The following is a 144,179-nucleotide window of genomic DNA, read 5'->3' as shown; positions in this document are numbered from 1 at the left end:
TGTATGCAGCTTGTTGTATTTGCTATACTGTGGGTTTGACTGCATGTTTAGGAGTCTCATATCTAGGCTGTTCGTTAGATGTTACAGATATGCCCTGACTCTGTTCCATCATCCCAGGCCTGGTGTTGTAACGTTAGATGGTCCGCCCTGCATGTCTTTTACTCCCGTCACGCAGAGAACAGTTTTATATCACATCCATCAAACACAGGCTCGGGAATCTGAGCCGGCTCCAGTTTGTGATCAGTCGTGTCTGTTTCTCCCTGGCTCTGGGTGGACGTCGGTCACGCCAGACCTGATGGCGATTCTTGGAGTCACTCGAAGGCTGTGAAGGTGTGGGAGTGAGAATGGGTGGTGCTGTTGTAAAGATGGTGCAATGAGGGGGTTGTTGTGCATCACCCATGGGTATGTGCTGCAGTCGCTGATGGTAACGTATGCGCAGTGTGTGAGTGTAAGCATTGTCTGAGCGTCATCCACCTAAGTGTGATGTGATCACGTACGGACGCTGTGTGCGTGTAAGTATTGTATGTCATCACCTATCTCTATGTGTTGACGGTCACGTACGGACGGTGAGTGCGTGTAAGTATTGTGTGTCATCACCTATCTCTGTGTGTTGACGATCAGGTGCGGACGCTGTATACGTGTAAGTATTGTGTGTCATCACCTATCTCTGTGTGTTGACGGTCAGGTGCGGACGCTGTGTACGTGTAAGTATTGCGTGTCATCACCTATCTCTGTGTGTTGACGGTCAGGTGCGGACGCTGTATACGTGTAAGTATTGTGTGTCATCACCTATCTCTGTGTGTTGACGGTCAGGTGCGGACGCTGTGTGCGTGTAAGTATTGTGTGTCATCACCTATCTCTGTGTGTTGACGGTCACGTACGGACGGTGAGTGCGTGTAAGTATTGTGTGTCATCACCTATCTCTGTGTGTTGACGATCAGGTGCGGACGCTGTATACGTGTAAGTATTGTGTGTCATCACCTATCTCTGTGTGTTGACGATCAGGTGCGGACGCTGTATACGTGTAAGTATTGTGTGTCATCACCTATCTCTGTGTGTTGACGATCAGGTGCGGACGCTGTGTGCGTGTAAGTATTGTGTGTCATCACCTATCTCTGTGTGTTGACGGTCACGTACGGACGGTGAGTGCGTGTAAGTATTGTGTGTCATCACCTATCTCTGTGTGTTGACGGTCACGTACGGACGGTGAGTGCGTGTAAGTATTGTGTGTCATCACCTATCTCTGTGTGTTGACGGTCAGGTGCGGACGCTGTGTACGTGTAAGTATAGTTTGTCATCACCTATCTCTGTGTGTTGACGATCAGGTGCGGACGCTGTATACGTGTAAGTATTGTGTGTCATCACCTATCTCTGTGTGTTGACGATCAGGTGCGGACGCTGTGTACGTGTAAGTATTGTGTGTCATCACCTATCTCTGTGTGTTGACGATCAGGTGCGGACGCTGTGTGCGTGTAAGTATTGTGTGTCATCACCTATCTCTGTGTGTTGACGATCAGGTGCGGACGCTGTGTGCGTGTAAGTATTGTGTGTCATCACCTATCTCTGTGTGTTGATGGTCACGTACGGAAGGTGAGTGAGTGGTGGCGTTATGTGTCATCGTGTAACTATGTGTGTTGTGGTCACCAGTGGTCACGTACGGACGTTGTGTAATTGGAGACTGTGTGTACGCTATGTACCTCAGTATGTCGCAGACCCTGCCGGTTAATGTGGACTGCGAGGACGATGCGTGGTGGAGACCCATTCAAAATCCGTCACTGGTTCGATGTCCTTACATCGAATACATGATAAAATCTCAGTGATGCCTAGCACACAAGATATAGACGAATGGCGTAATGAAGAGGAATAAAATACTGCAAATTATTTCACTTTTCTTCTCTCGATCCTAAGTATATGCATCTACCAAACTGTCGTTATACGAGACATTGATGGCTACCCGTGTAACCTGCTCAGCAGCCATCTGAATCTAAAACATGGTGGTATGTTCGTGACTTCAAGGGTTGTTCAATAACACGAAGACAATGGGAACATGTAATAGTAAATGGATCTGAAATGTACTTAAAACAAAAGTGGACCCATTTTCCCAGCCGCATCTGTGTATGTTAATGATGAGAAACATTTGTTTTACCCTATCATTAAAATGCGCTTCGACAACAGATTACAATGGATATGTTGGTGAGTGTATGATTTAGAACCAGTCACAAGAACAACGCGATAAAGCTGCACACCAACCAAACATGGAACCTCATAATTACAAAACACGCGGACGCCCTTCCCCAACCTAAATCTGTGTCACATATATGCCTTTAAGCGATCAACTGATTGTAGGCACATGTTAAACTCTTATGATCCGACACTTGGTGCGTGTATGTCTGTGTTGCTGTGGGCAAAAGCACTTGTCTATGTGACAATACTCTGTCAACAAGGAACTCTCAGGAAGTCTTGAGACCCGGAAATTGTTGTGGAGAACATAATGATGATTGTCGTGTGTATCAAATGACAGAGCGGACGAATCTGCGCCGTACGTCGTGTGTAACCTTACCAGAAATGGCCATCTCTGAATTTCAGAATGATTAATAACAAAAACAGCAAACTCGAACACAAAACACGGGTTGAATGCCATGCTGACATTGTCAATATTCCTAATGTAAAATTTAATGACAATTTTGTTGTGCTTAATCATCAAGTAATCAGTTATAATATAGCAAATGGCCAATCAATGATTAACTATCGATAAAGGCAGTAATACACATTCAGTCAGTCTACTTAGTTGAGACTGAATGAGGAGACCCGGGGCTGCACGTCAAGCATGTCAACAAACATTCCCAATAATCGTTGGTGCTTGCCGTCAGCGGGCAATAAGTAGCCTCTTCTCCATCACGCAGGTAGAAGTTTCTCCCTGTTTGGGTTGTTTGGGTTATCGATGCTTTATTTATTCACCCACAAATAGTTATAGATCAGCCGTAAGAAGATGACTCAGCTTACATAAGTTCACATGGAGTTCATAGATAAGGCACGTTGCAGCGTTGCCCACACCAAACTGCCGTAACGGGGGTAGTACAACATGAGTTGTCACGCCAACGCTCCAGGTACATCACAGTTTTCATCTTTCAAGGCGACTGATCACTGAGTACATATCACAGCTGTTCAAGTTTTGGCCTTGAGAATTGCAAGGTTTATTGAATGTGACTAATCGAAATATGCATTGGTCATGTGTTTGTAAAGATCGTGCTGGATCAAATTGCAGTTAGGTTTCGAAAATTGGTTTAACATTGTTCTTCATTGTTGCACGGGGTGGAGACTAGGTTGGGTGGTAGGACCATGTACAGGTTGTAGACATGGAATGGGATCACTCTCTTAGTAAATCCCATCATTTCCTTGGAAATGGAGACATGTAGATAAGACACGCTCAAATGTCCATATGCCTTTGAACGTTATGCCTTGTATCCCATACCAAAGGTACTAAAATACTTTATATCTGCACATCATACCTGTAACTAACACATCACAGCAGCTTATTACCACAGTGTGAAATACTGTGTTGTTGTCAGACCTGCCGATGCTTTATGACGCTATGTCTGAATGAGCAAACCAGGGTTATGCAAGCTGACATGTTCCCACGAGGTCCCCAGTTCAATCCAAAACACACAGCAGCAGGTTCTTCAGACTTATTCAGAGAGACTGGGACATTCCACCAGGGTCACACCTGCAAGCCACACGGGGTATCACGATTCAATGGACTTTCTTTATTGTGTATCAGATATACAATGTACACTGTTGGGGACAGAATTCCATACTGGGAAGACATAATTATGTCAATGTGCATTCCAGAAGCATCCTATTGTTTGTTGTCTTTCTTATAAACCTGTCGATATTCTTGTTTTACAACCGCACGCCTCATGCAACATTTGATTTATGTCCTGCCACGTGTGAAGGAGATCATGAAAAGCAAGGGTCAGTTGTGATTCACACATCCACGGGCAAACTGTGTTTTCACCAGCATGTGTGTATATTGATAAGTGTGTATTGAATAAGCCTTCAGCAACCCATGCTTGCCATAAAAAGCGACTGTGCTTGTTGTAAGAGGCGACTAACGGGATCCGGTGGTCCGGCTCACTGACCTGGTTGACACATGTCATCGGTTCCCAATGGCGCAGATCGATGCTCATGTTGTTGGCCACTGGATTGTCTGGTCCAGACTCAATTATTTACAGACCGCCACCATATAGCTGGAATATTGATGAATGTGGCGTTAAACTAAACTCACTCACTCACTTACTCACTCAGTTGTACCTTGGAGATGCCTACTCTCTGAGTCAATACAGTTCTCTCGACATAGATGTTATTCATTAAGAAGTCTAACTAACCACAATGTGTTTTCTCAATAAACGTAAGTTGCCATTTTCACGGGTCATTTTCAAACGATCCTGACCCTTGGACAATTGTCATGTAAAGATATCTGAAGTCACTACGTTTTGTCACTAATAGCTCATTCTACAAGCAATGGGCATTTTCTTTAACTTTGTCAAGTTTCGTACAAAGCTGATCGATTTCAACGTCGCTAAGCGTCGGTGGGGTAGCCTACTGGTTATCGCGTCTGCTGAAGACCCTGGTTCGAATCCAAACGTTTACTATGTGTGAAGCCCATTTCTTGTGTCTCCCGCTGTGATATTGCTGGTATATTGCTACAAGAGACGTAAAACCACAGTCACTCAACAGCCATAAGTAAGGAACAATGCTGTCAAATCATTTAAGTTTTTTTCAAAATGTACAAGCTAATAATTGCATTTGACACAAATATTTTTTTTCTGTGATTTTCTGTGATTCTGCACTTGTGCTTGGTGATTGTACACTGACCCAAAAAAGAAACGCATAGCTGAAATCTCATTTTTAAAGTAGATTTTTTCGGAAAATATGGAATGGAATGACAATTAATGTAAATATTAAGTGTTTTTATAGTCAATACAACCAAAACAGACAAACAAACACAACCTCTGGTGATTATTCGCCACACCACAGCACCTTGAAAACGCTTTGTATAATCTGCACGTGGGAAAATCTGAAAGCATTATGCACGTGCAAATGCAGGATCCCAATCTTGATTATGATGGCTATAAAAGGGGACAGGTCCTGTTGCGATTCATTCTTCGAATTTCTTTCTATGCGACGCGAAAAATGCCAAGGTTAAATGAAGAAAACAGAAATAGAGCCATTGGACGTCTGGAAGCTGGGGAAAGTCAGTCATCAGTTGCCAGACGTCTGAATGTGAGGCAGAGCACGATTTCCCGTCTCTGGCAACGATACACGCAACACAACTCGACCAGAGACCGTCCAAGGAGTGGGAGACCAAGGGTGACAACTCCAGCACAAGACCGCTACATCCGGGTGCTTCATCTGCGTAATCGGGCCGTCACTGCTACGTATACCGCTGATCACGTTCCTGGGCTGCGTAGAGTCTCTCCACAAACCATCAGGAATCGCCTAAGAGAGAATGGAATTCGACCTATGCGACCTCATGCAGGACCTGTTCTGCATCCCCATCACCGTCGTGCACGTCTTCAGTGGTGCAGGAACGTTCGGGCATGGAACCTCTTGAATTGGAGGAGGATCTGGTTCAGCGATGAGTCACGTTTTCTGCTGTACAGACATGATGGAAGGATGCGTGTTTACAGACGTCGAAATGAGAGATATGCTCGACAGTGCGTTCGTGAGGTCAACAGACACGGTGGTGAAGGTGTAATGATGTGGGGAGGCACATCTATGAACGGCAGGACACAGTTGGTGCATGTGCAAGGGAATCTCAATGCTGTACGCTACCGGGATGAAATTCTGAACCGTCATGTTGTTCCTACAATTGACGCTAGAAGGGAAATTTTCCAGCACGACAATGCAAGACCGCACACAGCACGCATTACCACGGATTTCCTTGCCAACAACAACATTACAGTTCTTCCATGGCCCTCAAAATCGCCGGATTTGAACCCAATTGAACATTTATGGGACCAATTGGGTAAACGGTTACGACGTCGAGAGCCGCAGCCACAGACACGTCTACAGTTGGTGAATGCGTTGCGAGATGAGTGGAGAAGAATCCCACAAAGGCGGATACGACGTCTTATACAGTCAATGCCCAGGCGATGCAGAGCAGTGATTGATGCCCGAGGTGGTCACACCAGATACTGACTTTCTCACTATGCCATGGAAAATAGAGACGCTTAATACCACTGTGAATGACTGTATATGTCTTGACACACATTTGTTAATACCCGTGTGAATTATCATTGCTCAAGTTCCATTACTTTTTGTGCAATTTAAGTTAATAAATCATCTCTCATAACATTGGATTTTCACCTATGCGTTTCTTTTTTGGGCCAGTGTATTAAGGACTGTGGTTGTTTGGAGATTGTATTGAGAACTGTGGTTGTTAGGTGATTGTATTAAGGAGTGTGGTTGTTTGGTAATTGTATTAAGAACTGTGGTTGTTTGGTAATTGTATTAAGGACTGTGGTTGTTAGGCGATTGTATTTGGGATTATGCAAGAGCTGTATCTGCTGTATAGATTTTCTGTAAAATAATCCAGGGGAGGAGTGGTTTATAGTTGCACATGTTGATGGTACCGATGCGTGGTATGGACAGATTTCTTTTTCAGTTAATATACTCTATTTAGATGTAGCATTATTTATGTGTCACTTGAACTAATTCCTTGAATGATTTATACCACATATTCATCAGTATGGTCCATATTTGAGAACTGACGAATGTTGTCAGCAACAGGGAAGGGACCTGTGATTATATGACCTGCAGGTTGCTCACGACATAAGGAATCTCGCCAGCTACAAGTATCAACCTTAAGGGCTGCCAAGTCCACGTTGTGCATGACGTTCCTGTAGCCTCCCTTTAGGTGCTCTTCTGTATATGTGTATGTGGTTTGACTGTTGATAAACACGAGGTCGAACGAGAAAGTTCCAAGTTTATGGCGATGTGGTGGCACAGTGCTCGAACGTTCAAGAATCAGTGACTATATATAAGGCTGGTTGATGTGTTGACCACACACACGGACTTACACTCGAGGTTATTCGGGAGTTGTGTCATCATTCGACCTGCCTACATCTGTCTGCCTCTTCGTCAAGCCTGACCTACATTCAAGACCGCGCGCTGTGAAACATTTAGTAGAACTATTTCTCACTGAAAACCGAGACTTTGGTGAGTTGATATCATATTTGCGAGTCATTGCTTTATGTTTGACTCAGCTGCATTGTATCAGAAACCTCTATTGTGAATCATTGTATCTTGCTCTTGTCTGCTCGATACATAATATTGAATATCTCAGACTTGTCGGTGTTATATTTTGCGGGTTCATAGGGGATTTCTTATACCTTTTGTCTTAACAATAGAACTCTATGAAACACATGGACATAGATATTAAACTGTAAAACATGTGGACATAGGCAGTGCACTGTGAAACACGTGGGAATAGATAGGTCACTGTGAAACACACGGGCATAGATAAGACACTGTGAAACACGTGGGCATAGAAAGGTCACTGTGAAACAGACGGGCATATATAGAGCTCCGTGAAACAATTGGACATAGCCAGGATGACAGGATGTTTTCATTTTCAGAACAACCCAGGATAACAGTGTTCATAATGTTCGGCAAGCCATGTAAACAGTTGAAATAACGGAAAAGCAAGCAACACGCGGTATTGTTACAGTGTTCATAATGTACGACAAGCCATGTAAACAGTTGAAATAACGGAAAAGCAAGAGGCGGTATTGCTACAGTGTTCATAATGTACGACAAGCCATGTAAACAGTTGAAATAACGAAAAGCAAGAGGCGGTATTGCTACAGTGTTCATAATGTACGACAAGCCATGTAAACAGTTGAAATAACGGAAAAGCAAGCAACACGCGGTATTGCTACAGTGTTCATAATGTACGACAAGCCATGTAAACAGTTGAAATAACGGAAAAGCAAGCAACACGCGGTATTGTTACAGTGTTCATAATGTACGACAAGCCATGTAAACAGTTGAAATAACGAAAAGCAAGAGGCGGTATTGCTACAGTGTTCATAATGTACGACAAGCCATGTAAACAGTTGAAATAACGAAAAGCAAGAGGCGGTATTGCTACAGTGTTCATAATGTACGACAAGCCATGTAAACAGTTGAAATAACGAAAAGCAAGAGGCGGTATTGCTACAGTGTTCATGATGTACGACAAGCCACGTAAACAGTTAACGGACAACACAGACGCGGTATTGCTATCATGCGGTACTGACCACGTGACATCAACTGAGGTATATTGAAATACAATCATAACCAAACTAAACCAGCTTCGCCAGGTGGAGCGAACATAATACTGAAGGGTCAGCAACTCATTATAAGGTCAGCGCCAGAGCTATATTCAATAATCTCAGACGGTGGTGATTCGAACTGTTCCCGAGTGAGGAGTAATCTAACAATTGGCCTCCATGATCAGGGTGATCTTCACCAGTGGCATACTGTCTTTCTGGGATAAAGCAATGCCTAATAGGGCCTTAAACATTGCATTGAACACGTGTCCTTGTGCTCCTAGAGACTTCATTTTTTATGCTGGGACTGTAGGAATGTCTGTATCATGTAAATATGTATCATGATGAATGCACAATGACAATTAGAAAGTGTTACAACGTGTCATATGTTGTAGTTCCATTTGTGTATTAACCACGATGGATGAGTGTTTGTCTCACTTGAGATGGGGACCAAACTGTACTTAAATCTGACCTTTACTGAGAAAGTTTAATCCCACACATATGTAGTATCACGCTTGTCCGTCATGATCATCTGTGGAAACTATTTCTGTGGAGTTCCATACTGTGGAAACATTGCATTAACCCTTGACAGGACGTGTAATGAGTACACACACACATCATCCAATCCTATTTATATACATTGTGGTGGTCTTCAAGGAGAAGATAAATAAAATCCCAAGTTAATGACCTCGTTACGTTCTGTAGGGGATTTTAATCGCCCTGATCACTGGCGATTCCTCTGTGATATGAAAATGCACCATTTGTTTCTAAGGCGAAGCGGTTTTACTAGTTGGTAACTACAAAGGTTAATGACATTAGATACAAGATATGTTTGCAGAACGGACGTGGAGTCCTACAACAGATGACACCACTTTCTTGTCAGTTGTTTTTGGTGTTAACGTCTGGTGGACAAGGCGTCGTACTTGGGATCAGAAGGTTGGTGGTTCGAATTCCAGAACGTAAGGTATTAGTATAGAATACTCGCAGTGGCATTGGTGTCAAGGTCTTAGTATAGAATACTCGCAGTGGCATTGGTGTCAAGGTCTTAGTATAGAATAAACATATGCCTTATAGTCAATGTCCAACAGATTTTGATGACTAAAGGGATTAATTTGCTCAGCATGTATGAAACATCAAATTTTACTTTACTTTTAGCATTTTTATGAGACGCCAACGTCAGATAAGTGTGCAACACTTGCCCTGCACAGCATAGTGCCAGGGGAGTTGGAGGAGGAGGGGGCATGTTCCAAGCCTGAGTGACATATGAAACCCTGAAGAAAAATTTCCCCATTCATAGGCTTGTTTCTATGGAAACGCACCTCCTCTGGCCACCTGACTGACACAACAGGAAATTAAAATCGTGATTTGAAAATGAGAAATGTATTTACAAAATGTATGTTTTGTAGCCTCTCTGCCTCTATAGTTTTACTGTGCGTCCTCATAACATACCTTTTTATGCTGTGACTTAATATCAACCTGAACCGGTAGGTCAGTGTTCTGATATTACATGGAATGTACTTGTACACTGCATTGCTTTGCATCAAAAGACAGTTGAGACAAGGTCATGAGGCCACACCCAATCTGTGTGTAGGTCTGGCCCCAGGCCTTTAAAGTCATGGACTCAGATGCCTAAATTCATAAATATAGTTGCGTCCAGGTTTCAAATCTGTTTGGAAATCGAGTGGTTGTCAGCTTTCCATAGCCATGGCGACGGCATTTGTGTTACAGATGCACTTAGGGTTACAAAGCACTGTAATGAGTGAGTTGAGTTTTACGCCGCACTCAGCAATATTCCAGCTATATGGCGGCGGTCTGTAAATAATCGAGTCTGGACCAGACAATCCAGTGATCAACAACATGAGCATCGATCTGCGCAATTGGGAACCGATGACATGTGTCAACCAAGTCAGCGAGCCTGACCACCCGATCCCGTTAGTCGCCTCTTACGACAAACTGAGTCGCCTTCTATGGCAAGCATGGGTTGCTGAAGGCCTATTCTACCCCGGGACCTTCACGGGTCACAAAGCACTGTACGTGTTACAGGCATGACAGATGTTTAGTGCTGACTCGCTGGTTTGCTTTGTCCAGCCTGCACCTGTACCACTACACCACCACACTACTGCCTCATATTGTTGTATCTTACATTGGTGGTGTGATGATGTCCATGTAGCATCAGTGATGATGAAGCACTTACATACTGACAGGACGGCAGCAGACTTGACGACAATAACCAAAAACGATATTTATGTCCATGCAAATGTCGATAGTGCGTTTATTAGTAGTTTCCAATTGTCTTTTCGTCTCAAGACCTTCAATCACTTAACTGATAATAAACAACCTGATCTTCTCCCCGCAAATATCTCGAGTATCGTGATCAATGGTGCCGCGGTGATGGCGATAGGACAAGCCAACAGCTTCCGCACACACTCACGGCGGGAGGGCGCCAGCTGCTTCACGTCTTTATCAGACCGAGGAGATTATGTCAAGAAAAAACATCACAATGATCTCAGTGAATGGGCAACAGCATATACAAGAGGAGAATCTGATGAAAATATGAATGAAATTGGTAAAGATGTCATTGGTATGACATTCATCTTCCGCCTGTCGAAGACTGATATCTTTGTAACCACAAGGGACAATTCAGGAAAGATTAGTTCGAATTTTGTTATAAGCGGCGTTGTGAAGTACACATGTCTATCTTATGACCTGGACCTCAGACATGAGAAAGCCACACACGCTGGACCTCAGACCCTAGCTGGCCACCACCACCGACCTACACATAACACACAACACCCCACAGTAAGATTTCAATCATCCTTTACCTCCCCTCATCCCGCCTCACACCCACCCTTACACCCAACACACTAACATCACGCACCCACACCCATAGTCTGTTTCACAGTCAAGAACCACATTATATTGCCTACTACCAAGCCAAATCTTCAGTGCTAAAACCTAACATGAAGCAATTCTGAATCACTGATATCGCTAGGGCTCCTGTTCAATTGAAATGGGTTTGTTTGTTGGTATCATTAGTCCACCATACTCAAACCCACACCGATCTTCCACTCCCATCAATGTCCACTCCCATCAGTGTCCACTCCCATCAGTGTCCACTCCCATTAACCAACAACCACAACCTATCAACTGTGTCTAATCTACTTTCACACCTTCATCATGTCGCAATATTGGGATCATGTTTCGAAAATAACAAAGTATTATTCCACCTGCAAACCCGTGGGCGATGCAAAATATCAATATATTATTTTTTTTTCATTAAAACATGGCGAAAACCAATCAATAAGAAACATGCAATATCAGCGTTTTATGTCATCCGAACACTGAGGAGGTGAGTACAGAGAAAGGGACGACGATATATGTCAACCGCTCATCAGGACTATCTAAATGCACTCACACGGACTCGAAACGGGATATTACAGATGCGCTTCCTCTAACGGACCTGGTAATCCGACCCAAGCGTGTTGTGGCCTGACATCAAGTGAGGCCGTTACAAGCGGTGGGCCAGGCTTGTCCTTCTGGCGTATGTCGTGGCGTGACCAGCCATGGCTAGGGACAGGAAAAGAGGTCATGTTTCATCCAATCAATCTACTGCCAACAATTATCGAATCGACTCTCAGCTGATGTAATCAATCCTGTTCAGTGTTTTACGGTGTCACCGATGCCACGTTGTGAGGTGACGTGACTTATCACGTGGGACTCCGGCCACGACCCTTTCAGAATTTTCCCAGGTTATAACATTACCTCCACATTTTGACGCCATGTTTAAATATGTCATCTGAATCTTGCATCCAGACTTTGTGTTTGAGTGTGCCCGTGTTGTCTCTCTTATGCGTGTGTCTATGTGTGAGAGTAGCTCTCTCTCTCTCTCTCTCTCTCTCTCTCTCTCTCTCTCTCACTCTGTGTGTGCGTGTGTGTGTGCGCGCGCGCGTGTGTGTACAGATTGATAATGATTTTCTGGTCGAACTCTAACCACTGGTTTACTGCACGGATGTTAACCGTTAAAGACACAGTGTGTCATAAAACCGTATTCCTAGAGCCTTATCTGTATTTTGAGAGTCACAAGAGGTCTGGGGTTATTGTTTAGAGTAATTATGTATGTTCAAGGTCAACTGGATACCGCATCCTTTGCTCTTGTAGACTGTAGAGGTGAAGGTCACAGCCAGACTAACCCAGCCGGCACCATTATCAGTGATACCAGCCGGTGCTGACCTTGTACTTTGCTGTTTCAGGTGTACTAATTTCGTAATCAAACAAGTCATTTAGAAGCGGAGTGCATAAGAAAAGCCAGATTTATGAATGAGAGCTTGCTTGCTCCTTCATCAAAGGCTTGCCTAGTTTTGTAATATAGAAGACACTGTGATGGTGTAAATGCTGACGTTAATGAAGGTTCATTGATTGGATATTTGTGGCATTAACAGTTCATAGATTAACAGTTCATAGATTACTGTTAATCTTGGGGGTTCTTACCGTTCGCACTGTCAGTCTGAACAGTTCATTCTTAGAAGTTGTGAGTGTCTGGAATTCAAAGTGAAGACACTGACAATCCTCAAAGTGATGGTTCTCCGACTGGTCACATTCAGCTCCACAGACACACATTTCACACACAATTCACTGAAAATGGTCACTTGCAATTGTTGATAGCTCATAGCTATTATATAGGTATATACTGGACAAAATACGTTAAGGATGCTGCTATTGTATAACTGATATTTTATCAGTGTGTCAATGAATAAATACATCATATTCATGATTTCAAAATTTACAAATATCCCTAAATATTTTTGTCCAGTATATTACATCCACGGTCGCCAGGCAGCCCGTGTAAAGGAGTAGCCACGCACGGTCTCAAGACTGCAACATTAAATGTCGAGTTTACTGCAATTAATTCCCAATAGTGGGTTTTTCCAAATGTTCATTTGTCGCTCAAAGGCAAGACAGTCTCCAACTCTATGGGGATTATGTGGATTATCATTGGAACGTGAAACTAAGACGAAGTAAAAGTTACCTTCGGTCGGATTAACTGCGGCAGCGCAAAAGAGTTTACATGAAGGCCAAAGTCATGACTCTTCACGAAATCCGCTTGCCCTAGAAATGAAAATATGTTAGACAAACACTCTACATATATATATATATGTGTGTGTGTGTGTGTGTGTGTATGTATGTATGTATGTATGTATGTATGTATGTATGTATGTATGTATGTATGTATATATATATGTGTGTGTGTGTATGTGTATGTGTGTGTGCGTATGCGTGCGTATGTGTGTGTGTAGGAGAGAGAGAAACTGAGACTATTGTATGTATATGTGACAAACCAAGACACGCCACAGGAAGGACGCACCTGGAATTATGAGCAAGGCTCCACACAGAGATAGGTGCATGTTAAGTAAAATGCCATGCAGATTTAAACATAAAACCTCGGTAATCCATGAGCCTGAAAACATGTATAATTATTATGTATTATTGGTGTTTTTGCAGTAAAATACAACCTCTTCGTAGAACCTACCTGAAGTGTAGCATCTTTCTTTGGCTTACCTCACACATAAATGTCCTTTTCTGATTGGCTAAGCGCTCTTCTATTATTTTCAATGCATCCCACTTATAAGCGAGGTACAATCTACTCCGTTGCCTGTGGGATAGTAATGTACATGTACTTCTTCAATAACATTGAATTACGCATGATGCATGGAAATTACTGATGTTTAGCGAATGCAAATCGATGGAAGTGAGATATCTCTAAATCTTTTTTTATCTTGTGTCGTCTGCAAAATCTAGCGATGGCAAAATCCATATAGATTTGCCTCGTTCATTAAATATAGTTTGACAAAACTTTCAAATGTAGTGAATATAAAGAAGGGGAATTACACCGCGGCGACTTTACTGAGACAATACCTGCGGGAAAAGCAGCAAGATGCAAGATTAGAGCCGTTTAATTCACACAGGTTGGCTGATCCTGTACCCATGCTTCAAACAGTTCAAAATTACCATTGAGGTGTTCGGTAAGATAAACACATTGTTCTCTGGTCCCTCGGGTCCATGGGTTGATGTACCTTCGATGCTTGTTTATGTAAACCTCACCCTGCGGACTCAGGGAACATAAACAATCATTGACAGTTCCTCAACCCATACCCAACCAAGTGACCAGCGAACAACTTATACTGTTCCAACGCATTCGGTTTATGTCTAATGTTTCTTCCTTCGTTTGCATATATTAAGTTAACTGTACTTCCATTGTTTTTTCATTCAGGAAAATTCGGCGAAAGTGAATCCCTTTCTTACTCCCCATCATACGACTTCATCGACGAATACCTCCGCCATAATGACGAAGAGCTCACACCGAGCGACTCCGAACTCGGAGATCTGATCTGGGACCTACTGTATCGTCCAAACGCCCAGACCCTCCCCTGGAAGAGGAACACCGAAGGAATGGGGCGACAACAAAGCTGGGATATCGATAACGGAAGACATCATAAAAGACAACAAGGCTGGTATACAGATTATGGTAAAAGGCAACAGGGATGGCACTCTGATTATGGTAAAAGGCAACAGGGATGGCACTCTGATTATGGTAAAAGGCAACAGGGGTGGCACTCTGATTATGGTAAAAGGCAACAGGGGTGGCACTCCGATTATGGCAAAAGGCAACAGGGATGGTACATCGATTATGGCAAAAGGCAACAGGGCTGGCCCTCTGATTGGAATGCAGGCTATATCGCTCGAAATGAAGACAGTGTGTCGCCCAGAGACGTATCTCTGACCGGCATCTACAAGACGCTGTCCCGGGGCTGGCGTCCATCTTACCGGAAACGTCAGCAGGGCTGGCACGTGGATTATGGTAAGAGGAGCATGAATGTCGACGACGTCACGTGGTACGATAGACCTCTAGAACATTATGAAAGTCTTGGAAGGAATTTGGACCTTCCGCCTTATACCCCGACGTTTGCTACCGAAGATGAGCCTAATGCCAACGTGCAGGCAGAATCTTCTGGATATGAAGATCTAGAGCAGGAGATACGGAGACGACAGCTACGTTTGGACCCTGAACAAGATGGACTGTACGAGTTAAAACACTAGCAAAGCTGGCACACTCGACAAGCGGATATTCTCATGGCTCACACTGTACAACACCAGATGAAACTGGGAGTGTTGAGGACAACGTTGTCCTGGAGGGTGGGGTTGAGGATGGGATGGGCGGGGCTCGGGATGGTATACGTGGGGTTGAGGATGGGATGGGCGGGGCTCGGGATGGTATACGTGGGGTTGAGGATGGGATGGGCGGGGCTCGGGATGGTATACGTGGGGTTGAGGATGGTATGGGCGGGGCTCGGGATGGTATACGTGGGGTTGAGGATGGTATGGGCGGGGCTCGGGATGGTATACGTGGGGCTGGGCATTTTATGTGTTGGCATGATAGGGGCTGGAGATACAGTATGGTTCAAAATTATTGAGAATAGCTAAAGCATTTCATATTATTAAACGAGAACAAATCAGATACAATTGAATGTATTGTGAAAGTGAACTGACCTTTTCATGTTGTGTAGGTAACAATTTAATATTTTATCAAGTCTCCTTGAGCTTCACGGCACAATCTAAGACGGGTAGGCATACTTCCTATCAGAGAGGTTAGTGTCTCGTGAGTTATGCTGTCCCAGTATCGGACCACTTCTCTTTTCATGTCTTCAATTTTTGTCAACCCCTTTTGATTCACACATCCCTTCATCATCCCCCAAATGTTCTCAATGGGATTTAAGTCAGGACTATATGCAGGAAATGGTAATGCAGTCACATTTTTCTCCTGAAACCACTGCTTGGCATGTTTTGCGGTGTGTTTAGGATCATTATCTTGCTGCAAAATCCAGTCATTTCCATAAAACACATGTGCACATGGAAGGAGAAAATTATCTAATATGTTAGTGTAGCGTTGACTTGTCAGATTTCCCTCAAACACACACAGCGGGGTCGTTCCTAATATGGATATCCCTCCCCATACATGAAACTTTGGGCTGTATTTAGGTCGTCGACACAACGGTGCTGACGCAGACTTTGTCCACTCAACACGCCTGTCTTTATGTTCTTGTTTCATGAGAGGAGAAGGAATTCCAGTCTTTTTCTCCCATCCAAGATCAATCAAATTTCTTCTAACTGTAGATTTTGATACAACTGTTGATCCCCTTTCTATCATTTCATACCTGATGTTGGAGATGCTTGCCCTTTGGTTTTTAGACGCTAAAATTCCCAGCCGGACGCGATCTGAGAAGTCCAATTTTCTGCGTCTCCCTGCTCCTTTCTGGTTCCCAAAATCCTTTCCCTCTTTAAAATTCTTCCTGATCCTATACACAGTAGAAAGAAGAGTTCCTGTTCTCTCTGCCAATGTATTTACATCATCAATTCCTTGATTACACAACTCAAAAATCAACCTTCTTTTATCTTCAGCAGACATTGTTGACAGTGCTGAGGAAAATGACGTCTGCTACAAATTCAGGGGAGGTAACTCTAATTGTACTATACTCAGTGGGCCAAGATGAGTTCCCTCCCTTATACCATTACTTAGTTTTAAGTATCAGTGAATCAGTTGAGGTGTTAGGATAGCTCAAAGTAAGAGGAAAAATTCTCAATAATTATGAACCAGACTATACAAGGGAAGGAACGTGGATTCAACAGGGTATGGAAAGGATTCATGAGGAAATGATATGGATTTAACAGGGAAGGAAAGGGTTTAACAGGGAGTAGTGTGGGTTTAACAGGGAAGGGTTGGGATTTAACAAGGAAGGATAGGGATTAACAAGGAGTAGTGTGGATATAACCGGGAAGGGTTGGGATTTAACCGCAAAGAGTAGGGGTTTAGCAGTGAAGGGTATGGTTTAACAAGGAAAAGTATAGATTTAACAGGGAGAGGTATGGTCCTTTCACAGCAGAAAGAACAGATCTTGACTAGACCGCTGTGTGAAATTCTTACTGTGATCTATACTACCTGTGTTTGCCAGTGAACATTACCTGCGACAGCCAATGGGCGTCCAGTATGACTTTAAGCAGAGAGAATTGTGATTCCTGGAACTAGTATCACAGTACATTTCTTCATATCCGAATCAAAGTTTATGAACTTCAACATGTCCAATCTTGACCTATTGTACACATATCTTGTGACACATTTGGTACTGAGTCAGTCCAGCGTCCTTTATTTTTTCATGAAACTGCCATTGTATCTGTATACATCAGACTTTTACATCAATAGATTTTATGGTATTGAGAGCAAACACTGCTTCCGCTTATATTTTGCGACTCAGACATGATATAGCAACCATAGCAACACCATTATCAGTCAACAGAAACCAGATCCATGTCTACATCACTGATGAATTATGATTCGGTCTTGTTGGATTCACCCTTATCCGTTACAACCCGTGAAGATCCGGGCTAGAAGTGATCTTCAGTAACCCATGCTTGTCTATAGAGGCGGCTAATGAGATCGGGTGGTCAGTCTCGCTTGACACGTTATCGGTACCCAGTAGCGCAGATCGACGCTCATGATATGATATCACTGGACTGTTTGGTTTCTCTCGATTAATTACAGACTGCCGCCATAAAGCTGGAATATTGCTCAGTGCGGCGTAAAACTAAACCCACTCGCTCACTTATCCGTACATCTCCCAGTGGTGAGTAAGCTTCAGTCAAAACAATTAGACACACTGAAGTGCGTTAGTCTTGCTATGTTCAGCTAGTCTAACTCTCGTTCCAAAGTCTCACTCTAATCCACCGTGTTTAGCTAGTCCTACACTTGTTCCATAGTCTCGCTAAAGTCCTAAACTACATATATATATAACTTACATTAAGTAGTGAATTATAGCATACAAATGTGAACAGCGTGTATGAGTGTTAATGAGTTTTACCACCCGATGCAAGAACGTCAATATCTACACCACTTACACAATGCATCATTAGTGACTGCACGGACGAAGGACTATGTGAGCTGCAAGTGTGGCATTGACTCTGATTTACACTTTAGTCGTTCATTATCCTGTATTATCGTACAACATGTGAACTATACTGTGTGAGCGACGTACCGGTACAAATCTTTGCACTCTTGTCGTGTATACAATGGTAGCAACAGTCACGTATGGAGGGGGTTAGACAGAGAGTGAAATGAGATGTGTCAGTGAAGGAGGGTGTGAACAGAGATGTGGTAGTGAAGGAGGGTAGTGAAGAAGTGTGAACAGAGATGTAGTTGTGAAGGAGGGTAGTGAAAGAGGGTGTGAACAGAGATGTGGCAGTGAACAGAGATGTGGTAGTGAAAGAGGGTGTTAACTGAGATGTAGTAGTGAAGGAGGGTGTGAACTGAGATGTAGTGGTGAAGGAGGGTGTGAACAGAGATGTAGTAGTGAAGGAGGGTGTGAACAGAGATGTAGTGGTGAAGGAGGGTGTGAACTGAGATGTAGTGGTGAAGGAGGGTGTGAACTGAGATGTAGTAGTGAAGGAGGGTGTGAACAAAGATGTTGTGGTAAAGCAGGGTGTGGACTGAGATGTTGTGGTGAAGGGGTGTGTGAACTGAGATGTATTAGGTAAGGGGTGTGTGAACTGAGATGTTGTGGTGAAGGGGTGTGTGAAGTGAGATGTTGTGGTGAAGGAGGGTGTAAACAGAGATGTAGTAGTGAAGGAGGGTGTGAACTGAGATGTAGTAGTGAAGGAGGGTGTGAGCTGACATGTAGTGGTGAATGAGGGTGTGAACTGAGATGTAGTAGTGAAGGAGGGTGTGAAGTGAGATGTTGTAGCGAAGGAGGGTGTGAACAGAGATGTTTTGGTGAATGAGGGTGTGAACTGAGATGTTGTGGTAAAGGAGTGTGTAAACAGAGATGTTGTTGTGAAGGAGGGTGTGAAATGAGATGTTGTGGTGAGGAAGGGTGTGAAGTGAGATGTTGTGGTGAAGAAGGGTGTGAATTGAGATGTTTTGGTGAAGGAGGGTGTGAACGGAGATGTATTAGGTAAGGGGCGTGTTAAGTTAGTTGTGATGTAGAGGGTGAACCAGATTTAATCGATTAAAACCTAATCTAAATAGTATCTGCAGTAGTATGGCACTCTGAATGTAGTGTTCAGAAGTGGAAGTTGTCCTCTGTCTGTGATGTGATCTACATCTGAAGTCCTTGACACACCACACACATTGTCAATTTCTTCATTAACGCTTATGGCCAGCTTACCTTATCCTTTCCAATCAACTCCTCCTGAATCAATCTCCACACCTATAACTGTTGTAACTGACCAGTTGTCAGCATTGCTATGAATAATGACTAACGCAGCCCTTAATTAAAAGGAAATATATTCCTAAAGCCATAGGTAACGGAACTGGGTGTATGAAAGTAACTACATGTTCTCTGGTGATGAAAACCGACATAAGTAATCTAGTGTCCAAAAGAAACGATACCACATGTTTGCAATGATATAGAATAAAAACAAAACAAGGCAGAAATTTTAAATTTGCGTAATTCTTTTAAGAGACCTTTCCACAACTTGTGTTGAAAAATCCATTTCAATTAAATCTCTAAAATCTTTGGGACAAGCCTTTAAAGATGGGTGGGGTCCAAAAATGAACGCTTCATTAAAACACTGATCAAAATGATAAGGAGAAATGTCACACGTCTCAAAGTCACGTCAGTAACGGGTATGTCCACCGTGAGCATCAATACACGCTAGAACACGCCTACGGACTGACGACGTCAAACGCCCGATGACGTTCGGGGTGATGCGTTGCCATTCCTCGTTGAGGCATCGGTCCAATTCCTGGAAGTTGACCGGAGGCACAGGGCGACGTCTGATTTGCCGATCGAAATGGTCCCATGAGTGCTCGATGGGGTTCATATCCGATGAACATGCGGGCCATGGTAAAACCTGAACGTTGGCGTTCGCGAGGAAGTTCTGAGTCAATCTTGCTGTGTGTGGCCTTGCATTATCATGCTGAAAAATGATTCCACAAGGCCATAGTTGAAGAAATGGCACCACAACTGACTGTAAACTGCCATCACGCTAACGTTGTGCATTCAAGTTTCTTCGAACCATGACAAGTCACCATATATCCCATCCCAAACCATTATCCCCCCGCCTCCAAAACGGCTGGACACAGTTGGGAGCCAGACGTTCACCAAATCTTTGGTACACAAGCCTCTGACCGTCGTTCCTGAAGATACAAAACGTGTACCAAGTCTCGCTGTTGCCAACGTCGCATCCGCCTGCACCATATCAATGTGCCCGGTATATTCGATCAAATGCGTTGTATGTGGAATGTGCAATACGCATTGCCATGTTTTCATACTCAAAAGGCCACTTTGTCAAAAAGGTATTTTGTAAAATGGTTGGTATCGTTTCTTTTGGACACTATTTGTTTTGCAGTGGAGGCGTCTTGCAGGATCGGGTGGTCACGCCCGCTGACCTGCTGACACATGTCATCGTATCCCACGTGCGTAGATGGATGCTCTTGAAGTTGATCACTGGATTGTCTGGTCAAGACTCGATTATTTACATACCGTCGCCATGTAACTGAAATATTGCTGAGTGCGGTATTAAACAGCAATCAATCAATCGATCATCACATATTCCATACTGTATGGACCAATTTTCTATATTAAAATCTGTGAAGAATGGTGTTTAACTTTCACCAGTGTTTAAAGGCTGGCTGCACAGACCTTTCGAACATGATCCGAGATCAGGAAGTCCTTCCACAACAAACATAAAGGACAATATTGACAACTACTTGTTACAATTACATATGATAAGTCACATGTGACAACATGTCACTTGTCCAAAACAGCATTACAGAGACTACGTCACAGTTACGGACAATCTGAAGAACTGTCTTGACATGATGCAGTACAGCCGACATCCTCACACCCGCAGAGTATCTGCACGTCACTAGGTCCTCACGGCCATACAGCCTGCATCCTCACATCCGCAGAGTCTCTGCACGTCACTAGATCCTCACAGCCGTACAGCCGTGCCCAACTTTACCACACCATCACCCTACTCAACCCTACAACATCCTATTGAACCGCGTCTGTTCACCAAACGCACATGATGTGAACGGCAACCTGGGAGACATGCATGCTCCTTGACTTACTGAAAAGGTAAACCAAATAATTACATATATTGAATTGTATCTAATCTCTTTCCTTCCGACTTCTGACTCCAAAAGAGTTACCCGCCCTTGGATGGCTTAAACAGCGTTTGTTGAAAGGAGACGCCTTTTGTCCAAAATACCTTAATATCGCTGGGAAATTCACCTGATTTGGTCATACTGTGGCTACAAGTGAACGAACGGACATTCCCACTGCAACAATGATATCGATCCATGAATACAGAGCCAGGATCGGACTGATCAAGCACCCGAGGGGCACCCGGCAAGTGACTATACACACAGACACTGAATACTGACCATTCACTACCGGACCTGATTTACACCTAAGACTGCTCATTTGTTCCCTCATTTTTTGGCTACGTCCTTTACACAGTCCAACTCCGCGAAAACTTTGATTTTGACTTTTATTTGCCAAATGAAATGACGCTCTTTTGTGTGTCGTGTCGGACGCCACTGCTTTTGGACGTGACCCTGTTTGGTCAACCATGATCCACATGCACGGGAATCATACATGCCCAGGGGTGACGCTCTTCCCGCTAGCGTGATCACACAGGTACTCGTGTGTTCAAATGTAGAAACCAACCCCGGGCCGATCACTCTTGAAGAGGTAAGAGACACCATCATGAATGAACTACATCACGTTAAATCTAGACATGGTTTGCAAATATCGGACCCCAAAAATGAAGTTAAAGCAATCAGTTCACAATGTACTGATTTGCACAGTAGAGTTACAGAAATGAGATCTGAGTTTACCGATGTCAAACATAACTATGACTTGATGTACAGTGATGTTGATGCACTTGCTGAGAAAGTTGACCAGGTGTTCTCGGTTTTCACGTACTGAATTTGAACTTGCCAAGTTAGAGTCGTCCAGCAGAGTGAGTGAGTGAGTTTAGTTTTACGCCGCACTCAGCAATATTCCAGCCATATGGCTGCGGTCCGTAAATAATCGAGTCTGTGCCAGACAATCCAGTGACCAATAACGTGAGCATCGACCTGCGCAATTGGGAACCGATGACATGTGTCACCCATGTCAGCGAGCCTGACCACCCGATCCCGTTAGTCGCCTCTTACCACAAGCACAGTCGCCTCTTTTGGCAAGCATGGGTTGGTGAAGGCCTACCCTACCCGTACTACCCGAACCTTCACAGGTTCGTTCAGCAGACGTGATAATGTGATCCTATATGGTGTGCCAGCATCCGATGATGAGAAACCCATATCGTGCAAGGAGAAAGTGATTACGATATTTAATGACAATTTGAAATTTAAAACTTGGCAGCCATGTGACATTTACCGTGCACACCGCCTTAGAATGAAAAGCCAAAACGGCGACAAACCTCGCCCTGTCATAGTCAAACTGATGCTATCAGATGACAAAGTCACGGCCCTTAAGGCTAGACCATCACTTAGGGTTTTGGAATATCGAGTGATTTAACGACACGTCAACGACAACAACTTCAAGCGCTAAAGGGTACCAACCACTTTGGCTTCTTTAAGAAGGGCAAGATGTTAACGAAACATCGCTTAGCTACAGACTCCACAACGTCGACATCACAGAAAACCAGTCAAAATAGACGGCGCATTGTAACATCAAGTACAGATACCGAACCAGCTTCTCCAATCGTGTCGAAATAGGAAGACGGGGGAAGCCCGGATCAAAATTCACACGGGCTTCGTGACCGTGACACCGGTGTAAATAATTAAACATTGTGAACCCTCTGACTATTCCGAATGCCGGTGTTCCGATGACAAGGTGATTATTCTTTTGTCGGACAGCATGGCTGCAGTGTTAATGGTTATTTCATCTGTTCTCTTGGTCTTTTTGAACACACAATATATAAGTATGTTGAATATAATTGATCGATTAAATTCCGATCATCTGCCTTTAGAGTTCAAATCCCGATTTCCGAAAATGAAAATATGTAAATATGTTTTTAGATACTGCAAACTGTATGAAGAAACGCGTATCAATCGCACCACCTCGTAAACAGTCCGCCTTTAAGTGCTGAGTGTAATTTAAGGCCGCACGACGGGCCGCACGAAAATCTCTAAAGACATTTAGATGTAAACGTAACGACATCAATAGAAAAAGTATATGGTAAAGAACGAATTGTATACAGAAATTGCTGTAGAGGATTTAAATCGGATCTGAATAAACGAAAGATTGATAACTTAACAAATGCAGCTAAAAGCCCGACGTCATTTGGAAACAAATCAGATATTTAAAAGGTCGACCCGAAAAAAAATGTAATTCCGAAAGCGGAATAAATCATTTTAGTTGGACTACAAACCCAGTTGAATATTTTGGAACGGTATACAGAAACATGGGATTTATCCCGTTCATCTAGATAAAAGTAATATTGTTATATTTAGAAAAGGTGGCCGGATATCTTTAAAGAAAGGTGGGCTTTTAATAACCAACCTGTAATTGTCTCTAACCATTACACTTGTTTTGGCATAAGGTTTACACCCACTATGAATTGGAAAACATCTGTTTCTGAATTTTCATTGAAAGCTAAGAAAGCATTCTTTTATATGCCTTGTATGAAATTGGTGTGTTAGGGCCCAGTATTTACTTCGAGCCATTTGATTGTCAAATTCAACCTGTTCTTTTGCATGGATCCGACATCTGGGGATTCCAGCGAAATGACTGCAAAAAATACATCTGATGGCGTGTAAGAAATTTGTAAATGTTGGACTGTCTACACCGAATTGCATGGTGTATGGTGCATGTGGGAGGTATCCCCTGTATATAAATGCTCAAAGTCGATGTATAATATTCTGGTTTATGATATCGTGTATGCAAGAACATAGACTACCCAAAAGGGCTTATAACGTGCTTGTTCACTTGGACAACATTGGTAAGGTGACGCGGGCATCTTATGTAGGAAATCTGTTTACACGCGGTTGTGTTTTTGTATGGTTAAGTCTGTCAGTTGGTGATGCAAGTTTGCTTTAACCCATTTTCGAGAAAGAAGTCTCAATATATTTAATGAAGAATGCCATTCAGCGATAGATAATAGTTCACGGTTTGAATCTTATAGACTATACAAATCGCTACTCCAAAAGTAAATTGAAGAAATTAAGATATACATTTACACGTTTTCGCTTAGGTTTGATCAACATAATGGTAAACGAAGAAGGTTTTTTGTGTTGAAAGATGTAAGAGAATGTGCCCTCTGTGGCAAAATGAAATCCATTTTTGACTCGTGTGTCCTTTTTATACAGATTTGCGTACGAGATACATAGCTGAATATTATTTATGTAAGTCCCCTCCATTAGCTTTCAAGGTACTTCTTTCATCAACTGACCAGCATGTAATAAATACGCTGTCCTACTCTATCAACTATGCTCTTATCAAACGTAACAGTCTGATATCACGTTTTGTGGATCCATCGTATTTCACTGCTTGTTCATAATTTACTGCCTCTATCATGATTTGCTGTTTCAATCACTCATTACTACTTGTAGCACCATATGCATTATGCTTCATACGTTTAACTCGAATGTATATAGGCCGAAGGCCTCTTGTACAATAAACACCTTTTGGCATCTTATGACCGTTGGAGTTTTTGACTCCCATTCCAACACAAACGCAATTGCGCACTCACACACCAACGCACGTAACACGCACACACAAATATACGTAGATCTGAGTCTCAGCATCACCTGAATTGCCGTTAGTCTTCCCACGATACATGTGAGCCCCATACACAAATATACGTGGATCTGAGTCTCAGCATCACCTGAATTGCCGTTAGTCTTCCCACGATACATGTGAGCCCCAGACACAAATATACGTAGATCTGAGTCTCAGCATCACCTGAATTGCCGTTAGTCTTCCCACGATACATGTGAGCCCCATACACAAATATACGTGGATCTGAGTCTCAGCATCACCTGAATTGCCGTTAGTCTTCCCACGATACATGTGAGCCCCAGACACAAATATACGTAGATCTGAGTCTCAGCATCACCTGAATTGCCGTTAGTCTTCCCACGATACATGTGAGCCCCATACACAAATATACGTAGATCTGAGTCTCAGCATCACCTGAATTGCCGTTAGTCTTCCCACGATACATGTGAGCCCCATACACAAATATACGTGGATCTGAGTCTCAGCATCACCTGAATTGCCGTTAGTCTTCCCACGATACATGTGAGCCCCACACACAAATATACGTGGATCTGAGTCTCAGCATCACCTGAATTGCCGTTAGTCTTCCCACGATACATGTGAGCCCCACACACAAATATACGTAGATCTGAGTCTCAGCATCACCTGAATTGCCGTTAGTCTTCCCACGATACATGTGAGCCCCAAACACAAATATACGTAGATCTGAGTCTCAGCATCACCTGAATTGCCGTTAGTCTTCCCACGATACATGTGAGCCCCATACACAAATATACGTGGATCTGAGTCTCAGCATCACCTGAATTGCCGTTAGTCTTCCCACGATACATGTGAGCCCCATACACAAATATACGTAGATCTGAGTCTCAGCATCACCTGAATTGCCGTTAGTCTTCCCACGATACATGTGAGCCCCACACACAAATATACGTGGATCTGAGTCTCAGCATCACCTGAATTGCCGTTAGTCTTCCCACGATACATGTGAGCCCCCCACACAAATATACGTGGATCTGAGTCTCAGCATCACCTGAATTGCCGTTAGTCTTCCCACGATACATGTGAGCCCCACACACAAATATACGTAGATCTGAGTCTCAGCATCACCTGAATTGCCGTTAGTCTTCCCACGATACATGTGAGCCCCATACACAAACATACGTAGATCTGAGTCTCAGCATCACCTGAATTGCCGTTAGTCTTCCCACGATACATGTGAGCCCCATACACAAACATACGTAGATCTGAGTCTCAGCATCACCTGAATTGCCGTTAGTCTTCCCACGATACATGTGAGCCCCACACACAAATATACGTAGATCTGAGTCTCAGCATCACCTGAATTGCCGTTAGTCTTCCCACGATACATGTGAGCCCCATACACAAATATACGTAGATCTGAGTCTCAGCATCACCTGAATTGCCGTTAGTCTTCCCACGATACATGTGAGCCCCATACACAAACATACGTAGATCTGAGTCTCAGCATCACCTGAATTGCCGTTAGTCTTCCCACGATACATGTGAGCCCCATACACAAACATACGTAGATCTGAGTCTCAGCATCACCTGAATTGCCGTTAGTCTTCCCACGATACATGTGAGCCCCACACACAAATATACGTAGATCTGAGTCTCAGCATCACCTGAATTGCCGTTAGTCTTCCCACGATACATGTGAGCCCCATACACAAATATACGTAGATCTGAGTCTCAGCATCACCTGAATTGCCGTTAGTCTTCCCACGATACATGTGAGCCCCATACACAAATATACGTGGATCTGAGTCTCAGCATCACCTGAATTGCCGTTAGTCTTCCCACGATACATGTGAGCCCCATACACAAATATACGTAGATCTGAGTCTCAGCATCACCTGAATTGCCGTTAGTCTTCCCACGATACATGTGAGCCTCATACACAAATATACGTGGATCTGAGTCTCAGCATCACCTGAATTGCCGTTAGTCTTCCCACGATACATGTGAGCCCCATACACAAATATACGTGGATCTGAGTCTCAGCATCACCTGAATTGCCGTTAGTCTTCCCACGATACATGTGAGCCCCATACACAAATATACGTGGATCTGAGTCTCAGCATCACCTGAATTGCCGTTAGTCTTCCCACGATACATGTGAGCCCCATACACAAATCTCCACTCCATAAAATAAACACCAGGTTACTAAGTCGATGGATGCACGTGTAAGCGAGGCCGCCTGGACGTAACACTTGTTGCCATGCGACAGTCAGGGGCATGCGACAGTCAGCTGGAAGGGACACGAATGGTTTGAACACGGTCTGTGAAGGTCACAGCAGCTTATCCAGATACCTTTTCTCCTATCAGCTATAGGACATTGATGAATTAAGACACAGCACGTCATCCATTACAACCAGGGTCGACTGTTTCAGGGCGAGCATGGCATCAGGCGGGCATCAGCGTTCATACAGCATATGTTACAGAGTGATATTGATGATTCCATACACAACATGTATCTGATCATGCCAGTCGTTCCTCTTTCAATTCATATTTCCACAAGTCTTCCTGTCTTGTCCGACATTCACGTCCGTCTAGTGTACAACATGCAGTTTGATTTCATTCATGCAATTTCTAAATTGAATATCTACTACTGGCAGGTAGCTCGGACGTCAACCGTCTCTCCGTATAGTAGGACAATTAACAGTCATGTCACCTCTCACTCACAGTTAAACATAAGCCTGTTCATCTCGGACCTTTGAACATGGACCTGGTCACCTCGGAACTGGTGCATCCAATATAAATATTATGTTAAAATGAAATCTATTTTAAGGGTAAGGTCACCGTTTATCCTTGTTCGTGGCTCAGTGTTGGGTATCGCATCTGTCAACATATCGTCCAAGGTTCGAGTGATTGATGATTAATATTTTGGATTACAACCCCACAAACTTTCCGCACCTTCAGGATTCGGTTCCTCCTGCAAGCAGATGCAGCGGCTGCAGTACGGGGAATGTCCATCTACTGACAGACGTAGAACAATGGTGAAGTTTCCAAGGTGATGAAGCGGGCGTAAAATACATACCTGCACAGGCCGTCTAAACGCAAACTTGCTGTGATTAGGAGCTTGTACTACACCTGTTATAAAAACATCTGCCACCTACTGCAGTTTGTTTGCAGTTTCACTTTAAACAAAAATGTATCATAGTAAAATTAAGATTGCGAATCCTCGTAATGTTTCCTTGCTAACTGAAAAGTTAAGTCTCAGAATTTTATTCAAATTGGGATAAAGTTGTTTTACAAACGATTAAAGATTCAAATCGTTATTATTGGTTTGTATTATAAGGGGGGTAAGCGCAGCAGTTGGAACAGTGAATCAAATGCACGTGAGGGACGTGATGAGCGTTAACTTAGACCAACAGAACTTGTTCTCGATGATTCATTTAATGTGCACACCCCTTGTATTACAAGCAAATGCAACAATTTGAAACTATGTTCGTTTGTTAAACAACTTTTATCTTAAGTTGAAAAAACTATGTGGTGTACTAGGTGCATTTGCTGTGTGGTGTATTCTTGGTGTTTGGTGTATGGTGGACATGAGGTACTGGTCTCGTGTACTCGAAGTACTTGTGTTGTGTACTGGGGGCACCTGCTGTGGTGTCATTGGAGTACTTGCTGTGTGGTGTACTCAGGGTGCTTGTGTAGTGCACACGGTGTACTTGCTGCGAGGTGTACTGTTTGTGTGGTACGTGTACTCGGGGTACTGTTTGTGTGGTGTACTATGTGTACTTGTGTTTTGCGTAAGGTGTACTGGTGGCGTAGTCCACTCAGTGTACTCGCAGGTTAGTGAACTATGTGTACTTGCTCTGTATCTGCTACATAATGTGTGGCTGTACTCCTTCCAAGGCTAAGTCATATATGTCTAAGTATGTCCACTTGCTGAATATTACAGTTAAAACATATCATATATCATCATCTTAAGTTGGGTTATTTTTACAGACAAGTCATAGAAAGCCGGCCATTCCTAAATCTTGTATCTACATTGAGGAGCTCCTTTTGACATAATATTTGCTTTTCTCACGACTGAAACAACTAGGATAATCCATCGGATCGCTAAACGCGAAAACGGTTCCATTCATTTTAAATTGTAATCTACTATATTCAGAAGTTTGCACCCGAACGCTTGGTTGTTATCGTTTCGTTAAGTAAATCATCATTTTATAAACAACTTTATAAACTTCCGGTATGACCGGAACACGTGCCATATATCAACAAATGCTGATTAGTTTGGCCGAGAGAAGAGCGTGTACTGCTCCTCAAGTCAAAACAGTCAGCGGAATATGACAGCAGGATGTCTGAGAAGGATTCTAAAGATCTGACAACCAAGATCAAACAAGAGTTTCTCTATCTGGCGAACGAGGCGAGAGGTAATGTCATCTATACATCAGCATGGTTACCAAATGGCTCGAGCTGTTTCATACATGTGCCGTTATCTACTTCAGCCACTGTCGGTAGACAGGTTAGTCGTCTGTCAGGGTCCGATTGCTGTATGTCAGGCAGTGATTAATCTCAAGTGATCACAAGATTATGACCACGAAGGTCATAATCAAAGTAACCCTAGTGTCAAAAAAAGACAACCCTCCAATGCATACCATACATCATCAGACATGGACTTGGAAGTTGCTCTATCTAACTATAAAACAGTGTCTTGTCTGTTGAGGGGAGAGGGGGGTTGTAAGAATTGTACACACAAACAGGAGATGTAGCGCAATTGTCAAAGTTGATAAACATTGTAAATACATGTGAACTGTACAAAATTGCCAAACATAATAAACACTGGCGTTGAACAAAAAAGAAATTACTAAACTGATAAAAAGGGAATACGTTGTACATCCAAGTGGATCTTTGATAACAGAGATACACTACATAGTCTGCATTGAAAACATAACTGAATTATGAATTTGTATAAAAAGCTTAAATTCTACACAGTTTCCAGAAGTTATGATAAGTTTTTATGATAAGTTTATTTCATTTTCAATAACAGATGAGTACACTACCACAAATTCCTTTTAATCCAATCACTGTCCTATTGACAGTTATCACATGGAATATATTATGTAACAACAATTATCACAGGCTTATGGTATTAACAAATAATAGTAGATTTTCAACAGAAAGTGTCACAACCACTGATACAGTGATAATTTATATCTTTGTCAATGAGGTGAATAGTTTGACAGTGTGAAAAGGACCTCTGATTGACATTGGCACTCATATCCATGCACATTGCCAGCTCATGGTGTTACTTACATTCCTATCCCTAGTCATGGGACACTATCATATTTTCCAATGCTTTTTCAGTGCTCTGGGATCATGCATCCATGCGTCCTGTTAGACACAGTGACACTCGCATTGCCAGTATATCCTCACGGGTACCCATTTTACACCTGGGTGAACTGAGACAATGTGGATATGAGTATCTTGTCCAAGGATACTACGTAAATGTGCCCACCACGGGACACAAACCTAGGTGCCTCCACCTTGGATCGAACCAAGGAGTTTAGTTTGATAAGCGGACGCTTGACTACTGCACTATTGTGAATAGCACTATATAACCGACAGTAGCCAGGTCTTTCACTATATAACCGACAGTAGTGAGGACTATCACATACTGACACAAGGGTTCGAAATTATGCTTTGAGGTAGCAAATTCACAATGTAAGATTGCTATTTAAGATCCTATTTTGCTACATCAAAGGAAAACCTAGTACCAACAACTTTAAGGTAAAACTTTAAAACCCACAGACTTTTAGAGAATTTGATCCGCGAGTGAACAGGGGTGGGTGAGTGGAGAGAGGGTCAGGAGACCTAATACAGTTCCATATGCACAAAGACAGTAAAGGGATTGGGAGGGAGGGATTAACAGCAATACAAAAGAATGCTGCTACCAGATTAGGGATATTTCTACCTATTTTTAAACCAGGGAGCAAGTACGTGCTACAAGCTAAAGTTAATTTCAAACACTTGCCACATAAAAGTGTATTGGCCTCTCTGTAAAAATGCAGTTATTATTGAAGTGACAGTACACCCCATCTCACCTTGCCTTTTCCATATCAGAGCTGTACTTGGACAGTGACGTTCCACTGCTGCACACGCCACCCACACCTCTGGCCTTCCATCGCCAGTATGTTGCACCCAACAAACCTGTCCTGATCCGAGGACTTATAGACCACTGGCCAGCTCTGTCCAAGTGGTCACCGGGATATTTCAGGTGGGACACATCTCAGACCCACACACAGAAAACCATTATACCTGGATTGACTATACTTTTTTCTGAGGTTGATAAAGTATCACAGATATTTTACGTGTGGTGAAACAAAACGCTGTTCTATTTGTAACAGTTTTATAAAAACGTCATACGCATTAGTATTTTATGAAATTCAGATTGTTCTTTTTAAATGTCACCTGTTATGTCTCTGTTAAAAATTACTGAATGTGATTACATTTGAAAAAGGTCACTTCAGATGCATTAGTATTTTATTAAATTCAGATTGTTCTTTTTAAATGTTACCTGTTATGTTTCCATTAAAAATTAACAGTTTTATAAAAACGTCATATGCATTAGTATTTTATGAAATTCAGATTGTTCTTTGTAAATGTCACCTGTTATGTCTCTGTTAAAAATTACTGAATGTGTTTACATTTGAAAAAGGTCACTTCAGATGCATTAGTATTTTATTAAATTTAGATTGTTCTTTTTAAATGTTACCTGTTATGTTTCCATTAAAAATTACTGAATGTGTTTACATTTAAAAAGGTCACTTGTACTGGCAGCAGTTTACATTTAAAAAGGTCACTTGTACTGGCAGCAGTTTTTTATATGAGTGTGTTTTGTAATCCAAGGAAGACAATCGGAGAGCTGGAGGTTACGGTCACAGCTACACCTGATGGCTATGCTGACGCTGTCACTGAGGGGAAGTTTGTGATGCCAGAGGAACAACGTATGACGATGTCTGAGTTCCTCGAGAAACTTGACGATGGGGACAACTCTGCTGAGGTTTACTACATCCAGAAACAGAACTCCAACCTTACAGAAGAGTTTACTTCCATTATGTCTGATTTAGAATCCGACCTGACACTGGGCAATGAGGCATTTGGTAGGTTAGCTGGCCTGACACTTGGCAGTAAAGTATTTGATAGGTTAGCTGGCCTGACACTTGGCTTGACACTTGTCAGTAAAGTATTTGGTAGGTTAGCTGGCTTGACACTTGTCAGTAAAGTATTTCGTAGGTTAGCTGGCCTGACATAAACATCTCAGTTGTATTCCAGGAAGGTCTCCAGATGCTGTGAACTTCTGGATGGGTGATGGCAGAGCTGTGACCTCAAGTGAGTAGACTAGATAGAAAGGTTGGACTCTCTCCTTAAATGAATAGAAGAGAAAGGATTGCCTCTTTTCTTTTGAAAGCTTGATAGGGTTGAGGAGGGTCTACCTGTCATTACCAATAGATATGGATGGAATATGCAATGATACATACTACAGTAGATAGGATATATAAGAAAGTTTAAAAAGTGATTTGATGCATCTGTTTGGTGACTGAGATGAGTAAATGTTGTGCTGTTCTGGTTGTAGTGCACAGAGACCACTATGAGAACCTGTACTGTGTGGTGTCAGGATGGAAGAAATTCATCCTCATCCCCCCAACAGACCTGCCATTTGTTCCGTATGGTGAGTGTACATTACTATCCGTCTGCTTCACTCAATGAACACATCTGGCAATTTACACTCAAACACCCACTTATATAAATGAAAAAGTGAAACCTTTCAAATACTAAATACTGACATACAGTAGATCATAACACCTGTTTCTGTTCATGTGACTGGATACTGATCTAACAGTGATAGTATACCTGTAAAGTGAGGGGATGTGAGAGGATACTGATCTACCATTGATAGTATACCTGTATAGTTAGGGGATGTGAGAGGATACTGATCTACCAGTGATAGTATACCTGTAAAGTGAGGGGATGTGAGAGGATACTGATCTACCAGTGATAGTATACCTGTAAAGTGAGGGGATGTGAAAGGGTACTGATCTACCAGTGATAGTATACCTGTAAAGTGAGGGGATGTGAAAGGGTACTGATCTACCAGTGATAGTATACCTGTAAAGTGAGGGGATGTGAAAGGGTACTGATCTACCAGTGATAGTATACCTGTAAAGTGAGGGGATGTGAGAGGATACTGATCTACCATTGATAGTATACCTGTAAAGTGAGGGGATGTGAGAGGATACTGATCTACCAGTGATAGTATACCTGTAAAGTGAGGGGATGTGAGAGGATACTGATCTACCAGTGATAGTATACCTGTAAAGTGAGGGGATGTGAGAGGATACTGATCTGCCAGTGATAGTATACCTGTAAAGTGAGGGGATGTGAAAGGGTACTGATCTACCAGTGATAGTATACCTGTAAAGTGAGGGGATGTGAGAGGATACTGATCTGCCTGTGATAGTATACCTGTAAAGTGAGGGGATGTGAGAGGATACTGATCTACCATTGATAGTATACCTGTAAAGTGAGGGGATGTGAGAGGATACTGATCTTCCAGTGATAGTATACCTGTAAAGTGAGGGGATGTGAGAGGATACTGATCTACCAGTGATAGTATACCTGTAAAGTGAGGGGATGTGAGAGGATACTGATCTACCAGTGATAGTATACCTGTAAAGTGAGGGGATGTGAAAGGGTACTGATCTACCAGTGATAGTATACCTGTAAAGTGAGGGGATGTGAGAGGATACTGATCTGCCAGTGATAGTATACCTGTAAAGTGAGGGGATGTGAGAGGATACTGATCTACCAGTGATAGTATACCTGTAAAGTGAGGGGATGTGAGAGGATACTGATCTACCAGTGATAGTATACCTGTAAAGTGAGGGGATGTGAGAGGATACTGATCTACCAGTGATAGTATACCTGTAAAGTGAGGGGATGTGAGAGGATACTGATCTACCATTGATAGTATACCTGTAAAGTGAGGGGATGTGAGAGGATACTGATCTACCAGTGATAGTATACCTGTAAAGTGAGGGGATGTGGGAGGATACTGATCTACCAGTGATAAGTTTACCTGTAAAGTGGGATGTGTGTCACCTGTGTGTCAATAATCTTCTGTTTGTGATCTCATAGGTGAATACCAGGCTGCTGCATATAGAACGGATGATGACGGCAATTTCCATATTGTGGACGATGAGGAGGCAGGGCTGGTTAGTGACTTTGGGATCCTCAATAAATGCATGTTAAATCAAAAGTTAGTTTGCATCAGCATTCTAAAATGCCCATCAAAGAAGTCAGTAAATGCTCATTGGATATTCAGATAGTTTTGTCCAGTCATTGCTTACAAATATTCTGTCGCTGCACAAACTGATGTCTCCCTCAACGTATTAGAGTAGCTCAATTCACATCCTTCTCTATCCAAACTGAAATGTCTAACTGAGCTGTGTCAGAAAATCACGTTGTCATGTGAATGTTGTCTTTCTCATGTAAACGTTTTCCATAAAATCTAATCATGGAGTCTTTGCTAATCATTTTCAGCTTCACTTTAATAGCTTCTGTTGTCACTAGAAACACTCTTGCTCAAATAACATATATCTGGATTACAGTAGAATGTTATGATTTGACTAGATAACAGACCACCATTGTTATCTCACGATACAGCTGAATCTTGTGTATCTGGGCAAATCCGTTTTGAGTAAAATAGCCTGGATTCAGTGATTTCACGGTTGAGAGTTATGTCCCTTGTATTCAGGTTCCCTGGATCCCGATCGACCCGCTAAAGCCAGACTTAAAAAAGTATCCACAGTATGCGTCTGCCCGTCCCATCGAGGTGGTAGTGGAAGCAGGGGAGACGCTGTACCTCCCATCACTCTGGTTTCATCATGTCCAGCAGTCGCATGCATGTATAGCTGGTAGGTGTCGCATGTACAGGTGGTAGGTGTTATATGTATACCTCGTAGGTGTCACATTTATGCCTATTAGATGTCACATGTATAGCTGGTAGGTGTCACATGTACAGCTGGTAGGTGTTATATGTATACCTAGTAGGTGTCACATTTGTGCCTTATAGATGTCACCTGTATGGCTGGTAGGTGTCACCTGTATAGTTGGTACGTGTCGTATGTATACCTAGTAGGTGTCCCATGTATGCCTAATAGATGTCACATGTCTAGCTGGTAGGTGTAAGGCTGGTAGGCATCACAAGTTTCACATTCATAGATGGTAGGTGTCACATGTACAGATGGTAGGCGTCACATTTATAGCCAGAAGGTTTCACATGTATAGCCAGTAGGTGTCACATGTACAAAGAGTAAATGTCACATGTATATTTAGCAGCATGTGTAAGTTGTATTTGTCACATATTTTGCTGGTAGGTATCACATGTGTAACCTCAAGCTGTCATCTCTATATCCAGTAAACGAATTTGTATAAACTGTAGATGAATGTAAGTAAACTTAAGTCTCAATATTATTCATTGCACTGTTTATATTGTATCTAGCAAATCCTAGTAGACTAGAAGTTTGTGTCAGCTAACCTTTTCAACTGAACAATTAGAACACAGTTTACTTAATCATGAACGTGGATATTCGCACATACCTGTTGAACTTTACCTCATTTTGTACCCAAACAATTCAAAATGCTGTTTTCCATAAGAGCATGCCACAACAGTGAGTAAACAGTCACTGAAAATAGAGGTTTCGTCAAAGAGGCTGAGTAAAGAAAGAATGAAATGTTTCTCATGCATTGGTGGGTCACTTTCATTTGTGCGTGTAACAAATTTTTTCTTGTCATTTAAAAAAAAATGTGACTTGGCCACGTCTCGATCATCCATTTGTCCACTATAAGAATGAGTGCCTGAAGAACATTTAGTTATTTTTATACAGCTTTACCCAATGGTAACCATGTCATCAGAAAGCCCTATACATATACGCTGCAGGTCAAATATATGTGTTTTATGCGGGTTTTCGTTTGGCCAGAGATCAGTGTCAGTCACCAAGGAAGTCCGGCCAAACCCTAAACAGAAGTTGTTGTCTGATTGGCCATCTAGCATTTAACTGGTTGGTCATAGGTCGCTTAGTGGTTAGCTGATGCAACCATCTGCCTAGGTTTGTTTGACTCAGTATAGCAGTGTAATGAATAATACTGAGACTACCTTTATTTAGACTGGTATGTTTGTGATGCCCTTCACTCTTTCCATGTTTCAGTCAACTACTGGTACGACATGGACTTTGACATCCGCTACAACTACTACAAGTTTGTGGAAAAGATGAAAGAAATAGTCAGCTGACCGTCAGCACAGAATGGAAGAGGCATTGTTAACGTTATTGACAATACATATGTGTAAAAGTGTCCAAGAAGTAGATGGACGATATAATTAATTTAGACAAAAGAAAAGTATGTAATGTCAATCTCAATGCATCAGTATTGCTGATTTTATACCTGTTAATGTGAACAACTGGCCCCTCCATAGCAGGGTGTATCTGGTCAGTTGGATTCTCATGAAAGTTCATTGTTTTATCAGCATTTTGTAAGGTGCTTACTAAATAGGATGGAATCTGCCTGGATCCTTCGGTTGCTGTGTGTCAGAATTTTCTAGATACTGTGGTTGCTATGTTTGCAAATATCCCCTGAATACTGTGGTTGCTAGGCATGCCAGAGCTCTCTGGACCCTGGGGTTTCTATGTCTGCAAGTGTCAACAGGATCCTGTGGTTTCTGTATCTGCAAGTGTTAACAGGATCCTGTGGTTTCTGTGTCTGCAAGTGTTACCAGGATCCTGTGGTTTCTATGTCTGCAAGTGTTACCAGGATCCTATGGTTTCTATGTCTGCAAGTTACCAGGATTCTGTGGTTGTTATGAGAGTGATAACTCTCCCTGGACCATAGGTGGATCTAGAGCAGGGGTGCACCAACTACGTTCTCTCCTGTAGAAAACACATGACTTTTGCCAGATGAACTGTCATAAATGTTAGGTGTGTCATAAAACACAGCTAAAATACAGCATAAACTTGAATGACAAGCATCCATCCGGGTCTGACACTTCAACTAAGTTAAAATTGAATATGTGATTGTATGTGTCTTGTTTCGTTTGTTTTCTATTCAAGCCAGTCAAGTGGACAGCAGTTGAGAGTGAATGTTCGTGGTCACGAAAGCGATGTATGACAATGTTGTTTGAGTAAACCCTGTTGGAACATCTTTTGCCTTGTTGTTTCTGTTACACCTTGATTAAATAGCACGTGAAACACAGTTTCATTACAGGCGCTGAAACCTTCAGATATGTTCCCAAGACAATGTGAAGTCCTGAAAGTCATATCCCCATTACAGACATTGTCACCCATATTACGGACGTGGAGCTCTGAAAGTCACACCCATATTACGGACGTGGAGCTCTTAAGGTCACACCTTCATAAGGAATGTGGAGTTCTGAAGGTCACACCCTATTTACAAAAGTCGAGCTCTCGAGGTCACACCTTCAGAACGGATGTGGACCTCAGAAAGTCAGACCTTCATTACAGACCTGGAGCTCTGAAGGTCACACCCAAATTGCGGACGTGGAGCTCTCAAGGTCAATCCTTAGACCTCAGTATGACCTCAGTTTTCTCTTTCATTTCTACCTGGTCCAAGAAATTTAGTTATTATTTGACCTCATCAAACGATGTCAGATCTTCGATTTTCCAGCAGTTGACGTTCAACTTCAGATACTAATGTAATTCCAACAGGAAGCCCAATTCAGGTGCACAGTAAATTGATCTGAATCTGGGAGTACATTCCAGCCCAAGGTCCTTTCTTAAATGTCTTATCCACCAATTTAAGACGGGTGATGTTAATGATAAAATTTCATACAGTCCTTCTGGGCACACCTTCAGTAGAAGTATGGAGACTTACAGGTGACCCCTACAAACAATATTTGTGTAGTAGGGAAGTCTAGCGGATACAACCAGAGACAACCCCAAGTACCAGCTGAAAAGAAATATACTTTATTGCAACAATAGGAATAATAAGCAACAGTGTGCATTTTGTAACATAATAACCAATGTTTGTTGTATCACAGATCTAAATAGAAACACGAGGGGAACTACGTTGGTATAAAACAAACTAGTGTCTACTTCTAGAAGTCGTATGTCAGTCACTACCAGTACAATAGTCAACAGTGCAAGTGTATGTACGCGCTACAGATCTACATGCAGATGGCGTTCTCTCGCACTGCGCATGCATACGGTCCAACCTCGCAAGTGACAGACGGTTATCATATTGGGGCAGTATCAGTATGTTTTAGTCAAGAAACATTGGATTTATTTGTATGCGATGGTAGCTGAACTTGCTGTGCTCTGTAGCTCACTAAAACTGCACAAAACGAAAGTTTCTGGATAGAACGTGTTCGACTTTTGGTCATTTCTTCTGCCTCAAGACAGCCTCGACTTGCACTTTCACCATCTCTGTACCTTTAACATCTTAGACCCTTCTCACATCAGCCTTGACCAACTCAACGGTTCCATGTCTCTCCCAACCCCCCAACACCACCACATCGTCCAGACACCCCTAGACCCGACAGACACCCCTTAGGCCCGACACGCACCACCCCTAGACCCACTAGACACCCCAAGACACATCATGCATCTTGTAGACCCGTCAGAAAAACCCTGCAGACCAATCCTAAACCCTTCTCAGAATACTCAACAGTCTAGACTCCATGCTCAGAACCCCTCAGAAACAGTCAACATCCCCAGATTCACAAGGAACAGTAGACCGTCTCACTTCCCGCGATTTCCCGTCCCTTGAAAGCGCCCAAACCCAACATCTCGTATAGTTAACCTTCCTTCAAACAACCCTAGCAACGCTTTCTATTCTTGACATTGGTGAAATTATTCTGACATAACCAGATCCTTCTGACGTCACCTAGGTCCTTCGGACATTCGTCTAGATCATTCACGTTTAGATCCTTCTGGCAGCCTGGCATCTTTCTGAAACCACCATCAGCCATGTAGCTGTAGACATAGTGCAATGCAAACACGAACCAAATAAATCCTTGACGTGCTGAGCGCTAAATTTAAAAATATCAGTTTCATTTAATGACGGTGAGTTGTCTCGTTGGAATGAGGAGAGTACACAAGTCTACCGATATCTGTACATATGACACACTTAACACAGAGAGAGGACTAGCAGCATGTAACATATATCAATATACAGAACGATGGGAATATAAATGTATATGAAGCTGTCAAAGATGTGTCAACGAACCAGACTTCCAATACAACTGATATGAATAAGTTAATAATTGTACATGCACTTAGACCCTGTGTCATTCCCAGTAAGTGACAGATTCCGCCTCCTCTTGAGTGATACACCCTGTCGCTGACAAACCCTGCCTCTAGCTTCCGAGCTGATTGTGACTGTCATTAACACCAAGGTCGCGTGACACCAGTGTCACGTGGTCACTACCATGACGTGATAACTGCGCCGGTTTGAACGCCGTTACCTTTCTGCGACATGGCGGCAGCTGGTCAAAAACCGAGACACGTCAGTGCGGTACTATTGGTTTGGTTGCTGGGTCACACACTGGGGTTGCCTGGAAATATCAAGACACAAATATACAGCATCTAACATCCATGGACTAAAGCCGATCACAGAAACACTGGAACGTAAAAGAGAGACATCCATTGTGAATTACCGCAATCCACCTCAAGGGAGACAACCCACGCGGTATTCAGTCTCCTTCCGCTACTCCCGGGTTGACCAGTGGGTCACATGACATATGATTACGACATCAAAAGCTAGGACTACAAGAGCACTGGTCGCTGCACGAAGGACCCGTCCAGTGCCTCACAAATTCATTCCGATGATCACTTGTCATCAGCACAACGCAGCAGCCGACTGAAGCGGCAGTATAATTCCCATGAAACGATTCCTAATGAGTAAACTAATTGGTTATCTTGTGGCAAGCAGTTCTTCAAATGAACATTCCTTCACAACATCAACATCCGCATATGTACCTCGTGTTTCACGAGGTTTACGCCCAACACAAAGGGTACTGTATATGATCTTCGGGCTACTTCTAAACCTGAAGATGTGTAACATCTTAATGATCCATAATATTACCGATGATAAATTTGATTTTAATATGTCAGGCAAATAGTCCGTCACATCTACAAGCTGATAGACCGTGACACGTCGTTCCTGAGCTCTGCGCACGACCCCTCCCCTGCGGGGAAGATACGCAGATTGACATCCCGCTTCCTGACCTTGTACATGTCTTGAAGGATGGACTCTAGTCGCAGCACCGGTGCCACAATGACGGGGTCGTCGCCGATGTTGCGGGCGTAAACGGAAAAAGACTGGACTTTGTCGTCCCTGAAACAGCAGACTGCTGTCCAGAAGAGATCGGGAACGTGGACATCATTGCCAATAGTGATCTCAGGGTCCTTGGAAGGCACAGCGCCTGAAGCTATGTACATCTCTGGACGCGACGGGCCTGTCATGGGGGCCACGTCAATGGGAATCTTACAGTGGTTGATGGCGTAAGACCTTATCTCCGCGACAGCATGGCGCCAGGCCGAGTACAGTGATGGATGCATTGGAGCAGTGTTGGTCAAGGTGAAGGTCGAAAGTTTGGCGTCCACATCAGCTCCGACGAGTTCCGGCCACATAAGGTGCGCGATTCGATAGCCGGACATGTCGTAGTCGACGGGGAGCGCCTGTTTCATGCCGAGGTCACAGTCCCAGTCCGTGTTACATTTCATGGCATCCGACATCGTGGCCAAACCCCGCTCCCTCTTCAGCAACCAGCTAAACGTCATCGGCTCATCAATTAGACCTAGAACACATGAACAATAGCCGTCGCATAGCAGAAACACTAGTACTGTTTTAAGTATTATCCGAAATGTAACATGTTCGCAAGGAAACCAAAGGGGCAGTATGCATACAGTTTTATGACATAACTAAAATGATACATCTTTTGTGGTTTGCCTTTGCGTTTCAAGCAGGAAACGTCCATGCTACACACAGAGAGACCTCCTCCTCCCCCTCTCTCTCTCTCTCTCTCTCTCTTTCCCTCTCTCTCTCTCCACACACACACGCACGTTTACTGGCGCGTTTTTACTGAATCCAACGTACGGCCACGTCCAATCACCATTTAGGGAAATTATCGATAGGCCTGTCGTTCTCCCGAACCTGCAAGTTTACAATGCAAGTTTTTCAATAATGCTGTGACAGATATTCTCTGTATTCCACAGCTTTCACAGTCTTATGCGCGAGACACTGTCAGCCCCACTGTCTTCCCATATCTCAGCTGTCGGATGGAATCTTTAGACGCCATCTATAATCAATTGGGTGATCTACCACGATCCAATTGTCATCATTTTGCAGTTCCTCTCACAATTCATCACTTTACCCACCAAGTAGACTGCCAGCATCCGGGCAGACATAACGGTTTATATCGAGCAGCGTGGCTCTTGGGATGTCGAACCTGGGTGTGATTGTCCAGTAATTGGACAGCCCAGACTGGCCGATGGCAGAAATAAATTTGCTCTGACAGTGATTGAGTAACGTAGCGTGGACTATGGAGGTGGGTAGATGTAAGCAATTGTCTGCACAACAGTCAGAGACAAGAGCAGCTTTGCCTTCAGCCTCTCTGCTGACACCGCATTCAACACTCAGGGACAATCCAGGGCTTGATTACAGGACATTCAGAGCGCCGTGGTTAATAAAGACAACAATCACAGCCATAAATACTTATTCACACAATTTTATGTTGCGATTGTTGCGATTGTTGCGAGTGTCCACTGAAGACTTGAAACAAATGCACCAGAAAATATGTGGTTTTCCTATCTGGCCGCGGACTTCTCGAGATTTATGTAATGCTACAAATCGATATATTTCATATATATTTAAAATATATAATTGCTCAATCACCACCCGCACGTGATGTTTAGCATTGCCTAATTGCACGGTTCGGATTTAGTTCGATGGATTTAGCTCATCATGTTAAACAACCATAGTGTGTGTGATATTGTGTGTGTGTGTGTGTGTGTGAGTATGTACGTATGTATGTACGTATGTGCCTGTGTGTGCGCATAAGTGTACGTGTGTTTATGTGCATATATACGTGTACGTGTGTGCGCGCGCGTGTAGTATGCGCCTTTGTATGTATGTATGTATGTATGTATGTATGTATGTATGTATGTATGTATGTATGTATGTATGTCTAGCTGTCTCTGTGTGTGTGTGTGTGTTTGTGTGTGTTTGTGTGTGTGTGTGTGTGTGTGTGTGTGTTTGTGTGTGTGTGTGTGTGTGCGTGTGCGCATGTGTCCCTCCTGGATTCCGCGGCATTTTTTAAAGAATTCCACGGCAAAATTAAGCAAATTCCGCACCACATTTTTCAATATTCTGCAAAACATTCTCAGGTTAAAACATTTAGAAATTAAAACAACAAAAACATTATACAGACCTTCATGGTTTAATTCTCAAACACATATAAAGTTAAGTCGACAGTACACATCACATCTTGAGTATTTTTTAAGACAAAGCACCGGCACCTTTTTCGGTATTTGAGAATTAAACACTCGCTGAAAGCTATTTCTCTCCTTTCATTCGTTACTTTGATGCAGACGAACAAATTCCGGTTTCATATAAATAACAATTTTATATTTAAAAGAAATCTGAAATAATTTCTATTTTCAAAATAATTGCCGTGTCAAATCTAATTTTATTTGAAACACGCCTAAAACTTGCTTTATTAATAAGGTATGTTTAATCGTAATTATTAAATATTGTCACAATAAACATTCCAGGTCGTTTTATGTGTAACCGATCCTATTTCTAACATTAACTCTACTTTTCGTTTCGGCTTTCAGTCAGTTTTCACTCAATTTGTAAAATAAGCAAATTCCGCGGCAGAGAAGTGGCAAATTCTGCACGAATTCTGCTCGAAAATGCGTTCTCCGCGGACCAGAAGTTTTTCTGCATGGAAAGCTAAATTCCGCGATGTTTTCTGCAACCACGGAATCGCGGAATCCAGGAGGGACTGGTATGTGTATATGCGCGTTTAGGTATGCATGTATGTACGTATGTATGTTTGTATATATGTATGCGTGCATGTGTATAGTATGTCTGTTTGTATTGGTTTGTGCATATGATAATATGCATGTTTGTGTGTTTGTTTTGTTGTATTTACGTACGCAGATCTGTGCTCCATCAATTGATTTAAGACGTATATGTCCGTATGAATGTACCTACTGTTTGTTAATAATGGTTTGTTAGTTTTAGTAGTTTCTTATAACCTAACGGATGGTCTTTGTACTTTCAGACGTCACCAAACAGAATGTACAGAAAGTGACACTTAAATAAATAAACATCTCCACCTCCCTCCCCCTCACCGCTGAAGCGTTCTTATATTCTTTAAACAATGCAGAATTCGCATCTCAAGATTAAATGAGCTTAACAGGACATTATTCACACCATTCCATTCCAGACAATCAGAGAACAAGTAAATATTAATCTGCGCATGTCCTAACTGATCATGTAGCTGATATAGCTATGGCAGAGTAGAGGGCGCCAGACGCTGGCATGAAACGACACCTCGATCAGGAGCTACTGACACCCACAGACTTTGAGCTGAGCGTTATTCCACAATGGCATTCTGGGCCGGTTTCTGGAATAGTGTGGCCGACATACAGTAGTCAGTACACGGGAGACATATCTAGACAACCTGGCTACCTCACAAGACCTTCAGCTTTTCTGTCTGTCAGGCGCACATCGGGTATTTAATAATTGGCACTTTGTAGACAGATTTAATATACGTCAGCTTCCAGTTGACATTTATTGTAGATTTTGATTGATATTTGTGTCCTGTTTGATTGATTCAAATTACTTTATTAGCATGAAAGCATGTTTGTCTGTACAAGCTGTGTTAACTAGGACAAAACTACATAAGGCAGTTTGTATAATAAGAGTATAATATTCACCTCACGCGCGGGTGATGTATCATATAATGTAGGTCTTGAAATCATCCATGTTCTACACTTGCAGTTGCAGTCCCTCGATGCTCACACAGTTACACTGAGTCCTTCTTTACATTCCCAGTGCACCCACAGTTAAAATCAACTCATTTCTACATTCCTCTACAGGTTCACAGTTAATCTGTCCAATACACTCCCAGTCACACTTAACCTCTACTATACACATTCACAATTAACCTCTACCACGCACAGTCACAGTTAACCTCCACTACAAACACAGTCACAGTTAACCTCCACTACAAACACAGTCACAGTTAACCTCCACTACAAACACAGTCACAGTTAACCTCCACTACAAACACAGTCACAGTTAACGTCCACTGTAGTCATACAAATAAACTTTACTACAAAAACAGTCACAGTTAACGTCCACAACAGGAACAGTTAACTTCTATTACACTCACAGTCACAGTTACCTCGACAATACATACATTTACAGTTAACCTCCTCTACAGTCACAGTTAACCCCTGCTACACTCACAGTTAACCTATATTACACTCACAGTCGTATTTAACCCTCCACTACACACACAGTCACAGTTAACACAAGACTACTCAGATCCCGATAAACAGTTGTACCAAACACATTTGTAAAGCATTGAAGAACTTTACCTCCAAGTTCTTTACACATCAGCCGTAATCTTATCTCAACGTATTTTCATCACGTGTCACTTACCTCTCTCTATCATAAAGTCTGTCTTTGGCCATGTGTCTTCACCCAGTTGTGTGACCTTTGCCAAGGACACCACGGGGATACGGCGGGCGGTGTCGAAGATGGTACCGTAGTATGCCGTCTTGTGTCCGAATACCTTTCCCCACTTGCTGTCGGGGGCGAACCTCTGACACAGGAAGGAGAAGGTGGAGTGAATGTCGGATATACCCGAGGGGATTCTGTTGCCGAGGATGAAGTCCTTCCAGCAGCTGTGCGTGTAGTCCCCGAGGTTCCTCTGTCGTCGGGCCAGCTTGGAGCCCTTGCACTTCCGTGATGACTTGCAGATGTCCTGTAGGTGGCGCTTGCAGACGTGCAAAGGAGTGTGGGATACCAAGAAGGCTTCCTGTTTGGAGCACCAACGTCTGAGATGGCCCTTGGACACGACCTGGGATAGGTTGAAGCTGGAGAACACAATCTTCCTGCGCTTCAGGTCATATAGAGAGTAACGGCAGAAGTCCCCTGTAGGTACAGCAAGAAAATAATGAGGCTCCCTTCGCGTTGTTCATCAACATGCAGGCCAAACCAACAACCACGAACAAACGTACAGACAAATTTATGTAATATTTAAATGGGATCCCGATGACAACAACAACGATGATGCCCAAATAAAACATATACTTTATTATCAGTTTTATTATTATTTGAAGTAATGTCAGAAGTATTACCTCCATTCGCTGCCGGGCCAAATGTCATCTCTGCAATCACAAATCAAATACAAATTTAACTGAATATAAAAGTACATCCAAAACTACATTGCGTAAAAGTGAAATGTTGTTCTCGAGATCACAGACAGCGCCCGCAACACAGATTTCCGAACTCTGATACACAACACCCCAACCATTGAAACAGACAAGTAAATTACAACCGTGTGTTGACCAAACTCTATCTCCAACATAACAACCACTTAATGGCCTATGTTGCGTCATATTACACAATTACAAACTGACAAAAATAAATTTTCACTGGGCTCGCAGACCCATCAATGCGTTATGGGAGAGTGTCTTGAGTTCGGTTCCAGTTGGATGTTCCTTAGTAGGAGACCTTCCCGTCTTAATCTTACATACAGTTGTTACAGATTTGTCTGTAAGAGAGGTGTGTAATATTCTACCCATCAAAAGTTTACACTCACTTAAAGCACTCACTATATGCTATGTGTGTTTGTGTGTGTATGTGTGTATAAATGGGTTTACATCTGTACTAACTTAGAGGAAGCAACTGCAAACCTTATGCAGATGCATTGAACGATCATGAATCAAATTACTGAAAGGTATGTGCAAATATCGTGCATGTGAACAGATGGGTTTTGATCTATAGTTTTGTGATGAATTTACCAATTTTCATCATCCATTGAACTCATAACAATCATTGTGTCAATGTTTCTTATTTGTTTTACAATACATCAGTTCGTGTGTAAAACGTGTCTTCAAACGGTATGGAACGTTTGGCAAAATCTAGTTTTGACTGAAGATGACTGGAGCAAGTGGCTACATAGACTCTAGCTAGTGAGTCTAAACCTTTGATGGGTAGTATCTGCAAACGACCGCCCTGTGTCATTATGTTGGCGTCAAGTGTAATCCTACAACAGATATACCTATATCAAACCAGAGAAATGACACGGTGTGTCCCGAACAATATGTAGGAACATTCACGTTTCGGAAATATTTTTGTTTTATTTTGTTTTCGAGATCAGACAGGTTGCCAGCAGCCATTGTAGGTGTGACAAGAGCTTCGGTCACAGGACCATCGTATTGGTCAATAATGTGTTATCTTCATAAGACTGATTACTTAACCGATTGACCTGTAGGTGACACGACAGACAGCTGAGGTTATGGCACAGGTCGAAAGTGTGAACCAGTGAGGAGAGTGTGTGAACCAGTGAGGGAGCGTGTGAACCAGTCATGGAGCGTGTGAACCAGTGAGGACTAGGCGTCTCAGTGAGGGAATGTGCTTATCAGCGTGTCATATCACGACGGAGACGTGTTGGATTCGAACCAACTTACTCACAACTAACTGAGCTAACAAAGAAAAACCGACAGCTCCTCAAGTAATGAGGCTTTGTGCAAGCCTAGGAGAGCGCTGGCGACTAACACATATACTATTAGTTGTACACGGTGTTGTGAGAGGTTGTACGGGACTGTAAGACCGTTTTACGTTCCGTATTTCCCGAGGCGTCGTCTTACAGTCCCATGCAGCCTTTCAAAACACCGTATGCCGAATTTTGTACCCTTAAGATCTTTCAATTTAGCTAATCTTTAAACAACAACATTCAGCTTTCGGCAGATGGGACGCAATACTTGTCGCCATGATTTTCTTTCAGGAACAGTCATAAAGGGAGATAACTTGGGATGGCTTAGTTTATGTTGGTTATTTGGCTTATTTTACGTTTGTTTATTTGTTTGTTTTTAACAACTATTATTAAAACAACTAAGAAATTATGACTACAGGTTTGTTATTTTGTGTATAACCAAAATTGTATACGCCAACTCTAAACTTTCGAAGCGATCAGTAGTTTGGCGGCCACATTCCATCTGAGGTCAAGGTCTTTCGTACCACCCGTATAATGTGTCACGAGGCAGATTTGACGGGGTGTTCGGTTCGTACACACTGGCAAATCCACCGACATGGTTTCGTATACTTTGGCTATTAACCAATCGAAATTCGACAAATTTATCTGGAGGGTAATAAAGATTAAGGTACAAGCTTTACAACGTGCGTGTAAGTACTACAGCATATAGCTGTCTCTTTCTTAAGGTCACACCTGCGTTCTGGACATCTCGAACGTCAACGCCATCACATCTGTACGAGAACTTCCCATTGGTGGATCCATTCCACGATCTGCACGATCCCTGATCCCGGATGTTGCAGGATCGAACCTCGACCCTAGGACCACGACACGACACCATCTTGCCAAGGGAATTTCCGTCGATGTCACATGACCGGAAGCGGATATCCACATCACCGGATGCTACCCATGGGGACCAACTCCCCCACTTTGCTTTTGCTGAAATAGAGTGGTATGTACTGAGATTAGTTCTAACATTTGGAATAATTTCCCTTGTGCCGTGTCAATGATAAATAAACTATATGCAAATATATGAGAATGTATCAGTTAATTTAAGTATTAGACTTTGGTTTGATGCACGATGCCACGTTGAAAGTGAGTCATTCATAACAACGCACCGTTCTTCTCGGGGCACAACGGAGCTCCACCATGGGAGTCTTGGCCTGCAATGGAAAATGAAAGTATTTGCTTACGAACCCCATACCGTTCCGTCATGCACTACACGACCTCCATAGTATTATATGTCTTTAGATTGTATTGTGTAATGACAACATCCCGGCTACTGTCGTCTGCCCTGTCTGTACTTCTCACACTATGGGGGCAAGGGGCCCCTGGCTTCTTGGAGCCGTAATTTGCTGAGCACACACAGAGATGCGTCGCTTGGACAGACGCCAATCATCCAACTTCACCCAGTTGCTATGCTGGTGAGGGACTGCATCACTGTAGGCGTTTCTTCCACATTAGTCAGAGGCGCCGTGATGTTAATGTAGAGGGACTTACAGCTGAATTCCCTCGCATAATGTTGCACTGTACCAGTACATACAACCGGTACACCACTCTCATCGTACATTAACACTTACACTTCTTGTTGTGGTCTGGGGTGATGTTGTCCTGACTCTGACAGGCTTGTAACTGCATCTCGCACCTGTTTCTGTACCACTGACCGTCACTACCGCAGATGGGGCGTGTGGCTCGGCCAGTGCAGTTGATGGAACATGCACACGCAACACTGTCTCCATCAGCCTTGCAGATGCCGCCGTACAGGCAGGTGACGTCATCGCATGGACTTCCATCTGAAACACATGGTACAGGTCACGAACATGCACGTGACGTCATCACATTGCCTTCGGTCTAAAATACATGTTACAGGTCACGAACATGCACGTGACGTCATCACATTGCCCTCGGTCTAAAATACATGTTACAGGTCACGAACATGCACGTGACGTCATCACATTGCCTTCGGTCTAAAATACATGTTACAGGTCACGAACATGCACGTGACGTCATCACATGGCCTTCCGCCTGAAACACATACGGTCACTGATGTCTGAAACAGCTGACCTGATCATGTTGTGTTCCATGCAATATAATGAGGGCGAGTTAGTTTGGTTTTACACCGCCTTTAACAATACTCCAGCAATGTAACGTCGAGGGACACCGGATATGGGCTTCACACATTGTACCCGTGTGGGCAATCAAACCAGGGTCTTTGGCGTGACGAACGAACGCTTTAACCACAAGACTACCCCTCTACCACTCTATTCAGTGTAATCGTAGCTGTGCTGTAATTTGTGGAGAGCTGTTAACCTTGTGTACTAGCAGTACTACCAGTACCGTCAGTACTAACAGCGACAGTTTTAGCAGAGTACTATCGATCACGTTGAGTGGACAGTCAACATTTTCAATACTCAGATGACGCGAAATGAGGAAAGACCTCCCACGTGTAGTTTATGCCAGTTGACGTGAGCTATCGGTGTACTGACATTTGAATCACCGTTGCTGTGATATCCATAACGTTCCCGGCATCTGCTGTGTTAGTGACTTTAAATATTTACGTGAGTCCATTTTGAAACCCAGACCTCCAGTATCTAATGATGCCAAATTACAAAGGAGGCCAGAGTAAAGAGAAAGTAACTGACATTTATTGTCAGCCCTCCTCGACACCTTAATGATTTCATACTGGTACTTGTAATTACAGGGATAATAACACGTCCATGGGGTCTACTTCACCGTGGCAGTCGATGTTGCCCGTATCTGGTTGCCGCCCTCACCAGTGATGTACAGTGACGCGCCGCAACCTGAGTGACAGCACCGACGGTATTCTCCGGGCGGTCAGATCTGCTGGTCTGACGCTCTGACGATCCAGCTTTACTTCCCGTGTAAAGTTCTACACTCAATATACCCAGACTGACTTTTATGGTGTCGCGTTCTACACCAAGTACACCAAATCTAACTTGTCACAGAATGTGTCCTTCTACAATGATACCGCCACAGTGACCTGCAGCAGGATACGCCGCACTGACATGTTGAAGGCCATGTATTGTGGCAAGGTGGCTACAAGCCGGCATCAAAGCTTATTTCTCCGTGGTCCACAGTAACTAAACAATAATGATATGCATTTGTTTGTTGTTATTCAAGCGTTGAGCTGTTTGGACCGAACTGACACTGAACCGCATGCACCACAAAGTGGTTATACAGCTTTTAGGTTGGCTGTCAGCTGTCACTGACATGGGACCTAAACCTGACAGTCTTCATAGACATTGCAGCACCTACCTCCAGCACCAGCCTCCTGGATGATGTCGAGCAGGGCCGGGATGTCCTTCATCTTCTCCGTCGGGACAACGACTTTCGTGGTGGTCGGCATAGTTGAAGGTCGAAGTGAGGTTGTCTCGTACAGAGCCTCGTCGCCATCCTCATCGCCTCCTTCTGGAACAGAGCGGTATAGGGGCGTGGTCTAAGGTTTAGGATACATCTGAGGGGGATGGTTAGGGTACCCCTCATGTAAGGTGATGGTTGGGGTACTTCTGATGCTATTGTGATTAAGTGTATGTACAGGTAAAGTGATGGTTGGAATACCTTTAATGATGTTGTGATTAAGTGTATGTACAGGTAAAGTGATGGTTGGAATACCTTTAATGCTGTTGTGATTACGTGTATCTGGGGTACCTCTGATGGCCTGTTGTTTGGGTGTACGTATAAGAAGGTGATAGTTGGTACCTCTGATGGCCCAGTCGACCATGGAGTCGTCCGCAGCACCGTCGTCTCTTTCGTCCTCATCCTCGTTATCATCCACCATGGCGGATGTCGGCAGCAGCGACGTTGTCTCGGGGAATTCTGTAAAATATTCAGATCAGTAGGAATAGAGGAGGCGGTGAACACTCGGGCGTCGTCATGGTTACATGTTTAAAGTCAGGTGAGTCTGACCCGACAGTATATGACTCAGGTAATGTGTATGTATGTTTACGTTCGCCCAGCCTCTTCTTGGCAGAACCATGTAACAGGTATCTGATCTATATGAGACACTGTTGTTAATCTACTTCTCCTGTAGCATCCTAGAAGCTGCACAAGACAGTCTTGTTTCACTTGTTAACAAGCTTCTCTTGTGGCACTGACACCAACCTGTAACCTCAGGTAATATCAGGTTTCATAAACATACCTGGATGTGTCCTCTACATGACACCGAGTATAGTATTCCCAGAAATTGTTGAGAATCATGTTGCGTCATGTAACTCATTACGTTTATTAACTTCTGGCGTTTTACTTACATAAACATGTTAAAACATCATCCTTTTACAGTCTCAGCCTTGTTTTAGTACTTTGTTAGACCTCCTCGCTCAGCAATGCATGCCTGAATACGCCTAGGCACACTACCCATCAAAGTTTGTAGGTAATCGTGTGACAGGGTATCCCAATATTGGACCACCTCGGCCTTCATATCTTCAATATTTCTCAGTCCCTTTTGGTTTATTCTGTCCTTCATGACTCCCCACACATTCTCTATTGGGTTTAGGTCTGGGCTGTAACTGGGCCAGTCTAAAACTTGAACATTTTCGCCCGACAACCACTGTTTTGTGTAACGCGCAGTGTGTTTTGGGTCATTATCATGCTGGAAAATCCAATCATCTTCATACAATGTTTGTGCTGTCGGAAGAAGGTGACCATTTAGAATGTCAACGTATCTTTCTTTTGTCAAGTTTCCCGTGAAAACACACAATGGCGTCACTCCGCGAGCCGATATGCCACCCCACATGTGAAACTTCGGGCTATGTTTTGGTCGCTGGTAGATAGGTTTGACAGTATCTTTGGTCCACATTTTCACACAATTAGGGAAAAGCCAAACAGAACTTTCATTCGAAAAGAAAACATTATCCCAATCTTGATTTTCATGAGCCCGACACCAGTTTAAACGTTTTTCCTTTTGTGCATCTTTCATCAACGGCGAGGGAATTCCACGTTTTTTCACCCAATTAAGTCTCTGGAATTCCTGCCTAACTGTTTCATTGCATACCTGAGGACTTCCTCTGCTAATCATTTCATTTCTGATGTTCTCAACACTTTTCAATTTGCCCCTACTCACAATTTACCCAAGTCTTCGGCGATCCACAACACTGAATTTCCTAGGCCGACCTGCCCCTGCTTTGTGCTCTATCCCGGTTCCTGTTTGAATATTCTTCAAAGTTCTGTATACTGTAGACTGAGGAATACCATGTCTACAAGCTAACACTTTAGCATCAGCCTCACCCCTTTCAAAATCATCTAGAATGAGTTTTCTTTTCTCTCTTGCTGTAAATTCTGCCATGTCAACACAGGAAGCCGTCTGCTCAGACAAGGGAGACAACTCTTGACGTAATGAGATGCCTTCTAAGCCTTCAAGAGTTGTCTCCCTTATTTAGTATGCTTAGTGGATAGTGAAAGCCCTTTTTCCAATCTTAGCACCATTAGAAAAAAACAAAGATTTTCTCAATAATTTCTGGGAACACTGTACATGTCACTCATTTATATGGGTAACACATTCGCCTACGTTGTCCGCAATATGCAGTTTCATGCTTCAAAATGTGTTGAGAGATGTGTTAAAAGTTTGTTTACCTCTCACAGTGGTCCTGGCATCCTCATCTTGTGTTGTTGATTCTACAAAATTGTTAAAATTAAAATATGAGTTGTAATAGCGAGAGTGGTTAATTATAGAGATGTCGGTATAGCAATAATTGTTGGTTTAAAAGATGGCAGTATAGAAATGGTTGGTGACAAAGCGTTATAGTAAGAATGGTTGATTGGAGAGAAATCGGTGACGAGGTTAGATGCTTACAGAGGAGATGGTATAGGAAGACTGGTTGATTACAGTGATATCGCAAGGAGAGTGATCTAATACATAGAGGTCGACAAAAGGAGAATGGTTGATGACATAGATATACCAGTCTTGACAGAATGACATAACACAGAGTTGTCGGTGTAAGAGGTTTCCGTTTATCGAGAGGCCTGTTATAAAGAGAGATTCTAGGCATCAAAATCTAGTATAGGAATAGGCTCTGAGTGTCAAGGGGCTAGAATAGAAATTGTTTCTGTTTTGCGAAAGGCCAGTATATAGAGGTATACAGATTACATAGAATGTCCAGACGTCGTCGCTAAGTTTTATGATTACCTGTGATTGGCTTTGTTGTTGTAGTAGACGATGTTGTAGATGTAGACGATGTCGATGGTTTTGATGATGTAAGTTTCGAACCTGGAGAAAACGTCAACAAAGCGTTCACTATCAAACACACATTTCAGTGTGGTTTCTTTTGATAGATACTTGGTGATGAATAATTTGCAAATGTTTTTATTCATGATTGAGATGAGTCCATTGAAAAAAACGCCTTTCTTGTTTTGTTTTTTTTCTGGTCAGACCTCTTCAAAAAGATATTTTTTGTTCAAATATTTTGGTGTGCATGAACGTAATGTGATTCTTCTCGTAGTCTATTTTTGTCGTGTTCTTTAGAACAATGCTAGATCACTTTCGAGCACAGAAGACCTGTTTTAGGATCACTACTAGAAGAAGTAAGGCAGTGATGCATAGTAATGGTTAGAAAACGCCTGGAGAACATCTACAAACATGAGGTGAAGCATGTTAGCATACATTGGGAAAACATTTAGAATCACTGGCGAAACGGTAGGGTTTTCATGACGGTATTTTGGGATGAAATATTTATTTTTGCACAGAATATCACAGCCCAACTTATGCTTCCAGACATATGATGGACCCTCCTTTATCCGTGAGCATGGGAACAACTTATAAACAAGTTTGCTGAATTTCACCAAAAAGTGCAAATTCTCTCTGATCATACCCCGATTATTTTCCTCCTTGCCCATGTTTGAGAACGTCGGACAGATATGAAGTGTCATTATTCCATATCAAAGAATTACAAAGTATGGAACGGGCATTTCTTGACAGGATTCAAGAGACTCAAAACCAACAGCATAAAAGACTTCTCAATATCTCTTTACTCACTCACGCCCTCATATAACTCTCCCTAATGATGCACGGAAACTACTGGCAACACAATTTCAAAATTTCACGTTCTTAAATTTTGGTATTCCAAAATGAGTTATCGTTCTAACGATATAAAACTGGCAGCCTTGGTGGTTTTAATAGCTTTTAAATCATATTAATATTTAGCCGGTCGATAAAGCTGACGTTCTGGGACAAACCGACTTCCACACGCAAGGGAACCACTTGAAGCGCGGACTTGTGTGTTGACGGTAATTCATGTCTGCCTGCTGACCCTTAAATACAACCTTAATACATCCCTGTCATAGTGTCACCCCAGCTAGACAAAGCCCACTTGTATGGGGTCTTTCTCCCAACACTGTCGGAGATTAGCGCTGATCACTACAGTCACACCCGTAACCCCGTCCTACCTTGAAAAACATAATCAAATTCAGCATCCCTCTCCAAATGGCTCATCTATATGATTTATATGTTAAAGACAAGCATAGCCTATCGACATAAAGGAATAAATAATAAGGAGAGGCAATAAATTGTGATATCACATCTATCGATCGTCGTCCACGGTGTATTCGCCGCCAGCATTGTGCGCCAGGGTGCAGTGGAACACGCGAGAACGATATTTAGAAAACGGACGAGGTGAAATTGCTTTCATTTGACAGAGGCAGATTAACTGATCCAGATGCAGGGAGGTGTGTGTGTAGGTGAGGTAGTCTCCCACCACGTTCATGGTGCGGGGGGTAGTGCGTCCGTCACACAAACCCGACATCACAATCCTCTCGGAGGAGAGTTTCTGGGGATTATTGTGCATGCCTTAATGTCGCCAGACATTAATCTAAAACGACATCAGATTTTTTGTTTCCTTTCATCCCGTACGTGCCACATTCAGTGTTTTCCTCATTACAGTGATGGAAGCTTTCATACAAAGGAAGGTAGGATGACGGTAGGCAGAGGTTATTCTCTTGGCAAAGTCGCTGCAGGGCGGGATCACGCTGATCTAGTTGAACCCAGCTCACGCTTGTAATTAAGTAATGTTGCCTGATTGATGTAATCACCCACTGGTTCTTATAATGGGAGGTGCTATAGGGCTGATACCAGTGTGGATATATAGGGTGAGAAAGGGGTTAATCTAGAGGTTGAGATGGAGGCTGACGTCGAGGTCGAGATAGAGGCTGGTACGGACGTTGAGATGGAGGCTGTTATAGAGGCTGACAAACACGTTGTGAGCACATCTACAGAATCTATATGCTTATTGTTATTGAGTTGACGCTGTTTCAACAGTGATTCAGTTGTACCACATTATGACAGCTTGATGTTTTGGGAATTCCATAGTGATGGTCTCTCTTGGTTGAAACCATCAGGTCGATTCGGGACTCGAACCCACGACCACGTGTACTGGACACACATGGGGTAAAGACGTGGCAAACTGCGACTCCTTTATGACTGGCCATCCGAGCCCCTAAATGTCTAACGCAGCATAACAGTTCCTAGGCTAGATACAAGACGTTACGTTTCTGGAGATTGAGACTCCACACCTGATGTTCATTATGACTGGCCACCTGTGTTCCTATGTATCTTACACAACAGTGACTAGACTAGATACATGACATTACGTCGTCACAGTTTCTCTACAGGCGTGCATCTATACACTTTCTACCGAGCGGGCAGAGAGTAGACGCTTGTAATACAGTAGACAGAGAGCATTCAAAGAGATAGTCAGTGAACATACTTTCAGCAGTTGTGGCCTCAGCGCTCAGCTTGACACCCTCTCCTTCTGCAAAATACAAAGCAAATGCATTAACACTCCCATCAAACACAATAGACGTTACAATCGAAAGAATAGAGTGAAACCAAAGAGCTACAGAATCATTAAAATATTATTTTCTCAATAATGAAACAATTTGCACGTACGCAGGCTACTCCAAATACTCTGACATTAGATCACAAATCATGAGAGAAGGTCAATATATACGACCCCAACAATCAGTAGTGCTTTATATGTGTGTACTTCATCTCAGTGCAGTAGGGTGACGATAATGTGTGACAGGTCTCTCTGTTCTGTTCACCCGATCCCAGTATCGGGGTATGGTCACCTTGGGGTATCCAGAGCATCGGGGTATGTGGATCTCAGCGCCAGCATCCGTACATTCCCTTGTAGTGGCTACCCACCTGTGTTGATCAGTGTTAACAAATACCCTCACTCCTTACCAAGAACATTCAGGTGCTCTCGATACATCGATACTTTAACGTCCCACCCTACATGTCTGTTGATTCTGTTAATCTACATGCATCAAAGGACCTTTAACTGACCATAAGCTGCGCCCGTCAGCATCGTACACGTTATGCATGCATATCATCACAACTTCCCAGCTAAGCATACTGACATCCCCAAATCCTGAGATCCAGAGTATGTACAGCGACCACGTTGACCCTGGCAACTTGAGCGGGCAGCGTGTGAAAGAAGGGAACTCACCAGGTATGGGAAAGGTAGTGATGTTGAGCTGGTGGGCGCTCAGGTCAGTATCCATTCCAGAGCCTGAACCTGCTCCAGACAGTTCAAGGTCATCGTCGTCGTCACTGATGACGTCATTTCCTCCGGAAACTGCAACTGGTGTGGTCTTCTCTGTGACTAAGGCATCAATGTTAACACTGGTTGTGGTTTGACCTTTGACTTCTGAAGAGGTTTCGTGGGCGTAGAAGGGGTCATCAAGGTCAATGAAATCTGAGATGTCCGCCACGTCATGTCCCTCAAGGGATTCTGGAATATACGAAACGGGTCCAGTGGATTTACAATAGTGTCATTGGTGCTGCTCAACTAAACCAAAACTAGAAAGGGGGCGGCGGGGTGGCTTGGTGGTCAAGGCGTTCTCGTCACGACAAAGCCCCAGGTTCGATTCCCCACATGGGTACAATGTGTGAAGTCTATTTCTGGTGTCCGCCACCATTTTGCTAAACGCTGCGTAGAACGAAACTCACTCGCTTACCAATACAGGTCAGGGGTATCAAATAATATTCAGAATAAAGGCGGGTCTCAAAGGGTACTTGATTAGACCCGTGTGGGAAATCAAAACTTCATTCTCAACGGTGAACGCTTCAAGCGCCGGACTACTGCATCACTTCAGATCTACTGATGTGTGTCAGAAGGTTTCCGTTGCAGTGAATGAACATGTTTCCTCAATACCAACCATCCAACATCCTTCATCCAACAATGAGATTTCTGAACTGGTAGTAATTCAGTCTCCATGGAAATCATACAGTGCCAGACATATTACCATTAAAAGTGGTTTTAGTGAGATGCACCATTAACCGGTTAGTGTTTCTCCCAAGAGTGGACCGGATGCCTGGCAGCAGATGTTTTCATGTATGTCAGTTTTGACGAAACGATCACAGGTCAAGTTTCTCTCACATATCACACACCGGAAATATAAATATTTAGCTCATCAAAAACAAACCATAGACAAACAGACAAAAACATTAATCGTCAAAGTGTGACAGCAAACAAGCCTGAGTGCCGAAACCAGGATCAACTACTTTGCTGTGTACCATCTTTGTCCAAAGCACGGTAGACTGATTGGATCTGAGGTCGGAAAGGAGGTATGTGTTAACTAATAGACAAATGTACATCTTCATCATGGGGCAGGACACAAAACGTGCTGAATCTATGGACCTCCGGGACAGTATACCAAAAAAAGCTAGATATATATCCATCTCATAAGAGGACAGTAACAAAACATGCTAGATAGGTCGATCACACACGTGGACAGTAAACAAAACATGCTAGATCTATCGATTTTACACGGGACAGGAAACTAGACACGGTGTCCATTGTTATTCAGGGTCTCCGACACAGTGATAACCAGCTATTGTCCATTGTTATAAAGAGTGATCGGCAGGTTCATAGCTAGCTATTGTCCATTATTGTACAAGGTGACCGACACATCATAACAAGCTATTTTCCATTACAATACACTGTGAGCACCACAGACATAATTAGCTATTGTCCATTACAGCACAGGGTGACCACCCAAGTTATAACTAGCTATTGTCCATCACAATACAGGGTGACCACCACTGTCATAACTAGCTATTGTACATTACAATACACTGTGAGCACCACAGACATAATTAGCTATTGTCCATTACAGCACAGGGTGACCACCCAAGTTATAACTAGCTATTGTCCATTACAGCACAGGGTGACCACCACTGTCATAACTAGCTATTGTACATTACAATACACTGTGAGCACCACTGCCATAACTAGCTATTGTCCATTACAGCACAGGGTGACCACCACTGCCATAACTAGCTATTGTCCATTACAGCACAGGGTGACCACCACTGTCATAACTAGCTATTGTCCATTACAGCACAGGGTCACCACCACTGCCATAACTAGCTATTGTACATTACAGCACAGGGTCACTACCACAGTCATAACTAGCTATTGTCCATTACAGCACAGGGTGACCACCACAGTCATAACTAAGTGTTATCACGACCTGCGTCGCTAGACCATTTGCACCTTGAATAAACTAGACAAAAAAACACACGAACAAATAGAATATTGTTAAAACGGTATGTGACACCAACAAATAGACATAATATTGTAAAACTGTAATTTATGCAAGTATTTAGATCATTACAGCGATTAAACGCCAACTGAACAGTGTCCATGACACAACAGTTTGATATTCCGTCTCCACAGCTAGGCCTAATGGATTTCAAATACTCTTTTATCAGGCGGCATACGTTAGTCAGTGCATCGCTTCATCAGAACACTCTCGGTCTAAACACACCGAAACAAACACACATTCAAGACACACAGTCTTTCACAAAGTATTGCCACGCCACCTCAGGAGGATGCGTATTCAATATCATCCGTATTGAACAAATGATGGCCATCAAATAGTTATTTTCTTTCTCCCCAAATCATTTCGACATTTCGACATATTCATAGAAACATGTCTCTAATTAGCGCATGTCTTTAACCCGAGGCTTTATGGAACCTATCATCGTAGCTAAGAGCGATTTTCTCTCAGTTCCCATTGAAGCAGCCAATAAAAGCATTTCAATATACGAAGAGTTTTCCTCGCTTCGCACGCCCCAGAGGTGAATCAGTGGGTTAAATCGCCCTACATTGAGCGCAAATTGTCGCGGACCATCTTCATCAAGCCTAATACCATCGACCAAGATGGCCGCCTTTTCAGGGCTCTCGCCTGATCTCGTAATGACTCGGTAAGATCTCGAAAGAAGTTCTGACTCTTTGATGGAATTGATTGGCGCTGACCTCATTGTTCCTGGAGTAGGTGAAGTAATCACCAGATCTCCCCAATCAAAGACGACTCTCGCTACGCAGAGACGTTGCCAGGCCTCAGTACACACTACAAAAGTGTCTTCTTCTATTCCACGATAAATATATGTTGAAGCTGAACAGTTGTATTTGGATACGATATCGAGTACATCAGTGTGCACTGGTCGTGAGCCAGTAGCTTACAGCAATATAAGTAGTTGTACCTGGACCGTACCCTAGTCGTGAGGCAGTAGCTTACAGCAAGATAAGTGGTTGTACCTAGACTGTACACTGGTCGTGAGCCAGTAGCTTACAGCAATATAAGTAATAGTCTTGACTGTCAATATTTTATACGCCTCTATCATTGAGTGTCGCACAGGTTTTATCTATTATATTAGGGTCTATATACATGCTAGTAGTTCACGCTAGTAGTCTTCAGTATGTATTAGAGTCTTTATACACGTGTTCCCTCTAGTGGTGTTCAGTATGCATTCAGAGTGTACATACACGTGTTCCCTCTAGTGGTGTTCAGTATGTATTAGAGTCTTTATACACGTGTTTCCCCTAGTGGTGTTCAGTATGTGTCCAGAGTCTACATACACGTGTTCCCTCTAGTGGTGTTCAGTATGCATTCAGAGTGTACATACACGTGTTCCCTCTAGTGGTGTTCAGTATGTATTAGAGTCTTTATACACGTGTTTCCTCTAGTGGTGTTCAGTATGTGTCCAGAGTCTACATACACGTGTTCCCTCTAGTGGTGTTCAGCATGTGTCCAGAGACTATATACACGTGTTCCCTCTAGTGGTGTTCAGTATGTGTCCAGAGTCTATATACACGTGTTCCCTCTAGTGGTGTTCAGTATGTGTCTAGAGACTATATACACGTGTTCATACTATATACATTTATTTTTCTGTAGACTGTTCACAAATCAACAAAAGAATATAATTATTTTAAAAAGATGTTTTATGTGTAAGTTTTATAAGTGTTTACATCTGATGTCACTTTCTAGAGCGCGACGTGTGTAACATTGTTAAGATATTGCTTTGAATTTCTATGAGTTTCCTCCAGCTGGTGAGTTGATAGTCTGCTTAGAAACTGTTCCACATCTAATACAACCACATCCAACACATTTCACGTCTTTAGGAGGAATCGTTTCGTTTTTTATTCAGATTAATCACAATTTCATCACTTTTCCTATAGATATACTTTTTGCAATTATCACGAAATGAAATTAGAAAAGCTCTTAGAGAACGTTGTTTCTGTGGAGAACCCATCCAGCTGTTGCCTGTGACGAGGACGATGATGTTAGTGTCAAGAATGATATAGGACGCATCTGTAAGACAAATGAAGACTAAATTCATATGTCTTGTGATGGCCCTGATGGCTCAAGGCTGACAGGGGGACTGCACCACAGCAGCATTAAGCCATATCAGAAGATCCCTCGTTACTGACGCTTCCTGTCTGTGAAAACCTGTAGACGAGGATGGTAGTCGTATGAAGCTAAATGTAATTAATGCGTAGACTTAGCTTCAATATTATCTGCAGGAGTATGAAAGGCCACAGATTCAGTTCGGAGAACTGCATGTTGTATGACTGTTCCACGCCGAGTATGCACAGTGGGTGCATCTGGGTAAACCCGCGTCTATCCATCCGTTTCCCACCCCGAACTTACAGGACGAGATGTGTATCATATGAAACATATCAAACATATATCCTATGAAACATTAAAATATCGTTCAAACCCGGAGGGGCAGTGGGGTAGCCTTGTGTTTAACGTGTTGGTTCGTTACGCTGTAGACCAGGGTTCTATTCCCCAATTTCTGGTGTCCCCCGTCGTGATATTGCTGTAATATTGCTAATAGCGGCGTAAAACCATACTCAGTCACTCGTGCAAACTGCCGATGTAGTTAATTTATAAATAACCATTCACATGTTCGTGGATGCCACGCCAGGATGTGGATGCCTCGTCCCACATGCAAGTACACGTACACCTGCCTGTTTCCTCTTCCACAGACGTGACATTGCCTTACAACGGAGTTAGACAAACACAGCTTAAGTCCCAGTAAATCTCCCAGTATCGGGGAGACGTGCTGCTCTTTCTTCTTTAACAGACTTGTGTTTAAACTGTCAATATTCGATCTGAAAAACCGCAACCAGACAAAGAATTAAAAGAAGACTGAATGTGTAACGGCACGGAATATCCCGATAAGAGATCCAGTAAAGGGAATGTAACGTGTATGTCAACAGCATCGCATCAGCAGAAGGAAGGTAGGACCCATGCCTTCAGGAGACACTTGGGGTGCATTCCAACATGTTCCAACGTCGCTACCCGTCCACCCACCCAGAGCGTAGTTGCTGTTTCTAAATGTGCCGTAAATCACCATGGAGACGACATGCCGTGTATCACCATAAAAAATCCCCCCAAACAGATGATGATGGAAGGGGCAGGTGTAATTGAAAGGGAGTATTTCATCAACGCCGCCATCTGGTGGTTCAACAAGACGAGGACAGGAAGATGAACACAACGCTTAATTCAATAATGCAGACATGGTTCTGACACACAAACAATCTGGGGTTCGACGTTGTGTGTCACACTCAACGAAGACAAAGTTGAAGAAACAAGACGAAAATGACACTATTTTCCCAGAATACTCTGTAAACATGGAGGAATGCGACTTTGTATATTCCCTGCTTTCGTATTACTTTGATCTCCGCGTGCTAATCTTCTGCCCAACATGAGCTCTGCTGTATGGGAATCCAGATCTGACACAGCTGTCAATATGAAGGTGAAAAGGTTCTGTCTGCGGAAACAACGTACCCAAATACACTGATTAGCTATCACAACAAACGATAGAAAGCAGTTTTGTCATTCTCCCAGGGATCAGACTGTGATGAGAATATTTCACCCTGATCCGCAGCTGGTTTCTCCGAGTCTGTCACAACACGAGCATCCTTCCGTCTCGGCCCTTTGATGTGGAACAACCATGATGCCAACAAGCAACAGTAAAGCAGGATCAAAGATCACTGAGTGAAATTATAAGTTCTGGCGTTTACCTCTGCTAATGGAGGCAGACAACAGCCACGTCTACCAGAAACAACGCTGACAATGATAAGTCTGAAACAGGGACTCGTCACTGGCGTGAGCTACACTTGTATTGCTCAGATAGACAGACGGAGACACACGAGGCAGAAATGTTCTTGTTTAACGCCATAATTTCAAACAGTCTTCTTTGCTATATCACGTTGGTCCTAGACAATTTATTCTGGACCAGACAATCCAGGATCGATATTTACAGAATGGACGCACAACAAGCCACGATGACACAGAAGTTGGTACAGTGGGAATATATGCAGGGCACTTGTGTATTAGGAAAACTCTTCGGGAACCGTCAATTGAAATTATACATATTTCATCTCACTGCTGTTGTACAGACACTGAGATGGTTTCCTTTTCAACATTTAAGATACATCCGAATGCTTAAGGTAAGAAAAGGAACTTCTGAAGCAGGGAGACTATATAGAGAGATGTTGGTGATTCCTGTCTGAAGTAACACATGCCGTATATATCTTTTTGGAAAAAATTAAAACAAATGTCAGGTGCGGGGCGAACATAATCCACCACTCGAACTATTCTTTGATTCCAACCAAAAAAATAAACACCACTATTGACAGCAGTCTGTTTGCGATTGGCGTTCAGTGTCGCCACTCGGCCATCGCGCCACCCATTTAATTCACAAACTCTGATATCATATATTCTCATGAACGCGCATTACTACTGAACATTTCTATGTGACAGCTGAAAAGGTGACATTGTAACTGGCTATGGCTCGTGAAAGGTTTGACAGTGGAAGTCTTGTATATCCCCTGCACGATGGCAACACCCAGTGATATCTTGCACTTCCCCCGACATAATACACTACAAGCTAGTCAGATCTCTGAAGACAAGCACCTAATTAGGTCTAACGAGGAGCCACCAAAGTTCACACTCAGCCGCATCGATTCAACACCCTTTGTCCGTCTTCCGGCCTTCAGTTTCATTGGTGCTTGTATCCCCTGAAGAGATTTTGATTGGTTGACATTTACCTTGCCACAAAACTGCCATTAACCACTTCGTTTGAAACCCCTGTGTTCCACTGAGCGTTAATAAGTAATTGGTTCTCCCTCGACTCACCCTCCGTGTTGTACTAGACAACCAGAAGACAGGTTGTTCTGTCCTCGTGCTGTACAACCATGGCTACCAAACAATGTACACAAACCACCACAAGCCCCCCTCAGTCAGTACACGCTGGTACCAATGCCCGTCTAAAGGTGGAACAGGAAGTACATTGTTCCCAGAACTGTCCCACGTGCTTCCCAAATATGTCTTTCCTCTTTACAACCCCATCGGCCATTGATATGAAGGATGACAACCCCTCTCCTCGTGTCTCCACCTCTCAGTGGATGTATGTAGTAAACAAAATACGATACAGAAACATAAATACAGTAATCTGCACGTCCATACAGCACACGAGCTCAGAGTGTGAGTGAGTTAAGTTTCACGCCGCTTTTAGCAATATTCCATCAATATCACGGCGGGGACAAAAAAATGGGTTTTCACACACTGGCTTCGAACCCAAGTCTTCGGCGTGACGAGCGAACCCGTAAACTAGTAGGCTGCCCCACCGATCATGTGTCTTGGTAACGAAGAACTTATAAATATGACTGGTATTGAAATGATCATTCAGATCACGATGCTGATGTGCCTTTCTGAACACTTATTGTATTCGCCTGCATATAACAGAAATACATTAAAAACAGGATCTCAACAGGACGGACCTTCGAATTTTCCTGAATGGCACAGCGGCCTAGGTAACTATACACATACTTATAATGAAAGAACATGTATCAACACGGAGCTATAGGCTCAGAGAAGAAAGGATGGCCCTTAGTGCATAGACTTGTCACTTCTTCACATGTTCTAGGAGGCTCACTATACATGACAAGGACAGGAGGAGAGACAATGATTACATCCAGCTGCAAAATTGTGAAGGCACGTGTAAAGCGCCATTGTAAGATCTGTATACACGTGGCAGGTTCGAGGTTGTCGGTACATCTGTAGGCACGTGTAATGCGCCACCGTAAGATCTGTAGACACATGGCAGGTTAGTGGCAGTCGTTACATTTGTAGGCACGTGTAAAGCGCCATTGTAAGATCTGTATACACGTGGCAGGTTCGAGGTTGTCGTTACATCTGTAGGCACGTGTAATGCGCCACTGTAAGATCTGTAGACACATGGCAGGTTGGTGGCAGTCGTTACCTTTGTAGGCACGTGTAAAGCGCCATTGTAAGATCTGTATACACGTGGCAGGTTCGAGGTTGTCGTTACATCTGTAGGCACGTGTAATGCGCCACCGTAAGATCTGTAGACACATGGCAGGTTGGTGGCAGTCGTTACATTTGTAGGCAGGTGGTTAGTGAGACCAATCACTTCCTCTAATGGCACAAGGGGGTAAGGCCTATGAAGGTGATCAACACGCCATCTTTCCTTAATCCTCATTCATCGTCCAGCGCTTCAGACCGCTGGGTATTTGTCTGCTCCCATCATTTCTCAGACACAAGTAAAACATGTAAGTCGAATTAATTCCATCTTGTCAGTTCTCATTCCACAACGTACAAATCGATCCGTAGTTCTTTCATCCGACGAAACTCTCCCTCGTCGCCCGGTATCCAGTGTGATGTAATAAGCCCCGTTTCTGTGTTCGACCTCGAGGAATAACGGACGATAATGGACAATCAATGTATGTTCCTTCCAGTTTGTCATGGGATTTGGGAAAGAGGCTTGAACTTCTGGTACTTTCTCGGAAGTAACCAATCTTCAGAAATGTATGGCGTTTTTATAGTCAAACTAACATCAAGACTCCAACGACGACACAACACAGTATTTCATTGTTAAAAGAACTCGCCCTGCGCACCTGGGAGAATGCGCTAGTAGGTGGGGGCATAGACCCAAACAACAGGGAGTATCTTCGAATTCCTGGCTGGAGATAATTACCTCATAGCATCTGTGTTGTATGTTTGCTCATAACAAAATGCTTAAGTTTATCTCTTTAATTTGAAATAACGTCAATATTCCAGAACTCATTCCACTGTTTCTATTTTAAAGTCCGCACTCTGAACGGCTTGGCCGGATTTCAGCTGTAATAATTTATAATAATCGCCTGTTGACGAATGCCTAGGACTTGGCCATTGGGAAACAGATAAACAGTTAAATAGTTATTCCAGAATGAGTCGATAGCATAATAGCCTCAGACAAACCACCTGCACGGGAATAATGTCCTCAGATCAGCTTTCTTCAAATTGTTTGCGACATGCGGGGTTTTAAAGAAAGACATCCTTTCAGATGATTACTCTCTAGTAACGGGTTTATTCCTTCAACAGTACTGGAATCGGATTAATGCTTTCAGCAAGGCATAGGAATGACGTCTTCAGAACGCCGGGCATGATGTGTGCTTGAATCTATTCATACAGAACTCCGGAAATAGAAGTTTGTATATAAAATACAGCTCCGTCATACAGACAGTTTGTGGCACACAACCAACTTCCACTACAAAGATTACACCCTACAGAAAGTTTATACTGGCTACATCCAACTTCCACAACAAAGATAACATCCTACAGACAGTTTATACTGGCTACAACCAACTTCCACAACAAAGATAACATCCTACAGACAGTTTATACTGGCTACAACCAACTTCCACAACAAAGATAACATCCTACAGACAGTTTATACTGGCTACAACCAACGTCCACAACAAAGATAACATCCTACAGACAGTTTATACTGGCTACAACCAACTTCCACTACAAAGACTTCCGTAATGCACAAAGAAATAGACATACTGGAACAAACGAGTTCCACAATCAAGATGAATCCCTATTTTCACAAGCTAGAAAGTATTCCCCGCTCAGTCCTGATGTAGCAAGGTATATTCGGCAGCTTCAGTAAGGCACATACATGAGGCACATCGAATTAAAACAAAACTGCCGCAGTTTTTTTATCTTATTGTGACCGTAACTAATAGAAACAAGTTTGATTAAACCCAACCGTCCATCTTCAGTCGTTTATCTAGTTACAACGGCAGTTTAACCAGACCACTTCACATCCTGCACCGGCATCTCCTAACAGGTCTCAATGGTGTCAGTCTGCGACCTGTAATCTATAATAGAGATCCAGTGTCCACTTTGTAACTGAGATCGAAGCTCACAGCCACTTGCTGCAGTAGTAATGGAAGTCCATGTGGCCTTCGGGCGGGGTCAATGGCCCTAGATGTCCTGCCGACCATGATGGCAAGTATTGCAGTCAGTCGTGGACGCTGCTGTACTCCTTCGTGTCGTGGAACCATCCCTGATAGCGCCTGATGAGGACACAGTGGAACCAGTCAGGGGAGCACCAGTGTCGGTACAGGGGAAGGCCTCCAGGCCGTTGTCAGGAAGTGACAAGGTCCTTACACGTGTTAGTTAGCGAAAGATGATAAATGATATCCTAGTGGAGAGCCGATAACTGTTGTTCTAATGTAGGGGACACAGCAAGTCGGAGATTGAAAAGACATAAGTTGCGCCTCGAGATGAGTAGAATCATTTAGTTTTCAGTATGATTGAGTGGATTGCCAGCAAGACTTCCCTGTGGGTCTGGAAAAGGCATGTGAAGGTTTCGATAAATATCAAACTTGGACATAATTCTTAAGGGACACCACTGTGCGTCTATCACTGAAGGCACGGGGTGATGTCTGTAGTAGGTAGGTTCTCAGAACGACAAGAACGGAAACGTATACTACATTGTCAATGATATGATGAGCAACGAGGCAGCGCCCTCGGTCCAAACTGCCAGTATCGACTGTAAATGATGTGCACCCCAGAGAGAGTACGCTCAACATTGTCACCATCAACTGTACCTGCTACAAGTGCGCGCACACACACACACACGCACACACGTGCGCGGGCGCATTGCAATCCTGTCACGTCCATGTGTAGATAAGCGCTTCTCCTGCTGGCGCCTGCTTGTTACAACCTAGGCTGTCACTGGATAAGTCTGTTTGTATCAGCGGAAATGTCACAGGATGTATATTTGCCTGAATATAAGAGTAGAAATGTCAGTCTCATAAATGATATATATATCGGCTCACAAAGAGACTGACAAGCATATCAGTATCAATGAATTCTTAAATCTCAAGCTATTCATACATTTGACACATGGATAGTGTGTCTGGTAATACATTCTCCCATAGCAGGTGCGTGTGCATTTCACCTCTTGAACATTACCGAGTTCACCGGATCTGTGTGCGTGTGCATTTCACCTCTTGAATATAACCGACTTCACCGGATCAGTGTGCGTGTGCATTTCACCTCTTGAACATAACCGAGTTCACCGGATCTGTGTGCGTGTGCATTTCACCTCTTTAATATAACCGAGTTCACCGGATCTACGTGCATGTTCACATATACGCACGTACACCTACACACACAAAATACACGCACACTCAAGAACATACGCAGGCGACCACTCACAGATGCACATTAATGAAGACGTACAGGCATACACAAGTTCTCTGAGATGAACCCCCAGACCTCTTTAGCAGGAGCACCCTGACCCCAATGTACAGAGGAAGCAATCCATTGGTCATCAATTCCCCTCTTTCATTTCCTCATTTTCCAGCCTTGATTACTTAAATCATTGTTCTTGACCTTGTGCTAGCCGTGTATTGATTTCTCACATTATCACGCCGTACAGCAAGACCACATAACCGCCCCAGCCTCCCATTGACCATTCACATAGACACCCTTCTACTTTAGCCGATGTATTGATGGATGGCTCGGCGCGTTACCTAACTGCTATCGTACGAAAGTTAAATATTGACTACCCCACGTGGACTTCTAGATCTCATATTTATACGACTGATGGCTTGGTGCTGAATAAAAAAATCCACACGAGACGTTTCTACTGCTACAGAACGAGGTGATGCCCCGGCAAGCATTTTGGACACCAACTGGTCTGATTTGGGTACCACATAACCCCCGTTGCAGTTCTCGTATCTAGTCATATCTGAAACAATTCACCTAAAATATCCTTTAACTGGAAACAAGAATTGTTTTATCGAACTTCTAGAAGCTGGTGAGCCAATGATGAAGCATGATAATACCGTCTAGTTTACTATAGAGATGGTTGGACAAGACCACGCCATCTCATCATTAATAGTCCTACATAAGTGGCGTACACATACATGTAGCGGCCCACGTGTGGTCTACCTGTGTCACTGCATTGGCAACTACGTTTTGGTAATGTTGTTTTTGTTTCTGTGTTAACATCGTGTAAAAGAGGGATGACCTGTTGGCACCACGTGTTGTGTGTGTACTCCAGTGTTTCAAACGTTATATACACTCATAGCATTTACCTGAATCAGCGGAATATACCATGATCTCTGGAGGTTTGTGTGACTATTGCTATTTGCCCTCTAAACTATCATCAAAAATCTCAGAATACATTTTCCTAATGTTGCTGTACTCCTAATACTAGCCTGTCATACAGACCCTAAAGCAAATGTATCTGACAAAAACCCAAGCAAGTCAAACACATGGAAAGTCTAGAGAGCCACACTTTCTGAAAATAAAAGAAAGTCTCAGGGCTCCTTTTCGTAATATTTTATGAGTATATTTTAAGATATGTTTTTCTGTAAAATAGGTTTATTTCCGAGACTAGATGTTATGTATGCCCATACAAGCCTGATACAGAGAATATGTGCCAACATCTCGGGTTAATTTAGTCCATAACTATCAAACATGATATTTGATTATTACCGTGTGCTTCCTTAAAACCTTTCTTATTTTTGGTTCACTTCATGTGACTGGTAAGTATAAACGAAGGACATATTGTCCTCTGTCCCCAGCAAGTAACGTGATTCATTGACATATTGAGAACAACAAGTAATACAGAAATAACGAAATCCCTACGACTGCAATCAGTTATATATAAAACGACATACTAATCTGAATGAAACCCCGGAGCCCAAATTGTACGGTGTATATACGTTGCGGCGTTGTATGAACTGTATGTGTGTTTGTATGTATCTATATGTCTCTGCCGTGAATGAACCGAGACGAACCACTCGCCACACACTGCACATAGTATGCGCCAAGCAGTGAGTCTTTAACACACATATATGTTCATTTGAAATTCAGACATCAAATCAATTTCTCGGGACTACAATGAAAGCCCTGTTGCCATAATAAACTGCCTCCCAACGGAGGGCAACATTTAGCGCCGCCAGCAAGTCGTGCTACTCAGCCGCTCATACCCTGGTGCAGCTGGACAAATGTCACTCAGCTCAAGTACTCCACGATTCCCTCATGACAATTTAAACATTGCAATAAAGCAATCAATATTTCATGATCTTATGTAACTTCAACGGAGCCAATTATTCAACGCCAAGCAAGCCCTCAAGCCGAGTCGGTTCTCCGGTAGGGGGCGTCATTACAGACATTAGAGGGCCACTTCCGCCGCGCGGAGGAAATGCATCTTTTGTGGGTGACATTTGCCTTTGCGTTTCGAGCAGGAAACTTCCATGTTACAGAAAATAGACGGATGTAGATAGACGGTTGGCACATGGACACACGCAAACAATAAAGAATCTCCCTCTCTCTCTCTGTCTCTCTCTCTCTCTAAATCACATCACAGCACACATACTCATAGCACGAGTATATAAAACATGTTATAGCAGACCAGAAAGTGATTGACAGCACAGAGACTTCACGTATTAGCCAGGCGAGCTACAGTAGTCACCGTGTCCTCCCTTCCTCCCCCCAGCCATAACCCGAAGACTTATATTTCACTTTATCAGCTTCATTAAGACGAATGAAAAAGAAATAGCATGTGCTTCCACTAGGTGCATCGCAATCTGGCCTTTTACAGAAATATTGAAATTTGGTTCCCGGAATCGTATTTTTCACTGCACAAATTGCTTCTAGATATTCCATTCAGGCAGACTGCTATTAAATTCAACGTACAAGGATTTTTCGAATAAAAAGCACATACATTATAGACTGTCGGTGGTACTGGGGCTTCCATTTCCTATGGATTTCCTTGAGTAAATCAGTATGGAGGTGAGTCCTTGGCCAACACGCACTTGGCAGTAACTGTAGAAATAGTTAAACATCTGCAGCTTCACCAGCCTCGTCGCCCGCCAACTGGTATCGCCTCCAGAGTGTACCCAGACATAGCTGCTGATCACCTCAACAGTTAGTTGAATTATAAATCGCCCGAGGCAAATATACACCACCAATTAGACGTAACGTGAGACTCGGCCCCGTCATTCTTGCAACAATTTATTTGGTAGAGGAAGGCAATAATAAAGTGCCCTTCTTGGATGTTCTGAGTCTAACACAATACACAAACACACGGTCATTGTTATTTAAATTACGATATTGAAATTAAATGAAGACTGATATTCGCATGGTACTGTTGGCTGATATTGGGACTACCTCATGTTCTCAACCCCTGGGATGTGCTGATGACTGCCATGTAATCAATAAATCAATAAATCAATAAATCAATAAATCAAGCGACATTCTTGAAATATTCATGCACTCCGGCAGGAATCAGAAACAAACCCACCTTCAGCGCTGAAGACTATGTACACATTGTACCTTCAGCACCGTAATGTCCAAACATACCTCACCTTCATTGTTTAAGACAAGTCATATCTTATTGCATTGTATTATTATATCAAACCTTCACAAATTAAGAGTATAAGCAGGTCATACCTCCATAGCTTAAGACTATGAACATGTCATGCCTTAGTAACTTAAGTGTATAAACATCCCTTACCTCCTCAGCTTAAGGGTATAAACATGTCATACATTCATACCTTAAGAGTTTAAACATGTAATGCCTTTGGAGTTTAAGGGTATAAACATGTCATACATTCATAGCTTTAGAGTTTAAACATGTCATACATTTGGAGTTTAAGGGTATAAAGATTCCATACATTCATAGCTTTAGAGTATAAACATGTCATACTTTCACAGCTTATATTATAACAATGCACCTTCAGCGCAGAAGATTAAGATATCGTACTTTCATAGCTAAAGAGTGTAACATGTACCTTCACAGCTTAAGAGCATGAACATGTGATGCCTTCACAGCCACAGAGTATGAAACATTATACATCCAAGAGTGGTGAACGTTAAGATACATGTCTTTCTCAGTGGAGTTTAAGCTGTGATTACTTCGTATAGAATACACCATATAGGTAGGACACTTCAACACTAAAAGGTATAAATGCTTAAATTTCCATGACATGTCGTGTCTTAACATTACCCCATATATTACACTAAACACAGACCTCACTGTTTGAATAGTGCGGTAAGAAAAACCCCTCACCCTCCACCGCTTGTCACACAATGGATTGTGTCAGTGATCTCGAATGGTTGCAACACGTTTGTTGATCGAAAAGACAGTGTATTTCAAGATCTGTTCCACTGGCTTGTCGATAACTATTGTATTTTTCTATTTCGAACCAGTTCTGGTGAAAACAGATATCTCCTTTGACGCATTAATGCGACGAGCCGGAGAACTGACGTCCATTGCTGGAGATGTTACTGTTTGTGACAGAATAAGACGGAGGAGGGATTGAACTGACAGTTGTGCTATTGATACTTTCGCTTCTGTTTTGATTGCTTCTTGTCAGCGGTGCAATGTCTTAAATGCTTCATCTCTTACGTAAGAGCGGCCACAAGATGTAATACCACCCTAAGGCCCGTGCGTGTCAGCTGCACGTGGGAGAGGTGCTAATACTGGCTTTGTTAATCTGCTTCCATTGCTGTTTGCTCCGTATAAGGATAATGGTGCACACGCGTAATGGGAAGGTCTTGTATTTATCAGTGACACAAAGCTGCAGTCCTAAACAGAGGAATCGGCGCCTCCTTCGAGTGTGGTCTAAATGCTGAAAATAACAAAGTAGCACTATTGTGTACCAAGATGTAGCAATACTTTGTTTCGAGATGTAGCAACATTGTCTACTGAAATGTAGCAATACTTTGTTTCGAGATGTAGCACTATTGTGTACCGAGATGTAGCAATATTGTGTACCGAGATGTAGCAATATTGTGTACCAAGATGTAGCACTATTGTGTACCAAGATGTAGCAATATTGTGTACCAAGATGTAGCACTATTGTGTACCAAGATGTAGCATTATTGTGTACCAAGATGTAGCACTATTGTGTACCAAGATGTATCAACATTGTGTACCAAGATGTATCAACATTGTGTACCAAGATGTAGCACTATTGTGTACCAAGATGTAGCATTATTGTGTACCAAGATGTAGCACTATTGTGTACCAAGATGTATCAACATTGTGTACCAAGATGTATCAACATTGTGTACTAAGATGTAGCACTATTGTGTACCAAGATGTAGCAATATTGTGTACCGAGATGTAGCACTATTGTGTACCAAGATGTAGCACTATTGTGTACCAAGATGTAGCACTATTGTGTACCAAGATGTAGCACTATTGTGTACCAAGATGTAGCACTATTGTGTACCAAGATGTAGCACTATTGTGTACCGAGATGTAGCATTATTGTGTACCAAGATGTAGCAATATTGTGTACCAAGATGTAGCACTATTGTGTACCGAGATGTAGCAATATTGTGTACCAAGATGTAGCATTATTGTGTACCGAGATGTAGCACTATTGTGTACCAAGATGTAGCACTATTGTGTACCAAGATGTAGCAATATTGTGTACCAAGATGTAGTACTATTGTGTACCAAGATGTAGCACTATTGTGTACCAAGATGTAGCACTATTGTGTACCAAGATGTAGCAATATTGTGTACCAAGATGTAGCATTATTGTGTACCAAGATGTAGCACTATTGTGTACCGAGATGTAGCACTATTGTGTACCAAGATGTAGCATTATTGTGTACCAAGATGTAGCATTATTGTGTACCAAGATGTATCAATATTGTGTACCAAGATGTAGCACTATTGTGTACCAAGATGTATCAATATTGTGTACCAAGATGTAGCACTATTGTGTACCAAGATGTAGCATTATTGTGTACCAAGATGTAGCAATATTGTGTACCAAGATGTAGCACTATTGTGTACCAAGATGTAGCACTATTGTGTACCAAGATGTAGCACTATTGTGTACCAAGATGTAGCATTATTGTGTACCAAGATGTAGCAATATTGTGTACCAAGATGTAGCAAAATTGTGTACCGAGATGTATCAATATTGTGTACCAAGATGTAGCACTATTGTGTACCAAGATGTAGCAATATTGTGTACCAAGATGTAGCACTATTGTGTACCGAGATGTATCAATATTGTGTACCAAGATGTAGCAAAATTGTGTACCGAGATGTATCAATATTGTGTACCAAGATGTAGCAATATTGTGTACCAAGATGTATCAATATTGTGTACCAAGATGTAGCAAAATTGTGTACCGAGATGTATCAATATTGTGTACCAAGATGTAGCAAAATTGTGTACCGAGTTGTATCAATATTGTGTACCAAGATGTAGCACTATTGTGTACCAAGATGTATCAATATTGTGTACCAAGATGTAGCACTATTGTGTACCAAGATGTAGCATTATTGTGTACCAAGATGTAGCACTATTGTGTACCAAGATGTAGCACTATTGTGTACCAAGATGTAGCAATATTGTGTACCAAGATGTAGCACTATTGTGTACCAAGATGTAGCAATATTGTGTACCAAGATGTAGCAATATTGTGTACCAAGATGTAGCACTATTGTGTACCAAGATGTAGCACTATTGTGTACCGAGATGTAGCAATATTGTGCACCAAGATGTAGCACTATTGTGTACCAAGATGTAGCAACATTGTGTACCAAGATGTAGCAATATTGTGTACCAAGATGTAGCACTATTGTGTACCAAGATGTAGCAATATTGTGTACCAAGATGTAGCACTATTGTGTACCAAGATGTAGCACTATTGTGTACCAAGATGTAGCACTATTGTGTACCAAGATGTAGCACTATTGTGTACCAAGATGTAGCAACATTGTGTACCAAGATGTAGCAATATTGTGTACCGAGATGTAGCAACATTGTGTACCAAGATGTAGCACTATTGTGTACCGAGATGTAGAAATATTGTGTACCGAGATGTAGCAATATTGTGTACCGAGATGTAGCAATATTGTGTACCGAGATGTAGCACTATTGTGTACCGAGATGCAGAAATATTGTGTACCGAGATGTAGCAATATTGTGTACCGAGATGTAGCACTATTGTGTACCGAGATGTTGCAACATTGTCTACCGAAATGTAGCAATACTTTGTTTCGAGATGTAGCAATATTGCGTACCGAGATGTAGCAATATTGCGTACCGAGATGTAGCAATATTGTGTACCGAGATGTTGCAACATTGTCTACCAAGATGTAGCACTACTGTGTACCAAGATGTAGCACTACTGTGTGCCGAGATGTATCAATATTGTGTACCAAGATGTAGCACTATTGTGTACCAAGATGTAGCACTATTGTGTACCAAGATGTAGCACTATTGTGTACCGAGATGTAGCAATATTGTGTACTAAGATGTAGCAATATTGTGTACCAAGATGTAGCAAAATTGTGTACCGAGATGTAGCACTATTGTGTACCAAGATGTAGCACTATTGTGTACCAAGATGTAGCACTACTGTGTACCAAGATGTAGCAATATTGTGTACCAAGATGTAGGAAAATTGTGTACCGAGATGTATCAATATTGTGTACCAAGATGTAGCACTATTGTGTACCAAGATGTAGCAATATTGTGTACCAAGATGTAGCACTATTGTGTACCGAGATGTAGCAATATTGTGTACCAAGATGTAGCAAAATTGTGTACCGAGATGTATCAATATTGTGTACCAAGATGTAGCACTATTGTGTACCAAGATGTAGCAATATTGTGTACCAAGATGTAGCACTATTGTGTACCAAGATGTAGCACTATTGTGTACCAAGATGTAGCAATATTGTGTACCAAGATGTAGCACTATTGTGTACCGAGATGTAGCAATATTGTGTACCAAGATGTAGCAAAATTGTGTACCGAGATGTATCAATATTGTGTACCAAGATGTAGCACTATTGTGTACCAAGATGTAGCAATATTGTGTACCAAGATGTAGCACTATTGTGTACCGAGATGTATCAATATTGTGTACCAAGATGTAGCAAAATTGTGTACCGAGATGTATCAATATTGTGTACCAAGATGTAGCAATATTGTGTACCAAGATGTATCAATATTGTGTACCAAGATGTAGCAAAATTGTGTACCGAGATGTATCAATATTGTGTACCAAGATGTAGCAAAATTGTGTACCGAGTTGTATCAATATTGTGTACCAAGATGTAGCACTATTGTGTACCAAGATGTATCAATATTGTGTACCAAGATGTAGCACTATTGTGTACCAAGATGTAGCATTATTGTGTACCAAGATGTAGCACTATTGTGTACCAAGATGTAGCAACATTGTGTACCGAGATGTAGCACTATTGTGTACCAAGATGTAGCACTATTGTGTACCAAGATGTAGCACTATTGTGTACCAAGATGTAGCACTATTGTGTACCAAGATGTAGCAATATTGTGTACCAAGATGTAGCAAAATTGTGTACCGAGATGTAGCACTATTGTGTACCAAGATGTAGCATTATTGTGTACCAAGATGTAGCACTATTGTGTACCGAGATGTAGTACTATTGTGTACCGAGATGTAGAAATATTGTGTACCGAGATGTAGCACTATTGTGTACCGAGATGTAGTACTATTGTGTACCGAGATGTAGCAATACTGTGTACCTATTTGTTGCAACACTATGTAAGGAGATGTACCAATACTGTGTGCCTAGATGTAGCACTATTGTGTACCAAGATGTAGCAATATTGTGTACCGAGATGTAGACAATATGTAGCACTATTGTGTACCGTGATGGGGTAATACGGTATGATATGTGATTAAATGGCTGACTCGTTGATGAATATTTAATACCTGTTGTAAACTATATGTTCTGCATAATCTACCGATAAAGGTCAAGCAACAATCATATACATATATGTAAACCATGATGGTTAGTATTGGACTCACACAGTACGGACATGAACTCGCACAGGAGTAACAAGGACTCACACAGAAGGTACACGGAGCCGCACCGGTGGACTTGCACAGAAGGTACACGAACCTGTACAGGAGGGACACGGAGTCATGGACTCGCACAGGAGGGACACGGTCTCGCACAGAAGGCACACGGACCCGCACAGGTGGACTCGCACAAGAGGAACACTGACTCACACAGACGAACTCGCAAAGAAGGGACATGGAGTCACACAGGAATATGAACCGAATGACTATATGGGGATAGGTTATCACATTCAGGACAAGCATGCATTCACCACAAGTTTCGTGAATGACGTGTTGGCAATAAAGCCTCCTGGATTAAACATGCATGAAGCTTCCTTACTGACGTTGGTATCGATCCCGCGAACCCGGCACCGCATATTGTGTAACAGGAGGACACAGTGAGTTGCCAACAGTAGGAACACACTAGCGGGGCAACACTCAGTGGGAAATATAAGTATTAGACACAGACACCAGGACACATTTGCAATGAATAAACATAGACATTGAGTAAAGAAAGCACTTATCATGAAAATGTGGGAAAACTGTGACACTGGCGAACGCAAAGAAACATGTATGACTGGACAAAGCACAGCAGGACTGTCTTCTGCTATCAATCAGACAGTGACAATAGTCATGTTGTTCTACACACAGTTATTTATGCACCAAGTTAACGACCGAGTGAGGTCACGCACCAGAAACAATTCCTTTAAACTTCATTAACCTATACCTGTTTTGTCTAGACCGGATATGATATAGAGGATCCAATAGATGGGGAGTTTGGTCCTATCCAGGTCATCAATAATGAATTGCCCAGGGGAACGTTTCTTGAAACAAACTAATAAATAGGTTCAATAAATATAGTCCCACGAAACCTCAGATCCGTTTAATTAACAGAAACCCCGTCAACGCAGCGCCACGTTATATGAGTCATAAGCTAAATGTTGATGTGTTGTAACTCTGCATATCTGTTGTGAGGCGAGCGGCAGGGAGAGATGTATGTATGTGTGCGTTTGTGACCGTATGTGTCCGCATTCGTGTACATCTGTGTGTGTACGGACTCTGTGTGTGTGTGTGTGTGTGTGTGTGTTTTACACGCGAATGAATAACACACATTGCCTATAGCTATGGTCTACACGTGGCAAACGCACTGATATCTGGGTAGAGTTAAATATGCCTTATGTCTTATGTCATGGGGCAGCAAAAGTGGTGGATGGTAAATGGAACATTTTGTATGCTACACCAAATTAACATGTAAGTCTATGGACATTACGTCAAGTATCCGAATATTACGGGCACGGCTTTGTACCAAATGAACGCAAAGTTTGAAATTTTCACATGACTGCTTTTCCAGCTCAGCATCTAAGACAACTGCATTCCCTGGAAATGTTGTGTTTTGTGCCAGACACATCGTGTGTCCGCGCTGTGTTCCGTGTGTGGTATCCCCTCAACTCAATTAAACTATTTTCCCTTTTGCGCAGTTAGTTTAAGGTATTTGGTTCGCGGAAGGTATTTGTCTGGCCAGCAGTTGAAGTCACGTCAGTGAGATGTCAAAGTATCCCTATAGTTTCTCAATCCAATAACAGCGCTAAACGCGGATTCGTTATGAAGACCCTGCTTATATTTGCCTCGTTGAAGGACAGTCCGCATGCTCCAAACTACAGCAGATGGTGAGGAGTAGGGTGGAGGTGGAGAAATGGGTGGATGTAGGATGAGGGTGGACAGTGGGGTCGGTGGAGGATAAGGGTGGACTGTGTGGTGGGTGGCGGCTGAGGGTGGACAGTAGGGTAGGTATAGCATGAGGATGGACGGTGAGGTGGGTGTGAGTCGATTAGTGCTGTCCGGGTGGTGTAAAAAGCGGTGGGGTGATGTCTCTGTGTCAGCGATATCCCGACAGTGTTATGTTGTGTGGCTGTTTTCATGCCGAAAGTTCAATACTGACATTAACACATTCATTTCACAAACATACATGAGAGAAAGTCACCATTTCCCGCAGCCATAACACAAACACACTTCCATAACTTGAGTGACTCTGTGCAGAATTTCTGCCATAGCGATCATTTTGTATTTCACCTTAACGTATGTTGTAGAGATGAGTGAGTGAGTGATTCAAGAGGTTCAAGGTAATTCTCCAAGTGACTTAACGAGTGGGAGAGTGAGTGTTTGATGTTAGGTTTGACGCAGCAACCCCCTGTATTTCCCACCCATCACGGCGTTAACACTGGTGAAACAGACACATTACAAATCTGGGGCTCGAACAAACCATAGCCGCCGTGGATCACTGAATGCACCACTGGACCACCCCCCCATGGTGTTATACTAAATGCGACCCACTACTAGACTGCCGTACGTGTTATACAGTCCGTACATGTACACTGGCGTTCTGTAAGTCACCCTCCCGTGCCCGCGGGAGATTATTGTCCGTTTGACCTCCGCCCCATCCCATCAACTGATCCTGCCCCTGCGCCCTGGAAGGAGTGACAGATCGAGGGATGTTAAGAGCTTGTATTCAGGTCATTATATGTCCTGGACCTGGCTGGCATTTGAGACATGTCCTCGCGGGGGGTCGGAGTAATGAGACAGACGCTGTATATACAAGGCCCTGGAGACAGACGATGGAGAAGACTGGCATCCATTGACCCTGCAGATGTTTCATCAGATTCCTCAGTCCCTAGTTAACACTCTCAATAGCTAGGTGGCAGGAACATCCCCAACTGCCTGACTGTGTAAACACCACCGATTGGGTCAACACTGCCATGTACAGTAGGGGATGCAAGCTGCACAAACACAGATAATCGAGCCATTCTCGACTGGTGCCAACAAACGTGAGCCACTATACGCTAGAGTGAATCTCAACCCTGACAACAACGCAGAAAATGTGGAACCAGCAAATTATTATCTCAGACTAGCTATTCTCGACATGTTCGCAGCCCATCGAACTTCTTAAGTCCATCCGTAACATAGTGGCTATGATCAAAGGTAAAAATTCTTAGGGCTAAGAATGTTTCGAGAATAAGGGTCCAGGTTATTATAACCTGTGTCCATGAAACTTCATGTCCTAGCCCCGGGCAATAATAAGCTTAGTCTGTAACTGGCCGGGACTATGGCAATTGACCAATCACTTCCTTTGTGGCCAACTAAGTGTAGGGAATATGAAGTGGAGAATCGATGAAACATAAAACATGATACACGGGAAAAGAGCAGGGGTGGATAAAACCCTTTTGTGAAGGGTTGGTGGAGTGTCTGGCGTGTTTGCACGAGTGTTTCGTTGGTCGTTGGTCATTTATTAAACTCTCCAAACAAAGGGGGTGGGGGAGGGAAGGGCACATCCGAATAATATGCTACAAACAAAAAGTATGTGGACACTCAAACACAACGAATATTGAATCAGTTACGGCACTGCAAGTTCTAACATGTCGTTTAAAGTGCCCATTAAGTTCTAACATGTCGTTTAAAGTGTCCATTAAGTTCACAAAAAAATGCATTTACCTTGAGGTATACGTGACCTCACCACGTTTTACTATATATCAAGTTTTAGAGTGTTTCCATACTTGTTGTTTTAGTATATTTTTGTTGGTTTTATTCTGGCCATGCAAAATGCCTTATTGGGAGTACATGAGCTGTATCTGGGAGGTTGATGATCAATTCGGTCTTATTCCAAATGAGAGTACCACTCCGTCGCCGTACAGTCTGTTCTACCTCACCATTACTGAATGGTTGCTGCTGTCATGTTCACGTTATCTGTTTTAGTCAAAGACGTCGCATCATCCATCAAGATACAATCGCCCTTGCCTTTGTGCGTGATACGTCACGCCCTTATGTCATTTAGAATGCCAGTTGTGGACGATATGTGTCGCCAAGAACTGGTGAACTTTACTTGATGAGATAATTCCACACAACACGTACTTGCTTGGTGATCAACACCGTTACTTCAACAACTATTTCATGTGTAGTGGATGTTGATAAGAAGAACACGGCGCCCTCACAGAGCTGATTGTCCAGGAAGTGAATAGTAACGCACCATTAGCTTTAACTGATACGTCATCATACTCAACCACATAGCTTACCTCCCCTTGAAATGCATTAGATTCTCCGATAACTGTTGTTCAACTCTCCAATGCACATTTTTAGACGTGTGTAAAATCATAACCGTTTTCAGAAGGCTACGATAAATCTGAAGGAACACCAGAAATTACACTTTCTTTTAGGTTCTGGACAGCTAATTAATAAACTGAGATTCCTGACGCTGAGAGACTACGAATGACCGTAATAAAGTCACTTAGGTTAAATTAGAGTTATGGCCTCGTTGCAGTCACACAATCATTGGTGCCATTACACTCACTGTGTCCCGCGATTGTGGAGACTGAGATTGTGGCATATTGATCTTGCTTATGTTACCACTGATTGACGCTCCATGTCAGGTCCTGACTCAGACACGTTATTGTAATTAGTTGTCCGGCAACATGTGTTATGTTTCAAGTGAGGTGAAGGACGCTTTACAATACCACCAGGAGTCTGGGAAGTGAAAATGGACGGTGACTGGTCAGTGATTAGTCAGGTTGGCGTGCACTTCTCGGGGCAGTAATGATGAGACTCTCTTGAAGTGCTCTCTTCATCAGGCTCAGCTGACGAGGTAGTGGAGTCGCGGAGGGTACGTTTGTAGTGCAAAGCTTCGCCTGCAGTATGTAGCTTGTAAACGTGATGTCACGCAAAGATCGGACACAATCTCAAGAACCCTGGAGACAAGTAATAATTAATGTGTCAAAATAAATTTCTGTTTACATCAGAATGAACCTCGATTCAGGAATACTTTTAATGTTTACGATTCTATAATCCTGAAGCAAGACATAAACCGAACCGTGCAGTCGATACCATTTATCCTTCAAAAACACCCAAGACGTCAAGCAAGCTGCCTGTCTCAGATTAAAGGGGCAGTAGGTGATCACGCTGAACTTTCGGGTTCTATTCCCCACAAAGGTGTGCAGCCCTGGCGTACCCGGCGTGATATTTGCTGGAATATTGGAAAAGCGGCGTAAAGCCATATTCACTAACTCACTCTGATTAAAAAGCCAAGGTTTGACAGCATCTAGCGTTTAGTTTCACCAAAAGCTTGGCTGCATGTATGTATTTCTAACACAGAACTGACAGTAGCTGTGTCATCTGGCTGACATATACGGTCTGATACCACTGAGTACTTTAACCGTGACCAGTTCCCTTCATGCAGCACCTGGAACGTCCTTACGACATTCAGGAGACGGAGACAGGACTAGCCACGGGGTGCCAGTCATGGCCTTCTGTGGAAATCAGACCGCATTTAACAGCACGTTAACATCTGAAAAGTAGAAATCGCCCGTTTTGCGCGTTTTTCGGTTGTGTGTATATAACTGCATTGCTCTTGATTTGATTGTGCTGGCTTGTCACTAACCAGACTGTTGCATTATTCATCTCAGGACAGATTGCTTATTTCTGCCAGATTACGAGTCTCGTTCGGATGATAATCGCAATCTAAATTTAAAACATTCCGTTAAATGAAAGAAATCGTGTTTCCAGACGGGACCACGTGGTTACGACCATAGGACATGGCAACGTCATTGGAAAAAGTGTATTCATTGGATGTGTCGCAATAGGTGTGTTCACTGGATGTGTTTCAGTGGGTGTGTTCACTGGATGTATCTCAATACGTGTGTTCATTGGATGTGTCTCACTAGGTGTGTTCTTGAGATATGTCTCAAGAGGTTTGTTCATGGCATGTGTCTCAGTAGGTGTGTTCACGTGGTATGTACTCACTATTTCTACATCAGTTGTCAGTAGCACGACTTCCAGTCACATGACAGCAACTTTTTACCCAAATATGTGTCAAAATATTCGCAAATACCATAACGCCGCTGTTTTATACATCACCTTCACAGCGACCTTGACCTGAAGGTAACAAAAGTAGGTCACATTTGGACATCCTTGGATTATAATAGACAACGTTAATAACTATCTGAAATGCACACATAGTGTGTTCTATTTTGTCTGACTATGTTAGAAATAGACCCTGTAGTGGCACCGAGTGATTCCAGGGCATGACATGACAGTGCCTGTACATTTACAGACTTGCATTATGGTGGTACGTTCCATATTTAAACACCCCAGATGTTTGTGTTAGATCACATGCGTAATGTGCTAGCTCGGTTGTTATGGAAACGCAATGTTTCTATTCTCTATCGATTAAATCATTACACAAGTGTCATGCTTCTAAGTTCCACGGACTAGTACGCCTTGAATTAGTAGAGGGCATAGAACACAGTTCAAAGCAGATCACATAGAACACGATTCAAAGTAGATCACATAGAACACGGTTCAAAGTAGATCACATAGAACACGGTTCAAAGTAGAGTGCTTAGAATACGATTCAATGGTACGTCACGATGTCGTTACCACGAATGTGCAAGCGATCCGACCAACTCGACTTTTCCCCACCTACTCTACCCTCCCAATGACTGGTTCGTCCTGTCCATTGCTTGACAAAACGCCAAACGATGGCTCGTTATGTGATGAATATTCTTTAATGGTACCATAGACCACAGAATCGCTGGCGGTAACTCCAATTGTCGGTAGGTAATTTGCAGTTTACTGGCCATTACCCCTGACCATTCTCTAACCGGCTGAATGTCTATATGGAGACGCTGCAGTCATGGACTCCCCTAACCCCTGTATAAAGGGGTTATGTCAGTATGTCAGTCCGTGATGCACCCCATCATCAGACAGGGGTAGAGGTATGTCAGTCCGTGATGCACCCATCATCAGACAATGGGTAGAGGTGTGTCAGTTCGTGATGTACCCATCATCAAACAATGAATCTGATGCACGGAGACTAGGAGTTTCATCAAGCACCAGAATATAAAATGTGGAGGGCAAGCCATCACTTAGACGCTGCAGCCCTCGGTTGTGAGTAGCAAGTCAATAATAGATAGTGTTACCTGGTTACATCTTATTCACTCACAGTGGGCTCGTGTTTAACGGTCCTTTTACAGTAAGAGCATAAAACTTTAATGGCAGAGCTTCTTAATTAGTAACAAAAGAAGCATGCTGGTGTTTCTCAACAATGTGAGCAGACTGGCACATCTAGGGCAGCGGTAGTCGTGATCTGTAGATAAGTACCACATAGTTAGGTTATTTCTCAGAGTGTTGCAAGAACCTCTGGGGCATTTTAGTCTAGAGGGATAAACATAATGGCAATTCTTAAAGGAAGTTTCATTCACAGAGAGGCAAAGTTTAAAAGAGATTAATTTTGACTTTTTCCTCACTTCTTCCCAAACTGAAGACATTATTCCATTCGTGTATCCATGTCATTTGTCGGAAATGAAAGCAGGTACGTTTGCTGGGATAGTTTTAAATGTCGGACCTCCTTGTAACTTATAACCTGAATATAAAATATGGAAGAAAGACATTCAGACAAGAACAAGTACAAAACCACCAGCTGTGCTTCCCGTCTTGCTGTTTCTTTAGGCACGAGTGCGTGTGTGTGCATGGTTCGGATTAGCAATGTAATTCGGCCAATAAGTTAAGTTATGAGTTATCTGTGTAATCGCACATCTGGCTCATGGAACTGTCCGTGTCTGCCTTTCAAAATGTTTGAGGGGAAATCGATTGTGATCTTTCTAAGAACGTTTGAAAGAGCGCTGTTTGACTCTCCCTTAACAGCAGTTTGGTCAAGGTGAATCAAATTCCTTCAATTGTGTACAGAAGACACAGGGAGGACACTTCCTTATTTGCCGTCCCAACTGTGTCGTCTGCTCCCAAGTAACCCATTGACCAACCTTTACTTGTTTTGATAGCGGGTACCATTGGAGAGCGTGGGTAAGTCAACTTTTCGCTAATAGCAATACGTATTACATTTGATTGGGATTCACTTGGCACAGTCGGAATCGCGACTCTCCATTTTGGCCAAGACGACAATGGAAAGAGTCCGGTCTCGTCTGTTTGTATCACAGTACAAAACACTTCGACCTGTTTGAGTGCTAGTATATCACAGTATGATACATGTAGAGGTGTTTGGGGTAAATTGGAGGTATGTTTGGCAGTAAGATATATATGAGACACTAGAGGTGTCACGACACATGTCAACTGAATCAAATACTAGAAGACAAACCTATGTTACACGTATGAAAATGAACGGAACAGAGGATATTAAAATATGTCCGTGTCTGGAGATCCCATCGCTTATTGTACAGGAGTTGACTGACTCCCCGGAAGGTGAGGAGGCATAAATCACAGACGACCCCATGGTTACTAATGTTGACCTACTTCCAGTTTTGTGAACGTTGTTACTTCATTATGAAAACCAGAAGGGATGACAAACTGTGCACCAAGTGTACACGTAGTGGAAGTGTTTACGGGAAGATGGTGTGTCAGTATTCTGTGTGTATTGATCGCGATCGGCAAGCTTAGGCCGCTGACTAACCTAAGTAGTCTAAATCATGAATCATCAACTATGTCCATCATTCAGAATTATTCACACCTTTAACGGTTATATTTTGTACAAAGAAACCAGTTGTTGATTGCATTAGACGTATCTCCTTCAGAAACACATTCACGTTGATGACCATATATGGGAATCAGCTAGAGACAACAGAGCATCTATATTCACCTTCACTGACACCAGAAACCAGCTTACTGTCTCGGAGAACTCACAGAATGGTGTATGTTCAAACCTGCTCAGTCCAACTCTCAAACACATAACGTGGAAGCAAATGTTATCAACTGTTATTAAATTGTTCACATAAGTATTAACACAGACTTGATAAATATTTCATCGGCGCCAAATATGAACAGGTTCAACCAGTTGCAGTATATAGATGTTACCGTGTTGGTCAACATGGCCACGCACATCACACTTCCACACTGAAGGTTACCTTGTATAGATCAACATTACCATGTACATCAGCGTTTCTATGTAGATCAACGTCTCTTTGTGCATTAAGGTCACCTTGTGGATCAACGTCACCGTGTTCATCAGCCTTTCAATGAAGATCAGTGTAAACGTGTACATGTACGTTACCATGAGATCGACCTTACCATGAAATAGTTTTGGAGTATATGCACGTATATGCGACGGTGGTTTATATGTAGAAGATGGTGATGCAGTGTATATTTGGCATGTGTCCATGCATATTGTTCAGCAGCAAGGACAATACAACAATCGTGTCTCAGAAGGCCATTTGCCTAATCAGTTAAACAAAGCTGCCGAGTGCTGATCGACTATCTCACTGACGCTTTTCCGTGTTAGTGTTCCATATTGTGTTTCCCTACTGCGCAGTGTGGCGAGTGTGTACAAAGACCTTTCCACTGGCAGTCCCGACCAGGCAATACTCATGTAAGCGATATCAAATATGTATAGCAATTTTCCACGTGAGCACTACCCCTTGTATTGATCACTGCATAGCTGTACCAACATCGTCCCATCCACGGAAATACGTATCCTTGACTCACTGCAGCTATACTTCATACATGCATGTCCATCTCGTCCGCTCTCTGGTAATACTTCATACATGCATGTCCACCTCGTCCGCTCTCTGGTAATACTTCATACATGCATGTACACCTCGTCCTTTCCCTAGGAATACTTCATACATGCATGTCCACCTCGTCCTTTCCCTAGGAATACTTCATACATGCATGTCCACCTCGTCCTTTCCCTAGGAATACTTCATACATGCATGTCCACCTCGTCCTTTCCCTAGGAATACTTCATACATGCATGTCCACCTCGTCCTTTCCCTAGGAATACTTCATACATGTGTGTTCACCTCGTCCTCTTCCCGGTAATACTGGATACATCTGTGTACCTATTTCAAATATTCCATAAACATATGTGTCCACAAATCAAACGGACTGTTTTTGAGATATGACACTGCATAACTTTGAATGCATGCTGATGTATTTCTGCTCCAAGTAATTCCTGTGGTATTGAGTCTTCTAGTAAATGTCATGCTATTCCATCTTAATGCACACCTCAATTTACATAACGTATAACAGCAGGTACACATTAAGGCATTTTCTCAGATCTGTCAAAACTAAAGATGATATCAATCGCCCTGCTTTTGTTACACGTTGTGATTAATCATTAAACAATAATTTCCCGTTTTCTAATATCTCCTTTCTCGTCGGCGAATACATGCTTCTGTTCACCCGTACAAGTTTGTAATAGAAGGTTGATTCAATCGACTACAGCAGGTAGAGTCTCGGCCCAGCACGGTTATCCTTTACTCAGCAATTGCAATTCTACTTATTGATTTTCTTAAAAGACTTGTTGCTTGTTTTATACCATAGGCCTTGTTTTCAAACTTTATTTCTCAAACGCTGACAACAAGGTAATTACGTCACAACATCCGGGCTACTTCCAACGGGAATATGAGAAAAACGTGTTGGTGTGTCACGCTCTACCACAAATTATGATTGATTAAACTTGTTATACTGAAAACACCGCCATAAGACACAGCTGCATTACACAACTGACAAGTTCGGGTCTTCAATAGCACTTAAACTGAGATGAATCCCAATTAGAGCCTTTGAAAAATCGTAACGAACAGTTCTAAGAACTCTCCTCATGGGTCGGGAACATAGCTGAAAACCGCTGTGTTGATTACGTTTATCTAAAGGTGAAGAGATGGTGTGAAAACATTGAGTAGAGGTCGGTAAGCAATTGTATGCGCATTGGATAAATGTCCTCTGTGCTTCACCTTATTGTACATCTAGCTACTAGTTTTCATGTCCTCTGTGCTTCAACTTATTGTACATCTAGCTACTAGTTTTCATGTCCTCTGTGCTTCACCTTATTGTACATCTAATGTCCTCTGTGCTTCACCTTATTGTACATCTAGCTGCTATTTTTCATGTCCTCTGTGCTTCACCTTATTGTACATCTAGCTACTAGTTTTCACGGCCTCTGTGCTTCACCTTATTGTACATCTAGCTACTAGTTTTCACGGCCTCTGTGCTTCACCTTATTGTACATCTAGCTACTAGTTTTCATGTCCTCTGTGCTTCACCTTATTGTACATCTAGCTGCTATTTTTCATGTCCTCTGTGCTTCACCTTATTGTACATCTAGCTACTAGTTTTCACGGCCTCTGTGCTTCACCTTATTGTACATCTAGCTACTAGTTTTCATGTCCTCTGTGCTTCACCTTATTGTACATCTAGCTACTAGTTTTCATGTCCTCTGTGCTTCACCTTATTGTACATCTAGCTACTAGTTTTCACGGCCTCTGTGCTTCACCTTATTGTACATCTAGCTACTAGTTTTCATGTCCTCTGTGCTTCACCTTATTGTACATCTAGCTACTAGTTTTCATGTCCTCTGTGCTTCACCTTATTGTACATCTAGCTACTAGTTTTCACGTCCTCTGTGCTTCACCTTATTGTACATCTAGCTACTAGTTTTCACGGCCTCTGTGCTTCACCTTATTGTACATCTAGCTACTAGTTTTCATGTCCTCTGTGCTTCACCTTATTGTACATCTAGCTACTAGTTTTCATGTCCTCTGTGCTTCACCTTATTGTACATCTAGCTACTAGTTTTCATGTCCTCTGTGCTTCACCTTATTGTACATCTAGCTACTAGTTTTCATGTCCTCTGTGCTTCACCTTATTGTACATCTAGCTACTAGTTTTCATGTCCTCTGTGCTTCACCTTATTGTACATCTAGCTACTAGTTTTCACGGCCTCTGTGCTTCACCTTATTGTACATCTAGCTACTAGTTTTCATGTCCTCTGTGCTTCACCTTATTGTACATCTAGCTACTAGTTTTCATGTCCTCTGTGCTTCACCTTATTGTACATCTAGCTACTAGTTTTCATGTCCTCTGTGCTTCACCTTATTGTACATCTAGCTGCTATTTTTCATGTCCTCTGTGCTTCACCTTATTGTACATCTAGCTACTAGTTTTCACGGCCTCTGTGCTTCACCTTATTGTACATCTAGCTACTAGTTTTCACGGCCTCTGTGCTTCACCTTATTGTACATCTAGCTGCTATTTTTCATGTCATCTGTGCTTCACCTTATTGTACATCTAGCTACTAGTTTTCACGGCCTCTGTGCTTCACCTTATTGTACATCTAGCTACTAGTTTTCATGTCCTCTGTGCTTCACCTTATTGTACATCTAGCTACTAGTTTTCACGGCCTCTGTGCTTCACCTTATTGTACATCTAGCTACTAGTTTTCACGGCCTCTGTGCTTCACCTTATTGTACATCTAGCTACTAGTTTTCATGTCCTCTGTGCTTCACCTTATTGTACATCTAGCTACTAGTTTTCACGGCCTCTGTGCTTCACCTTATTGTACATCTAGCTACTAGTTTTCACGGCCTCTGTGCTTCACCTTATTGTACATCTAGCTACTAGTTTTCATGTCCTCTGTGCTTCACCTTATTGTACATCTAGCTGCTATTTTTCATGCCCTCTGTGCTTCACCTTATTGTACATCTAGCTACTAGTTTTCATGTCCTCTGTGCTTCACCTTATTGTACATCTAGCTGCTATTTTCCATGTCCTCTGTGCTTCACCTTATTGTACATCTAGCTACTATTTTTCATGTCCTCTGTGCTTCACCTTATTGTACATCTAGCTACTATTTTTCATGTGCTCTGTGCTTCACCTTATTGTACATCTAGCTGCTATTTTTCATGTCCTCTGTGCTTCACCTTATTGTACATCTAGCTACTATTTTTCATGTCCTCTGTGCTTCACCTTATTGTACATCTAGCTACTATTTTTCATGTCCTCTGTGCTTCACCTTTTTGTACATCTAGCTGCTATTTTCCATGTCCTCTGTGCTTCACCTTATTGTACATCTAGCTACTATTTTTCATGTCCTCTGTGCTTCACCTTATTGTACATCTAGCTACTATTTTTCATGTGCTCTGTGCTTCACCTTATTGTACATCTAGCTACTAGTTTTCATGTCCTCTGTGCTTCACCTCATTGTACATCTAGCTACTATTTGTCACGGCCTTAGTGTTTCGCCATATTCTACATCAAGCTGCTATTTGTCACCTCCTTTCGCCTTATTCTGTATCCATCTACTACTTTTCACGTGTTCTGTGTTTCACCTTATTGTACGTCTAGCTACAATTTGTCACGTCCTCTACGTGTAGCTCTGTTGTCTATGTAGCTACTAATTGTAAAATCTATCATCGATGCCTTATACATACACCTTGTCGTGTAGCGAGAGAGCTTAGCGCCTACCATTCTGCTTCTGCAGTCACTGCCACAAACATCGACATTCAATACTACATATTGATGAATCCGCTCATCGATTACTTTCAATAAATTCGGGTGCCTTTGAAAAAGTTCAATCCATTTCGTCCTAAGTCCAGCAGTCAATCATCTTTCTGGGTAAACATTGATCATCATTGCTCGTACGCGCTAGCTTAGCTGGGAATCAATACTAAAATCAATCCCTTAATCCAAAACATTTCGCAATCGATTTTTGGGTGTTCGATTTTGCTAAACGTTATTCAGTCAGAGATGGCGGTAGTGCTCTACAGAGTAATGCTCATTTGATTGAAAAAACTATCAGAGATGATAAAACGGCCTTTCAGCCAGTGTGAGACAGATGGGAGCTGACTACAACTGCACAGATGCAACAGTATGAATAATGCCTCACGTCTACAGCAGCCGAGTGGTCGCCGACGTCTTTGCGAACTCATTTAAAAAGCCCATTGTCGTGAAATGAGGTTCAAGACGAGAACCTAAGGTATCTTTCCGCTGAGTGTTAAACTAGTCACAAGAGTTTCACCAGGCATATTAAACAATAACCAATGTGCTATGAAATACTCAGTGGAAAAAGTAAATCATGCAATAACATACACACAAACATAACACAAGAAGTTCGCCGCATCGTTAGCGGTAAATGGGAGCAGCCCGGCGTTAGGGGGAAGATCAAGAACCTTCCCCGCCAGACGTCAGAAGCAACACAATAAAGTTATTGTCCCCAGGATGAAAAGGTTCCTCAGTGTTGGAAGCCCGCTACAAATGAGCCCGCATTCTACACCAGCACCAACATTAGGGAGGGGCCAGATCCTGGAAACGGCCGAATTTTAATAAGGGTGAGTAGAATGTGGTGTGGCAATCACCTTAGACTCTTACAAGGGCTTGATATCCCCCCACTCAAGACGTGTATGGCAACACTCCCGCCCAGGTCGGTTTTCCCAGTGTCAATATGGACATCTGTTCATCCTAACAGACAAAATGTTGCTTACTCCTTTGAGAGCTGCGATAGGGTAGGATAAAAGTATGTGAATAAACACAGACACGTCGCTTCCATAGCAACAAGAAGTTGTACATCCATATATTGCTATTTCCAGAGAAATCTGGGCTTCGTGTGTATATTGTATGAATGTATATTTTGATAGCCCCGTAGTTTACATGTTTCTATGACTGCAACGCTCCCCTGTGTTGTGTTAGTGAAGGCGTTGGAATGCAACACTTCCATTTTAGTTCAGTTATTTCATTCCGACAAAAACAACAATATATTTCCCGTTTGCAAACCTGAGAATAATGTTAGAACCTACCTACCTACCTACCTACCTGCATGCATGCCTACCTGAATGCCTACCTACCTACCTACCTACCTGCATGCCTACCTGAATGCCTACCTACCTATCTACCTACCTACCTACCTACCCACCTACCTACCCACCTACCTACCTACCTACCATCGATTGGGAATTATTATCTGTGTTATTGTCGTTTCCTTCACGGGAGGTCAGGAGGTCAGGAGGTCAGGACGAGTGGTGAACACAAGTACACGAAAGTGGTTCCGATGTTTGAGAGTGTACAATATGATTTTGACAGTGTATGATTTTACTTGCTGTGAACTGTTTGGGTGCTTAAAAAGCAGATAGAATATCCTTTGTCGTCTGATGTTGGGCTGTGTGCAAAGGATTCAAGCTGCTCCCGGAACGGTAGCCACACGTGCCACCCACTAAATGACATTCATCCTAGTGTACTCAGCCTATCTAATTATGACGTCACACCTGACCGCTGAAGGTAGCCACACACTACTTTCATGTTTCTATATTTGACATTTTACAGTCACGTGACATGACCTTATTTGTGAACTCACCCCGGAAACGAATCAAAATACATTCCCCTGTCTCGTTATATGATAGAAACAGTCCATTTTGTGTCACTTCCTGGTAACCAAGAACAACAAAGATAAAAGCGCATCTATATAAGTTAAATTGATGACCAGATCCTGGTCTCTAAGTGATTCCAAGTTGTTTCTGGCTTGTATAAACTGATGAATATAAAACAACCATTCTATGAAGAAGACTCATTACAGGGCACAGCCTACACTCATTCCTTTGCCAATTTCCCACAAACAGAGGCCTCATAAACCACCGCGGCCACCATGGTCCATGATGACCCTGATATATCGCCGTTTGTTCCGTCAATTTCGCCCGTTACACAGTGGGCAAAGTTAATGGTACTCCATCAGTTAGGAGCACATCTCATCAGAGAATAGGACAGATCTATAATCAACTGTTCGCAATTGTGAAAAACAGCGCTGGATCCAGAGAGACGTGCAGAAACACTCTTGCCAATCTGCACCAAACACATGTCCATATGGCCCCATGTCCATATGGCCCCATGTCCATATGTCTCCATGTCCATATAAACACAGAAACCCACGTCTTCATCATAACAGCAGATGTTATCATCTGGTCTGCTTTAGAAATAATTAACACAGCTGACCTGTACATCAATAATACAGATCTCCTGTAAACCATTAAAATACCTGACTTGTACATCAAAGACACACTTCACTTTACTCCAGGGACACTTGACTTTACACCAGGGACACACCTCACTTGTACTGTCAAGGTCAGCGACAACCACGGCTGACTGTCACCTGCAGTCCAGTGACGCCACTTGGTCACTCCACCATCAGCTATCAGTAGACAGATAGGGAGACAGACGGTATCCTGTTCTTGGACGCCATGTGGAGACACCGAGGCGTCAGGGAAGACAAACCATTGCATTTCTTTGTATTTCCACTACACTCCCCTGATGATGGATCGTTATGTTCAAGAATGCACAAACATGTGCTCCGATCCATTCTCCCTCCCAGTCCTCCTTGTGTGTGTCTGTGGGTTTTATGTCCCTTTTTTGTTTGTGTACGTACGTGCGCGAGCCTATGTGTGTGGCAAGATTGATCGGTTTCATACGCATTGAGCTGTTCATATAACAAGAAACTGAAATACTTTTGTTTACGGTTAACTGCATTAAATCTTGCTTATACTGTGTAAAGTGCCATATGAACAATATGCGTATATTTAAAAACAATGTTATTTAAAATAGACTTGATAAGCACTGTGATCGACAGATCAGTTATTGAGTGGTGCTGACCCTGGCTGCCAGTACCAGCTTGAACATCCCCGGAACTGGGGAATGCTGGGATACGTCAGTCGTGATCACCCACACAATCCACTTTGTTGCAATCCACAATGACGTCATAAAGCGTGTTTCCTGGGCATCACATACACTGATTATGTCGACAGTGAGACTTCTCTCTTGAATAATCACACTTGAGTAATCATACTTGGACGAAGATAACTTCTCGAACACATTGCATTGATTCAGGACTCACAGGCATAAGTGCGTTCTGTTTTTCTATAGTGAAACCTTGGTCAAACCTAATCGTTAAAACGCTGAATAAAGAGTGCTTGATATCTTATTCAAGCCCTCGTTATCAAGGCGCGATCGTTATCTTACAAGACGGCAACACGCCAAGATATTCAAACCTAAATATTCCATTTTGTTACAAAAATATTGTAATAGCATGTCATTTAAATGGTGAGCATTGATCTCCAATAAGCCATGTACTACGGGTCAGGCCAGGAACGCTTAATGTACGAGATATACCTGTGATATATGTATCACGGATGTATCATGTGTGTACTATGCATTCGTCATGTGCATATCCTGTATAAATTACCTTTTATGGCGAACCTATCAACACACAAGTTTTGGAACTGAGCCCATCAACACTCAAACACCCGGTGTGAGTCTGTAAAACACACAAGTACCGGAAGTGAGCCCATCAACACACATATACCGGAAGTGAGCATATCAACACCCATGTACCGCAAGTGAGTCTATCTACACTATGTACCGTAAGTGAGCCTGGGATTGTAGACCAGTTAACCCCTAAGACACTCCATTATCGGGAAGACAAATTGTTATGTTTGATGCCGCGTTACATGATCCATAACACGAGCGGGATTTACTCGAGGCAACATTCAACATCAGACAAATCAACTCGTTCATGTGCTGGACCGTCGCAGCAACTGTGAGAGTGCAGGGAAGTGCGTGTCGACCCGGCAATCATGGGGGAGGTATGACTCACCTGCAGGTGACTCACCTGCAGTCGTGACGTCATGTGCAGACGTGGTCGAGATCCACATGATACAGTCGACACGAGATGCCTGTTTATACACTCCTGAGAACATGTTAACAAGGAAAACACTGTTGTAACTGGAAATCCATCTAAAACACAGGACTTAGCAACAGTTGGTAGATAGCGAGTGGAACGCGGGTTCGATACAGGTTGGCAACGTGGCGGCATACGTACCAACGCTGCTCGAGCTCCATATGCCAACATACATTACGCTGCATCCTTAAGGCAGGCAGCCATACTGTAACTATGTAGTTGTACTGTAACTATCTCTGTGTAACTGTACTGTAACTGTGTAGCTATACTGTAACTATGTAACAGTACTGTAACTGTGTAGCTATACTGTAACTATGTAACAGTACTGTAACTGTGTAGCTATACTGTAACTATGTAGCTTTACTGTAACTATGTGACTATACTGTAACTATGATAACTATACAGCTATACTGTAAGTATGTAGCTATGTGGCTATACTGTAACTATGTAGCTATGTAGCTATACTGTAACTATGTAGCTATGTGGCTATACTGTAACTATGTAGCTATGTGGCTATACTGTAAGTATGCAGCTATGTAGCTATACTGTAACTATGTGCCTATGTGGCAATACTATAACTATGTAGCTAAGTGGCTATACTGTAAGTATGCAGCTATGTGGCTATACTGTAACTATGTAGCAATGTGGCTCTACTGTAACTATGTAGCTATGTAGCTATACTGTAGCTATGTAGCTATGTAGCTCTACTGTAACTATGTAGCTATGTAGCTATACTGCAACTATGTAGCTTTACTGTAACTATGTAGCTATACTGTAACTATGTAGCTATGTATGTCTCAGGCAGGGAAGAGCCTCTGTGGACATTTACAGTCAAGGAACAGCATTCTGTCTGAAGCTGTTATAGGCATGTTAGATTTTCGGATTTCATGTCGGACATCTGGGGGACAATGTCAAAAAGTAAAAGGCAAGGAACTCTGTAAGGAACGCTACATCCCCTGCTCCACAGTAATTTAATTGTGAGAGAATGGCGCAGATTACACAGCCAGGGAGATGAAGAAACGCATGGTAGTCCTGCTAATTTCTTTCTGTTAAACTTAACTCACTCAGTCAAAGTATTTCCTCTAATTAACGTCACACATAACGATAATTTGTACTCACTGACGTATCCTACATCTGGGTATACAACCAATAACAGCTGAATATTGCTGTGTGCTACCTCAAGGCCACCTTTACAAAACAGGATTGCCCGGGACAGGTTGGGACCACTAGATCTCTCACTCCTGGATACCAGGGTCTTCGCATACGTTGTCTAGAAATGCGGCACCCTTCCTCCTGTCTGTGTAACACCACCACCCCTTCCTTCGTTCCCAGCTGATTACATCAATGCTCATGCTGTTGATCACTGGATTGTCTGGTCCAGACTCCATTATTTACAGACCGGCACCATATAGCTTAATGTTGCTGAAACCAACCAATCAATCCTTCTCTCTAAACAAAACCACCCCCTTTTCATTATGTCCATAGAAAACCACTGCCTCCTTTCTCGTTTTCTGTATATATACTACAACATCCACATCCTACTGTCTATACAACATACACAGCTCCCGTCTATCTACATGACACCACCATCCCCTTCCATCTGTCTATATGACAGGACCACCCCCTCGGTTTATCTATATAGTACCATCATCCTCTTCCATCTGTCTAAATGTAACAGGACCACCCCCTCCGTCTATCTACATGACACCACCATCCCCTTCCATCTGTCTATATGACAGGACCACCCCTCCGTCTATCTACATGACAGCACCATCCCCTTCCATCTGTCTATATAACGGGACCACCCCTCCGTCTATCTACATGACACCACCATCCCCTTCAGTCTGCCTATATAACAGGACCACCCCTCGGTCTATCTATATAATACCACCATCCTCTTCCATCTGCCAATATAACAGGACCATTCCCTCCGTCTGTCTATATAATACAATCATCCTCTTCCATCTGTCTATATAACAGGACCCCGTCTATCTACATGATACCGCCGTCATCCTCTACCATCTGTCTATATAACAGGACCATCCCCTACGTCTATCTATATAATACCACCACCCCCTTCCATCTGTCTATATAACAGGACCATCCCCTCCGTCTATCTATATAATACCACATCCCCTTCCATCTGTCTATATAACAGGACCATCCCCTCCGTCTATCTACATGATACTGCCATCCTCTTCCATCTGCCTATATAACAGGACCATCCCCTCCGTCTATCTATATAATACCACCACCCCCTTCCATCTGTCTATATAACAGGACCATCCCCTCCGTCTATCTATATAATACCACCACCCCCTTCCATCTGTCTATATAACAGGACCATCCCCTCCGTCTATCTACATAATACCACCATCCCCTTCCATCTGTCTATATAAGAGGACCATCCCCTCCGTCTATCTATATAATACCACCACCCCCTTCCATCTGTCTATATAACAGGACCATCCCCTCCGTCTATCTATATAATACCACCATCCCCTTCCATCTGCCTATATAACAGGACCATCCCCTCCGTCTATCTATATAATACCACCATCCCCTTCCATCTGCCTATATAACAGGACCATCCCCTACGTCTATCTATATAATACCACCACCCCCTTCCATCTGCCCATATAACAGGACCATTCTCTTCGTCTGTCTATATAAAACCATCATCCTCTTCCATCTGTCTATATAACAGGACCCCGTCTATCTACATGACACCACCATCCCCTTCCATCTGTCTATATAATAGGACCACCCCCTCCGTCTATCTATATAATACCACCATCCCCTTCCATCTGTCTATATAACAGGACCATCCCCTCCGTCTATCTATATAATACCACCATCCCCTTCCATCTGCCTATATAACAGGACCATCCCCTACGTCTATCTACATGATACTGCCATCCTCTTCCATCTGTCTATATAACAGGACCATCCCCTCCGTCTATCTATATAATACCACCATCCCCTTCCATCTGTCTATATAACAGGACCATCCCCTCCGTCTATCTATATAATACCACCATCCTCTTCCATCTGCCCATATAACAGGACCATTCTCTTCGTCTGTCTATATAAAACCATCATCCTCTTCCATCTGTCTATATAACAGGACCCCGTCTATCTACATGACACCACCATCCCCTTCCATCTGTCTATATAATAGGACCACCCCCTCCGTCTATCTATATAATACCACCACCCCCTTCCATCTGTCTATATAACAGGGCCACCCCCTCCGTCTATCTATATAATACCACCACCCCCTTCCATCTGTCTATATAATAGGACCACCCCCTCCGTCTATCTATATAATACCACCACCCCCTTCCATCTGTCTATATAACAGGGCCACCCCCTCCGTCTATCTACATGATACTGCCATCCTCTTCCATCTGCCTATATAACAGGACCACCCCCTCCGTCTATCTATCTAATACCACCATCCTCTTCATCAACTACTAAACACTATAACAGCTTCCTCCTGTGCGCCCACAACACCCCATCCTTGTGGCTGTGTAGAGACCCTAGAGGCAGGTGGGTGCTGGAGAGGTACTGCCCTTAATGACCATCAGTGGGATAAGAAGCTCCATCTCTACAGGGCCTGACAGGATCTAGCTGTCAGCAAACACCACACTGTGTGAAGGCCTTGGACTGCTACAATCAAATAGGAATTAATTGGGACTTGCAATGTACCAGCAGATGGATCGAGACAAGCGCCACTAATCTCATACAATGTCGCATCAACATTTCCTACTCAAACGGAATCTCTTGTCTGCGCAATAATTAAAATGTGCTCAACTGGAGACCTGGCTTCACCGAGATGGAATTGTCAGGTTTCTAGTGTTTACTTCCCTGGCTCATTTATTGGAACATACGCATGTTGTTGCAATGGTTCCAGCCACATAGTAGCATAGACGCAAGTTGTATGTATACATGTAAGTGTGCAGAACGCGTCCACATGCACAACACATGTAACAAGTGCACATGAGGCAGTCAAATGATTGTCAACAGAGGTCTCAGGTAGCAACAACTCAACATGGTGAATGGCATGAACAACTCATACGTCTATCCACAGAGGTCTTGACTACCTGTACCTCTATCCACAGAGGTCTTGACTACCTGTACCTCTATCCACAGAGGTCTTGACTACCTGTACCTCTATCCACAGAGGTGTTGACTACCTGTACCTCTATCCACAGAGGTCTTGACTACCTGTACCTCTATCCACAGAGGTCTTGACTACCTGTACCTCTATCCACAGAGGTCTTGACTATCTGAACCTCTATCCACAGAGGTCTTGACTACCTGTACCTCTATCCACAGAGGTCTTGACTACATGTACCTATATCCACAGAGGTCTTGACTACCTGAACCTCTATCCACAGAGGTCTTGACTACCTGTACCTCTATCCACAGAGGTCTTGACTACATGTACCTATATCCACAGAGGTCTTGACTACCTGTACCTATATCCACAGAGGTCTTGACTACCTGAACCTATATCCACAGAGGTCTTGACTACCTGTACCTCTATCCACAGAGGTCATGACTATATGTACCTCTATCCACAGAGGCCGTTACTGCCTGTGCCTCTGTCCCCAGAGGTCTTGACTACATGTACCTATATCCACAGAGGTCTTGACTACCTGTACCTCTATCCACAGAGGCCGTTACTGCCTGTGCCTCTGTCCCCAGAGGTCTTGACTACCTGAACCTATATCCACAGAGGTCTTGACTACCTGTACCTCTATCCACAGAGGTCTTGACTACCTGTACCTCTATCCACAGAGGTCATCACTATATGTACCTCTATCCACAGAGGCCGTTACTGCCTGTGCCTCTGTCCCCAGAGGTCTTGACTACATGTACCTATATCCACAGAGGTCTTGACTACATGTACCTCTATCCACAGAGGCCGTTACTGCCTGTGCCTCTGTCCCCAGAGGTCTTGACTACATGTACCTATATCCACAGAGGTCTTGACTACCTGTACCTCTATCCACAGAGGCCTTGACTACCTGTACCTCTATCCACAGAGGTCATGACTATATGTACCTCTATCCACAGAGGTCGTGTCTACCTGTGCATCTATCCACAGAGGTCTTTACTACCTGTACCTCTATCCACAGAGGTCATGACTATATGTACCTCTATCCACAGAGGTCTTGACTACCTGTACCTCTATCCACAGAGGTCTTGACTACCTGTACCTCTATCCACAGAGGTCATGACTATATGTACCTCTATCCACAGAGGCCTTTACTGCCTGTGCCTCTGTCCCCAGAGGTCTTGACTACATGTACCTATATCCACAGAGGTCTTGACTACATGTACCTCTATCCACAGAGGCCGTTACTGCCTGTGCCTCTGTCCCCAGAGGTCTTGACTACATGTACCTATATCCACAGAGGTCTTGACTACCTGTACCTCTATCCACAGAGGTCTTGACTACCTGTACCTCTATCCACAGAGGTCATGACTATATGTACCTCTATCCACAGAGGTCGTGTCTACCTGTGCATCTATCCACAGAGGTCTTGACTACCTGTACCTCTATCCACAGAGGCCGTTACTGCCTGTGCCTCTGTCCCCAGAGGTCTTGACTACATGTACCTATATCCACAGAGGTCTTGACTACCTGTACCTCTATCCACAGAGGTCTTGACTATCTGTATCTCTATCCACAGAGGTCTTGACTACCTGTACCTCTATCCCCAGAGGTCTTGACTGCCTGTACCTCTATCCACAGAGGCCGTTACTACCTGTGCATCTATCCACAGAGGTGTTGACTACCTGTACCTCTATCCACAGAGGTCATGACTATATGTACCTCTATCCACAGAGGTCTTGACTACATGTACCTCTATCCACAGAGGTCTTGACTACATGTACCTCTATCCACAGAGGTCTTGACTACATGTACCTCTATCCCCACAGGTCTTGACTACCTGTACCTCTATCCACAGAGGTCTTGACTATCTGTATCTCTATCCCCAGAGGTGTTGACTACCTGTACCTCTATCCCCAGAGGTCTTGACTGCCTGTACCTCTATCCACAGAGGCCGTTACTACCTGTGCCTCTGTCCCCAGAGGTGTTGACTACCTGTACCTCTATCCACAGAGGCCGTTCCTACCTGTGCCTCTGTCCCCAGAGGCCTTTACTACCTTGCCTCTGTCCCCAGAGGTTTTGACTATCTGTACCTCTATCCCCAGAGGTCTTTACTACCTGTACCTCTATCCACAGAGGTCTTTACTACCTGTACTTATATCCACAGAGGTCTTGAGAACTGCTTGGGCATATGTCTAAAATGTCTCGAATACCCACACAGATTAGATCAGGGGAAATGTGGTTCTGTCTTTGAAGTGTCACAACGCCCCGAACGGAATTGTGCTCCAACCCACAAGTTTGACACGGAACCAAACCTTGCTACCTGTGTACCTGACACACGCAGATCTTCCCGACTTGTATTCCGTCTGAGAGCTGACTGCCGTGGTGTTTTCATGTGTAAAGAAACACCGCGGTCATCTATAGGCACACGGTATTTGTACATGTAAAGACACAGGTATGTAAGAACACTTTGATCGTACAGCAAATGGCGGTGTTCATATATCAAACAGCGTGAGTCACTGCATACACCACACTCTCAGATAACGCTCGATAACGCTAACCACTCAGGCTGTTCTTATTAACCAAGAAAAACGGGAAATAAGCAATTGCATGCTTCATACCCCATCATTGACACAAATGTATTCAACCGTCCCTAAACCCTCCCATCCCGTGAAGGTACAGGGGTAAAATAGGTCTTCAGCAACCCATGCGATAAAAGGCGACTATGCTTGTCGTAAGAGGCGACTAACGGGATCCGGTGGTCAGGCTCAGTGACTTGGTTGACACATGTCATTTGTTCCTAGTTGCGCAGATCGCCGTTCATGCTGTTAATCAGTGGATTGTCTGGTCCACATTATTTACAGATCGCCGCCATATAATTGGAATATTGCTGAGTGCGGCGTAAGACTAAGATCACTCACTGACACCTTGGAACCCTAACATACCTGGGTGATTTGTTCAACATCCATATGGTTAGAACAGTAAACCAGCATAGCAGCTTCATGCTACAGATAACCAGAGCTGTACGCACCGCCTGAGGAGCTCTTCATTAGTAATGTGTGATACAGTTGAACTGTTGTATGTATGCATGAACTGTCAGAGCGTGAAGTCAAACAGTCATACATATTTTAAATTCACACCTGTTACTAACATGAACTTAAAAACACAATACATTTTTAAATATGTAATCGTGAAAATATCAAAGAGAAAATATATCAAATTACCAATCGTCACTCTAATTACTTGCAACATTCGATGACTTATACGGTCTATTTGGCTAACACTGACCGCCATTTCTAAATCACGTTACACAGTTAAAGTTTCTCAAAGACGGATTCTTTCCTATTGGTTCCCTGCGTGTAACAGACACCGTCGCTTCCTTGGTTGGACTGTGGATACCTCGGCAAGCATATTCCAGACATATTCTACATAACAGCGTGGAATATGATGCTAAATATACATAGGAGATGTTGAAGATGATGTGGGAAGATGATCCGTACATTACTGCGGATGCCTTAGATTGCTGCCCATCAGTACAGGAATTGTTTCTCCAGGAAGACCGGTATTAATTCTTGATTATAAATCAATATTCATCTCGGCCTGGGAAGCTTGTTAGCACTCGCCAAGTGCTGTTATGGGAAGTAAAAATTGTATATGAGACTTACCGTCCAGATCTACAGCATGCACTCCACAGTGGCACAGAAACACCAGCACAATCCCCAGCAGAAACTTGAAGCGTGGTCGACGCATGGCGGACGAGAAGAAGAAGGCAATATATTCTCTAAAATAACATAACACGATATGAATTCTCCTCAGTGATTATATCTATCCAAATACAGTCACAAACATACACCAGATCTTCTTTAACAGCTTTGTGTGACAGAGATTTGCTCCATATCACGACTGATGAAAACGCAGACGACACAAGTTCCAAGCAGACGATACAAGCAACAGACGTCAATTTCAGTAGTACGGCATCCCGCCGCTAGGTGGCGATCTCATCGCTTCAGACTGGTGTCCAGGAGTTCCGATACTGAAGAAAATCGATCGATTCCGAACGTTGCCGACAGCCTAGCCAATAGTTGCCTCCAACTCGGTCGGAATGACAGTTAAACTAACATTCCGCAACTACATGCCTTCCACGTGCGGATTTTTTTATCATCTCTAGAAAAGCTTTGTAGGGAACGCTTTGTTAGTATAGCTTCATATCCGATTCATTTACTTCTTGTGACGGAGCAGTGTAGGTACTGGGATCGATATGGTAAACTACTCTGTGTCAGCAGAAGGCATGGATATTGATAGCCTCACTGAGACTATTCACTAGAGATTCTATCAATGAAACTGGTCGCATCATTCTTATCACAGCGTCCACCTCCGGCAGATTCCTGGAAATAAGGAACAAAGGTCAATAGTCAAAGGTCTGTATGACTGAAACATCGATACTACTTGAATGGTGTGGAGAATACTGGTCACCGACATGACGAAACCGAATTGAAAGGATGCCAGCAGAGCACGCAAAATGGCAACTAGACAGAGGTTCCCGTCATTGGAACGATAGTATAGCATGCAAATATTACGTACAAATCATGATATTCGAGCATCACTTAAGGACGATAACAAACCATGAGAGCAAGGCAGAGTACTTGAGTATGGCTTAAAGTGAGAATGTGTATGAACAGCATCTGCATGCAATCGGAGCTGAAAGATGGAATGTATACTTCGTACTGGCGCATGATCAGAGGGCACCGACATTATCGTATACAGATGCATAGTTAGAGCACACAAACAGAATCTAACATACCCGGATAGTGGTACATGATTAGAGCAGGCAAACAGAGCCTAAACAGTTCGTTATATTGGTGTATGATTAGAGCACAGAGAGCCTAAACAGATCTTGATATAGATGCATGATTAGATCACACATACAGAGCATAAACAGTTCCTAATATAGGTGCATGATTAGATCACACATACAGAGCATAAACAGTTCCTAATATAAGTGCATGATTAGATCGATCACACATACAGAGCATAAACAGTTCCTAATATAAGTGCATGATTAGATCGATCACACATACAGAGCATAAACAGTTCCTAATATAGATGTATGATCAGAGCACACGGTTGACACATGGGCAGAGCATACAGAACCTAGACACAGAAAACATCGTAATTTTTGTGTCTTGGAAATACCTAAATGCTGAAGTTCATAAAATGGTTAAATACTTCTTTCACTTGTGTCGTCACTGATTTGTTTGCTTTTGGTTAAGGGCAGGAGGTGGGAAGGGTGTTAGTTTTCTTTCTGTTTATATATTTTCTGCGATTTTTAACCTTTGTGGTTTTTTGTTGGTGTTGGGGTTTTTGTATTCTGACAGCTCGTCCGAGCGGTAGAATGTTTGATCTACGTATAACGACTCAACGTATAAAAGAAAGAATCAAACATGAAATGTAGACTTGGCCCTGCAGTGGGTAACAGTAAAAGACAGTATTTATACATCAGAATACATGTGACTGAAGCGAAAGTACTTCCTTCATGTGTCCTTGAACATTCTTTGCCTTACGCTTGGGGCTGCATTCTTCCAGTCCTGCACGGACACCAGAACAGTAACTGAAGTGACTCCCTGATAAAGAATTCCACCATGTCTTGACAACAATACCAATTGGTTGAGTTCTCATCTTCGTTAATCAACGTGAATTGTCCATCCGTTCCAGGCTTTGCGTATCGCAGAGACGCGGTGGACAAAAACTATTACATCGCGTGGTTCAGTGTTACAGGGTCGTGTTGTGAATACACCCTGTTCCTGTTGTCATCTTCAGAACGCAGAAGAGCTTGTAACAAGAACTGATGCCGTGACCTATTGCATCACTTCAACGTTTCAAAAAAGCCAATGTCTGCCCATGCCTGTCCAACCAAATACGTGATACTAATCTTAATTCGTCAAGATGTTCTATCTGCCAAAATTCCTTTCTATCCACGCCGCTTCTTTCCCCAGTGTTCCGAGACATTTACTCAAAAAACATTTTAATTTCAGTTGAGGCAATTCTTCCTTTGCTTTAAAGATTGGCCCCGTCTTATCGGAAAGAAAGTCTGACATTTGTGTTGAATGTGCCTTCTGTATGAGCAGCTGATAGCTCCTTACACTGACAGGGTGGAACTGAGATGACCATACCTAGCATTGATGGCGTTGCATGGGCTGTAGGGAGCTTCCATTAGTAATGGGGAGCGGCTTGGCTATTGACGGACTGGTGTCACTATCACACGTTTCAACACAGAATTCCTGGCAGTGTCCATGATACCATGAAATTGCCCAGTAAATGACTACATGCTATGAAAAACAACGTTATCAGAGACTCACTGATTTGATGTGACAATTCCATGAAGGGCATGGCACATAAAGAAAACAGATATCGGGCTTGTGACTCACTGATTGTGAGTACGTGTCTATTTACTTGTAGTTTTGTTGGTGTGGACGTGTGGAGATGTGACGTTAGTTTATATTTCACTGGCTAATCAGGATAGCCATGTTATTACACGCGACCGGTGGCAACATCACACGAAGACACAGATTTGTTTTGGAAGTCACCATTTGACTCTATTTTGATAATAGCCTGTGCCATTGTGTTCATGTTTTTGTAACCTGGGATTAAATAGTTCAACTTCAAATTAAACCCCTCATGTGTCCAACCATCAGAGTGATTTGATTATCGATTTGGTTTTTAAAGGTTACTTTTTGACATAGTTGCAACACTGCGTGATTTTAATGATCGTATTATCCAGACTTTCACGTAGGCAGATATGATGGTCCAGCAAAAAAATTAGATCGTTTGACTGAAGCAAGAACGAAAAGATTCGAGTCTGTAGCTTATCTCTTGTGTCTTCATGCCCTTCCTTTGTATCCTTTGTAGGAAGGACTAGTCTACATCCGTCAACAACAATGTTCAAGGGATCTGCTATCTCTGAAAGACGCCATGTTGTGTTGGGTATTGAAATAGTGATTAAAACAATGACATGCCATGCCTTTCTGTCTGTATGTATGTATGTCGGTAGGTCGGTCGGTCGGTCGGAAAGTAGGTAAGACCTGGGACATCGTGTATCAGGTTTTATCAGAAATGACGTGCATTTCTTCACCAGCGCCCCATACAATTGTAGGTTTCCACCCAAAAAATTCCGGTCAGTGTGTTATGAAACCCACCAGAATGATCCGACAAGACAGGTCCCATTGGTTGTTAAAGATACAGTAGCGATATAGAGAATTATATGAATGTACCACTGAACATCACTGATGTCACATGCTCGCTTAGTATGATCTGCACTTCCGGTAATATTAACCATGGGTTTTTCTTCTCTTGTTTGAATAATACAATAACAGAGCGTAACTATACGTATGGACGTATTATATTGGTGTAGGCACCGCAAGGTCATTTGAAGAACACGAGCCAGACAATCGTCTGTTTCGGATGTGTCCTTTTAGGTAGTTATATCTACGATGGCCAAGAATGAAACAAAATGACATTATCCTTTCCAGGTAGCTTCATGTAAGTAAGCCAGAAGCTGACAGTTCCCCATGTAGTAAGATAATATGTTGTTCTCGATGTGCGGTGAACATATCTAGTCATCTAATGCTCAGTCGGTTTATCGTTTGCCAGTTCCCAGTTGCAGGGCAGTTTGTCTCTTCACGAACACCGTAATAACGTATTGACAACGTCAGCTTTAAAACAGCAAACGTTCCCTTCCTAAGGAACAATACTGCATCGGTTGGAGCGTTTGGTGTCTAAATTTCACAACCTTTGAATTACAATCGAGCGCGCTTTCAATGAAGTTTAAGAAAATGTCATGGGATTCATGTTCAGAATATGTTCGATCGATGTTAGAATACAGCATGGTAATTCACTGCAAAACGGTGACGGTTTTGAAGACAGTGGTGTGATGACTACGATATTTAAAACGTCAGGAAATTAGGAATGTTCAAGAGCAGCCGGGGTACAACAGTATGCTGCAGAATGTTCCTGAAGTACACTTGTAGATGTATATTATACCACTGGAATCCCAGATCACTCGAGTCCCAGATCACTCGAGTCCCAGACTAGGCCCAGTTTTCAAACGTGATTATTGTTGACGCACGGTTACTTGTATCACCATTTTCTTTAATTTTCTTTGGGTATGTGTGCGTTTGTGAGTGACTTTAGTTTTACACCGCACTAAGGAATATTTCAGCTTGTAGATGGGATCTGTAAATAATGGAGTCTGAACCAGACGGTCCAGTGATCAACAGCATGAGCATCGATCTGCGCAATTAGGAACCGATGATATGTGTCAGAGACCCTAAACCGCCGTTCCCGTTAGTCGCTTCTCAGGACAAGCATGGGTTACTGAAGATCAATATTCTAACTCGAATCTTCACGGGTCTTTCTTTTATACTGCAATCCCAGCTGTATATCACATTGCAATGTAATTAATAATGCAACACAGTTTACACAACCACTCTATTTTGCAATTCCGCTGATTGCTTAATATGTCCTTGTTTGCTAGTCTTGCAGTGGACATTCTGTTACGTCAATGTATATAAAGTTAGTGAGCTAGTATGGATTTTACGCTCGTTTTGACACTTTTTCGGCACTGTCAGGACAGAGGACACCAGAAAAGGGCCTCACAAACTTTACCCCTGGAGGGATCGAACCGGGAACTTTGGCTTGGCGAGCGAATGCTTTAACCACCAGTCTGCCCCACTATCTCCAATTCAGTGAACATGTCACACTGACCAAAACGCTTTCAAAAGGTTTTATGGTAAACTGTGTAGGACTGTCCCGGATTTAACGCAACAGTGAGACTGTGCTTTTCGGGAACACACAACAACGCTTGTGAACAGAAATGTCCCCAACGTTTATTTCTACTCATACCTGCCTGGACAACTGTATTCGTGTTGTTATACCTTACCTGTCAGCATTGTGTTGCCAGATGCTTGAATGTGTTGTATTCAAGGACAGTTTTATAACACCATGCAATGACTCTATATTTTCATCACTGAGTCATGCGTATGATGTACGTGTTATCAATACTTTTGTTTGCTAGAAAAATGAATTATCATGCTCTGATCATATTTATTGTCTTATTTAATGTATTCTGTATTCCAGGTTGTAAATAATGAAATAATGAGCCCAGCCCAGTAAAGCGAATCATACCCGTATCCATGCTGTCACTGTCTTCAAAGATGCACATAAAGACAGCGAGTCATGTTACATTGTCGTCAGTCAATGTGACTCAAACAACGCTCGGGACAGATGGAATTTACCATTTTTCTGGTTTACATTAAGCCTTTAACCGACCCGTCCAAGTCATCTGCTGGTAACTAAGCAACATTTAAAGAAACGTTGATGTCAAATCCGTTTCATATTTACGCAAATCAGTTGTCTATCGACTTGCATTCTCTAGAAAAACAAACGTAGCCATCTTTTCCTTAATAAACTTGAAATGAAAAGTGTCATCAAGAAATGCGTTTTGCAGTACAGACTTTTTCTGAATGTATGTTTAACGATGTAGGCTTGTGTTAACAAATATCTACATTGGATTGTCAACAGCACTGTATAAAGACAATGCCTGATCTACTCCAGGTGCTGTGTCAGTGCCTGATCTACTCTAGGTGCTGTGTGAAGTCGTCGTCTCACCCACCCACTCAGACATGGAGGCAGTTCAGTATTGATGCCAACGCTAGCTCAACTGCTACAATAATTACAACCTGATCAAGATGGGTTTTTTTTCATGTTTGTTGCGTTCTATTGGTGATGTTGAAATGATGTAAACTGCCCCGTATCAGGGTGTGACCTGATGCACCGCACCAGGGTGTGAACTGATGCACCACATCAGGGTGTGAACTGATGCTCTTTATCAGGGTGTGAACTGATGCACCATATCAGGGTGTGAACTGATGCACCATATCAGGGTGTGAGTTGATGCACCGTACCAGGGTGTGAACTGATACACCATATCATGATGTGAGCTGATGCACCATGTCAGGGTGTGAGCTGATACACCGTACCAGGGTGTGAACTGATACACCGTACCAGGGTGTGAACTGATGCTCTTTATCAGGATGTGAGCTGATGCTCTTTATCAGGATGTGAGCTGATGCACCATATCAGGGTGTGAGCTGATGCACCGTACCAGGGTGTGAACTGATACACCGTACCAGGGTGTGAGCTGATGCTCTGTATCAGGATGTGAGCTGATGCACCGTACCAGGGTGTGAGCTGATGCACCATATCACGATGTGAGCTGATGCACCATATCAGGGTGTGAACTGATACACCGTACCGGGGTGTGAGCTGATACACCGTACCAGGGTGTGAACTGATACACCGTACCAGGGTGTGAACTGATACACCGTACCAGGGTGTGAGCTGATGCTCTGTACCAGGGTGTGAGCTGATGCACCATATCAGGGTGTGAGCTGATGCACCGCACCAGGGTGTGAGCTGATACACCATATCAGGGTGTGAGCTGATGCACCGCACCAGGGTGTGAGCTGATGCACCATATCAGGGTGTGAACTGATACACCATATCAGGGTGTGAGCTGATGCACCGTACCAGGGTGTGAGCTGATACACCATATCAGGGTGTGAGCTGATACACCATATCAGGATGTGAACTGATGCTCTTTATCAGGATGTGAGCTGATGCACCATATCAGGATGTGAACTGATGCTCTGTATCATGATGTGAGCTGATGCAGCACATCAGGATGTGAACTGATGCTCTGTATCAGGATGTGAGCTGATGCACAATATCAGGGCGTGAGCTGATGCACCATATCAGGGTGTGAGCTGATGCACCATATCAGGGTTTGAGCTGATGCACCGTACCAGGGTGTGAGCTGATACACCATATCAGGGTGTGAGCTGATGCACCGTACCAGGGTGTGAGCTGATGAACCATATCAGGGTGTGAGCTGATGCACCATATCAGTGTGTGAGCTGATGCAAGGTACCTGGGTGTGAACTGATGCTCTTTATCAGGATGTGAGCTGATGCTCTGTATCAGGATGTGAACTGATGCTCTGTATCAGGATGTGAACTGATGCAGCACATCAGGATGTGAACTGATGCTCTGTATCAGGATGTGAACTGATGCAGCACATCAGGATGTGAACTGATGCTCTGTATCATGATGTGAGCTGATGCAAGGTATGTGGGTGTGAACTGATGCACCGTAACTCATAAAGCTATCAGGTATCAGGGGGTGTACTGACACAAGTATCGCGGGGGAAACAGACGCGACTGTCAGGAGGTGGCCTGATGCTAATGGCAGGTGTTTCGTTAATGTTTCACGAACATCTCTTTGAAGACAATTACATGATTCTCCACTTCATAAATAATTACCTGATTAGATCGAAGTAGAGTAGATCACAGTATCCATCTGACAGCCGGAACTCGGAGAGTTATAATAAACCTTGTTAGTCTGGGTGTAACGACTATCCAAATATCGTTTATAATGAATAAATATCTTTTTATACATATGGGTATAAAGTACTTCAGCGAAATGTCTTTCCCTCTCAAGCTCAAGGTTTAGTGTGTCATTGACTTTGATTGTAGTTGACTGCATATAGTGATGACTTCCTTATCTGGGTCATCTGAATAACGTGACAGTTACTTGGAATACCTTGGGTTACTTTGGACTCAATTATCTGCCCTTGGTTTGAGACTGAACTGTAGACTGCCAAAGTCAGAATGATCCAATGTTGTTGGGTTAGATGCTTTTGAGGTCGCCGGCATTTCGGCATACCTATCCCCCCTACAGGATGCGTGGGATGACCCAATATGTACCTAATCGTATCTACAGGCTTGAGAAAATGGTCACATGTCTGTTCTAAACCAATCAGACAAGGAGGCATTGCGCGCCTTTATGTCCCTTTTCTTATGAGCGATCTAGTTTCACAACATAAAATCACTAAAATAATGGAGGTCTTCTGGTATGAAATTGTATTTATTGCCAATATTATCAATAACATCGACATGAGTCAGTCGGTGACTTATTAATATCTCTCTCTCTCTCTCTCTCTCTCTCTCTCTCTCTCTCTCTCTCTCTCTCTCTCTCTCTCTCTCTCTCTCTCTCTCTCTCTCTCTCTCTCTCTCTCTCTCTCTCTCTCTCCCGTTGTCAGATTTTACAGCGCCTTTGAAACTCGACTGCACATAGCATCAAATACGAATCTGGTTTTTAGTGAACGTAATTCACAAGATTACATAATTTACATAGTGCAAAGCAGTAATGAGAGCCCCCCCAAGAAATGATCCCCACGCTGTGACACAGGGTCACAAAACTAAAATGGTTGGTGTCACTGACACTCAGTCCTAATCATAAATTCACAAACGAGTGGATAAGTATGATGCGTCAAGCACATGAGTTCGGTTTGTTGAAATACAAAGGTTAAATTAATCCATATCTGTTGCTTAATGTGTGTAACTGGACGCATAAAACCATGTATGGTCAAAAAGTTACGGTCAGTTCGAAAGCTGTGGAAAATATGACCGTTTTCACAGGCACATTGTGGCCGTAGTCTCATAGTAAGTACTCTACATGTTCTTAACAAATAGCGTAAATGCAACGCGATGACATTGGTAAACGGTTATTTTACAAACAGCAATATGATTTGAAGCTCAAAACAACGTGCCCAGATCCTCTGATATACTTCACAGATCTCAAAACACTGAATTATGTGAAAACACATCCCAAAATATAAACCTGGAAAAGTAATTGCAGGGCGATTACAATAATACTTTGTGCACTGCCATAGACTATTAAACTATACCGGGGAAATGTCTTGATGTCTAATCATTAACTTTGGCAGCTTAATTTTACAATTCAAATACAGGACTAAAGCTTGAATCTTTAGGAACGCCGTCACATCAGTTAATCTTAGAGTACATTGTAGCGGATTCAATAGATAGATGTCTAACTTGTGCTTTATCCAAATGGAAGACAGTAGTATTTCTCAACTTTAGTAAATCCTGACGACATGACACTAGTCGCACAAAGAGACACCAAGGCAGGTGGATTTAAAGCAACAGGCATTTCTACAGATCGGGAGTGGAACACCGCATATGAACACTAGTTGGTCTCCAATCTCTGTCCAGTCTCAAATCTCCAATTTGGCAGCAGAACCAGCAACGTTTCCCCTGTTACTCTCTACGTTATTGCCATTTTAAACAATGAATCAATCAATAAATAAGATATAGCACAGGAATCGGATTTGATGCCATATATTGAATTTAAATGCCGTGCAACAGTGGTAAAAGCGCAGTTTAATTATTCATGTTTTTGGGTGTTGTTTTTTTGTTTGTTTGTTTTTGTAAAATAACACAGAAGCCTATTGTTTTTATGGTAGCAGGGAAATGTCGCCACGTGTGTAAACCGACCGGCAGTAGACTCCACTTAGATTTGTGGTCCAGATTCGGGGAAGTAAATATCAGATATCAGAAGAGGTTGCGGAACATGTAAAGTGTAGATTTTATAGTTCAACAGGCACCAGATTCCAGACCCTTTTCAATGGAGGTTCCATGTTATAGGAGGTCCCAGACCCTACACAATAGGAATTCTGTGCAATAGGTTGACCCAGGTCCTGTACAATAAAGGTTCCATGTTATAGGAGGTCCCAGACCCTGTACAATAGGAATTCTGTGTTATAGGACGACCCAGGTCCTGCACAATGAAGGTTCCATGTTATAGGAGGTCCCAGACCCTGTACAATAGGAATTCTGTGTTATAGACGACCCAGGTCCTGCACAATGAAGGTTCCATGGTATAGGAGGTCCCAGACCCTGTACAATGAAGATTCTATGTTATAAGACGACCCACACAATGTACAACAGATATTCTGTGTTATAGGAAGACACAGACAATGTACAATAGAGATTCTATGTTAATGGATGACCAGACCCTGCACAATAGAGATTTTATGTCAAAGGAGGACTCGGCACTGTACAATAGAGATTCTATCTTACAGGAGGACTCAAACACTGCACAATAGAGATTGTATAGATATGTTATATGAGGACCCAGGCCCTATACAATAGGTATTCTATGTAGGTCACAGAAAGAGGCGAGTAGTTACGAATACCAGGCCCTTTACAACAGAGATTCTATGTCATAGGAGGACCCTGATCCTGTGTGAGCGTTTCTCATTTGAACAGCCACCGTTTTGTCCTGGCATTACGATTAAAGGTTTGCTGTCTTGTGACTGCATGACATTTACATACAAATTTGTAACCTTAAATCATGTTCAACTATGATATATCATAGAAATGGTACCTTATCGCATTCAGTATGATACTCAGATATAATTTACGATGTAATGTAAAACTCCCTTTCCTTGCACAGAGCAGCACCGTACACAGTCAGCGAGCAAGGCCTGGCTATCACCGCGTGCCTCTGTGGTAGTCGTGTTACTAAGAGTCACACTCAGGCATTTGCTGCAAGGGCTTAAACTGTTGCAATTATAGTCCTCAGTGACCTTCTTCAAAGAAACACTTCTTTACAACGTGCGGTATCAAAACAGCGTTAAAAGAACAGACACAAAACCGACGACAACGACATTGATGAACGTGATCGACCAGCGTCATCGTCTACGCCAGAATTACAAAGCTTAGCTGCACTTCTTTTACTTGCCTTTTATCCGAAGTATATTCGGCCACAGCACGAGATCAAGTGTGAAATAGGTCTTTCTCAATATCGGAAGACCGAGACTTTGATACAGCAGGGGGCAACTTCCAGTCTGTGAGCAGTATTGGTCTGTTTCGGCTTGGCACTGCAAGGCTTTTCACACCTGCCTGTATTGTGATTGGTTGAAATTCAGTGTGATCTGCAGTGTGACAACCCAATATAAAAACTGTCAATCGAACATGAGATCCTGACATGTAAGCGCCATCTCTACGGGAGGCGTCTATCATCGCCAATCACCTGAACCACAGATTTCTCCCATCACGGTTCTGTCAGTAGTCGTCAGCCAGCATGAAGCCAACATGAAGATATCCTTACTGATGAGAAGAAGAAGACAGGACGAGGATGCCATGGGATGTCAGCATCATCATCACAGCACACAATATTGAACCTACGGTGTATTTAGTAGGCCTCAGGTCCACAACGCAACTTATGACTTAACTAAAGCATTTATGAGAGACATGAGTTTATGGCATGGAAAACACATACGTTATATCCAGACGACATTTGTATGAAATTTAGAAAACCAGAAGTAAGACATGATTCGCGTTTGCTTGTTGTTTGATCTCAAAGCTAAATATCAGTAAAACTGTACCAGAACCGAGAAGTAATCAATGGCCACAGAATTTTCACGTTTCAATTTGTCTGCAAAACTCTGTTCAAGTTTTCTTTCAAATAATCCAAGGAACTCGTGTCCCCAGCGACTGAATTTGGTCAAGGATAGTTAACTGTTTGTTAATGTGGGTTCAGACGGGAATGCAAAACATGCATCACTACTCACGGTGCACTACACAAGTCTCAAAAGTAAATCTTAACTCACATACTTCTAAATTGGAAATGGTAATGCAACAATGATAAATACACACGAATGTGTTTCTTAATTCGGGTAACGTGGCTCTCGTCACGTCAATCGGCATTTGCCTTGTCAAAGGTTCTGCTGATACCAGTTAAAGGGTTGATATTTCACATATCAAGTCACACTTGTGATCAATCTCCTGTGCACACGGGGTAAGTGCCTGTTACTATTTACGATCAAGATGCTCTAGCATCATTAGAGCCACGGGTTTGAGTATCAAGAAAAATAGCCACGGCAAGAGTTCTTAATGCTTCAGTGAAGTTCAGACACTCCTGAACTGTGGGTATAGTAAACGGAGTGTTCATCTAAACGTGTTTTCCTCAATTAAACACATCTGCACGGTTTGACTTCTGTGTAGCGATACAAAGTCCTGCATATCACTATTGCAGGCTTGAAAAGGTCAATACAAGCTTTGACATGACTCCGTTAAAAACAGTACTTACTGGCTAGGCTAATCCTTCAGTTGAGCAGCAGACCAAGCTCTTGTGTCAGACAAATACAACCACGACCCTCAGTGCTGTTTGTTGATCACAGTATGGTAAATGTGTTACACGATTAGATCGCTCGCTTCATTAACCATCCACAGAGAAGTGCCGTCATTTGGGTGAAATGTCGAACGCTACTGCCTGGCATGTCTGGTAGTGGACAGAGTGAAGTATTCAATCGCCCGCAGTCAAAAAATGCAATCTAACCCACCCAGCCGCCGAAGCTTCCATAAAAATAGAAAGCTAACACCTGATATAACTTCTTTAAGTGGCAAGAAAGAAGTTGGTATGATAAAGAAGAACATATTATATGGATGGACAGCTTCTCTATTGGAACCGATGGGTCGCTTCTGTGCAGATGCTCATAAGGTCAGTGACGTTGCAAGAGCCTTCGCTGAACCGTCGCATCTATTGCATCAGGGAAGCTTTCAGCCCTTCAGTTTTGTTCCTCTTTGACAACCGGTTGCCTATACTACATACTTAGTATGCCTTCTCACCCAAACCAAATAGGACAAGAATCTGTAGTAAGAAAGTGGAATTTCAACCATAACATGTTTGACCACTTTCTAAAATGCATTGTGTATTCATAGTATCGGATATGGGAGCCGTAAGCACTCAAGGATGATGACCTGTTGTTTACTGGCCATGTAAGGGTTTTTCACATCATTTGTTATATGTGAAACTCATTACAAGAAAATGTTCATCACACGTCATCGGGATACTATGGATGTTTGGTATTTTGATAATTCCGTTACTCAATATCAGTCATTGTGTAACCTTGATTTACCGTACATTGAGGTACAAGAATGGTCAGCATCTTCGCACATGGGTGCCGATAGACATGTATAGCACTGAACAACATGGAGACCTGTAAAAGACTTGTCCTGTTCTCTACTTGAATGTGGTTGTAGTTTGTATATACTATATTTGGTAGTTATATAATGTGTTTTGTATGTTGACAGTGTATTGTCAAAGCAACATATTGGATGTCGTTCCTGATCTTATCTTGCTTTTATCAAAACACAACGTACCACATGCTTAGTTTTTCTGGGACAGCAAGTTGTAATGCGTATCATTAGTAACTGCATGATGAGATGTGTTACTGTCACGCGTGTTACTGTCACTCGTGTTACTGTCACTCGTGTTACTGTCACTCGTGTTACTGTCACTCGTGTTACTGTCACGCGTGTTACTGTCACTCGTGTTACTGTCACGCGTGTTACTGTCACTCGTGTTACTGTCACTCGTGTTACTGTCACGCGTGTTACTGTCACGCGTGTTACTGTCACTTTGTGCAACATTCACAAGAGTATTGCTGGCTGATAACGTCCAGACTGTTATCTCTCAACACAGATACATGTAGCGTGGTCAGGGTGGTGTGGACGAAGAAAAATTATCGCCAAGGGAAATGTGGTTTTTAGGGGGAAATTGTTAAGTGGCAATGAAATCATTTAGGTGGGGAATGACGTCATTACGCGTAATGAAACCTTTTTAGCGTAATTGATTTGGCAGTTAGACTCGGTAATGCTTTTCTGAACTGAAATATAACATTTGCCCTTTAAATACTGCCTGTGGTACCAGCCTCAGATGAAGACGTGATTATGAAGATGATATGCTACCTGTTTTTCGGTGTCATTTCCTGTGTAAATTTACTCTTATCGTTTTATTTCACGTGAAAAGATTTAGATTGAAGCAATCAGAAACGATGGAAGTTTGATCAAATGCGTTATAACACTGGAATTATTGCCGCCAGCAAACGTCGCTCACACAATTTACCTGAAAATACGTAAGCTGCCCTCCTTGTTACATCTTCAGCAGAACTTTGCAGGGTATTCCTTTAGCTAGAGTGTTCCTACTGTATCTCCCTCCGGTGATTGGTGACAGGCTTAGGTACATCTTGACGCTCGACACAATGCTTTCCAGTTAGAAGAAAACAGGGAATACCAATGATCACACGTCTGGTAACTGGAGCAGACGTCAGTCACAAGACAAGACATACATGTCTAGCAACTGAAACAGACGTCAGTCACAAGACAAGACACACATAACTAACTACTGGAGCAGACGTCAGTCACAAGGCACACATAACTAACTACTGGAGCAGACGTCAGTCACAAGACATACATAACTAACTACTGGAGCAGACGTCAGTCACAAGACACACATAACTAACTACTGGAGCAGACGTCAGTCACAAGACATACATAACTAACTACTGGAGCAGACGTCAGTCACAAGACACACATAACTAACTACTGGAGCAGACGTCAGTCACAAGACACACATAACTAACTACTGGAGCAGACGTCAGTCACAAGACACACATAACTAACTACTGGAGCAGACGTCAGTCACAAGACACACATAACTAACTACTGGAGCAGACGTCAGTCACAAGACACACATAACTAACTACTGGAGCAGACGTCAGTCACAAGACACACATAACTAACTACTGGAGCAGACGTCAGTCACAAGACACACATAACTAACTACTGGAGCAGACGTCAGTCACAAGACACACATAACTAACTACTGGAGCAGACGTCAGTCACAAGACACACATAACTAACTACTGGAGCAGACGTCAGTCACAAGACACACATAACTAACTACTGGAGCAGACGTCAGTCACAAGACACACATAACTAACTACTGGAGCAGACGTCAGTCACAAGACACACATAACTAACTACTGGAGCAGACGTCAGTCACAAGACACACATAACTAACTACTGGAGCAGACGTCAGTCACAAGACACACATAACTAACTACTGGAGCAGACGTCAGTCACAAGACACACATAACTAACTACTGGAGCAGACGTCAGTCACAAGACACACATAACTAACTACTGGAGCAGACGTCAGTCACAAGACACACATAACTAACTACTGGAGCAGACGTCAGTCACAAGACACACATAACTAACTACTGGAGCAGACGTCAGTCACAAGACACACATAACTAACTACTGGAGCAGACGTCAGTCACAAGACACACATAACTAACTACTGGAGCAGACGTCAGTCACAAGACACACATAACTAACTACTGGAGCAGACGTCAGTCACAAGACACACATAACTAACTACTGGAGCAGACGTCAGTCACAAGACACACATAACTAACTACTGGAGCAGACGTCAGTCACAAGACACACATAACTAACTACTGGAGCAGACGTCAGTCACAAGACACACATAACTAACTACTGGAGCAGACGTCAGTCACAAGACACACATAACTAACTACTGGAGCAGACGTCAGTCACAAGACACACATAACTAACTACTGGAGCAGACGTCAGTCACAAGACACACATAACTAACTACTGGAGCAGACGTCAGTCACAAGACACACATAACTAACTACTGGAGCAGACGTCAGTCACAAGACACACATAACTAACTACTGGAGCAGACGTCAGTCACAAGACACACATAACTAACTACTGGAGCAGACGTCAGTCACAAGACACACATAACTAACTACTGGAGCAGACGTCAGTCACAAGACACACATAACTAACTACTGGAGCAGACGTCAGTCACAAGACAAGACACACATAACTAACTACTGGAGCAGACGTCAGTCACAAGACACACATAACTAACTACTGGAGCAGACGTCAGTCACAAGACATACATAACTAACTACTGGAGCAGACGTCAGTCACAAGACACACATAACAAACTACTGGAGCAGACGTCAGTCACAAGACACACATAACTAACTACTGGAGCAGACGTCAGTCACAAGACAAGACACACATAACTAACTACTGGAGCAGACGTCAGTCACAAGACATACATAACTAACTACTGGAGCAGACGTCAGTCACAAGACAAGACACACATAACTAACTACTGGAGCAGACGTCAGTCACAAGACACACATAACTAACTACTGGAGCAGACGTCAGTCACAAGACACACATAACTAACTACTGGAGCAGACGTCAGTCACAAGACACACATAACTAACTACTGGAGCAGACGTCAGTCACAAGACACACATAACTAACTACTGGAGCAGACGTCAGTCACAAGACACACATAACTAACTACTGGAGCAGACGTCAGTCACAAGACACACATAACTAACTACTGGAGCAGACGTCAGTCACAAGACACACATAACTAACTACTGGAGCAGACGTCAGTCACAAGACACACATAACTAACTACTGGAGCAGACGTCAGTCACAAGACACACATAACTAACTACTGGAGCAGACGTCAGTCACAAGACACACATAACTAACTACTGGAGCAGACGTCAGTCACAAGACAAGACACACATAACTAACTACTGGAGCAGACGTCAGTCACAAGACACACATAACTAACTACTGGAGCAGACGTCAGTCACAAGACATACATAACTAACTACTGGAGCAGACGTCAGTCACAAGACACACATAACAAACTACTGGAGCAGACGTCAGTCACAAGACACACATAACTAACTACTGGAGCAGACGTCAGTCACAAGACAAGACACACATAACTAACTACTGGAGCAGACGTCAGTCACAAGACACACATAACTAACTACTGGAGCAGACGTCAGTCACAAGACATACATAACTAACTACTGGAGCAGACGTCAGTCACAAGACACACATAACTAACTACTGGAGCAGACGTCAGTCACAAGACACACATAACTAACTACTGGAGCAGACGTCAGTCACAAGACAAGACACACATAACTAACTACTGGAGCAGACGTCAGTCACAAGACACACATAACTAACTACTGGAGCAGACGTCAGTCACAAGACATACATAACTAACTACTGGAGCAGACGTCAGTCACAAGACAAGACACACATAACTAACTACTGGAGCAGACGTCAGTCACAAGACACACATAACTAACTACTGGAGCAGACGTCAGTCACAAGACACACATAACTAACTACTGGAGCAGACGTCAGTCACAAGACACACATAACTAACTACTGGAGCAGACGTCAGTCACAAGACACACATAACTAACTACTGGAGCAGACGTCAGTCACAAGACACACATAACTAACTACTGGAGCAGACGTCAGTCACAAGACACACATAACTAACTACTGGAGCAGACGTCAGTCACAAGACACACATAACTAACTACTGGAGCAGACGTCAGTCACAAGACACACATAACTAACTACTGGAGCAGACGTCAGTCACAAGACACACATAACTAACTACTGGAGCAGACGTCAGTCACAAGACACACATAACTAACTACTGGAGCAGACGTCAGTCACAAGACACACATAACTAACTACTGGAGCAGACGTCAGTCACAAGACACACATAACTAACTACTGGAGCAGACGTCAGTCACAAGACACACATAACTAACTACTGGAGCAGACGTCAGTCACAAGACACACATAACTAACTACTGGAGCAGACGTCAGTCACAAGACACACATAACTAACTACTGAAGCAGACGTCAGTCACAAGACAAGACACACATAACTAACTACTGGAGCAGACGTCAGTCACAAGACACACATAACTAACTACTGGAGCAGACGTCAGTCACAAGACATACATAACTAACTACTGGAGCAGACGTCAGTCACAAGACACACATAACAAACTACTGGAGCAGACGTCAGTCACAAGACACACATAACTAACTACTGGAGCAGACGTCAGTCACAAGACAAGACACACATAACTAACTACTGGAGCAGACGTCAGTCACAAGACACACATAACTAACTACTGGAGCAGACGTCAGTCACAAGACATACATAACTAACTACTGGAGCAGACGTCAGTCACAAGACACACATAACTAACTACTGGAGCAGACGTCAGTCACAAGACACACATAACTAACTACTGGAGCAGACGTCAGTCACAAGACACACATAACTAACTACTGGAGCAGACGTCAGTCACAAGACACACATAACTAACTACTGGAGCAGACGTCAGTCACAAGACACACATAACTAACTACTGGAGCAGACGTCAGTCACAAGACATACATAACTAACTACTGGAGCAGACGTCAGTCACAAGACATACATAACTAACTACTGGAGCAGACGTCAGTCACAAGACACACATAACTAACTACTGGAGCAGACGTCAGTCACAAGACATACATAACTAACTACTGGAGCAGACGTCAGTCACAAGACACACATAACTAACTACTGGAGCAGACGTCAGTCACAAGACACACATAACTAACTACTGGAGCAGACGTCAGTCACAAGACACACATAACTAACTACTGGAGCAGACGTCAGTCACAAGACACACATAACTAACTACTGGAGCAGACGTCAGTCACAAGACACACATAACTAACTACTGGAGCAGACGTCAGTCACAAGACACACATAACTAACTACTGGAGCAGACGTCAGTCACAAGACATACATAACTAACTACTGGAGCAGACGTCAGTCACAAGACACACATAACTAACTACTGGAGCAGACGTCAGTCACAAGACACACATAACTAACTACTGGAGCAGACGTCAGTCACAAGACACACATAACTAACTACTGGAGCAGACGTCAGTCACAAGACACACATAACTAACTACTGGAGCAGACGTCAGTCACAAGACACACATAACTAACTACTGGAGCAGACGTCAGTCACAAGACACACATAACTAACTACTGGAGCAGACGTCAGTCACAAGACACACATAACTAACTACTGGAGCAGACGTCAGTCACAAGACACACATAACTAACTACTGGAGCAGACGTCAGTCACAAGACACACATAACTAACTACTGGAGCAGACGTCAGTCACAAGACACACATAACTAACTACTGGAGCAGACGTCAGTCACAAGACACACATAACTAACTACTGGAGCAGACGTCAGTCACAAGACACACATAACTAACTACTGGAGCAGACGTCAGTCACAAGACAGGACACGCATGACTAGTAACTGAAGTATATGTCTGTCACAAGACAAAACACACACGGAGGACAAACTACAAGGAGTCATGTGTCATGTGATCATGTGGAGGACAAATTAACAGAAGACACATCTCACGATTGTGTGGAGAACAAATTGCTGGGAGACATGTGTCAGTGGGCTAAAGACAAAGCAATGGGATATGTAGTCCTGAGTCTGTCTAGCGGGTAATATATAATGTTGCCGCCTTGTGTACATGCTACTTACTGGACAACACTTGGTTACAGGAGTTACCAAGGTTACAGGAGTTACCAAGGTTACAGGAGTTACCAAGGTTACAGGAGTTACCAAGTGGCCACTAGTTTATGGACATCATTATGAGTCATCACGTTCCTGTGCCCACGCCTACGGCAGTGTACACACAGATTAGACGAGACAGGACATTCAGGATGAACCTGGGCGGAAGTCTACACTGCAGTAAACAACGGGTTTGTGTCACCCACGATGTAAACTCGTGCCCAATGTCCAAATGGAAAGGCTTGTTTGAATATGGAGGAAGTTTCCAATCAGAGGAGTCACAAACTCTGTTGTCAGCAAAATGTGACTTTCCTAGGAAACTAGAGTGCATGCGTGGGTACACGTATCTGTCTGCGTCATGTGAGTGTGGTGAGTGTGGATACGCGCGTGTGTGCGTGTGTGAGAGAAAGTGTGTGTGCGTGTGTGAGAGAGTGTGTGCGTGCGTGCGTGCGTGCGTCCGAGCGTGTGTGTTTGTGTGTGTGTGTGTGTGTGGGGGGGGGGGGGGGGGGGGGTCTAGGATGCGTGTATATTGTCTCTTCAAGGTGATATTTTGGACTAGTAATATGAACACTCCCCAAGGTATACCGAGAACCGAGCAGATGGAAATGTGGACCCCGCATGCTGAAGTTCATGGTAAACTGCTCGACATGAAAGAGAAATTCATGATTGGAAACTACAATTCATCGATCCTGCCTCACAGTCTGGTGTAGACGTTGCAACATTTTTAATCTGTGCCCAGAACCAGATACAGTTTGCCCGCTGTTGCCAAACTGGATAAATGGGATGAATATGCCAGATTATTATGATCAGTTGTTATAATATACGTGGGCTTCCATGAGTCGGAAACTCAAGTTGATCGACTTTTGGTGGTTGTGCAAAATGTGGCTGGTAAGGAAAGAGAAATGATGAATTCACGCACAATAACTTGTCTAGATGTTCTATCCACTAACATGACACAAATATCTACAATCGGGAAATAAACATTATCTGGTTTATTAAGGTAGCTAAATCGTCTGGTAATTCTGACCAGATTGATAAACAAACGTTCTTAAAACCATGTCATTTTTATGCCTTCCCCTCTTTCGGTTTAGCAGGAAAGGACAATTGTGTTGAGCGTATGGAAATTCCGGATTTTGGTACATCAAGTAAATCGTCGGATGTTCCATTCGGAACGATATGGCTTCCAGAGAGTACAGGGTAAGATCCTTGGCAAAGTGATGCACTGTTCGAAATATAAGTTCTTCTATTTGCAGAACCACACGTCATTGTCACGGCTGGTATTCCACCATGTGAGTGATAGACCCTTCTACCATCTGTCCCCTACTCAAACTATAACGCTATGCACAAACGCATATAACTGTGCACGACTTTCTGTCTCTGAGTTCTACCTAATACGGCCGCCAGCTTTCTCTGTGTGCTAACGGTTCAAGCATATCCTTCCAGTTAACGACATTGCCTCCAGTCTGGTTTATTAGAGTCATACCCATGAGTGTGTGTGTGTGTGTGTGTGTGTGTGTGTGTGTGTGTGTGTGTGTGTGTGTGTGTGTGTGTGTGTGTGTGTGTGTGTGTGTGTGTGTGTGTGTGTGTCTAATTGACCGTTCATCCGGAAACTCCTCCTGAAGACAGAACTTCCATGAAATTCAGGTAATAGGTAGGTTGACAGAAACGTTAACGCTTCGTTTTTGGACATTACCTGCGAGGGCACTTCAAACTGTTATCATGCAACCGGATGTCACTCAGTGGATCCCCTGTTGTGGATGTTTAATCCAAGTATGTTCCAGTTTTAGCACTGAAGCACACCATGACATGTTTGATCTAACAAGCGAGTTTTTAATTACCGAAGCAGCAGGTGGAACTGATGATGGCGCCACCTAAAACGCGAGCCAAACACAACAGAACACTGATCACAGCAGTTAGACCCCGTATCGTATCAAACATGTATTGTCTTTGGTATTGTAATCGTCGGAATTTATACCCATATGTGACGTAATGGTCAGCTTTGGAGCACTACCTGGGTAGGGCACATGGGCAAAAGACTTCACACATTGTACCCATATGTGACGTAATGGTCAGCTTTCGAGCACTACCTGGGTAGGGCACATGGGCAAAAGACTTCACACATTGTACCCATATGTGACGTAATGGTCAGCTTTCGAGCACTACCTGGGTAGGGCACATGGGCAAAAGACTTCACACATTGTACCCATATGTGACGTAATGGCCAGCTTTCGAGCACTACCTGGGTAGGGCACATGGGCAAAAGACTTCACACATTGTACCCATATGTGACGTAATGGCCAGCTTTGGAGCACTACCTGGGTAGGGCACATGGGCAAAAGACTTCACACATTGTACCCATATGTGACGTAATGGTCAGCTTTCGAGCACTACCTGGGTAGGGCACATGGGCAAAAGACTTCACACATTGTACCCATATGTGACGTAATGGCCAGCTTTCGAGCACTACCTGGGTAGGGCACATGGGCAAAAGACTTCACACATTGTACCCATATGTGACGTAATGGTCAGCTTTCGAGCACTACCTGGGTAGGGCACATGGGCAAAAGACTTCACACATTGTACCCATATGTGACGTAATGGCCAGCTTTCGAGCACTACCTGGGTAGGGCACATGGGCAAAAGACTTCACACATTGTACCCATATGGCAATAAACACCATATCAAAATGAATTAACGAGGTTTCACAAATATTCACACCCTACAGAGTTACCAATTATCTTTAAAACGTTCTCGCGTTCACAAATTATTCCACTTCATGAGTTTGTCACATGTTTGCTAATAGAAATCACTCATTCATCCAGACGTAATCTGCTACAAGAACCCAGACGCATGTAACCACACTCCCCAGGCGACCTGCTTAAAAGAGCTACTTCTTTACAAAGTGCGATATGAAAACAGCGTTTAAAGTACAATTACAAAACCTGCACCATCGACATTGATGAACGTGGTCGACCAGCATCGGTAACAACAACAAAATCAAAAGATTAACTGCACCTCTTTGATTTGTCTTTTATCCGGAGTATATTAGCCACAGCACGAGTTCAAGTGTGAAATAGGCCCCTCTCATTATTGGGAGACCGTCACTTTGATCAAATGTAGGACAACTTTCACTGTGAGACCAGTTTTGATCTGGGTCTCTTCTGGGTCTGCAGCGGTTATGTGTCGCTCCTACCTGTTGTTTCATGGTTACTGTTCAGAGTGATCTGTAGGCTGACTGAAGAAAACCTAAAGAGGAGGCGTCTATCTGATTTCCTGCCATCACGGGTCTGTCAGTAGTCGCCAGCCAGCATATCCTTGCTGAAGCCAGGAGAATGATGCCATGGACTACAAGCATCACGACATAAAGGTCTCACCACAAAGCTAAAGTACTGACTCACTGATATTTCAGCTGAGCAGCATATCCTGTCTGCACTTTTAGCAATCTTCTCTCAGGCAAATAAAACCATGAAACTCAGTTTAGTTTGTTTATCAGGGTATGCTTAAAATGTTTGATTGAGTAGTTTATCTGCTACATTAACCTAACTATCGACATCTTCACTTTCATAGTTTAGCAGCGCAGAAGTCATTTCACGGCTGTAGAGTTCGAGTATAAGCTGATTTCCCTGCAGACACGTGGAAATAGGGCCACGATAGGGAAGTAATGAACACTCGCTTCTTTGTGGTCACAGAGAAGGAATGTCACCACACTGAAAGTAGACACGTGGAGATAGGACCACAGTTGTGGAGAGGGGAGAGGGGGAGTTTTCGGTTTGGTAAAAAATGAAACAATAATTCATCAGTTCCTCTTCGATTCAACTCAATCATACATCTGTGGGAAGGAGATGGGTTACATCATCACTTTATATGAGAGATTAGGTTGGACGTTCATGTTATGAGCATGCGTGTCACGCACCCCTACCGTGAATGTGCATTGCCTTGCCCACGGATTAACACGTACTACATGACATCCAGGTTCAGTCAGAATGTGTTTAGTTGGAACTAACTGAACACCTCATGTCTTGAGGAGCATCCCATGACAGTATTACTGAATTCTACAGAGGGCGATATGTGTGAGATTGTTATGATGTGTCTGTAGGTATTTATACAGGAGGGCGAATCGTCCCTGCTCATGTGTTACCAGTTACAGGATGGATAATCCATGGGAACGGACTGCCAGAAACAACAGCCACCACCGATTCTCTTTACACCCCATGGAAGACGTGATGTCGGCAAGGTAGTCATGATTCAATTTCAGCCAGGCACATCACTGTTCCCATCAATTGTCACCTGTCAAATTCCAAGTTGAAACAATAAGTTGACTAGACGTTTTCTCGTAAAGGATTTAGTTTGAATCCAAAGACACTGTAAAATTGCTGTAGTACAAAACTCAATGTGAGTGCAATTACAGTGGCTTCCTTTAACATAAATATATGATATCAGTGGTAATAGTAAATCATGTGACCTTCACCTTGCAGCGGTCAACCTTCCGACACGTGTCAAGGTGATGTCCACTTTCAAAACTGCTAGTATCGATGTGAGATATGACATGCGTGTGCTTGCCTCGTAACAACTACATAATCACAAGAGGAAAGACGTCAATAAAACAATTTTACAATTATTGTGACTACTTTGTCATTTAGATTCTGAACTGAAACATCACAATGGCCATGAACCCACTGCCTCACGTACGTTATACATGAGATGACATGGAGATGTGGTTTTCTGTGTCTTTTAGGGGTTAGATTGAAACGACACGAATAGGACTTGGACATGCAAACAAAACAAATAAATTATCCCTTATGTGTGATACACATCATTGCGAGAGTTTATCTTCCTGTCACCGTGGGGTTTTTTAACCTAAAGAGACCGCCCACATCCCCCATACAACAATACAGTTGACGATTAAGAGCCTCGTGAGATCAAGTCACGAAGTGACATGTTTTGGTAAATTTGATGAACGAAACTGAAGCTAACAGGGAGATTCGGCTTTAAAATTACACCGTCACATTGATGCAAACGGGAAACACACACTTATATCATGTATATTGCCTCAAACTAGCACTTTTCATGCAGCTCGTAAACTCGTGTCTCAAGGCGAAGTCAGGGTGGGTGATCTGGGAAATATAACAACCATGGTCTTATGATTAATATAAACACGACAGCCTACTGAAGCAGACGACAGATAACATGACATGACGGGTAACAAACGACACTTCAAAGCCATTGTGAAATGGATTACTTGCAATTAGATTTAGAAAACACCCTTCCCAAAAATTACTGAATGTTATCAAGAACACGTTTCCACAATCACCACCAGTTCCACGTCCATCAAACACATCAGCCCCAATATGTCAGAACACAACAGACCAGGATTGAACTGGAGACCCAAGTACAGACTGCTGATGGACGAGCTTCCATCTAACACACATGTCTAGTCGTCGACACTGTGCAGACAAGATCTATACATTATTTACACATGCTGTCCACGTCTCTTGATTACATCGGATACGGCTCTCAACTGTAACAGACTCTCCCCTGAGAAACTGTAGCAACCAAACAGACAGTACGTCATTACGCCAGAACATGAGAGACTAGGGTGGTTTTGTAGATAGGTTGCTTGGCGACGTGTCACGTGCTTGCGTGGTCGTTAGTATTTCATGTATCACACGATAGAATAGAGGATATATTTCTATGAACACATGTTTGTAGATATGCAAAGTTAAGAGTGTTGAGGACATGTCGCAGGAGAAATGGATAAAGTGTTAAAGTGTGAAGTGCAAGTAAACAAATATGATGTCTGCAGACAGGCTGTAACGTTTCGACAGCAGGAGCAACGGCCTGTACCACTGGAGAAAGATGACCCACAATCAGTTGGGATGCTGGACACTGGAGAGTACAGAGATCTGTATTCGGTCCCCATGTCCGACTTGGTAATACCTACAGTCCTTTAGGTAATCTGAACACAAGAGTACATATCAAATCTCAAGAACTTGTTGACCTATACAAGACCACAATGACACCAGGCACTGTGGGTCCGGGCTCTACTAAGATGACAAATAAAGGCAACAGTCCAACATACTAGCTGACACCCCTTGTGTGTGATTACTGCTGTGCGAGCTGTACCCAAGTGGCAATGATGGTCAGCACCTCATGAGGGTACCAGTAGATCACGTGACCACGGATTGTTCCATGTGGAGTCTACGAGGGGTGTGCAGTTCACAAAGTTCTGAATACATTTAAATAGGTGATGCCCTGTTTAACTACGTCGAACGAAGAGGCGTCCTTCCACGTGTTGCTTGCGTTTCATCTTTATTGCTGTGCGACCTTTCAAATGCAAAAACCTGATCACTGCTCGGTACTCAGCTGGGTCCATTGTCATACCTTACTTCAATATAAAACTTGTCAAAGAAATAGCGTTCATAGTTCAATGCTGAAAACTGCCACATGACCCATAGACAATCTTTGTTTTCAGTGAGTGACTGACTGTTTGTGTGTCTGTGTGTGTCTGAGTCTGTGTGTCTGTGTGCCGGTGTGTATGAGTATGTAATGGGGAGGATCTAGTCCATTCACTTACAGGTATGTGGGTATTGTTGTCTCTGTGATAACCAGCTCTGGTTCAAAAATGATGTTGACACACCAAATATCTTGGCATTCCGGAAGTAGATAAGGCGACCTGTTGTCTGAAGGTAAGGCTGAACATTTTGGTAACTTGCACTAAAGAATAATCCGATATACGTACAGAAGAACAAGAGATGAGCAACAAACGTTCCATCTACAGGACACAGATGCTGTAAACCCATGAACTTGCATATGTAAGTAATATTACCTGAGCTGGTCGCAACGACCACAAGTCCTTCCTTGCAAACACATTCTACCAGATGCAGAATGATCTTTCTATTTCAATTTATCATCAGAATTTGTTGCGTAGTGGGCAATGAGATTCTATTCTGTTTGGCTTAATTATTTCGGAATTTTCACCTTTCTCATATGAAAACAATACGAAATAATACATGAATCGGCGCAAATGGTGAGACTAGTCCCTAGGGCAAAGCAGACTCCATCGAGGGAGTTGCGATACAGACTCCAATATAACGGCAAAAAGCACCCCAAAAGTCGCAATAGACAAACATTTTGGTTCCTAGTTTAAAATTAGTTGACGGTATCATTGATTATTTTCATCAGTATAAGGGTAACTGAAATCAGTTTCCAGATTGCAAAGAAAGGTTATCGATGGCAGTCTATTCTATTATGAAGCGTTGCTTCTCTACAGATACCATTGTCAAGAGTGAATTGAAGCAGCAAAGTCATACACGCATCTAATAAGGATTAGTTAGAGACAGTAGGACCATGGCATCTCGCCTTCATAAACTGAATCGGAATGGGTAACACCACCAAAACCTACCCTAAAGTCTGTTTTTGTGATCTTTGATGTTTTTACCATTGGTTGGAGAGTCACGCCTGACCAAGCAAACCGAGGTCTTGTACGACAAAGTGTGATGTACGGATCACTTGTCTCGCCATCTTATCTCCAACGTGTAAGTTATACAGCCTTTCAGAAACAGTCCCACAAGGAAAGGTCTTGAACATTATCACTTACCTTGTTTGCTGTCTACACTGATGCCGAAAATTCTGCATTGTCTACTCAGGTGAAATACGGCTACCATAGCTTTTATTGTGCAGTAATGGTTCAATAACTTATCAGTTAACATCATATGCCACTGCCGTGACTGGGGATGTCAACAAAGGTGGAAAATCAACTTACAAAGCTTCTTTGAGTGACATTTTGGAAGTCGGGACGTATAATACTGAACAAACTTTGTGCGCGACAATTTGATATAGATTCTTGTACCGTTGACAAGCAAACGTTCCTTCCGTCAAGGGAACAAAAATGCGTGTCGAAACGTCGAGCTCACGAAATGAAAAACGCTGTTATCCAAGTTTGTTCAGCATTCACCTCTAAGACGTCTAGCATTGCAACAAAACATGCGCGCTGGGGTGTAAAGAAAAACTGTCCTAACTATGCTCATCAAACCTTACACACCCATCTGGTGTATATAAGTAGCACTGGCCATGCGGATAATCAGTAATACGTTCTTCTACCAAGAAAGTACCGTAAGTCACCCTACCAGCGTTAGGACAAATTTAGACTGTCCACAATGTGAGGCTCGACAAGGCCGTAACACTGGACATTGATTAGTGCCATCATGCTCCGTGTTGATTATCCCGAATGACTGAATATAGTCTTATGCCGTTTCTATCAATAGAAAAATAACCCGTGGTAATCAATAAAAAGCCAAAGCAGTTTCACGAGAGTTCAAAATGTTTTCACAGAAATGGGTTAACAATTATCTTTAAAACGTCCTCGCGTTCACAAACTATTCCATCTCATGTACTTGTCACAAGCTTGCTAGCCGAAATTATTCTCCCTCGTGCAGAAGTAATTTGATGCAACAGCCCAAACTATTGCAGCCACACTCCCCGTGTTACGTTCTAGAAACATCTACTTCATTACAAAGTGTGACAGCAAAACAGAATTTCAGAAGCAGTAAAAGAAACAGCGACGACGACATTGATGAACGTGATCGACCAGCGTCACCATCTACATCAAAATTACAAAGTACATCTGCATTGCTTTCACGTTTTTGCATCCGTTGTATTTTGGGGCAGAGCACGAGATCAAGTGTGAAATAGGTCCCTTTCATTGTTGGGAGGTCGTGGCTTCGACTGAACGGGTTTCTCGCACCTGCCTGTATTGTGATTGGTTGATATTCAGTGTGATCTGCTGTGTGACAACCCAATACAAAAACTGTCAATCGAACATGAGATCCTGACATGTAAGCGCCATCTCTGTGGGAGGCGTCTATCATCGCCAATCACCTGAACCACAGATTTCCTCCCATCACGGTTCTGTCAGTAGTCGTCAGCCAGCATGAAGCCAACATGAAGATATCCTTACTGATGAGAAGAAGAAGACAAGACGAGGATGCCATGGGATATCAGTATCACCATCACAGCACCTGTACAAAATTACTCACTTACCGTCGCCACTTGTATTTCATTTGAGCAGCAGGACCATTACAATTTGAACATTCTTTTCTCAATACAACAAATAATGCCACGAAGCTCAGTTTAGTTTGTATACCAGAGTTTGGTTAAAATTTTATATTGAGTAGTTTGTCCGCTTCATAAACCAAAGAATGGGCATCTTTGCAATGGACATTTTTAATGCAGATGTCATTTCACGGCTCTGGACACCGAATTAAAGCTGATACCTGTTTCTCTAACCTCTTGTCGTTACTTGTAAGCGCGCACATTCTTTTGCACTTCTTTCAAAGGGACGTAATGCTAAAATAAACTGGACAATCTGGTCCATCGATCACATGATTGTCTGGTTTGTTCACAGGCCGCCATTGCATTGCTAGAGGCGACTTGAGTTCTTGAGAGGCATTTAGAAGTTGGTATTGTAATATAAGACAAAATGTTACGGATGTCAACTTCTTCTTTATTATTAACACAACGCTTCTGGGCTATTCCCTGCCCCTTCGTCAGGTGGACGCTGTCTAACAGTTAAACAGGGTATATACACAAGTAATGTACATGAAACCAGAGTGTTGATTTTATGCATGTTTATACAATGAAAACAGCAGATAAAAGAGAGTAGACATATACGAAAGTCGGTGTCTTGTTGTTACAGTGAATAATCGACAGTCAACAAGTCTGATTGGTATACGGTAGGATAGCTGATAGGGGGCTAAAATACTAAGGGTTGGGATGAAGCTGTTTTGGAGTAGTAAGGGAATATTGGTGAAGCCTTCAGTTTAATTAATTTCACAGGCATTGGTAAACCCCGTGGTCATCTGTGGTGCTAATCTCTTGATGTTGATAGATTCTGAAATTTTGCGTCGTCGGCAATCATGGATGCTCGATGCTATGATGATTGTTGCTTGCCAGTCAGTGGAGTGTGACGGATTGTTCACAATATGTTCAGAAAGGGCTGACTTAATCTGATTTTTCTACTGAAGTTCTGTGCTCTTTGAGTCTAATGTCAATGGGACGAGATGCCTCTCCTACATAGCTGCTGCTACAGTCACACATACGGTTGAGTGGTATTTGCTGATGTACACCCGCCATTGTCCTTCAAAATGGTCTTTAGTGTTTTGGCAGACCTGATCTATACCGGCACCGGAGAGAGAGAGAGAGAGAGAGTGCGTGTGTGTGTGTGTGTGTGTGTGTGTGTGTGTGTGTGTGTGTGTGTGTGTGTGTGTGTGTGTGTGTGTGTGTGTGTGTGTGTGTGTGTGTGTGTGTGTGTGTGTGTGTGTGTGTGTGTGTGTGTGTGTGTGTGTGTGTGTGTGCGTGCGTGTATCGTATGCCTTAGGGATGTAGGGAGTCTTCAAGCTGATGTGAACTCGGTAGGGAATGCTAATCCTAACAGGAGGTGGCTTAGGCTGTGGCTGACGTTCTTCTTGCTGTTGCTAGGTCGATGCTATGGTTCTGTCTAAAAGTTGTTTGGGATAGCCGTTGAGGTTGAAGAATGTAGTTCTCAGATGGTCTGTTTCAGCTCGGAGATGGTCGTGATCGCAGATGGATTTAGGTCTTCTGGTTGGGGTGGATGCAATAGCACTTTTGATCTAAGCGTGATGGTAGTGAATATACTCAGTGTGTCAGTGTGGGTGGGGTTTCTGTAGACGGAGAAGGTAATGGTGTTTAGGCAGTTCTGCAAGGACACATCTAGGAATGCAATCTGTTGTTATCACAGCTACTTTGTCCTTCACACTAACTGGCATCTGTTGCTAAGTATAGTCAAACCTGTTTGGCACCGATGTTCTCTATTCTCAAAATGAACAGTTAATGAGCCCTGGACCGACTGCAACAACTGCGACTTTCTTCGCCATGGCAGGTCGGTAGCTCAATGTCCGGTAGCTCAGCGTCTCCACCAATTGTACCGAACAAAGACAATAGTGTCAGACTTCCATTCACACCTGGCGTCAACGTCAGGCGTTCCGTCAGTCTTCCCAGAGAGCAGTTAGCGGAGGCTTCAATCCAGAAAGATTTCAAACGACGGTACGTTTTGGCCTGAGTGATCCTGGTCAGAACTGCGGTAAGGTATGATCTGCTCAGTTTAATGTTAAGGAGTCGACTGTTACCAAGTCAGTGTACTTATGCAGGTCACCGTGCGCTATACTGACCGTGGTACGTGTTCCGCATTACAGATCCAAAATGGCTGAGTCACGTTCCATCGTTACTTAACCGGTTACGTTATATGTGTGTGTGTTATGGACGGTAGTTGGTGAAATGTATCGAGTTCGACAACAAGTGTGTTATATTCTTGTGGCTGTATGCTGTAGGCGGATGATAAAAACAGATCAGAGTTGGACTAGACCGCGTATTCTCATTGTAGGGTGATAATAGCGTCATCTTGCTGAAATATGACGCCATTACCATCACTCAAACATCCATAGCGCCATTGATTCGCCAGTGAGATTTCAAAAGGCTTTCCTCATTTACAGTGCGTACCATTGAAGTACTACCTTGGTCTACCAGTCTTAGATCTACTGTCTTATAATAAATACCGCAGTGGGGACAAAACATCACCCACGAATAGAGTATAAGTAAGTAGATTGAAACGTGCTCGTTATTTTACGCTGTGTTTTCTACATGCTTTTTAATGAAATGTGTACTTTCAATTTGACAAGATTCGCCTTTCGCCCCCAATCATTCATCATGCCAGCATTTTTACATTCACACCATTCTGCGGGTTTATTACGTAGCTTGTGTCATTACTATGTACTTTGCTGCCATTTTTACTCCTTCTTTTTTAGATTTGCAAGGATGAGTTTGTCATTAACTCAACAGCGAAAGGGGGATTCATTCATCTCTTTATTACTAAACATAGCAAAAACAGGTTAGATGGGATTATCATCTGATGTAAAGACGTCATTACAACAATCTCACTTCTTTACTGAAATTGCTTCACAAGGTAGATTTTGTAATGACTCCAAACTGAATAACAACATTTGCCCTTTAAATACTGCCCAAGGCACCAGGCTTAGATGAAACGTGATTATCCACAAGATAACATTGAGCCGGGCTTTTCAGTGGTATTTCCTGAGTAAACTTATTCTTATCGTCTTATTTCACTTGAACAGATTCAGCTTGAAATGTTCCCAATATTACTTGCACAAGCTTCAGGGATGTACAGCGTGAATGTGAGATACTTGCTTACTGACGCTGATTGGTAAACCGTATTCGGCTTCACAACTACACCACAATGTTCATACAAATATCTAATATCCTATTATTATCTCTGTGTACTGAACCTCATTGCCAGGTGGCTAGCTCGTCACACACCATGTGTCAGGTGATTCATCCGTTCATTGGGAGATAGCAGCACGATGGGGGTTCTACATCGACACTTTCATCAGCAGTATGACGTCATGACGTGTGTGACGTCATAGTGAAATGGATCACAAGCAGTGTGACGTCATGACGTGTGTGACGTCATCACCTGGAAATGGACCAGAATGACCATATGTTCTCAGTAGTATATGTCCACCAGTCACCACCAGTTTCACATCCATCAAACATCAGGCCGAATAAGTTAAAACACAACCAACCAACTTTAAACTTAACTGTATGTTCTCTGCTGAGAGCCTTGTACAGACTGCTGATGGACGAGCATTCATCTAACACACATGTCTAGTCGTCGACACTGTGCAGACAAGATCTATACATTATTTACACATGGTGTCCACATCTCTTGATTACATCGGATGCGGCTTTCCACTGTAACAGACTCTCTCCCGAAAACACAAGGCTGAAAGAACAGCGTCAGTCGGGTTCCGTCGACTGTGATCCTGTCTAGTGTAGCAGCAAAATAGACAGTAATTGCGTCATAACAGAACACTTCCAGGCTAACGTGATTCTTGGGAGGATACGTTGCTAGACTACGCTGATCACATGGTAATGAAGAGGACACCTTGCTTAGAGATTTGAATTGTTGCTAGGAGACATGTATTGCGTGGATGTATGAAGGACACGTTGCTAGGAAACATGTATCACGTGGATGTATGAAGGACACGTTGCTAGGACACATGTCTCGAGTGGATGTATGAAGGACACGTTGCTAGGATACATGTATAACGTGGATGTATGAAGGACACGTTGCTAGGACACATGTATAACGTGGATGTATGAAGGACACGTTGCTAGGAGACATTTATCACGTGGATGTATGTAGGAGACGTTGCTAGGAGACATTTATCACGTGGATGTATGAAGGACACGTTGCTAGGAGACATTTATCACGTGGATGTATGAAGGACACGTTGCTAGGAGACATGTTTCGCGTGGATGTATGAAGGACACGTTGCTAGGAGACATGTATCACGTGGATGTAGGAAGGACACGTTGCGAGGAGACATGTATAACGTGGATGTATGAAGGACATGTTCCTAGGAGACATGTATCGCGTGGATGTATGTGTCACTGGTAATGGTGATGACGTGTATGCAGGTACGGGAGACGGTGATCGTGCTGGTGCCGGTACTGGCGTTGCTGCTGGTGACGTTCCATGAGTCCGTCGTTGTTGACATCGTGCTTTGTAACCTGAAGCATTTGATAATATGTCGACCAATAACAAATACATGATTTAGATTAGGAATATGTAAACGAGAGCATTCGCTTTGTGGAGAGGTATACACCTAGTACAGCAACAGAGACATAGGATGCCCAATCCACCTTTAACATTGACAGTGCCCGTGTTCTATGTCTCTGCTCGCTGGCGTTTCGACGTTTCGGTGTAGATTCTAACACCGTTACCAAGCAAAACATGATAACTTTTGCTCGATAACTGTGTTCATGCTTCTAAAATGTCACTTAAAGAAGTGAGACATGACTAATCCATGGATATCAGTCAGTTTAGATTCAGCAGTAACGTAGTGGCTCTACATGCTGCTGTTGATGCAGAGCGTCTTCCTTTGTACATTAGGTCAACCTTAAACTGCAGTTAATAGGTGCCAACATAACGGGTTCACATAAGATATGTGTCTACAGCTTTCACAAAATAGTCGTGTATTCGGAGGGATCATTAAATGAGAACAGTTAGTTGTCTGTTTTTAACACCCCTTCAACCACAGTGCAGGCAGAACGACCATAAAACTCCAATATCGAAACCCTGGTCCGAAACCAATCTTTCCGTAGACCAATTAATTCGACTTTCCTTCAATCATCATTGCCACTAAGGATTCATGCGTTGCTGTGTCTGACATGTGAGTATCCCAGCCCAGTGCGTGGCTGTAACTGTACCACAAACAGACACTCTAGATCTACTCAAAGACTCCACAGACGAGCTGCCTGGCCATCTTCATATATACCGTTGTATGGAAATAACCCCGGTTCAAGTCCTTAACTAACTGTAGATGACTCAATCAGCTATTTTCTGTTATTTACTACAACTGACATTTCACCGCACGCCCGTCAGCTGTCTCAGGTCCACCTCCTTCAGGCGCAACCCTCACTAATTATTGCCGAGTCGGAGGTAGTTATACAAATGGCTTCTGTGAAGCCACAAAGGCCGGAGTCCAGTCTGGTGATTTAAGACCCGACAGTGTACAAAACACACAGGTCGAAGTATGGCACAGTTGGCCTGAAGTTCCCTATCCTAACCTGGGAGGCATACCGTTATTTGTCTGTCTGTCTCTGTGTCTTTCTGTCTTTCGCTACAATATTGCTGTATTTTCAATTTAAAAAATCCGTATATATTTTATAGTGCGTGATTCTAAGTAGGGTATTTACGTACTCTTATCTTCTGGCAACAGCTTCTTTGTTGATGTGCACACGGAATCACGGCTACCCGGGAGACAGCTATAAGTTCACGCTGGGCAGATCGTGCTGGCTGCAACAGGAAGTCATCACCCCTAGTCTGCAACGTGTGGAGTTGTACTGTACCCAATTCCACTACTTCAGTCTACGGATTACGGGATGGAAGCAGTTGGTTTAACTTATGTATACATGTATACCCGGGCTGTAATTTCACAGCATCACATATTGATCGTAGCATATTTGCGATAGCATACAGATGTATTATGATGGAACACAATGAGTCCAACCCATGTTACAGCTAGTGGTGAAAGGTAACGTCTATCGTACTCAATTTCGCCGGCGAAAAGGTGCAGCGGTGATATGTGAGGTATACGGACAATGCACTGGGGGACGCCCTGCATCCTATGCTTCAGTCGGGAAGGACTTTTTCCGAAGTACGCTGGGAATTTCCATGATATCATGATATCATGTATTCGTTGATGTCTCTGTGTATGCACGTGTGTGTCCCTCACATCCTAATATGACATTGATATCATTGCAGTTACAACCGGACATCACAGTATCCATCTCTCACTCACACAATCTCACAGTGTCCATCTCTCACACAATCTCACAGTGTCCATCTCTCACTCACACAATCTCACAGTGTCCATCTCTCACTCACACAGTCTCACAGTGTCCATCTCTCACACAATCTCACAGTGTCCATCTCTCACTCACACAATCTCACAGTGTCCATCTCTCACTCACACAGTCTCACAGTGTCCATCTCTCACTCACACAATCTCACACATGGCGATACACAGCTGAGTGCAGACAATGGCAGTAATACATCCGTCGAGTACCACGACATGTGACCCGAGTGTTAGTCACATCAGTTTGTCCAACTCTCCCTCCACCGTGCCTTGTCTTGTCTAACAGCCGATATATTTGTAGTTATTTTATCATATCGCATAGATGACATTCGACATCAGTAATACATTTTATTCACGTAAGCTGGACGCAGCATCAATTGATTCTGACGAACGCACAGTGATGCAGTCACTATCACGGTTCTGGTGTTTCTTGTTGATTTCGACATCTTGACGAAGTGAACGTATATGGTAGTCAGAGTGACCTCCCTTTTCACGTCACGCAGTTAATAACTGACATTGTTTCTATTTGTATATTCTATACCGTTGGAATGTCCAGTAAGCCTTCGTTATAAACAAGTGTGTCATGTTGATATTTCGGCGAGAAATGTTACCTGGCCGGAATCATGGAGTTTATTGCAAAACGCCGTTGCCCATGACAACCCCTGGCACAGAAACTTTACAAGCTGCATTGTCACATGTTTTGTACATGATTTCATTTTTTTTTTAAAATCACTCTTAAATAATATAATCAATCCAAAGGCCAAGAACAGAAGTTCATATTTCTAAGAAATATGTTACAACATTATCATTGATATGCATAAGCCTGGAATACTCTAGTAGTCACTGGTAGACTCTTGATAACATTAAAGTCATTGACCCTTGTTTGGGAGAAAAGCACAATGCCACACTGTTTAAGAGAACGAGTAAAGTTCACATCCTCGAGTTTATCATAAACCCCACGATGTTTCCGAAACAAAATGTCACCCAGTTTGTTCCGGATTGTTCAATGATAGGTTTGTGGTTGTGTACGGCCACGCGACTGTTTACTTTGTTGCAACACTTCCGTGTTCATTCTCGGCAAATCGTATTGTACCTTTGAAGAAAGAGAAACTTCTTATCGTTTACTCTTAATACTCATTCTCTCCAGGAGAAACTGTGCACCCATCCATCAGCAAAGGGTTGTGTTCTTTCACCAACACAGGCCATGGTGTTGCAAATCTTTTACAGAGGTAGTGATCTATTTTCTTTCGGTGGCATAAAGAAGCTGGGATGATGAAGAGGAAAGCGTGTTATGGATAGACAACTTCTTTATTGCAATGACTGCGACGTTTCGGTGTACACTGAAATGGGTGTTATAACATGTGTTATTCCCTGGCACACTATGTAAGGTATGCATGTAGAAAGAATCAAACCGAATATGTTCCTATCCTAGCGTGTGTGGTGATAGATAGATGAGGGTTGGGAGGACACGTGAAGGATTATAACTACCTTAAATAAATGTGTAATATATTTTCATTAAAACCTAAAAGATTTGCCCAAACAGTAGTTCACCGAAGCCGACGAGGCAATAACACCGACTCGTCTATTGTGTATGACCAGGCTCAGGTAGGACATCTTCAGCCAGGTGGCTAACCTACAGAACTCAGCACTTGAATCTCATACATTCCATATGACATCTGTACGTGGAATGTTCGCAGGTCCAAGCACGCTGCCTTACATGAAATCCGCCTTATGTGATCCATGGTCTTTCTTTTGTTTTCAGTATTCTCTGACTCATGTTTCCAACGAGCAACTTCAATGACCACGACTTCGTGAAGTGAACCAGCCTTGCGGTTCCTTCGTTATTTAAGGTCGCACTTTGCAATATTTCAGCTATATGGCGGTTGGAGCAGACAATCCAATGATTGAATTTATGAGTATCGAACCGTTGAGATGTGAGATGAAATATCAACGATCCATGCTTGTTGACTAGAGGTGACAAACGGGACTGCCCTGTCAAGCGAGCTGGAGGACACATGTCATCGTATCCTACTTGCGCAGATGCTCATGATGTTAATCACATACTTGCCTGGTCCAATGTCGATGTTCTAAGAGACCACCATCATATAGCTGGAATATTGCTGAGAGTGGCGTCAAACAACAAGCCAACACGAGTATCGATCTACACTAGTGGGATCCGATGACATGCACTCAGTCAAGTGAAGGTTGCTGTCAGGAGATCTCCTGATCCTTTTAGGCACCTCTGACAAGCAAGGACTGCTGGGAAGAGTACCATTACCCACAATCCTCACGGGTGGTCACTCGCACAGGCAAATCTGCTTACAACAGCTGCTTTAACGCTAACGTATCATCGATTTTAGCTATGTACATATCGCAAAAGGATGTTAAAGACGATTTTGTTGTGACAAAAGTAGCTTCGATTTGCCAAGCAATTCAACGATCTGCATGTTTAGTTCACAGAGGTGTTCTGCTACAAATGTCTTAAGTGATATAGGACAATGTTTACTTTTTGTATGGTTTGTCCATTGTTTGAACACGTAAACGTGGATTAATTCTGTTGATACCAGAATGAAAATCATCGCTCGGGATGAATAGGATACAAACACTCGTTGTCATTTCATAACATGTTTATGTCCACGTCGGAAGTTAGACCAGTAACCCGTTCCATGTGGAACATACATTTCATATGAATTGGAAGGTCGTTTTATTATACAAACGATTCAATCAAAATGAATTCCTCGATAGGTCACTGACCACACGGTAGTGATCGCGGGTTGTACTGGTACATCACATGTACACACCAGAGTATACACTATCACACATTATGTGACTGATACTGGCGGCTCTTGTGTTATACGTGGTGTGGAGGATTCCTTCTTGAGGCCGAGGTCAACTCCATCCTTCACTCCATGACCACTGCCATCTCCACCACCTAACTGAATCTGAGAATCTCTCTTCTCCACTGCAGTCTCCATCTCGTCACTGCTTCTCAGTGCATCTCCATGGAATGTCTCAATAAAGCCGTCAATATCTCTATAAAAGCCTTCTCTCGCCTGCTGATACTTCTCCAGCTTTTTCATTCTTGCGTAAGCATACATTCGTCGCCGCGTTATTTTGTCAGCCCACTCTGAAAAGTTTTTGCCGCGTTGTTCCAGTTCATGTTTCAGTTTCTGGATCATTTCCTCCCATGCTAATTGTTCCTTTTGGGTCAAGGTCATGAAAGATTCCTCTTCAAGCAGATTCTCGTCTATGACGTCACCCTGTGCTGCCGATGGCTGTGTGTCCTCCCCAAAGTCCATTTGAAACTCAATATCAATCTCTGACTCCATGCTTTCAGCTGAGAGAGGTCTGGTGTTCAGATCGACGGGAGTGTTCATGGTGTCTGATGGTCTGCTCTTATGGGTTCAAGTGTTCATTGTATCCACGGTGTTGTGTTTTGGCCGGTCCTTGTGGTCTAGTGATTCATAGTGATGAACAGTGGGTGTATCTGAAACTGTTAAGGCATTCGTTTAAATGCTAACAATGTTACATGCTTGTGTCTGTTTATGGAAAACAAACAAAATCATGGTTTCACATCCCAACGCGGTGGTGAATTGCGTGAAGCTAGTAGGCACAACAATTTCAAGAAACTGTAAACGAGGATAAATTGTGTTTGGAGAAAGATCTTCAAACGAGGTAGAATGCATCTGTGGTTCGGGGAACTCTGTACTTGAGAGTAGATTTCACCTTACCTAAATTCTCGTCCATGCATGTAGGTTTATTGTGGTTTGTAAAAGAAACAGATATAGTAAAACAGGTACATATGGGGAGTCATGTGCACTAGTAATGCCGAGCTAGCAACATCGAATCAGAGCTGACGGTTTACTGTGAAAATAGGTTACTGGATGTATATACATAAATGGTTAATCAATGTAATTTGATTAAGTAATCATTATTTCACAATTGTACATATCTGTATACTTACAGCCTGTGTTCCTGCCCTGCCACACGGGGTCAGATACAACATATATATGTTAGTCATACCTTATCGATGATATTGACCCTGCAGTCATGTCAGCGCCGTGTTAATCAAGACATCTCTCTCGGGGCACAACGCCAGACATACAATACATAGCATGAAGTCTCCTGTCTCAGTCCACTACACAGGAATAATGCGGGATTTATGTAAAGTCAATAGACTTGCGTGAGATGTCATTGTGCACAGCCCTGGATAATGTGGCGGACATTCCGAGTGCAGGACACCGAGAGAAACGTTCTAACATACTTGTCTTGTCTTCCATGACACTTTACATACAACTCCTACTAAATTTGGCCATAATTCCCTAAAAACCATTACCCTGGTGTGCATGAGCGGACTGTGTCGGCAGGTGATTGGATTTGGTAGACGGCTGTTTTGAAGGTCTGGACACGGGTCATAACGTGCCACTGAGAATGGATCTGTGACTAATATCGCCGATGATAAACGACAGGTGTGGTCCACTGATTTGCATGAGCAAATCCAAGTATTGGTTCTTTCATTACAAATATACGTTGAACGATCATTTCAAGGCGTTTTACTATCAATACACCTACTGGGGGCGGCATAACTTAAGGTTGGTCTGAACAACAGAAGTCCATTTGCGCCCAATAAACATTATGCTTTACAAATAAAATATCGAATTACTGAGCAAGGGATAAGCCTAATTCACTATCAATAGTCAGGATCTGCTAGTTAAGTCTCTGAGACATCGGATCTTGGTTCTTTCAACACCATAATCAACGAGTGCGTGGATGCTGTATCTAAAAGTTTAATTCATCTTAGATTTGAAGCGAATTCCCAATGTTTGGTTGTTTAGGATTTCAGTCGTCTGTTTTAGCCTAACCGTCTCTGAGATCTACAAGCAACAGAAGCTAAAGCTGTGTGTATAAAATGTTGGTGTACCTTGGATGGCTTATCAAAATATTTGTTCACTTCTTGGTGACCACTGCCGTGATATACCGCAGGAAGAAGAGTGCTCGTAAATATCAGCTTGACCGCTGGCCTGTGTCTGCTTGTTGGGCGAATCGGACTGGTACTAATCGATTCCTCCGTGGTCCTCCTCACCAGTGACCAGTACGTCATCGGAGAACTTACAGATTGTGTATACTTCACCACGGCAAATGTTCAAGCAGTAAACGATCTAAACTCTCTAAATGTTCTTGTTAAATAACCTCTGTGATTTTAAAATATACATTTGGATACATTTGTTTTCCTTACCTTTTCGAGATGTAACGATCGTTCCTTTATACAACTGAGTTCTCACAACAATCACGCAGTGTAATCACCACAACAACGAGTCGACTGAATAAAACACTTATCCCTGCACAGCCTGCCCGTGAACTATCCCTGCGTCTGTAATGAGCTTACACGCCTGGTGTGTAACACCCCCTTGACCCCCAACTAACGCCCCATTGTACTCCAGCGTGCACACACAATATATAATTAGCTAGCAGTTGCTTATACACGCCTTGGTCTCCAGTGACTGCTGGCGTTAGAGCTTACATAAGTCAGTACAGCGCCAGTCAGTAGTATTCCACCTGTATCAAGTCTGTTCACAGTCGTGTGGGTAAGTTATACCATACAATAAACTAGAGCAGGTGTGAAAAAAACAATAAATGAACTTATCTCAGTGTTGGAATATTACACTCTATCCGTCGTGTGTTGACCAAACCAGAGGAAAGATGGGAGACCTGCTTGGTCGGGATGTGTTGAAGCGCCATGTAAACCTGACCACCAACTCAGTCTTAATTCTTTGAATGTCATTTAGAAGTGAAAATACATAAGAATGAAGATTTTTATGGATATCAACTTCTTTAAAAAGAAGTTGATATCCATAAAAATCTTCATTCTTAACTCAATCTTAGTTCGTTTTACGGTAAATGTTAGTTTTAAAGGACCTAATATAATTCCAATGCTGTTTGTTTGATTGTTCATTTTGTTCACTTGTTTGTTATGTTCATTGCACTTGCCAGTGTCCTACCTGTGTAGCAGCGGTCAATCAATAATCGTCCAGACTATCGTGTGATTGACATCATGAACATTGATGTAGGCAAATGGTACACTATAGCTTGCGTCAACCAAGTTAGCGAGCCTAACCCCCAGGGACTCTCTCGCAGGGACTAAGGCAACCTTAAAGAATGGGAGTTCAGGTTAACCTTAGTTGCTTCTGTGAAAGGAGCCCTTGATCCCGGACGTCACCCTTACAAGCATGGGTACAAGCAACGAATAACTCGATGAAATTGCAAATGAATTTCACTGCTCCACATACCTGGAACCCGTGACCCGCTATAAACACATGTGTCCAGTGACTGTCCACATTCATTCTAGCTAACATGTACATATTGATAACACTCGGGGTCGTGAGTGTACACTGTTGAGTCTGTATGCCGACTATTTGCATACAAGTGACCATTCAGCTAGATCATAGAGACTTAAAGGAACTGGACACACGTGCTTCTCCTTTCACACCGGTGACCATTTGTTCACTTTACAGAGCAGTTTGTGAAACAATGACATGAAAACCAGAACAGACCCTACCGTGAATGTGTAGCCCCGGTTCCCTGTCACATTCCAGCTAAAATATCCCAGCTCACCATTCTGTGTCCTGAGTTGATCTACACGCGTCTATACAATGATATACATGTCTGTGTTGCAGTGATAATCTCACGTCCCGCATATTGACATAGCTGCCTTGCTGTGTTGGTAGCTTATTTACATAAACAACAAAACATACGCGAAAGCATACGTTTTGTATTCCAACATAAATGACAACGATATATAAATGATAAAAAAAAGAAAAAGTAGTGTCTTTTGCTGATGTAAGCGTAAAATCGCTGACCACATCCCCTTTACCTGAAACCTACTTGACACTTCACACTGACCAGAAAGGTAGTCACTACAAACACAGCTCTTATCTTGACCCCTTGTTTCAGCCTAGTGTTTACGTTAGTGGAGAGGAAATCAATATGGTATACTGCCCTGTCATTAAGGTAAATTAAGGTAAATAAAATAGTACAGGTATATATACTTCTTTATATTATCGCGAGGTTCTAGCCGACATACCTTCCCCCGCTGAGATGTCCGAGCAAACATCGGGTGTCGAGAGTTGTTTAGAGTGCAGGAGGCGTGAAGCGTCAGCCAGTTTGTGATGGATACTGAATCGATCTCACATTATCTGTCGTGACAAGGTTTGCTAAATAATCCGGGATTCTCACAACTAGCAACTCCATACCTTTATTATCGATTTCTTATATCCGATCAAACATAACCATTGTTTGAGATCCCATGGGGAATCGATCTGGAGACAATGGCTTGTCTGATGGTGCACTCTTTACACATGTGTTGTGATACTGGAGTTTTATCTTGGCTGCAGCACATGGGCCTGGTAAATAGTTGAATGTAATCCTCCATGTACAATACAGACAAC

At 42.9% G+C, this 144,179-nt stretch overlaps 4 protein-coding genes across 7 annotated transcripts in view; 2 read left to right on the top strand and 2 right to left on the bottom strand.

The window, feature by feature from the left end:
• LOC137261861 (uncharacterized) overlaps nt 1-17,590 on the top strand; it is a 20,740-nt gene extending 3,150 nt beyond the window's left edge. Inside the window, exon 2 of the mRNA XM_067799665.1 lies at nt 14,584-17,590. Coding sequence (XP_067655766.1) covers nt 14,584-15,410 — 827 coding nt within the window. The 3' untranslated portion in view covers nt 15,411-17,590. The remainder of the gene's footprint in view (nt 1-14,583) is intronic.
• An 11,694-nt stretch (nt 17,591-29,284) lies between these two features.
• Nucleotides 29,285-37,319, top strand: LOC137261227 (bifunctional peptidase and (3S)-lysyl hydroxylase Jmjd7-like). The gene is made up of 8 exons (XM_067798938.1): nt 29,285-29,496; nt 31,187-31,340; nt 31,973-32,226; nt 32,399-32,455; nt 32,700-32,795; nt 34,262-34,338; nt 34,881-35,040; nt 36,334-37,319. The coding sequence occupies exons 1-8, from the start codon at nt 29,421-29,423 to the stop codon at nt 36,414-36,416; spliced, it is 957 nt and encodes a 318-aa protein (XP_067655039.1). The 5' UTR covers nt 29,285-29,420; the 3' UTR covers nt 36,417-37,319.
• Nucleotides 37,320-38,087: 768 nt separating this feature from the next.
• Nucleotides 38,088-102,028, bottom strand: LOC137261834 (uncharacterized). 2 transcript variants are annotated; one of them, XM_067799634.1, is made up of 13 exons: nt 101,683-102,028; nt 56,372-56,656; nt 55,628-55,672; nt 53,056-53,136; nt 52,503-52,544; nt 50,634-50,750; nt 50,190-50,342; nt 48,494-48,706; nt 48,032-48,076; nt 47,610-47,852; nt 45,517-45,546; nt 44,816-45,310; nt 38,088-40,937 (listed from the first exon to the last, which is right to left on the bottom strand). In XM_067799634.1, exons 1-13 carry the CDS (start codon nt 101,765-101,767, stop codon nt 40,270-40,272), a joined length of 2,502 nt encoding a protein of 833 aa, XP_067655735.1. In that variant the 5' UTR covers nt 101,768-102,028; the 3' UTR covers nt 38,088-40,269. The 2 variants fall into 2 exon arrangements, with proteins under 2 accessions (XP_067655735.1, XP_067655736.1); XM_067799635.1 differs by lacking the exon at nt 53,056-53,136.
• Nucleotides 102,029-138,023: 35,995 nt separating this feature from the next.
• Nucleotides 138,024-143,887, bottom strand: LOC137261783 (uncharacterized). Of its 3 annotated transcripts, none has more exons than XM_067799565.1 (2): nt 143,816-143,887; nt 138,024-140,227 (listed from the first exon to the last, which is right to left on the bottom strand). In XM_067799565.1, exon 2 carries the CDS (start codon nt 140,109-140,111, stop codon nt 139,557-139,559), a length of 555 nt encoding a protein of 184 aa, XP_067655666.1. In that variant the 5' UTR covers nt 140,112-140,227; nt 143,816-143,887; the 3' UTR covers nt 138,024-139,556. The 3 variants fall into 3 exon arrangements, with proteins under 3 accessions (XP_067655666.1, XP_067655665.1, XP_067655667.1); XM_067799564.1 differs by lacking the exon at nt 143,816-143,887 and adding an exon at nt 143,291-143,323; XM_067799566.1 differs by lacking the exon at nt 143,816-143,887 and adding an exon at nt 140,699-140,726.
• Nucleotides 143,888-144,179: the final 292 nt, after the last annotated feature.

This window comes from Haliotis asinina, chromosome 14 (assembly GCF_037392515.1).
Source record: "Haliotis asinina isolate JCU_RB_2024 chromosome 14, JCU_Hal_asi_v2, whole genome shotgun sequence".
NCBI classification, from domain to species: domain Eukaryota; kingdom Metazoa; phylum Mollusca; class Gastropoda; order Lepetellida; family Haliotidae; genus Haliotis; species Haliotis asinina.
Note: the sequence above shows the minus strand (reverse complement) of the source record. Positions and strands in the feature narration are given on the sequence as shown.

Coding starts and splice junctions, on each gene's coding strand:
- LOC137261227 (XM_067798938.1), top strand. CDS start 29,421: ATGTCTGAGAAGGATTCTAAAGATCTGACAACCAAGATCAAACAAGAG. Junction 32,796..34,261: donor CCTGCCATTTGTTCCGTATG/GTGAGTGTACAT, acceptor GTGATCTCATAG/GTGAATACCAGGCTGCTGCA. Junction 35,041..36,333: donor GTCGCATGCATGTATAGCTG/GTAGGTGTCGCA, acceptor TCCATGTTTCAG/TCAACTACTGGTACGACATG.
- LOC137261834 (XM_067799634.1), bottom strand. CDS start 101,767: ATGCGTCGACCACGCTTCAAGTTTCTGCTGGGGATTGTGCTGGTGTTT. Junction 53,137..55,627: donor TGAGGCCACAACTGCTGAAA/GTATGTTCACTG, acceptor CGTTTTCTCCAG/GTTCGAAACTTACATCATCA. Junction 50,343..50,633: donor GGTCGACTGGGCCATCAGAG/GTACCAACTATC, acceptor GCTCTGTTCCAG/AAGGAGGCGATGAGGATGGC.
- LOC137261783 (XM_067799565.1), bottom strand. CDS start 140,111: ATGAACACTCCCGTCGATCTGAACACCAGACCTCTCTCAGCTGAAAGC.